Source organism: Sparus aurata, chromosome 21, assembly GCF_900880675.1.
Source record: "Sparus aurata chromosome 21, fSpaAur1.1, whole genome shotgun sequence".
Lineage (NCBI taxonomy): Eukaryota > Metazoa > Chordata > Actinopteri > Spariformes > Sparidae > Sparus > Sparus aurata.
Genome location: NC_044207.1, coordinates 26,277,409 through 26,418,594, shown reverse-complemented (window position 1 = coordinate 26,418,594; position 141,186 = coordinate 26,277,409). Strand labels below are relative to the sequence as shown.

Below are 141,186 nucleotides of genomic sequence, written 5' to 3'. Positions count from 1 at the left end.
TTTAAAGTCCTGTCGAGGCGGTTCACTGTCATCCGAGATTCTTTGTCTGGTTTGATGAGCCGTCACAAACAACTTCAAAATGAAAACAGCATTATTTCGTAGTCAATTTTCTTTTTTACCTTCGTAGAACATTGAGCCAGGGTGGAGATGCAGATGGAGTCCGTCCCTGACGCAGCTCTTTGAAGCCGTCCATTTGCATTCTATTAAAGCTCCCCAGGACCATGAGAGATGTCTGATTTCATTTTCATCGGTTTGTTTTTGTTTTTCTCGGCACTTAGGAAACAAAGGGACGGGTGGATGTTGACGTCGAGTGCGTCGGAGCGTCTCGCAGACAAAGTGATTTGGATCCTCACCCCAAACGTCTCCCTCCTCATTGATGCCATGCTTAAAAATAGCACCAGTGAAATAAGCAATGATCTTATCAGAAAAGTGTGGGGAAGAATATGGTAAATTCATGCATTTTGCACGGCACCTTTCCAGTCTTCTGATGGCCCAAAGCACTTTCACAACACTCACGTTCACCCGTTCACACACACACATTCGTACACGGATGGCGGAGGCCACCACGCAGGGGGCCGACCGCTCATCAGGAGCGATTTGGGGTTCGGTTTGTCGCTCGAGGATACTTCGACATGCTCTGCCTCCTGAGCTGCAGCTGCTACAGTCACAAGAAAGAACTCTTCAAAAAGGGATAAAACACATTTTTCGTATATCTTGTTATATCTCAAACATCCTCCACGTCCACACAGTTATCAGTGAAGCCTTGACTACATACAAGCGTTTAAAAGGAATGATAATCATTTTTGCAAACATCTCTTTCTCTTCCGCAATTACATCTGAATTCAAGCTTGTTTTGTCCTTGAGATGTTCTCAGGTAGCAGATTCTCAGAGTTTCTATACCTCTCTGTGCCGATCAGTCGGATCTATAATTTATTTCTGGCTCCCCCAGTGTGGGTAGTGTACCTTTGGTTTGGGTGAGCAGTAATCATTTGGAATTTAAAGTGTAAAGTTTTGTCAGTGTCTTGTCGCAGCTTGAACAAGCAGGATTGTTCGACGTAAATGAAACCTTTTCTGCAACACAGCGGCCGCCTGGATTTTGTCAATACAGAGGTCAGACCTGCATAATGTCTCTGAAACTCTGTAGACTTTTCAGAACATTCGGCCAAATCACAAAGTGCTCAATTCCTTTCCTTTTATTCAAATGTATTTCGTTTTTAAGAAATGCCAGCCGCCTCGCTTCAGTAAAGGTAATGTGGATTGTTTATGTGTTCCGCCGCTTTGGTCCTGATTCAAACATCCCAACAACTTTTGGATGTGTTGGCAAGAAAATGTGGTTCAGACGTTCGTGATCCCAAGAGGACGAAGCCCGCTAACATCTGTGATCACCAGACGTTTCCTCTCTTCAGCCATCAGGTTGACGCTGGTTTTGAACATCTTTTGGATGGATTATGAAATGTGGTCCACTGGTGATGCATGTTGCAATAAGCTGAGCGATGCCTTGATTTTTTACCTGCTAAAGTAATGACGTCCCCTCAGCCTCAGCTGCATCTGCGGGGGAAGTGATCGTTAGCAAATGTTGGCTTGCTAACACACCGAGCAAAGATGATGAACAACATTAGAGCTGCTGATCATGTCATTGTGAGCATGTTGGCACACTGATGTTAGCATGTAGCTCAAAGCTCTGCTGGCTACTCACTCGAATCAAAACAACACCAGAATCAGTTTTGAAAAGCCAAACAACACATGTATAATGAACATGTTAGTCTTGTATATGTCATGTTTTGAATAAGGAATATATTTATATATGAGTCTGGTGACCTTGTGAGTTTTCCTCGAGCCTCACAGCGAAGTTGACATTTGTTGTTTGGAGTAAAATATCAGCTATTGGAGGATTCGTGTGACATTTTGCACACAATCACATTTCCCTCGAGATGAACAGCAGTTAATATGCTGATTCAGTGACTTTTTATTGTCCGCTTTTCTACTCGCTACTACGCTATTGACTGTGTGTTTTTTACACATCCTGAGTTATGAATTAACTGTGACAGGACAGGATGCTTCCCTTTAGGCGAGTGTGAGACTGTGGCAATGTTTGGGTATACATGTCCAGGAGCCGTTTATCAGCTCTGTGGGTGCGGATTAAGGTGACATCAGTAGAGTTAAGTAACACATAGAAGATGAGTTATTTCATAGGGGGTGTGAGATAGACCAATCCTTCTTTCCTCCCATCTGATAGATGGACCCTCAATCCACCAAAGTGACCAAGAAGTAGGTAGGTGCGGGCAAATGGACTTTAAAAAGCCCCGCACAGGCAGAGAAAGTGGGATGGGTACTTGTAGATATCCTAAGATTGAAGGCTTGAGAGGATTTCTGATAGAGCAGTGTGGCCACACTGGTTCAGACGCAGGCTTGAGATGTGTTTCGATAAAGATTGCTCTATCATTCCACCCAGCTTTGCCTCCACAGAATTCTTTTATTAACAGACTACACACTGAGACCTTTGATGAGGACAGCCCAGAAACTACAACTGCTAAATAACGAATGTTAGCATGCTCACACGCTAAACCAAACCGTGACCACGGTGAACATTAAACCTGCCGAGCATCTGCATTTCAGTGGCGTCACGGTGAGCGTGTCCTCAGTGCAAGCGCCACAGAGCTGCAGATTCATCTCCTTTGCCTTTCAAATTTAATCCAAGAAATAAATTACCATAATCACGATCAATTATTTATTTATTTCTTATCAAGGACATGATGCCTTTGTACTCCCGTGTTAGCTCCGGCCCACCGTCTTCCATCTGCATTCCAGTGAAATTTCAACACATACAGAATGTATGTAAATGTGGGAGCGACCTCAGGTGAGTTCAATCTATGAGAGTGAGCGGATACAGCCTGTCCCAAAAATGATCCACATTCACCTTGACAGTGCCCTCAATCTTTGGCTGGTAAGGAACTGAACTAATAAAATATAGTACACTGCTCAGTTAACTACCAGACGAGATGGAGGGTTTAAGTTTTAAATCTAAGCAACATATACAATGAGACGATTAAACTGAAACTTGGTCTGGGGAAAATGTTTTTAAAGAATATAACATGGAGGGAGAGATGAGCATATTAATTTCACGCTGGGAATCAGCAGAGTTGGATTCATAGAAAAGTGTGATGAAGGTATAAAAGCAGTGTGCACACAATCCCAGGAGGAAGACAATAGAATAATGTAGAGGGAATTTGAATCAGAATATCTCTTGTGATACTTATGAATCAAAGACAACGACGGGGAAAAAACAAAACAGAAATGACTCAGAAAGGAAACGCAGTGACAGATATTCCGACTGAAGCCGAAACAAAGCAAAGAGAAAAACTATTTCCAAACTATACCAGGGTCTGCAGAGAGGCAGAGGAGGGAATAATACCGGATATATCAAAGCAAAATGGGAAAAAGGACAAGACACAGAAAGATCACAGGAAGATTGGCGGAGAGCGTGATGTGGGGAGCAAAAGTTCGGTTGGCAAAAAGAAAAAACAGCAGTGCTGGTCCAAAAATTCACATCATGGGGGGAAAATCATCAGCTCCAGGAGAGATTTAGATGATGTTAAAGTCCTGAATCTTGATTGATCCATAATATCACAACGAAAGTATACAGTGTGATTTTACAGAAATGTAATGTAATAAACTGTGGAAAAATGTTGAATATTTGACTTTATCAACACTGGAAACGTTTGCCAACTTTGCGGCTGTCAGTGCCACTGCTGTTGCATTTCTTTTGACCACACTTGAAAAAAGGCGCGTACCAAGAATAAATAATCCGCCGATAATTATATTTCAACAGGAATAATAACAGGCCTCTGCTGTGAAATTGTAATATGAACTCTGCTGGACGTATTCCCTCGTTGAGAGCTGGCTCTAAAGTAAAGTTTTTAATTGAAGTGAGGAGTCATTCAGCAACTTTTGCAGACTCTCGTCTAATTATAATATTTTTTTTTGGGAAGCGAGCCGGACACATGGCGTTACTGAAACAAACAAATCCCTTCTGGTGTCTCCAAAACTTCACCGGAGTTAACTTTGTAATTCTCTTCACTCGTCCAGTTTTGCGCTGAACTGTTACACAATGCAACTCAAAACTTTTCTTTAATACAGTTTTCAATATATACATTAAAAGTTAACAATAAAATACAGCAGTGAATATACATTTGTGTCTCTCACAGATCATATTTTGCAGTCGTACATCAGCAGTGTGCTCCCTCAGGCTCTGTGCAGCACAAAAACACAAAAACACAAAATGACATCTGTTTTGCTGACCTCCTCGCCGACCTCTATCTGAGTGAGTGTATTACAGGTCGGAAAAAAAACACCCTCTAATAACTCGCTGTTTGTGTGTTGGAGCGGCTGACAAACACACCACAACACCTCACTCGGTCCTCATCTCAGTCTCTGCAGTGCGAAACAGACGCTGGAAAGCAATCAAACCGCTCATTTGGATGCTGCGCTTGCAAGCAACCTGCGCTCATTTGCTACATCTTCCCTCCTGGGGGCCCCCGAGGAGATCAGTGATTGTCTCGGTGCCTCTCATCCTGTTTGTGGGAGAATGGTAAGTCTACCGTGGGGAGATCGGGGCCTGGGTCAGAGCTTCTTCATCAGGCTGCACAGGTCCTCGTATCCCGTGGAGACGGAGAACAGAGGACGAGGGGGGACGTCTTGCACTTCATCCAGCGAGAGCAGGGAGCGGGACGGCGCTGAGGGGGCAGAGACACGGTTCAGAGGTGTCGAAGTGTGTGTTTGTGTGTGAGGGAGGTGTGCGAGTGTGTCGACAAACCTTTGGTCTGGGCGTACTCCGCCTGGCTGAGCTGGCTGTAAGGTTCTGGCTGAAGATTTGAGGAAATGAGCAGAGAGAAGGAGAGGAGCAAAACCTGGACGGGGGAAAAAAAGAAACAGGCTGAGCACAGAAGACGGAGGACGAGAAGAAAAAGAATTAATGAGGCGTCGCCTACTTACAAGTGTGCACAAAAGACGAGCGCAGGCTCTATTCAAACCTTCAGACTCAATTCAAATATTAAAGCGGCACTATGTAGGTTTGGAGAACGAATTCAAGCTCAGACTAAAATATTTACTTTTTCCATAGCTGTGTGTGAGGATAGAAAGTTGATGAAAGGTCATGAGAATAAAGTCAGTTTGTCTTTTAAGTTTGTTCAAATCCGACGATGAAGATCTCAAAGCTTACGTGCTGCACCTTTACAGGTGAACACAGCAGTGGAGCAGAGGCAGGTGATTTTAATAATGCACCCAGGCGCTGACCTGCATCTATCATTTAGCCGTTTGCAGGTGATGCCGTCTGGGCAAATTCTCAGTGGTTTAAATTAATGTGTTGCCTCGTGTTTTCTCACCAGGATGCAGGTCCCTCTGTGCGCTGATCTGCCGGAGCTGTTGGGAAGCAGCGCCTGCAGCCGGCTCAGCTGCTCCAACAGAACGCTGCCATACAAACACAGAGAGGAGGATGAAAGAGACTGTCAAATTGAGGGCCACAGTTTCCTCAACAACATAGCCATCATTTTTTTTTTTGTTAGCGTCTGTAAAACAGCAAACAGAAGCGCTGGGGAAAGTGTGTGTGTGTGTGTGTGTGTGTGTGTACACAAAACCTTCTTCCCACATCAGTCACCACAACAGCGTGACTTGATGGCAAGTCGACGGATCAAAGACGGAGAACGCCGTGTGAAGTTTATAGATTGGATTGAATTCTTGTGATTTCGCTCCTCCGAGTCTCCTCCGTCCTGATTTTTATACAAGTAGAATTTTTCAGAACGAGGTCGTCGGCGGGATGGGCCCCCCCGGAGGACAAAATCAATGATCGCGATCAATGGAGCTCTCTCGAGATGCAATCCGACACACAACAAAGGCACAAAAAGAGAGAACGGGATGTGACTCGTACGAACAATTTAGCCGAACGTGAACAAGACCGAGAGCGAGATGAGATTGGCGGAGGTAAAAATGAGACATTAAAGATACACGAGGCGCCGCTTGAAAGGGGATTTTTGGTCGAGTTCCAGTGATTGAGATTTAATGCCCGCAAATTAGTCCAAAACAGGATTCATGAAGATTTCAAAGATTTGGATCAGGGGTGGTGAATGATACAACAGAAGTATCGATCGTCCCTGAAGCTAGGATCAACACTCAAAACAAGGCTTTGTTTGTACGGTGGTGCATGGGGCATTAATGAGAGCGAGCTTTTATTAATTCAGGTAGTTTGACTCTTGTTTCTCAGACTTTTCAAGGACCAAATTTGGGAGGAATCGATTGAGAAGTGTGTTTATTTTGCACTGTCGTTGAGTCGTTAGCATGTCCAGCTAACGACCTGCAGTACGTTAAATACATCGCGCTGGGGTTAAGCCTGGTTTGTGCTTCTGCATCGCGGCGACGGTGTAGCTACCTCGTCGACCCTACGCTGTCATTGAGCATTCGTAGTTCTGTGTCGAGGGAATGCGTTGTTCCGCCAAGTGGCTAGGGGGTGTGGCTGTGTCTTCGTTTGGTTTCAGGGGGTTCATATCGGATTCCTTGGTTTTCTTCCGGTCAGACAGTAAACAATGGCAACTGAGATGGAGCGGGTGTTTTTGGCGATGGAGCTCGTGGATATTGAACAACAAATGCGGTGGCGGTGTTGTTATACTGTTGACCGGAAAAGCAACTGCCGGAAATCACGTTCTGAGCGGACCAATCGCAGTCTCGATGCGTCGACGTGACGCGTAGTCAGGATTTTTTGGAGGCGCACGTCAGGCTACGGCGTAGGGTCTGCATAGGGGTCTGCGTCGACGACGTAGCTACGCTGTCGCCGCGACGCAGAAGCATAAATTAGGCTTTACATGTGAGAGTTCCTCGCTGTGGTGAAATATCAGTCTAATCTTACATTTTTCTTCTTCATACTTGAGGATGATCACATTTTATCTTTTTTTTTCCGAGAATCCTTTTAGAACATGTTAGCCGGAAACGTCAAGAAGTCAGCTGGAGTCGGCCTGCCAATCAAAACTTTGGATTAACGAATCTCACAGTTCTTCATTTCTGTTGCTCGGGGTGTCTCAGTCAGAACAATAACCAAAGGCAAAGTTTGACGATGTTATGAAGTAGAGTGTGATCACAGGAGTTATAAGCACAGTGATACAGAAGAGAGTAAACAACGGAGCGGCTCGCTGGTTTCCTTTCTCACTCTCTGACCAATCATCTGTTGTTTCCCCAGACATTACTGTAACTTTAACGCCGATGACGGGTGAAACGCCATTTATGTTTTGTCAAAGTTCAGATTTCTCTGGGTAAGAACATTGTTGGGATAATGTACATTAGGTATTGGCAAGGTCTGGCGAGAATGTATTGACCTTAACCTCCTGAGTTCTGTCATTTCTGTACAGAAATAGAACCTTTTATTGGCGGTTTATTGGACTTTATTACGACTCAGAACAATGATTCTCACCCTACATGAACGGGCGGACAAGTTATGAAAGTATTCTCAATAAAGAACACTCACAGCAAATATTAACTTTGTTTATTTTAGATGAGTGCTGCGTTGACTTATTTGGCATCTGTTTCTTTTAAAGGTGCAGTACGTAGTTTTGGAGAAGAGATTTTAATCGGAGGACAAAGATAGAGATTGTTTTGTTTTTTTTCACACACGGCTAAATAAACAAACTCTCTTTGTGTCCGTGACTGAGAATAAACTGAGTTACCAAACAGAAATTCATACTGTTTTACTTTGCTTATATGTGGCGGACCCTGCCACCTCTTTGGCTTCAGACAGTGTTCTTGGATCTTATTGTCCTCTGAGACCAGCTTGTTTATTCAGTTATTGAAAAGATAAATACTTCTGAGTTTGTATTATAACCTCATTATGTTTTAAATATTAAAGTTCTGGGTTAAAATTTTTCCTCCAAAACTATAAAATGCCCCTTTAATGTATGTTTCCTTTAATTTGTTGTTGCTCTTTGTTATATGGCTGTATTTTTATTATTCTTTTTTTTTCTTTTTTAATTATTGAACCTATGGAGTCTATGTGGGCGCACATGAAGCCATGATTTATTATTTGTATGTTTGTTTTCCTCACTGTGAACAGCCGTAGTTTCCCTGAGGAAGCAGCGTGTATAACTCAGATACGTATAAAGTAAAATGTCGGTCAAGCAGCATTCAGTATAATAAATAAATCGATCACTGATGGAAAATAATCTAAAGTTGCAGCACTTGTTGGCCTTTGCGAGGACTCACCTGTTGGTCTCCTCCAGCTGCTGGATCTTTCTCTGCAGCTCGAGGTTGTTGGTGTTACATGCAGACATCCTGCAGAGAGAGAAAGAGAGAGAGAGAGAGAGAGAGAGGAGCGGGGGGGGAAGATAAAATTAGGAAATAGAAAGGGTAACATATAAACGTATAACTGTGTGTTGTGATGCTGCATTGTCTCCCCTTTCGTTTCTGTCTTTGCCAATATCCGTCTGCTGGGTGTTATCTTGCACCCCATTCTGTCATCCAGCATCACCACCACCACCACCACCACCACCTCCCCTCTGCTGTCTCTCTCGTCTCTTTCAGTCCCTCTGAGTCATCCTCCATTATGGACCTCCGACCGTGTTGCCCCGCTACTGATAATGATTCCCCGTTGATACACTCACAGCTGACTTAATTACCAACAAATCGCTGACTCCGCTCTCTGTTAACAGTCTTGCCCCCATCACGAAGCTTATGCCGACCTCATGCTCGACTGAGTGCTGGTAGCACACTGTTTGATTTTTAAAGCTCCCATCCTATAATTAGGGGGTTTGGGGTGCATGCGTGCACAAAGGTTAGTTTGGAAGCACACAAATCAATTCTTTTGACAGAGAGTGAGACCAATGTTTAAAATATGTGTATTGATGGAAAACACTGTGGTTCTTGGTTTATAGATTACCACACGCCGGGCACAGCTGGTCCATCTTTGAACCCCAAACTTTCTACGCTCACTTCGGTCATGAATGAATGATGCAACGTTTTTAAAGACCTGAGGAACGAGGAGAGCCGTCGGAAGCTCGGAATCAAAAATCAAGCAAACCCTACAGATACTGCAGGAAATAGTTGATGAACAATAAAAGAGTGCTGTCGGGTGGAATGCTGCAATGCCGTTTTTTGGGGGGGTTTTTTTGAGGAGAATCAACCTAGCTTTACTCTGAATCGCTTGCGGAGGTGTGATGAGGCAGAACAGCCAACATGTCGGAGGCGGCCAGGATTAAACAACATTTTGTGACAAATGCTCTGCACAGCCTGGAGGGAGCAGCGAGGAGGAGGAGGACTAAACTGAGCTCCACTTTGGCCTCTCAATTATGAGATGCTGCATCTTCAACCTCCGCTTAACTCCCCCACCACTCCAGCTGCAACACAAAGCGGATAAGCTGCTCTTAAGTACCACCGGCTATACAGCATTTCTGTCCGACTGACCTCAAATCAGACAAAGAAGGCTGAGTTGTCTGGGCGCATTTTTCTGATTGTGCTGCAAACGTTCACATTGTGAGGCTCAATACACGGCGGTCCTCAGACACCAGTTTCCATCGATGATAGTTTAAATAAATATGACTGTGACTGAATCATCTGTTTGTATTTTGAAGGTCACGATTCTCAATGTGCTCTGTTTGTAATCTGGATTGTACATCTAAGAATTTCGCTAGAAAAGACAAAAAAAAGTAATGACATTCCCATCCGCATCGGCTGTTCTGTGCACTTAGTGCTAATTAGAAAGTGTTTTAGCTCAAAGCACCGCTGTGCCTAAATACGGGCACAGTGGGAGTCACAGATCAGATTGGTTATAAAAACTTATAAAAGCATGTGTGCATGTCAACAGGAAGCTCTGGGGCGGAAAAAACGAAGCCAACGCGGACGTGCCAAAGACCAGGGTGCCTCAAAAACATCCACTGTTGGCAAGCTCCAAAAATGAGTCAATCTCCAGAAGCCCCCATTTAAAAAAATGCCCATCTTTACCGCAGAAATAAACATGTTTACAGCCTGGTGCAGAAACGACTCACTCATTTAAATTCAATTAAGGACAAAAGTTAAGTCTCATTAGGGGCACGGATCTCCATCTCTTAGTTTGTGGTGTTGATGACTTTCGCATAACTTCTGATCCAAATATTGGACAAATGATAGAGCTTGCTGTGCAGTTAACTGGAGCAACAGACTGGATGGGAGGGACAGACGTCGGTGTTTTCAGATCAACAAGTGACCCTGTTAGCGATTACAGCAGACAGCCACGGACAGAGCTCAGAACATCAGGAGGAGTAAACACCGAGGAGTCGAGGAGAGCAAAGATTTTGTGTAAGGTTCGATTAAGCTCCATTAGCCAGGAGGTAGATCGGGGTCTTTACGGCTAGTAATACCCTATCCCCACATTTTTTGTGGTATTTTGCCATCGAATCCCCTCAGATATCAGTTAACTTTGCGTCGAGCTCTGTGAAGCCTCATTCTCTTGAAAAACTTTTTCTGCTCCTTCTTGGTTTGGCGAGCCGTGACAGCTCCCACAACTCGGCTCTTTGTCCTTTTTTTATTCCAAACGAAACACTTCTGTTGCTGCGAATTTCCTGTGAGCCCGAGAAGCTTCTCCCGCCCCAAAAAAGAAAAGAAACCTGATCAACACCAGATATCAGCAAGTGAAAAGGCTTTTTATCTCAACCATATGAAATCATAAAATGGATATTTACTTCTTGGGAACGTCCACAGTCCGTCCATGCAAACGGTTTATTAAAGTAAATTAAGTGTATGAGGAAACAATGAGGGCGTCAGAGCAAAACATATGGCTGCAGATAAAAGTTATTTCCAAGCCGAGGAGAGGACGTGGTGCTGAGCGAGGATGCTGAGCTCTTACCTTCCCTCCAGACTATCAACGTATTCCCTCCTCTTCTTCCGACTTTCCTGAGCCGAGTGCTTGTTGCGGATTTTCCGCCGGATCTTCTTCAAAACCCTCTCTTCAAGCTTGTCAGGGAGATGAAACACACGGGAGGAGAAAAGAAGGTGAAAAGAAGAGCGTAAGTGAGAAAGAAGAGAGTTGGACGGGGGGTTGGGGGGGGCACAACTGGGATATGTAGTTATGTGTGTGTGACAGAGAGAGTGTGTGAAGATACGTGAGCGTGTGTGTGTGTCTTCCTCGTGTACCTTGGAGAGGGGAAATTTACTGGGTAGGTTCACCCCTTCTTTAGCCAGAAGTTTCTTCTCGTCCTCATTAAGTACAAGCTCCTGCCGGGAGTGCTGGGGGCTCTGCCTCGCCTGTGAAGCAGATGGACAGATGGACAGAATATTCCAGTTAAAGCAGTTTACCCCAGAAAAGTCACTTGAGTGGGCCAGTTCATAAAATTCTGTTTGTTCGATCCGAAGGGGGCTCTGTTGCCCGAGGCAGGTTGCCTCAGAAGGTCTCTGGGTGAATTATACAGAGGAGCAGCAGAGCGTACCCTTAGATCATACTGTATTTATTCAGGACACTGAGGCCGACTCCTTTTCTATTTAATACCCTCTATTGGCTAGAAACGCTTTACAAAATTCTCCTCAGAAATACTCTCTTCTCCTTACTGTCTGTCCAAGGTTGTTTAGCAGCAGGTCCTTCACTGTGAGCGTCTGAGCAGAGGACAGAGGGGACGTCTGCTTCGTAGTGAGGTAGTAAGTGATGCCAAGCTGCTCTTGGAGATCAGCGGACTCCCAGCCTGCAGTGTGAGTCAGTAAAACAGCAGGCGATGATTCACAAAACTGCCTCCGAGCTCCGTTTAAGAAGAACACAACATGTAAAGGTTGCTGCCGAAATCTTATACAGAAAAACGATCTAATGTGTGTCTGACATTGTTTTGTTTTTTGGGATATTTACCTATTTAAAAACCTCCAAACGGCACCTTTAGATTGAATTGCAGTGACGTCACGCTAACAACAGCTAAAAGTCACTTCCAGGTAGACACCTGGCTGTTAACCTTTCTGACGAGTAGCACCTTTACCTGCTGAACACAAGATGTCTCCTCCCTCACTGTGAAGTCATTTCTCTGTGTTTGTGCTCTGAACACTTAAAGTTTCCACATCACACTTGTGTTTGCTGAATATTTGCACAGGATCGACTTCCAAACGTTTTGTTTGATGTCACAAATCATACTCCAGCCTCTTAAAATCAGATTTCAAAGAAAATGCATACTTGAGTTTTGTTATTTCCTGTTTCATTTTGAAGTTCCGCCCTCACGTGACACACTTTGCTTTTCATTTCCTGTCTTTGTGTGCTTTCCAGCCCTTCCTTCTGTGTTCAGCCCTGCTCACATGATTCCTGGTTTGTACTACGCGTTTGATCTGTGGCTTTTTGAGTTTTGTATTTCAGCTTTGGTTGTTAAAAGCTCGCATTTTTCTGTGTAATTGTCTGCCTGCGTCTTGCGTTTGGCTCCCATTCTGTGCATCCTGACACACTGAAGCTCAAACGCTCAACGGCAGGAACAAGAAGAGAGAGACAGTTTTGACTGGAGGTGGACTTCAAAGTGGACTTTTGTTACCGCTGCACCCTGCTGTTCTTTAGAAAACCCTACAAAATATAGGTCACACCTCTCTGTGTGTTAGGTGTCTGTCTTTCTGTTGCAGGTATGGTTTTCTCAGTCAATTTCAGTATTTTTAGCAGCGAGGGGGTCGACAATGCACGTGAAAAGGGACCCATTATTCAAAAAGCTTGCCCCCAAAAAGATCATTTCTTTGTGTGATGAACGGCCACTGCTCAAGCTTTTATCCCATAAATGCGCAGAAATTGGGAAATCCAATTATTTGCTTTTTGAGCGCCGCAATCAGCAGCTCTCATTATTCCGCCACAGAAAGTACAAATGGATCTCACACTGAGGTCTTCTGTCAATTTCCCGAGTTCACATCTAGTTTTCTCAAATTGTAATTTCCCCTTTTACTTCAAATCTGACCTTACCCAGATCTATGGAAACGTAAGGTTTCTTTTCATCCGGTGGAGGATGATTCTCCAGAGGCGGAGGCTGAGGGAAGGATTTTGTGTCAAAGGCTGGAAAAGCAGTGCAGGAGGCCGGGCGGTGCCTCTCTGTGGGGTCTGTCGGCGGGTCCTCGTTGATGCCGCTGTCGGTGGTGCATGGCGACCACAGGGGGGATGCCGCAGCCGAGGAGGAGGTGCTCCCACCCAGCAGGGCGTCCAGGAAGTCATCGGCGGTGCTTCCCTCAGGACTCAGGGTCTGTTGGGGAAGAGGGAACGTATACATCACCTCTTCATCCTAATCAGATAATCATATTCCAACACACGAGCGCGGACAGGAACCTTAACACAGAGCTCATTTGTCTCCGTCATGCAGGAGAGCACAGTGAAACTGTAAATGAGCACATGAGCTCCAAAGATTCAGCTCAGCAACTCTTGACCCTTGTTGAGAAAACAGGTCACACTCTGCAGACAGATTTATCATTTTCTTTTTTTTCAAATGAGATTCAGTGAATCTGCGGGTGAGATAATGTGACCACCTCAGTACTCACGTCATGAATCGTGATATTCCACGGCTGGCTGCTGTGAGAAAAGGGGGATTCGTCCGAGTTCCTGAGCAGGAGGTCGGTGAGGTCCATCCCTGCACGCACCTGGAATATAAAAACTGCTCTGAGCGATGGGTTTGAGAAGTGAAGGTGCTCCTCGGTTCCTCTGAATAATGTGACTCAAATCTTCAGTTTGAGTGTTGGAAACCCACTCAGTCCCACGACGACCTTCACAAAGACTCAAATCAACACACTTTAACCTTGTTTAACTCGATCTGAATCGCTCTCGCACTCGCAAATCAAAAAACGAACACAGCGCGTCCTACCCTGTCTGTCCTCAGTGACATAAATCCAACTTAAAAACAGCAGCTGATGAAATTGCAGTGAAACTATTCACCAGGACTGGGAGAAGAAAAAAACACACAAAGCCAGATCAATACGTTCCTCTCTTTGAGCTCTGCGAGGAGTGTCTCAGCCTGTTGCAGGGGACAAAGTTGAAATGCCATGTCAGAGTAAAGTATTCATGAACCCTGCTCATCACCGACCAATCAAGTGTTCAGCAGACAGATAACAGAGCCAATCAGCTCGAAAGGAGAAAGACTCACTGAGGGATAATTACTAGAAGTTGCTCACTGATAACCCGCGGTGACCTTTGATGTCATCCCGACATGTAAGGACTGGTTCCCTCAGTGGTTTCACATTCATGTTTTGTTGATTCTTTTCACGCTTTTAACTTCCATCTGTCACCGTCAGTCGAAAGCCCAAGTTTATTAGAACTGATTTTCCTCCTTCTTGTCAGTTCAGTTCTGCTGGAAATCAAGCCAAATGCACATATTTCAATATGTTGTGAATATCTGTCATACAAACGCACAAACGCCCGAATTCCTCTTTTACTGAACCAAGACGGGCTTGTATTCATTTTGTTTACGTAGTTTAAACATGACGTAAAGTAAATGAACTCATCTCATCTCAAATAAAACACACACATACACATTTATACAGGACATATATATTAAAAAGCTGAGAGAACATTGAAAAACATATATCTGGCCGAGGATAGCAGGTTAGCATGCTAACTTCAGTGAACATCTCGTCAACACAGCACAGACGTCCTTGACACAACATCCCTTTTATTCTGATGTACATTTTCGACCACAGAGTCCGCCATGTTTCTACAATACCTCATAACAAGCAGACGAAACACCGACTCTAGAAAGAGCATGATTAGGGAGAGGCGAGGGGTGTTCAGTTGGTCGCAGTCTGAAACCACACCGCTAGATTTTAACCATTAAAGTCTATTCACAGGTTTTGGGGAGTAAAAAAAAAAAAAGTTGGATAAAATCGTCTGTGTCCATGAAAATGTAAATTGACTGAAGTGTCACCTGAGTCGGCATCAGACGGAGCTCAGGAGCACAAATAAGTACGCTTGTACGAATCATGTTAGCATGCTGGTATTAGCATTCGGCTTAAAGAAACGCAGTGCAGCCTCACAGAACTTCTATCATGGCTGCAGCTATTTCTAGACTTATTAGTCACTGGTAAATTTTACGTCTCAGGCTACAGGGATGCTCTGACAGAAACAAATTTACTTTGTGGCTCATCCACTCAGATCCGCTAATGAGCTGTCGCAGGCAGACATGGCTTTGCTCTAAAGGGACACAAGGAACTTTCACACTTCTGACAAACTTTTACAACACTCGCTGAATCCAATCTTCATTTTTTTTTCTCAAAATTGGTCCAAGCGGACTTTGAAGTGAAAACTTTTCTTCAGGAGTTTTGTGTCTAACAATGGCGCTCTCGCTGCGGTGCAGTTTCCATCATTTACCAAAGCCGATCAATAACAAAACTTCTTTTGCTTACCTGTGGCTGAGCGACTTCGCCGAGGCCTCACACCGCTTGATATCTTTATTGCCGTTATTAGTAGCGTTGCTTTCGGTCTATTTCGAGGTGTACTTGCCATAAAGCGTAAGGATTATGTAATTTGTCCCACAGTTACACAAGAGGAACGTGCACACTTGCAGCGACATATCTAACCATTATCACAGCGGGGAAGAGATTCTTTCAGTGGCAGGGCTATTATACTTCAGCACAGAACAAGTAGAATCAACAGTCTGTCCTCAAGTTTTTCAAGAATAAATACCATCAACACACTCTTTTCATCACGGCCTCCACTTCAAGTGTTGTGAATTACGTATTACACCTCAGAGGAGAAAGACTCATGTGGATCCGGTCGCTCAAATAATTGAAAGCCATTTTCTTTTCTCTTCAGATGATTTTTTTTTTTTTTTTTTTTTCCGGAGGACATATTCGTCCTCGTCAGACGGTTCAAAGCCGGCAGAGATGTGATATATTTCTTTTGATTGTTTTTCTCTGTTGGCTTCTTTTCACTGGGACGTTGTTAACTTTACTAAACAGTTTTTAAAACAAAAGTCTCAAACTTGGCAGGGACACCATGAAAGAAAAGGAGACTCTCCAGACTCAAAGGCACCAGGTCAGAATCAGAGAGAGGGTTTTAATGATGCACAGATGAGACATTAGATCCTTTTTTTCTTTTTTTGTATCAGTCTCTTTTCTGATCTCGTGTTAGGTGCAGCACCTCATGTGAATCTCTGAAGCGCACTGTGGAGATGGACATCAATCTTTAAGCTTGTGAGCTTTTCAGAGTCTCGTTACGTGATAAAATATACAAGAATGTCTGATCCTCGTATATGAGGTTATAGTATGTCAGGGAAAGGTTCAAGGTTATTTCAATGAATTCTTGCGGCGCCTTGGTGAGTTTTGGTTTCACTGATTCATGAAGGACCCGGGCCTGATGGATTCATTTTTATTTCATGTAATCAAAATAATTCATACAGCGTGGCCCATTGTGTGAGCCCCATCTGATCAGTACCCTTCACTCTTTCAAGCTCTCGCCTCTTATGTATTCGTTGCATTAGAATAAGAATATCTGCGGCATGCCAAGTGTTATCAGCACTGTAATAAGCCTAATTGCGCTGCTATCTTTATAGTTGTTCTAGTTAGAGATTACAGAGTTTCAAAGTACACGCAGATATGATCAAATCAGGACATTTTATGCACATCTCTGGATACCAAGAAACGGCTGCAGCTCATAGATAATTGCTGTGTTATTGCACACTGGCGCTCAATATTATCATGTCCGCTTGGATGCATGTTACTGAAGGTCAAGAAGTTCTACGGCGTCTCATTTGTACGTTTAGGGTTAAGGGAGAGGATACGTCCGACGCCCCTGCAAGTGATTCACCAAGTAACTGAGACGTACCATGAAATCAAGCTGCTGAATTCTCCTTCACTGGCTTTATTAGACGTGCACATACGGCGTGAGTGCAACTCAAGTCCACTGAAAATGATCTCACAGTCCCATTTCCTTGACAAGGGGTCTGAAATTGAAAAGGCGCGTGTTGCAAATGCCAGGGTTGAGCTGTGAAAATAGAGCTGCTGGGCCAAGAAAGCTACTGAGGTGCACTCAGCTATACTTGTTTATCAGATCCATAGGCAGGAGAAGAGAAACAGAGAGCTTATAGATACGGCGTTATCATTGCACCACCCGTGACAAGCATGTTGGGTGGCTCTAATCTGCAGCTCAGTGATAACTGATGTGCACAACATGATTAATTGCCAGCAGCTGGTGGAAATCCCCAGTGTGTCACCGGTAAGAGAAATGAAAGCAACTCTGAGTGGAGAGAAGTTGTTTGCTCAGGTTTGGAGCGCTTCTTGAACGGTAATACCCTTAATTCAGCAAAATGAAACGAAGATTGAACACATGGCGACAAAATATGGCGGCAGCTGAGCACCTGTTTTGATTTTCTGTTTCTCTTGAACATAATAGACGTGAAATAATCATCTTCCCTGGAGTTTGTTCATCATGGTCAAGCCACCAGGAAAAAATGAATAATTTATAACTAATTTCCTGCCATTCTAAAATATTGAGATGAGCTTTTAACTAACTTTTCATTTTTTACATTAATGTCTAAAAGTGTATTTACTACCAACCATACTATAATCATAATCATATCAACACAAATCAATGCCCTCTTTGTTTGAACTGAATAGAAGTGACATATATTTGTAAGGCGCTGCAATAATAAGTGTCGTCAACATTATCAGATACGAACGTTACACAAAGCTAGCAAGTGGAAAATGCTCAAAATACGGCTGTTTTACAAGCTAACGCAGAGAATGTATGTTAGCTAGCTAACGTTCAGACCCGAATTTGGCCAAACAATGAGATAATAATCATTTATCAAATTATCACTTATCAGAAGTATCACTTATAAGAGGGGAAAGTAACTTTTTACAAGAACTTAAATCGCTACAAGTCATTTATATGGGTATTTGTACTTTTATGAGTATTTTTTCAAGTCTGTAATTTTACTCGTACTTAAGTGATGTATATTTGAATGTATGCTAGCTGGCTAACACACTGAATACATGCTAGCTAGCTAACGTTCAGACCCAAATTTAGCCAAACAATGAGATAATAATCATTTATAGAATTATCACTTTTCAGAAGTATCACTTAAAAGAGGGGGAAGTCATTTAATATAACTACTAAAATTACTGTAAGTCTTTTTTTCCTGTTATTTGCACTTTTAGGAGTGACTGCTGAGTAGTCATGTGCTGGGGGTCCCACTGCCATATGTTGTCTAATTAATGTATAATATTAGAATAAATATATATCATAATTGCCGTTGTTGTCCCTGATTGTTGTCCCTGACCTCACATCATTGATTTCTTGACTTCTGGACTTGTGAAGAATACAAAGATGCAACTGGGAATTCTTTCAGCCATTTAGGTTTTCGGTCAGCTCTCAGATTGTCTTAAAGAGCTCAGACTTTAATGACTTCATTACTCATTATAAGTTAAAATTCAGGACAGTCTCCTGCAGTGTTCTTCTCAGAGAATGTGTGCGAAATAAACCATCAGTGTTTCTTCTGTAACACAGCACTCAACATCTAAATCAAGCCCGATCGATGTCGTGCGGCCTCGTTTTACGTGAAGTTTTGATTTATTTTTAAAAGCCTTACTTAGTTTGTCTTCCGTTAAATTCAGAAGCCAGTTCAATGCACTTCTAAATCGTTTTGTGATGAATAAAAGCAACAGATTTCTCCTCTTTCGGTGTGTACAAAAGCTTTTTTTCGGAGCTCGACAGTCAACATCCTTTTCTTTAAGAAGACACCAGCTGCTCAAAAGACATAGGAAATGTCATGCCATAAAAGCAAGGGTCTATTTTTGACGTTAAATCATCTGTGCTCACTTGAGGAGACTTAAGTGACTGCAGACATCTGGAGAGAGACTTTATTTGCAGCGAGCACGACTGTTAAGAGACGTGACGCGGTGCACAGCTCTCACTGTCAGTTGAAATGACCGGGAAATTTATTAGTTTGCGTCTCTTATTAGAAATCTTTTATTATCTCGTCTCCCTTGTGTTCAAAAAGACCGTTGAGCCGAATAACCCTTCTTTTTTACAGCCATCTAAACTTTAATTCAGTTTGTGTGCTCTCACTGAGATTTGGAGACGAGAATAAGAGAAGACGGGGCCTCGCTCGGACAAGTCGTGCTTTTACAGGAGGTTGTAATAAGTCTGGTTACTCCTGGCTTAAAACAATAGAAATCCAAAAGCAGAAAATAAACATTCATTTCGTGTTTCGGGAGTTGACAGCTCATAAAAGAAAACTGTGTTAGTTAAAATCCATCAACATTTCCATGACGTACTCTTTTCTGAATGCCTCCCTCAGTCATAGGCTACCTGTGTTTTTTAAAAAGCACTCTCTTTCAGCTCTACAATAAACCATCATGTCAGGGAGATATCCGCTCTCGTGGGGGCCCATTATATGCCTATTATGTTACATCCATGTATTTTTTATTGCACGAGTGTGTTTCTCCTGTGAGCGTGTTGAATTGAGTCCACTGGGGTGACGGGAAATATCCCATTACCTTCAGTATAATCGAGTGTGTATTTTCATATATGCGTTCACAAGAAAACCACAGATCGACTCATCCTCAACACGTTCTCATTTCAGATTCTGTCAGCCGTCCGAGTTTGGTTTGTGGTTCTCTGCCCTCAGCTGGTGGAGAGCTGCAACGACATCCTAAAAAAAGATCAGCATCTGTTCTGTCCACCAACCAAGATCTCTTCATAAAACATGCAGCAGTAAAACACAGGGAAAAGTTGCAAATACAACCAGATATCATAAAAACTGTCTGCATTTCAACAGATTTCTCCTATCGAGGGATTTTACAGGAACAGTTTATTCTATTTGTGTGAAATTCATGGGTGTAGGTGAATATCTCCTCTCCCTCTGAGACACAACTCTTACTAGAGTTTGGTCCTTAAAGCCAATTCAAGTTAATATAATACAGTCAAAAATAAAATCTACACATTTCAAATGCAGGTTAATCATTCAGCTCAGACAAATTCAATTAAAATTCTATTTAAAGCCATTCAAATAAATCAAAACTCAAGTTTAGATTCAACCAAGGAAACATTTTCAAGTCAAGTTTCAGACGGAGGTTCAGCGGCTCTCTTCTGCCACCTCCTGCCAGACTCTTGCTCTTTCACCTGCTTTCACTCAGAGATGCTCCATCAGGCTCACCTGGTGCCTCAGGTGTTTGAGGTGGGGGATGCTTTCAAAGGCTCTGGCTCTGTACCAGAGGTCAGTCAGAGGCGCTCTATGAAAAGTCATCACTAAACAGGCAACATGCAGTTTAAAAAATAGTGTCAAATATATACATTTTACAGTGTTATTACGTTACATATACATATATGTGTGTGTGTGTGTGTGTGTGTGTGTGTGTGTGCTGTTACAATGTAAATGTAAAAGCACACATGGTCACTGTTACCCTCTTATTATCACTTTACACAACATCAAGTTTACTGTAACATTTCTGACTGCATGTTGAGGTCAAATTCAGAAATTTCAGTCAGAATCATCTGACTTGTTAAAACTAATGAAATTACATCTGAAATAGATTTTTTTGTCCAAAAATGACCTGACACATCTCTTACTAAATAATCATCGGCTGTCATTCAAATTATATTTTTGTTATGAATAGTAAATGATCATATGAAGGATTGGTGTGTATAAATCTGTCCGGTCCTGTTATAGTGACATGAGATGGAGCCAGGTTCCATGTTTAAGCCTCACACTACATTTCCACCAGACTTCATTCAATAATATGCTAATTTTAACTTGTCTTGCTGGTTGACAGCCCTGCACACCTGCTACAACACCACTGTTGATTCTTCATCAACTAATATAGACAGCTAGCCAAATCGGCACCATATCACAGTTAACATTTCTTCTAGAAAAAGTTATAATCTGAAAGCAGAATTTCCAACTCTGCCGCTCGCCCCGTGTATTACCGGGGGCACACCCACCTAAAACCGACTAGTTTTTGAATGTAGTTTGGTGCGGCCTTCTCACACAGGAAAATTATTCCAAATGCGTCACAAAAATGTAAATTATGAGCGCTTGTGTCACTGTTGGCCTCCATCAGCAAGAAGTTGATAAAACTATTTAAAAAACAACATTTTTATTGGCTTGTTCAACAGATTAGGGGCTTTTGGGAGAATAGCCAAGATTAAAATGACTAAAGAAAGCAGCTTTTGTTCACAGCAGTGAAACGTCAGCCCAGTATAATTAATTTAAACTGAATAAAATGCCAATATCAAGCATCACATGAGTGAATTAACTTGAACTTGGCTCTGTTTTTACCTCTCGGCCCGACTGCGCGCCGCTGATAAACACACTCCATGCGCAGTTACGCAGCGGGCTCACGTCCACGTCCCTGTCAGATGACACCGGGCTGTGGAGGAGCAGCGCCCCCTGCTGCTGCACCCTCCCTCCTGCACCACCACCACACGACGGCAGCAACAGCAGCAGCAGCAGCTCCTCCTGTCACCACCGGGACTGCCTGTCCTCAAAGGCAGAGTTTTGCAGCAATAAACCCCTCGCACGTTCAGACCAACGACCTGCCGGCAAGATGGTGAGTGTCAACTTTTCTCTCAGACGCAGAAATAAGTACGTTGTTTTCCTCTAGATGTAGCAGGTGAGGGACCCGCCAGCTCCCCAGCCTTGTGAAATAACCTTCATGTATAGAAAGCTCCGGGCTCTCTGTCAGGTGTGTGTGAGGTGGATGCACGAGCTCGGTGGTGTTAGATGACCGCATGAAGCGCGTGTGTGCGCTCGCGGAGGACATACGCAGCAGCCGGCTGGTGAAGCTGCAGGGCTGTGGCCTGGACTCTCCGCACGGCCCCGCGCTGCCTCCGCTGTGACGTTCATATTAAAGCCTTTAATATCGAGCTGCCTCTGTCGCATACTACGGCAGAAACACAGTGTCGTAAGGCACAGCTGAGGTCCCAACACAGACCCTGTGAACTCCAGACTGTAGATTTAGATCAGATTCTAATAGACTGCGTCATATGCATGGACGTGAGAGGTGATATAATGTGTTGTAGTGCCTTTAGCTGTGCGTCACCTGCGTGGAAAACTGCATTGCATTTTTATTTTTGGGGCTCATCATGGTGGATGGGGATTTATAACTGCTTATAATTCATCATTAGAGGCTCTGGTTGTCTCTTGACTTGCTAAATTTGCTATTTTTCTACTTGTTGAAAAGTAGAAATGAGTGACTTTAAGGTGTTATAAATTGTGTTAAATATTGTTAGATCCTTATTTATTACATGGTAGAAAAGTGGAATCATACTGCTGAGGCCCACATAGGCGCACAGTGGAAATGGCTACCACACTGGGCAAAAATCACCTAAAATGCCTTCATCACTTCTGTGATTGGGAGGATTTCCACTTGAAATGTTCCTTGAACTAAGTTAGATAATATTATAAGTTCAGGCTGAGTGCTTCCTGTTGGTCTAAATTAAGAATTTACTCATCAAATGTACTTTTCACCTTAAAATAAAAAAAAAAATGGAATTTAAGGTGTGAAATGAAGAGATTTTGTCCCCGGATGGTTCTGAAATGGCCCATTGAGCTGCCGCGTGAGTGGTGACTCAGTAAGTCCTGATCCTGTTTGCTTGTTTAGAAACCAGACGGTTAAGTCTTCACACTCCGTCCTCACAGTCAGCCTGATGGATTCAGTTTCCAGCATGTCTTTCTTTTTATAACTCCACTTGAAATGACATCTGGTAGTGGTCATAAATAAATAGATGCAGATGATGAATAAACTGAACCTGTGCTGGTTGTGAAAAAACTGGATGAGTGTAATATAATAACCCCCCCCCATCCAGGTGAACTTCACTGTGGATCAGATCCGGGCCATCATGGACAAGAAGTCCAACATCCGGAACATGTCCGTGATTGCCCACGTGGATCATGGGAAGTCCACGCTGACTGACTCGCTGGTGTCCAAAGCGGGGATCATTGCATCGTCCCGCGCCGGAGAGACCCGCTTCACAGACACGCGCAAAGACGAGCAGGAGCGCTGCATCACCATCAAATCCACGTATGTGGTGCGGGGAAGCGGGTTTAAACAAACCAACACACCAAAAGCTCATAAAAACTTGAGTATTTCTCTTTAAGAGTAAATATTCACAACTACATGAGCAACAAATATGAGTTCAGATACTTACTTAGCTATTATTTTGTATTATTTTAGAGTTTAATGATCAGCTTCAACAACATGAGTGTAGTTACACCAGATTGACTGACAACATAAGGAGAAATGTTTCTTAACCCTGACTGATTCACTGACATGACAGTGATATTTATTCTAATAAAGCCCAGCCAGTGTAAACAAGCTCTGACAAAACAGCACAAACAGAAATCTCACCGGGTTCAAGTTATTCCATTGCCAGATGATGAGAGTTTACACATTTAACGTGGAGATAAAGTTCTTATGTCAGTATGAATACGTGTCAGGGGAGAAGTTTACAGTTAATGAAGGCAATAAATAAATGTGTCTATTAGTATGGGGGGGTCTGTAGCAGGAATAGACTGATTATGAGCCCGGCTGGTTATCAGATCCAGTATTCAGCGTACAGAGGCCGCGTCCTCGCCTCAGCAGCCCGGGGTTTATATCCCACCTGTGGCCTCTCCCTGCATGTTATCCCCCCGTCGCTCCCTCTCATCCTGTTTCCTGCAACGTCGTCTGATTGGTTACACCTGTTGACACTGAATAATTGGAATCTGCAAAGTAACTAGTAACTAAAAATATTAAATAAATGTAGTGGAGTAAAAAAAATGCAATATTTGCGTCCAACTCTGACACCCAGATTTTCATTTTGACTGCAAATTAAGGCTCCACAATAAATCAAAATATAATCAGTCAATTACTGTATCAATCAATCAAGTACTGTATCAATCAATCAAGTACTGTAGCGCTGCGGAGACGACCTGACCTACAGATGTTGTTCTCCAGATGTTTGTTTGGTACAGAACCCCAACACACATCACATCAGCAAGATTTTTAATAGTTTTTATTTTTATATATTTTGTTTCGATTAAACTTGGGATAAAAAAAAAAAGATCATTCCCGCTAAATTATTTATTAAAATGTATTTAAATTCATTTCAATGTGCTTTTTTTCGAGCAGCCCTAATGCAAATGTAAACTCCAAATATCTGTTAAGGACTAATTATGAGTATTGACCCTAAAAAAGCAAATTGATTTGTCCGTAGTTTGTATCACAACATTATTATGGATAAGAAATACTAACATTTCTTTAACTGTCTCTGGTCTGACGGTATTATGTTTTTTTTTATTATTATTTTATTCCAAATATGCAAATAGAACACGGCTTCCTGATTGCGATTTAACAAATTATTTGCACAACATAATATAGAAATGAAGATTTTGAGGAAGCAAAATAATAATGAAGCACGGAAATGTTTGATGTTTGATCTATTACACAGCCATCACTTTCTAAAAGGCTGCTAGCTGATTCATAGCCGCAGTCTTTGCGTTGATTGCCGGTTGTAAATCGAATTATTCCTCTGATTTAATTAAAACATCCTCAACAACACATTTATAAAGGCCAGAAAGACGTAGCTGAAGCACTGCTTGTTCAGAAATCTACTCAGGATGGTTCTTAATTATTCCAGTTCTGGTAGACGCGACAGCACAAACATCGATTTCCATCATTATTTGTGTGCTGTACTCGTTCCAGTCGAGCACGTTTCCATCACCTGAACTTGGATGATCTCTGCGTGACTCAGCGCGTCTGCCCTATTTCTGGCTCAGTGGAATCCAGTGTTGTCAGTTCAGACATGTACTCAGCTCATTTAATTTAACTTCATCGATCCATTCTTTGCTTCACATGTATTTTTAACGATGAGGTGGTACCGGCAGGTGATCGTGTCTCCAGCCGTCTCATGTTTCCTGTCTGTCGCTCAGGGCCATCTCTCTGTACTACGAGCTGGAAGAGACTGACCTGGCGTTCATCAAGCAGTGTAAAGATGGAAGCGGCTTCCTCATCAACCTGATTGATTCCCCGGGTCACGTTGACTTCTCCTCTGAGGTCACCGCTGCCCTCAGGGTCACTGATGGAGCCCTGGTGGTGGTGGACTGTGTCTCAGGTAAGAACGTATCCCACACACACACACACATCACACACATCACGCATGTACGCCCGGGTTCACCTGGTTGTTTTCTCTGACAGGCGTGTGCGTGCAGACTGAGACCGTGCTGCGGCAGGCCATCGCTGAGCGCATCAAGCCGGTGCTGATGATGAACAAGATGGACCGCGCCCTACTAGAGCTTCAGCTGCGGACGGACGAGCTCTACGCGACTTTCCAACGCATCGTGGAGAACGTCAACGTCATCATCTCCACCTACGGAGAGGACGAAGGTGGACCCATGGGGAACATCATGGTGAGGCAGCGCTGTCCGTCCAGAGGAATCAAAGTGTTGCTCTTTTGCGTCTTTATTATCATCTGTCGTTGCTTTTAAAAGCATTGGCATGTACTTAGCGAGCACTTTTACCCTCGTCACCCAGTCTCTAGTCTCAAGGCCCTGCCACTCAGACACAAATCCATGCTAAACCAGGAGAGAGATGTTACTCTTCTCTTTATTGTCCTCAGATTGATCCTGTCATTGGCACAGTCGGGTTTGGCTCTGGCCTCCATGGCTGGGCTTTCACCTTGAAGCAGTTCGCTGAGATGTATGTGGCTAAATTCGCCAAAGCAGACTGTAAGATGGGACCGGCGGAGAGGTGTAAGAAAGTGGAGGACATGATGAAGAAACTGTGGGGTGACAGGTAAACACGACGGAAAAAATACAAAAGATTAACTTAACACAAGGCTAAAAAACAGCGTTTCTGCTACCTGGAACCAAAGTTGCCCTTTAAAAAAACATTTCTAGCACACACCAAGAAGTTTTCATGATTGTAACCAGTCATTTCAGTGCCGTGATGTTTTGCAATAATTTGTCTTGACACGCAGATATTTTGACCCAAAAGCCGGCAAGTTCAGTAAGACCGCCACCGGTCCCAACGGCGAGAAGCTTCCCCGCACCTTCTGCCAGCTCGTTCTGGACCCCATCTTCAAGGTGAATGGAAAAAAAAGGTGACATTAAGCCATCATTTGTGTGATACTTCCAGAGCTGGAGGTTGAGATCTTTTCCCTCTCTCACTATCCTTCAAGGTGTTTGACGCCATCATGAATTTCAAGAAGGACGAGACAGCCAAACTCATCGATAAGCTTGGCGTCAAACTGGACTCGGAGGACAAGGAGAAGGAGGGGAAGCCCCTGCTGAAGGCTGTGATGAGACGCTGGCTGCCTGCCGGAGAGGCTCTGCTCCAGATGATCACCATCCACCTGCCCTCCCCCGTCACTGCACAGAAATACCGCTGCGAGCTGCTTTACGAAGGGCCGGGAGACGACGAGGCCGCCATGGGTCAGTGGAACGCCTCCAATGCACGTCTCTGGAGAAGACACGGAGCATTTTGATGATGATGGAGCATAAAATAATTAGCTTTATTTGGGCTGTGCTAGATTCAGGCCTCACCGTCTCTGCTGTCTTCTCAGGTATTAAGAACTGCGACTCCAAGGCTCCTCTGATGATGTACATTTCCAAGATGGTCCCAACCAGCGACAAGGGGCGCTTCTACGCTTTTGGTCGCGTGTTCTCTGGCAGCGTGTCCACCGGACTGAAGGTTCGCATCATGGGGCCAAACTTCACCCCTGGCAAGAAGGAGGATCTCTACATCAAACCCATCCAGAGGTGGGAAAAACCACAATACATTAGAACAAAGAAATACGTTTTCTGAATTCAAGTTTTCTCTTCTTGCAGCTTTTTATAACCGCGTCCTTTTTCCTCTTCATGCAGGACCATTCTGATGATGGGCCGGTATGTGGAGCCTATTGATGATGTGCCATGTGGCAACATCGTGGGTCTGGTTGGTGTAGACCAGTTCCTGGTTAAGACAGGGACCATTACCACCTATGATCAGGTAGTGTCTTGCTCTTTTGTTGGAGTTCAGCTACTGATGTACTAATCAATGGATGATGTACAGGAGCCCCGAGAGGAAAGTGAAAAATGATAGATATATAGATTTTAAAGGACAATTTCAACCAAAACTGAAACTGTTTTGTGGAACACAACACTTCTTTTGACTTTACCATCAGCATGTGGGTGAGAGGATAATGGCTTAATTTCCATTTTTACTTATCCTTGAAAAGTTTTGTTTTTCTTCCTCCTTGAGCCCTTTTCTAAATTACAATTTTTAATCTGTGAAAATAGGTGAAACATATGACTAAATAAATACGGCAGGTGAATTTTTCCAATTAAATTTTTCTTTGCCAGAATGTAAAAGATTATCTTGGCAAAACCTTTTTTTTTTTTTTTTACTCAACTTAACACACACAGGGAAAAAGCAATTTAGATCACACAGAAAACTGAAATTGACTTTTTCCTTTCTTTCTAATTGGCCTCTCAGGGCTTCCATACTGATGAGTTACTTATACCAGTCCTACAACAGCACAAGTAGAACAAGTCTTTGAGCTGGGTGTCTCTGTCCGCAGGCCCACAACATGAGGGTGATGAAGTTCAGCGTGAGCCCCGTGGTCAGAGTTGCCGTGGAGGCCAAGAACCCCGCTGACCTGCCCAAGCTGGTGGAGGGACTGAAGCGCCTGGCCAAGTCGGACCCCATGGTGCAGTGCATCATCGAGGAGTCCGGGGAGCACATCATCGCTGGAGCGGGAGAGCTGCACCTCGAGATCTGCCTGAAGGACCTGGAGGAGGATCACGCCTGCATTCCACTGAAGGTGACGAGGCATCTGGACTTATTCACATGAGCCTTTTTTTTTTTCCTTTATTATATTTTATATTTTTTCATCCCTTTGCAGAAATCAGACCCAGTCGTGTCTTACAGAGAGACAGTGATGGAAGAATCAGACCAGATGTGTCTGTCCAAGTCCCCCAACAAGCACAATCGTCTCTTCATGAAGTCCCGCCCATTCCCCGACGGCCTGGCTGAAGACATCGAGAAAGGGGACGTCACATCTCGACAGGAGCTCAAGGCGCGTGCCCGTTACCTCGCCGAGAAGTATGAGTGGGAGGTGACAGAAGCCAGGAAGATCTGGTGCTTCGGCCCAGACGGAACCGGGGCCAACCTGCTGATAGACATGACAAAGGGGGTCCAGTACCTCAACGAGATCAAGGACAGCGTGGTGGCCGGTTTCCAGTGGGCGACTAAAGAGGTGAGCAGCAGCCAAAGTGGCTGAATCAGTAGATCTGTGTAATCATTGCTCAGATTTTTTTGACATGCAGTCTGTGTCTCGGTCCCGCAGGGCGCTCTGTGTGAGGAGAACATGCGCGCAATCCGCTTTGACATTCATGACGTGACACTGCACGCAGACGCCATCCACCGCGGCGGCGGACAGATTATTCCCACAGCTCGTAGGGTCCTGTACGCCTGCCAGCTCACTGCCCAGCCACGACTCATGGAGCCTGTATACCTGGTGGAGATCCAGGTGTGTGTGGAGGAAACACTGCAGTAGGATTCTACAAGTGTACCATTTGTTTTATTATCTCCGTGTCACTTGACTCATTGTCAGTGTTGCGCTTGTCAACTCTGTCTGTCTGCTGTTCCTTGTTTCCCGCGCAGTGTCCGGAGCAGGTGGTCGGTGGGATCTACGGTGTGTTGAACAGGAAGCGAGGTCACGTGTTTGAGGAGACCCATGTGGTGGGCACTCCCATGTTTGTAGTGAAAGCCTACCTCCCTGTCAACGAGTCCTTCGGTGGGTTTGTGTGATAAATATCATGAATCTTATACTTTGGCTTTTTGATTCAACCATATGATTGATTTTAGAGTAATTTGCTTGATTTGTTTATCTGGTTTTAGTTAGTAATTTAAGAGGAGCAATCATTCGGGAAGACTTGGATGAAGTTAACCAGAGATTATTTAAGATTCAAATGGATCTTTGATGTGTCCTAACATGAAGGTTCACGAATTTTAACATTGTGACACAAAAGAAACATGGTAGCTCCAAAGAAGACGGTTGTATTTGCGAACTAGAATGGCAGTAGAGCGCCTACCTTCACCAAGTCCCAACCTCTTATCTGCATCAAAGTGTACTCACTCATAGAGACTAGCCCCCTGAATGTGGCAGATTTCTTTCGTCGAGATCGTTACATTATTTTCCTGAGAAATCAACAAATATGTCCAATGTGAGAGTGAGAAAAAAAATCCTGGATCTGTTACTTTATTCGGAATCACACCGAGAAGTTGACAGGTTGCATTCTGGGCCGAGACCCCTCCCCCATCCAAGTTTCACAGGTGATCTGTTCTGTAGTTTTTTTGTTATCCTGCTGACGAAGCAACCAAACGACCAACATATGGACACAGGTGAAAACATAGAAAACACAGTTATAGATAACATTTTAACCATATCTCGGTCACTCTACTTGGACAGAAACATAAAGTTTTACCATAAAAAAACATTTATTTTGTCAGTTGTGGGGCTTTTTTGCTGTCAGCAACTCAATTTTCTGTCACCTCATGAATGCCCTGTAACTCCATTCTAATATAGATTACTGTTAGGATCAGGATCAGGATCACAGGGGGTTAGATGTTTATTTCCTTATTCTTTATTCCCTCCAGGCTTCACAGCTGACTTGCGTAGCAACACTGGAGGCCAGGCCTTTCCTCAGTGTGTGTTTGACCACTGGCAGATTCTCCAGGGAGACCCCACTGACCCCGCCAGCAGACCCTACCAGATTGTCGGGGATATCAGGAAACGCAAAGGTCTGAAAGAGGGCATCCCTGCCCTTGACAACTACTTGGACAAACTGTAAACACTGACCCCAGGATTATAAAATACCAAATCAATCTCTAAACCCTACCCCGTGGGCACTTTAAAAATCTTTGCACAGGCTTACAGACACATCGCACAATTTGTTTTGACCGGAGCAGAAACAAAGCTTAGGCTTCTGTTGTAGGCTAGTGGAGGCAACAATGCTTTTTTCATTTCACAGCTACAGTACACCAAGTGCCTAGGGCGAGGGTTTTGGGGAACAATTGGATCAAAGCAGTCGTATCTCTCGTTTCTTCTCTTCCTCCACATCATCCCCTCCCCCCTCCTTCTCATCTGCCAGGATGGGTCTGTACAGTGCACTGTGATACTGCTGCAATAATGCATATTGTAAATGGATCAAGGCCAGACAAAACAATTGAAACCACCAATAAAGTGTTACAGACATCAAAATCCCTGGATTGGAACTTTGTTCAGTGGATGAAATTAATAAAAATGTTCAACTCACGATGAAAATGTGACTGTTATTTACCCACTGGGCTGAAAGTTATTAAGTCCCTCTTTTAATTACTAATATTGAAATGTACTACAGAGAGTTTTTAACTGGTTATGAAACAGTCGACTTCAATTCTGGTTCCTGTACGAGACCCAGAAAAGCAAATGGGACCCATCAGGGAGAAGATCTACTGATGAGTCATTCTTAACGCCTGTCACAAGGTTTCAACTTTTGGAGGTTGGATAAGTCAAATTAAAACAATTTCGTATGAAGTGTTGTGGATGAATTGAGGAGTCTTGCAGCCGGGGGAAATAAGCTGCTCTGTAGTTTGGTGGCACGGTAAGGCAAGAGAATGTGGAAGTACCGGTCTTAGTTGTGTTGAGATCCTGCCAACAATTCTCATTCATCTGATCAACCCAGGTGAGGAAGGAGACTCAGGAGACGTGATGCCATATGGTTTAAGTACTTTATGGAGCTTGATCGAGGAGTACAGGCTCAACAATATATGTAGTTAGACGGTGTAATGTTTTGAAGGACACTTTGTGGTCTGTGATGAGAAACGAAGGATCATCACATCACTGAATCTTGTTTGGGAGCCAGACTTCTGTGCCGATTGTATTGAAATCAATTGGAGAAACACACTAAAACCCAACATGTCTAAGTCACATGACTTCTGATGTAAATAATAGAACATGCTTTAGAGAGAAGGTTGACCACCGATTGATAGTCTCAACAAACGGGCCAGGTCGAACTGATTTCCACTGATGTGACTGCAATGACACCAAGTGCTCTCTTCCAGTCTTGGAAAGGACAATCTGTCAATAAAAAGTCTTGTTAAGCATCTCTCTGAAGTCTTTTCTGTCATCTTCTGGAGTTACTTCTTCATCAGAAGCTACACAGCGTATACATGTTGGGTTTTTCTGTGTTACTACGTGCACTTTTCATTGACTTTAATAGAACCAGCACAAAAGTCTAGCCCCAAAGATTCCGCAACGTAAAGACACTCCCTTCATTTTTTAAGGTTCCTTGGTCTGTGTCTATTTAACCCTCACAAAGAATATCCACATCAGGCTATACCTGAACCCCACCTACATTATAACCCTCTATGGGGCACACTCAGTGGAAATATGCTTACCTAAGCCACATAGTAATGATGGAGGCATACGGAATTTGGTCTGTCCCGGAGCCAGTGCATTGTATAGTTAAAGCTAGTTGCTAGAAGAATAGGACTGTCTCTAGGAGCCTGCTAACCTCATCGCTGCCCCTACAACTGTTCCTCCTCCTCCTCCTCCTCCTCCTCCTCCTCACAGAGGCCTGTGATTCTGAGTGTCGCCGCAGTGTAACTCTACCTTCTATATGAATTTATGAGATGTAATATACGGAAATTCCTTTACAGTTCACTTTGTTCATCATTTTAGTTATAAATGTTGCACGGCCGGGTTGCTTCTTTCTCTTGCTTTTAAAGAATATGCACTTGCCAGTCAGATCAATATCCATTTTTTCCCTCTTAATTTTTCAGTAGATGATATCTCCAATTGCAGTGTGAATGCTAAGCAAAGCTAAGCTAAGCGGCTGTTGGGGTATACTTACCGTACAGACATAAGAGTGTGTCGACCCTCTCCAGAGCCAAGTGTCCCTCCTGAGGGGTGGATACTCTTCCAAATGAGCAAACAACCACAGTACATTTTCCTCACTCTTTAATCAATAGTTATTTCAAGTTACATATATAATGTTAATAAATGCCACTTTAATATACGGCCCTTTAAACGTCCGCACCAAGAGGGAAAGCTCTTCCGCCCATACTTTTTAAAACAAAGCTCAAAAGAATCATATCTGAAGAGTTAGTGTGCATTCATAGAACAACCAAATGAACATATGCAAGGCCGAGAAGTGCAAGGTTTCTTGGGTATAGGCAACTACCAAGCAAGGACACGAGAAATTGTAGATTGTACTGTATGTAGAAACCCGGAAAAATTGCTTACCATAACCATGTTGATAAGATTAATATGACGTTTGGTTCAAATTCGCCAAGAGTTCAGAAAAGCTGATGAGGTCTACGGGGAACTATGGAAGTTACAGCTGACGTGGGATTCAGTGAAATGCTGGTCTGTACTGAACGATGACGGGGAACTCGTCTTGGCAAATCTGATTAACTGTACATTCATACAGTTGTGACTCTCCTTGGCACTAATGCTGCGGAGAACAGGAAGGGGAATTGTACAGCTTAAGTAGAATTCAGTGTCAAGCCTTGTGCCGTCGATCCACAGCAGTGACATCGATACTGTGAATAATCTGAGAGGCTCCTCCCTCCCTCTCCTTCCCCTGTGGAGTCGGTTACAGTCATGTCTGATTCAGAGGCTGGCATCACTACAACACAAGGCGATTAAAGGAAGCCGCTGAAAAAGAGAGAGACAGCATCTCAAATGACAAGCTACGCCCCATGTAGTGACCTACATCACTTTTACGGCTATTTGACCACCCGGGTCAACGGTAGTGCACTATATGGAGATAACAGTATGATGTCTGAGAGATCAGTCCCCAGTGCGGCTGCTGAGGTGGGGCCCCGCGCTGGCGTCAATTTGTCACATTTGATGGTTGATCGTTGCTACGTTGTCGGAGGTGACTATGTGTAGAAGATGACCTCGGGAATCTGTCCGTCCTCTACTGAAGTGCCGTTGTTGTTGCCCGCCGCGTAGCAGAAGGTGAAACACGTCTTTGTGCCAGTGGATGATGACTCGTGTGTTACCTTTCGCATTCCTTTAGTACCATAATGAGAGTCTGGACCCTGAAAGACAAACGGAGAGGGTGAACACACTGCTGGAGCCAAAACTGCAGAGTGAGAGATTAGATACCAGTTTTATTCTTTGAGAGTTAATTGAATACATTTTTAATTATCTCAGGCTGTGTAAAACTGATCACCATTTCTCATTGTTCTATCACATCTTTAGATTTTCATACAGCTTTTTAAAAGTAAAACTCAAGCACTTCACATTTATATGAAGGGTCATCTTCTTTTTGTGGCTCCTCTCCCAAACCATTTCTCATCATTTTTTGTTAGACTTCCAGTTGTCATTTTGCCAGACATGTTATTTAAGCAACTCCAGTAGTTGATTAGCAGGTACAAAAGTTAGCTAACTATCTTCATGTCAGTCAATCTAGCCACGTTCTTGTTCTACTTCCCGTCTGGTGTGAGACGTAAGGAGACAAACAAACAGGATTGTTTCATTTTAAATATTAAACTAGAATTACCAGCTTGCATTGTTTACCTCTGCGTACCAGTCGAGTTTTTTGCAGAATATTATAACGTCACAGTGAGGTTGACCTTTTTGATTTAAAATGTTACATCTTCATCCTTTTATCCTATTACACATTTGTAAAAGATCTTCGATACAAAAAATGTTTTGTGAGGTCACAGTGACCATGACTTTTGACCACCACAATCTTAACAGTTTATTCTTGAGTCCAATTGGACATTTGTGTCAAATTTTAAGAAATTCCCTCACGGTGTTCAGATCAGAGCAACAGATATCGCGTTCACAAGAAGGTAACCTACAGATGGATGTATGGAAAACCCTAAAACATAACGCATTTGTCCACAGCTATCACTAGTGTGGAGGCATAAAAACCAGCATTTTTCAAGGATTATATTTGAATTCAGGTGTATTCCTAACATTGAAAACAGTTGAAATTTGGCGTTAATTAAACCTTCAAGATTTTGTACAATCCCTAAAATTAAATATACACAAGTTTTCTATGACTGAAATGCACACCCAAACAGTGTTGGGCTGCACGTGTATCTGGTATGATAACCAACAAATGACTGACCTTCAGTGTAGCGCAGGCAGTGTAGTTGACGTTGGGTAAGATCTCCACTGGTTCTTTGAACATGACTCTGAAGGTGTTGGCTGACCCATCACAGCTGAAGCCTGTATCATTCTGGCCCAGCACCGTGTTACTGTCTGTGTGAATGATCTGCGTCGAGAGAAAGAGAGCGAGAGAGAGAGCAGCCAAAATAGATTATACAACATGCCGACAACATATGATGGAACCAGACAGAATTTCTGAAGGGCTCGGGTCCACACCTGTATGTTAACTTGGTAGTCTGTGGGTCCGTGTATAGAACCATAGAGACCAAACCCAACCACGAATATCCTTCTGTTTACTGAGAACCTGAGAAAAAAAACACACAACGGGATTATGTCAGGAAATGACTGTGTGGAGACCTACGTACATTATGTGGCACCAGACCCAGAATTTCTCCCCTTTGGCTGTAGCTCTGCTCCCAACTCACCGTATACGGTCACTTGTCCCGCTGTAACCCCAGCGGCTCTCCACCTGTCCGAAGCGGGTGATGCTGCACTCCTTCCCGCGGAGACAGCAGCGAGGACGGTCAATGAAGTCTACACGAGGCTTTGGGTTTACTGTGAAGTGGAGGAAGAGACTCACCACCTCTCTGTCGGTCAGAATACTGGACTGGGCTGGACCTGAAGGGAAGATGACGAGACCAAGGGATAAAGATCATGGTCTTGAAGCGCAGGATGTGTGCGTGTGTGTGTGTTTCCTTACAGTAAAGCTACAGTGTAGGTTTGTCTGATTACCTGCAGCAAACTCCTCAATGGTCATGAGAGGGAAGCGGATGAGTGTGAGAGCTTTGCCCAGAACTTTGCGCTTGTTTTCTGGCGTGGGCTGCAGCTGCTGCCTGTGAGCCTCCGCCTCTGCCCAACGCACCGCAGCGCCAAACAAACGCACCTCCCTCACCCCGAGAGTATCCCTCTCCAACACTGCCACCAATGTGTCTGCAGGAAGCAGAGATGAGAAATCAATCAGTTTGGCTATTATTCATAAATAAATATACTAACGACAACAATCACAAGGCCACATTACCCAGATCTATGTCTGTGAAGCCTTCAGCGGCGAGAGCATCTCCAGTGTTCTTATCAATGTTTTCTAGACAGAGGCTAGCAAGCTGAGGCTCATCGAACAAACGTGCCTGAAACAAAGAACACACACATTAAGCAGCAATAAAGAAAATGACAATTCAAAATGAAGTGTATGATCCACGAGTAGGACTGGATCTCAAACCGGAAGGCCTGCATCAGGTGTCTGGTCTGACTTTACCTAATCTTTTATAAGAGAGCCTCTGATTTAAATCCTGCTTTTCTCAATTTTAAGATTGTATGTAGGCAAGTTGCTATACGGCTGCTTGTGATTAGACAACATGTAACATTTGAGAATTTGACCTTCTTTTGTTAGATTAAATAAAAAGAGTTTTGAGAAAAAAAAAAGTATGGCACTGAAACTCTGCCATCGTATAAAAATCAGCATTAAAAAAACAAATACCCAAAACAAACCCTACAGTTTCAGCTCTGTTACACATTATACTTCAGAAAAAATATCAGGCAGCAAAACTAAGTGTCAGAAGAAGCTGTACAGATGCATGTTTAGAACTAGAGGCAGTACAATCAGTCCTACACATGAAACCGCAGACAAGAACTGGTCAAAATTCATAGCTGGGAGGAAGCAGACCTGTGTGAGCAGCATGAAAGCGTTGTCTGCTCTCAGGTTCTTCTTGAGGAACTCCACACAGTGAGCCTCCAGGGCCGGCACTGCATACTTCTTAGCTGTGTATAGTGTGGTCATCACCGTCTCCGGCCCGATCTGGACCTCATCAGAGTACAGAAACCTGCAGGAAGACATTTACATTTTTATTTTTTATTTTTTGCACACAATTTAGAGGTGATGCAATGTGATGTAATGTGATGTGGCGTTGTTTCAGCTTGTTTTATTCGCACATTCTTGCTATTTGTCAAAGCTGGTATGTTCTTGTGAAGTAAAATACACGCCCACAGGACATGCAAATCAGTTTAAATGGCAGACTCCCTCTCTCCTCGTCACACACACACACACACACAGCTTACTTCAGCAGGGCCAGAAAAGCAGCTGGTTCCACATCAGGAAGCTCGATTTCCGTTGAGGTCGTCGCCATCCCTCCGTTGAACATGGCATCAAACACTGCGCTCCCAACCGCCAGAACAAACCTGTCAACGGTTAACAGAGGTGACGTCTTTTCGCTTTGCGGATTCAGAGTTAGCTAGCTAATGTTCTGAAAGCCCCTAAACTTACCTGTGCGCAGGTATCCTCTGAACTCCCATTCCTTTGCCCACTAAAAAATGAACGTCACTGAGCACTTCATTGTTGAAGAGGAAAGCAAACCTCTCCTTCACGGTGCTCTTCGTCGCCTGCCAGTTGTACACTGGCTCTCGGTACACCAGCACGGACGCAGCCGCCGGAGTGGCGGTTGGTGCGTTCGACTGGGACGCGTTTGACGCTGCGGTGGTTGCCATGTTGGACGCCGGGGTGGACATGGCTCCCGCTGCCGCAGCACCTGCCGCAGCGGACTGCTGCAGGGAGTTCTGCGCAGTCGGCTGGGCTCCGGTCGAAACACCGTTGCTGTCTCCGCCGCCAGGCCCCAGCTGCGGGTTGGGACGCCTCGCAGCTCCCTGTGCTCCGCCGCCCGCACCGACCGCTCCGCCGTTGGACGCTGGCATGGAGAAAACGCTGTTACTGGGCTGGCTGTTTCCCAAAGGACCCGGGCCGGAGAAATTAAGGCAAGGAGGCCTGCCGCTGTTGTCTCCAGCAGCCATCTTGAACCTAGTGTAGGCGTAAACAACGCACTTCATCGCATTGTGGATTTCTTGTAGTCTCACGGTCGTAGCGGCTCTTTGCTGCCCCCTGGCGGCTGTTTTGGGTACTACACAACATTCTCCATCTGAAAAAGAGGGACATTTTCCTCTCAAACTAGTATTTAATCAATAACAAGCAGGCTGCCAGGCGTCTGTGCATGAGTGATTATTAATGAAATTCCAACTTTTTATGGTAAAAGCTCATCATTTGCTTTGGTTGTCTCTGTTTTAAAGATTGTCCATGGAGGTTGGTTTAACAAACAAAATGAAAATCACAGAATATTAATTCATAAAATTCCCACATGTTCATTCATAACATGTGCCCTAAATTCCAACCGACATTAGCCACAACAGGTCTGGTCACATTTGCTGGAAACTTCTGACCCAACGTGCCACAAATGATTATCCAGCACGGTCATCATTATTACTGTCTGTAAATTATTTCTAATTAAAATACATTTGTCTTGCTGTTACTAAAATAAAATAGGATCTGATGAGGAAGACAAGTCTAAGCTCACCAAGACTAACCAAAATTAGTTTGATATATTTTAGTTTTTCAATTGATTGTTTCATTCTGTAAAATATTTGAATTGTTATTATTTATTTAATTGTGCGGCTCCTCTAGACTTTCCAAATTTTATTGGACTAATTGGCTCAAATTATGATCGTGACATGAGTCATTTCACGTCATATTGGCGTGGCGCATTTGTGACGTGAAACGTGATGTCAGTGAAGTAGGCTATATGAAAACGTTTCAGATGAAAATCACAGACGGGTGTCCTTTCCTGCGGGAAGTGGGAATGTTTCGGTGGAAAAGGAGCAGAATTCTTACAGACCTGGGATTTGTATTTACAACAGTGGTGTTGCACTCAGAATCAGTGGGGGGGTCCCAGATTGCACCAAACGCCAATTTCTACATAATGTTGCTTTAACAATCAACTTCATTGTCCAGAATGTAACCAGTGCACTGAAACAGGCAACTTCACTTTGAATTGCATAATTATAAATAACCCCGCATTACTTTCTGTGTCATGATCGCTTTCTTTATAAAAAGAGGTTTCATATTTGGTGCATGACGGACAAAATAAAAGTCAAAGCTGAGATCTTTTATCCTTTCAAACATCATGATGCAAACACATGATATCATATCATAGGAGTGCTCTGTAGGTTTTAGATGTGGTGGAACAGGCAAATAAGAAAATAAAGAGATTTTAAATGTTGTTTACAGAGCAGGGTGTATAACACCAGGTGCATGATTAGATAGAAATAGAAAGAAACTAATGTCTTGATAATAATGAATGAATCATAACAGGGCAGTGTCCCCCCCTCTCTCCCCCTCTTTCCCCCCTCTCTGCCTGCTACTCATCAACCGTGACGTCAGGGCGGCGCGGTGTGGCGCGGGGGAACTGTCCTCGCGCGGAGGGTGCTACTGCTGCTGAAACAAGATGGCTGTGCGCGCAGGAGGAGCAGCGGCGGCGGAGAGCTGAGCAGCAATGCAGAGGAGGAAGAAGAGGGGGGCGAGGAATCCACTCCTGTGTGTGTCTTGTCCTGACAGAAGAGCAACAGCCCCGCAGAGAGACAGACGACGCGCTTCTGAGAGGATGCTGCCTTGTTTCCGGTACCATTTAGGCTAACGGTTCGGCGGTTAGAGTGCTGTTTCTTTTCTTTTTTTCTTTTTTTGTAACCAAGAGACAAACGGACCGACCAAACAAATCACGGAGCACTCAGTAGAGGACAGCCGGGGACGCTCACGCCGCTATCAGAGATGTCCCTGCTATGTGTGGGAGGTAAGAGAGGACATTAAAGGGGGCATTTAAACCCCTCTGTGGTTGATGTTAATGAAGTGTCACTTGCTCGTGTTGAACTGCACCAGTTGTGTGACAGAGCCTGCGGGCTATCAGCTCCGTGGAAAAGTGTGTGTAGCCCGGGCAGAGCCGGCGGACGGTTTGTGCTGATCAGTCATTAAATCACACGGCAGCTCTACACACGGCGGGGGGGATGCCGCTGTGTGTAGATACTTTTTGTGGATGTATGACATGTCTGTTTAATTTACTGTTCGACCTCACATCTGCGTGAATGAGTTCCCTGACAGCTAAGAGGGGGGGAAATGAGAGAGAGAGAGAGAGAGAGAGAAACAGCATTGTTGTCGTGACTGTTAACATCCATGGGCTGATTGAGTTCTCTATAAATGTCTACATGGAGGAGGAGGAGAGCCACGGATTCCTCCCCTGGCGAGCACTGGTGCGGTTTCTCTCCCTCTGTGTGTAAGTGTGTGTGTGTGTGTGTGTGTGTCATCCACTCTGTTCATTCATGCGTGGGCAGTCAGAGGAGGACGAGGAAAAGCCCCTGCCTGCCGCTGCCGCCTGCCGCACCGCTCTGCCGCACCGCTCCGCCGCCTCCGCGCTGCCGCTCTGCTGTAGTCGTGAGGGAATACTCGCAGTCGAGAGGTGCTCGTCACTCCTCAAACGTTTTCCCTGAAGCGATGCGTCACCTCCTCCTACCAGATTTCCTGAAAGCACCTGATGCTGCTGACACTGTTTGCCTCTCAGGGCGATGAATAAGCATCTGCTGCGATTGCTCATGAAGTTACACCGCTTCCAGCTTCGCATCCAGGACGCAGTATATCTATAATGATAATAATCGGAGAGGGAAACAGCCCGAGCTAAGATAGAGAGGACCCCTTGTAGTCTTGCGTTGGACAGATGGGGGTTGAATCAGCATAATTGCATAAGCAGCTTCCTCAGAAATGTGATTGTGTTGTGTTAACTAAAACTGGAAGAAACATTGATGACAGTTACCAAGATTTTACTGGGGAGTTTGTCCTCACATGACCTGATTTAAAGCAGAGGAGGATCTAAAAAGTATGCTTATAATCTCACTACCGAAGCTGTCTTTCAGGAATCTGACTGGAGCTGCTGCTAATGATGAGTGTAACTTGTACATTTTTATCTCCATTAATTCATCAGTTGTTGGCCTGTAAGATGTCAAAAAATGATGTAGTAAAAATATCGCAGTTAGGGCTGCACAGTGTCGTGTCAGCATGGACATCACAATGTCAGCATGTGCGGTAGTCTCGTCGCAGAATTTGCAATGTCAACTTGGCTTTTGTGGTCCTCAGTTTTACATTACATAACTTTGGTCGTTTGATGCTTGTATGCACAGCCAACCATATTTATTCTTGATCAATTTAACAACAAAAGCAGGGCTGACACTGATTGTTTGATGAAAATTCACTCACTACAAAATCCCCCCAATCATCCTTGAATGATAAATCTCAAAAGTTATGTGAAGGAAATTCCTGCATTTTTTTCATATCGCAGAAAATGTAGGCTATATATTGCATTATTAGTTCTTTTTTAATATCATGCATCCCTACCTGGTTGATTAGTTGATCAAAACGAAACTGATTGGCAACTACTTTGATGATTGATTTGTTTCATGTTATTCGATAACGAGGATCTTCTGCTCTAGTGTCTGATAATAAATTGAATATCTTTAGGTTTTGGACTGTCGATTGGACAACACATTTGAAGATTCAACCTTGTGTTAGGATAAAGTGATGGTCGTTTTTTTAATCATTTCCTTGACAAGCAGCTCATAGAGAAAACAATTGTCACATCATTCAGTAATCATAATCATAAGTTGCAGCCCTCACAATGAATCAGATGAACCACAGAATATTTGTCATCTTTGCTTTTTTATAAGCTATAGATGGTTGTTTGTCGCAGATGGAATAATGGCAACTTCAGGAAAAAAACGGAAGTACCAGGGGTTTCAAAGTCACCTTTTATACGTCAAGCCCATTATGGATGCCAGCCCACCTCGTCCTGTCCCACCAGGTCCACCCACTGACGGTCCTGCACTGAGTCAGACCCCGGTGTCATTAAGACCCCGAGTGTTACTCATTCATAAACACTGGCTGCGGCTGTCAGTGGCGTAGACTACGAGACTTGGCAGAGGGCCCTCTTTCTGTTCCTGTTACATCATTCATGCTTACCTGACTGGAGCTATTTCTGGCCTCGACAGCACTTCAAGCCTCTTGAATAGGCAGCATTTCTTTGGAGCATCTGCCTACAAAGCAGAATTCAGACACGGATACAGATTAACTCTGAAAAACTTGGCTTCTTTCTCCTGCAGATATTTCACATATACTTTCAAGTCCAGTTTTCTCCCCGCTGATTTGGACACTAAAATCTGAGAGTGTAATGTCTCTGTCAGCAGTTGGGAGGAATCCTGCAGATCTGCATGTACTTATAAATGATCCTGCAGAAAAAGGCACTGCTGTCCATCTGAATCATGTCAGCCATCGTTTTGTCACTGGATGGCTGAACTCAGCTCACCCGCTCCCTATTTTACATTCCCTGACAGTTCAAGTTGAAGGGTTTGCTTGATTCCCTGTCGACTCTCTGTTTTCTTGGCAATCGGCTTAGCTCCCATAACTCAGAGTCTGCTGTGTCAGAGGTACTTCCTGAATGAAGTATCTGCTCAAAAAAAGGGGCTTGCGCAAAATTAACTGTTGGGCCACACAGATTATGCAGTGCATCCTCCGATTAAAGAATAAAAAAACCCAAGCACCATTTGATTTGTTATCTCCTTTAAGTCGTTTAATCAGATGGTGATAGATAGTTATGTCTTTGACCTCGTTTTCTCGATCTAGGCTACTCACCCATAACCTACATTTCAGCCACTTGATTTAATGTTATAGCCCCCCTCCACAGGCTTATTGTTTATGAGTTATAGGTACTTACATGTACAGTATCTGTATGTGTACGTTTGCATGTTTGTGTCGGGGCTCGTCCCGTCTGATACATGCAGTTGTGACAAAATACTGTTTGTGGGGCTTGTGGACATTTCTCATCATAAGTCACCCTGTCAGAGAGATTTATGACTGTGTGCTATTATTAAGCTTCAGCTTTCCACTGTCGAAAATCCAATTCCTTTTTTATTGATCCTCCTCATGAACTGATATATTTCCAGGGCGGTTTTAGTGTTGGCACTAAAACACAGCAAGAGGTAGGCTCTGATGGGGTCCACCTAAACAATGTAAAGGACTGTTGAGGACATTGTTTGTTTTGTTGTTGTTGTTGTTGCCTTCTCTGCATTGAAGTGTTTCATTTTCATTTATCATTTACAGAAAACTTGACTGGAATTTTTACCTTAAGATGCAAACTCACAGATATACACATGTTATTACACATGTTATATGACTTTTGCAACAGGGTGAGATTTCAAAGTACAGGACCATCTTAGAAATTATCATCGTTTCATGGTATCATAGTATATGGTATTACCAAATTACTAGAATGATTAAAGGAGAAGTTCACCCAAATATGAAAATGCGGTTATCATTTACTGACCCTGATGCCGATGAGAAGTTGGGTGAAATTCCGTATACCGCATAACATATCTGGATCTTAAAGAAATGTCAGTTTTCTATCGATCAACTAATTTGAAAATGAACTAAGTGTTGCAGCTCTGGTATGTTGCAGTTGACAATAGGTTTACTGAGGTATGAATGGAGGCAGAGATGAATATTTATTTTCATTGCTGCAGGTGTATGTGAGTGAGTCACTGCAGTTGAGTGAGAGTGTTTGCTGATGTAACAGCATGGCACTTAAGCTGCAGATTTAGCTCGAGTGTGTGTGTGTGTGTCTGTGTGTGTTTTGCATTAAAGAAATATGAAGTAAAAGCAATGAGAAATGGAAGCAAAAAAAGTGCTTTGCCGACTCAGGGCAATTTCCCATCAACTTTTCATTTTGGGGTGGTTACCGTGGCAACCGGTTCTGGTGTGGATGGTGATATTTCAGGTTAAGCCATGAATTGTCGTTTCACGTCGCGTTTCTCCAGCGGGCGATAAAGGTGCAGGTATCGGCTATGTAGCGCGTTGAGCTTGCGTTTGCATTTTATTAATATAAACCTGAGTGTATAGTGATGTGTGCTCACCTGCAGAGTGGTGTGTGTGGGGAGCTTCTGATGCATGTGTGTGTAGGTAGAGAGCAGCATTAAATATGTATGTGTGAGTTACGTCAAAGCTGGTGAAAAGGTACTGCAGAGAGAGAGCTGAAGCTTTAACTGTGCGCTGAAAAAGATAGAGTTGGGAACTTTCCCTTTGAATGGTTGTACAGTAAAGACCTTCCTGGAGTTAACAGACACAATCAGGCTACTGCATGTAGATGTGTTTAATCTCAAAATTCAGAAAAATAAAATGAATTCCCATAGGGCTACAACTAACCATTATGTTCTTCTGTGAATAATCTGTTGATATTTTCACTAGGGATGCACTATATATATATTGGACTATGGCCCAGTGTTGGGGCATTTATATTATGGGTTATTTATCGGTACTGCTGGATTTTTGGTGATAAATTGAGCTGATAATGATACAGTGGGTGGCTGTTTACACCTTCAAATTTGGTTTGTGATACAAGAAGAAGAAGAAGAAGAAGAAGAAGAAGAAGAAGAAGAAGAAGAAGAAGCTGGGTATAGCCACTGTAGAATAGAGAGCCACACATGTCGAATCTAATCTTATAACAGCTATGAAGCTAAGTCATATTCCTACTCTAAGGTTTGCATTAATCATGAGTGATGAACTTCTTCACAAAAAAATGTGAAATCATCGGTCATCTCAACGGTATCGAGCATGACAAGAAAAATGTTGTCATACATCCCTCATTTTCATGATTAATGAATAAATCATGAAGGTATAAAAAGTTAAAACAACTAACTCCTCAGATTTAAGAAGCTAGAGCCAGAAAATGTTTGACTGTTTTAATTCGATATGCTGAAAGTGATTAATTGTTTATTGAGTGATACAGGATTTTCTGGAACAGAATACACACATTAACACAATTTTTTGTCAATGATCCTTCAAATGTGAGATGAGTATGTAATGGAGGCAGTTTAACAATAAACTTTATCATAAGTGCACTGAAACTTCTATATTATGGTTCTGCTAAAAATATCCACACAAATGTTTTGATGTTGGACCTGATCAGGTGGGCGCTGACAAAACAATTGGCAATTAATTTTCTTCTGATTGACTAAATCAATTCATCGACCAATCGTTCCAGATCTAGTTTTATACTTACACCTAAATAGAAAATATATATATATATGCTTTGGCCATCTGTTTAACCTTCGCTATGTGGTTCTTCTTTTACTGTACTTTCTGTCTCTGAATCCCACGCTGATGAAGCGCAGCGGGAAAGCAGCCCATGTTTTTCGAGGGCTGTTTTTTGCCACCACACTCAGCGCCAACATGTCTGGACCTTATGGCAAAAACGGCTGAGCACTGTCCAAATCTGCATAGTTGCATTTTCAGTTTCAGTATATGCTCTGCCAGGTAGAGACGATGGGAAAATAAGTCTCAAATGTATCAGAATTCTTGGCCTACAAAGTTTTTTTAAAGTAATTTCCACAAATTAATATCCTGTGTGTTTTATCTAAATTCACAGACTGCATTTTAATTGATCACCAGCATCCTTTTTTTTTGCCTGTTCACTGTGTAAATGCCAGAAATGAGGATGCAGGAGTATTCAGAAGTGAAAACAGATGGCGTTCCTGTGTGTGACTTTGTCCCTCTCTGTGTTTCCACAGTGAAGAAAGCCAAGCTGGATGGACCCCAAGGTAAGACCTGGCATCCTGGAAATAGAAAGATCACACAGTAGGGAGAGGCTCGCTGTTATGTGACATAGATGTCGAAGCAGAGTGTGGGCGGATTACATGCCGCAGCCATGGATGGAAAGAATATGACATCTTTATCTTAATCATGTTCTCATGCTGAGGTGTTTCATCTCTTTCCTCATCTCTCTCTCCTCGACAGAGAAGTTCAACACTTATGTGACGTTGAAGGTACAAAATGTGAAGAGCACAACCATTGCTGTCAGGGGCAACCTGCCCAGCTGGGAGCAAGACTTCATGTTGTGAGTCCTTCATCATCTTCAGACTAAACTCTCCTCTCTTCTCCTTCTGTACCTCTCTCGCTGTCTCCTCTGCTTTCATCCTCTTCATCTACTCTCCACTTCAGCTGCTTGAGTGCTTTTTTTTTTTTTCATCGCTCGTTCTATCAACCCCTTTTTTCACTCCTCCATCCCAAGTGCCCTTTATCCCTGTATTGTTTCGCATAGCTCTTCCTCTACGCATCCGCACATCCGCCTCCAACAACTTCCATCCTCTTTTTCATCTGCTCTCCCTCGACGCCTCTGCCCCCTCTCATCCTCCTTCTCAACCTTGGCTCCCTCCCAGCCCCTCTCTCCTCTCCTCTGTCACTTCCTCTCAACGCAGCTCCTTGATCTTCATCTACTCAGCCCCTCCTCCTCCTCCGCCTCCTCTACTTTACTTTCCCCCACATATTCACCCTCCACCTCCTATCTCTGCTCTGTAGGCATCATTAGCAACATTTCCCACTCAATTAGGTTGTTTGAGCTCGTGCTTCAGTAAATATTGGCACTAAAACATTATACAACACAGAGTATTCGACTTGCAGGGAGATCCGGTGTGGCAGCATATGGGCGATGAATGGCGAGAGTCATTTAGCATGTGGGATGCAGCAGGCCGGGCTGAGTGCGGAGTCCTGATGCTCGGAGGCGTTGAGCATTGTGCCGGGGTTGCATCAGTGAAGCAGAGTTATGTAATGTTTGGGCTGCAGAGAGAGCCTCATCACCCCCTCCTTCAAACCACCGTTAAACGACCGTGCCCCCTCAGTCACAGCCATGAATCAAACAGGCACGTTTCTTAAAAGGAGTCACCACTGAGACGGGAAATCCAGTCCCCCCTATTTCTTAATTAAAGTTCCCACTTTCTCCCTCCAGGCATGCGATACAATCACCTCCTCCACTGCCTTCATCATCTCCTCCCTCCCCTTATTCATCCATCCATCCCTTGCTCTCTCTCTTTCTCTTTTTTTTTTCTTCCTGTCCTGCTTGCTGCTGTCTTGTAAATGTTTTATGCTAGATCCTCACAGGCTTTCTCCCACAGAGACGTGTCTTATATTTGTCACGGTGAAGCCCACAAGTAATTACGGTGCAACCTATGTGTGTTTGAGTCTTTAAACAGTGCCGGAAGAAGCACTCAGACCATTAACTTAATACATTGAACTCCTACCTAAAGGAACAGTTGGCCCAAAATTAAGAATTCCGTCATTATCTAGTCACCTTCACGCTGATGGAAGTTGGGTGAAGTTTTGTCTCCAACAATTTCTTTCTGGAGTGCCACAGAAAAACGACGCTGCAGCAGTTTTCTCGATTACAACAACAACAACAACTAAAGTAGTAAATCAGTTTGGGATCTCAGGGCTTCTGGTAATGCTGTATTTTGAAACAAGTCCCAATCCACTTCAGCTGTTAAGAAAGAAATGTTTTGTAGACTCTAAAACTTCACCTGACTTTCCAGTCCATGACTTTATGCGACTGGTTCCCACTTAAATAGATCATCAGGTGAGGGCTGTTGAATCACAGTTACTTCATATGTGTGTATTAAGTTAAATGGATGGATTTTAGCTATATGAAAGTTTTTGCTTTCAAAGATTTTTTTCAAAGAGTTAATACATTGGTCTGAAATAAAGTTTCATGTAACTGAAATCCAACGTACTTTTGTATATCCGTCCATTCATGCATGAAATAAATGTGAATTAACACTCCTTCCCTGATTATCTGTTAAGTGTAAATCAATCACATAAAGTCATTGTAATTTCATTATTCGTTAAATGACAGGAATTCATTAAACATCTGGCAACAATTCATACATTAAATCATCTTTCGTTTGGTTAAACTTATTACTTAAGTAAATGATTTGTTGCCTTATTATTAAGGTAGAGAAATAAGAAGTACTAGAAGTGTAAAGTAGCGAGTGAATTCAAACAGTAAAGGAAAATATGAGTATGTTAGTGAATTTATTAGTTACTTTGCACAACTGTGTTTAAATGCATTTCATTAATAAGTTATTTCCTCCTGATTTTGAACCTCCCTGTCTTTGTTTCTCTTTCCATCCAGCGAGATTAACCGGCTGGACCTGGGTCTGACAGTAGAGGTGTGGAACAAAGGGTTAATCTGGGACACAATGGTGGGCACTGTGTGGATTCCCCTCCGTAGCATCCGACAGTCAAATGAGGTTTGCCACCAACCGCCGCCACCACCACTTGAGAAATACTGTTGAACACTCTGTGCACAGCTATACTTAAGGGACTCGCTCACTCAGGGTTTGACTTGTTTTCGTACAGCGTGTTGTTTGTGTGTCAGCTGCTGAATGTCTTTGTGTATGCAGGAGGGTCCAGGGGAGTGGCTCACACTGGACTCTCAGGTCATCATGACAGATAACGAGATCTGCGGCACCAAAGATCCCACTCTCCACCTGGTGCTGCTCGACACTCGCTTCGAACTGCCTCTCGGTGAGAAATCAATGACCATGACGTCAAAATAAGAAACTGTCAATGGGTGAGAGGAGATGAGAAAATGAAACTATTGGAAATTAGCGATGCTTGAGGGAAAGAGGAGATGACTTATATAAATGACATCTGTGTCACAGGGAACAGTGACATATGAAGACCAATAATCCCTCTGACTAATTGATTAACCTGACCTATTTTTCCTGATATGTGTTCAAGGCTGCCCGTACATTTATGTGTCAGGGAGAGTGTTTGTGTCCTTTCCATCTCAGTGATCAAGCTTCCTCTTAACATTGATTAGGTGTCATTTTCATACTGTTTCTCCTCCCTCCAGTCAATACTGTACACCTGACTCCTTAGTTTGTGGACATGACCTATTTATAGGGATTTGGCTGTAGGGCTCTAAGTGAAAAGGCCAATGTTCAATGTCACTGTGCCCTGCAGTTCTACACATGAAGCTCAAACAATCACATCTGGGTCAAATAATGTTTGCAACTGGGTTATTTCAGCTTACATTGTGGTCTCACAAAAAGTTTTGTGAATAACTGTTTCAACAGTCTATGAAACTGGACCTCCATTGGGGTTGTTTTTGTCACCTGATTTTGTCTGGCTTGTTGTTTTCAGATATCCCTGAGGATGAGGCACGGTACTGGGCCAAAAAACTGGAGCAGCTCAACGCCATGAGGGACCAAGATGTAAGCTGTCACCCCGTTTGATTTAATAGCCCTGCTAGGGATGCACCGATTGGGAAAGTCTGTGCAGATACAGATGTTAAAAATAACAATTTGGCTAAAAGCAGATGCTGATGTTTTATTGAATTGTTAATGTTAATGTTAATTAAATTAACGATTATTTTTATTGTAACTATTTTACATAACTGTTTTTGCCAAAAAAAAAGTTGTCTTTTGTCTTTTTAACCTGGTATACCATTACCTAATAAATTCAATTAATTAAGTATATTCAGTTCTTACAAAGCCTTATAAACCGATAGCATGGATGTCATGAGCCAGTAGCTCATGACTGTGCCACTGCAAAATCGATGCAACACAGCAGATTAACATCGGCCACTGCTATCAGTGATTGTCATCTCATTCCTCAATAGGCCAGCAGCCGTCAGCAAGGTGAATATTGGCCGATATCAATGTTCAGCCAATAAATCGTCGCATCCCTTACCGCAGCATATCCGCACTTGATTAATTGTAGGAATAACTATGTTGCACATAATTCATAAATCCAGCATGCACTTTCTGGAAAAAAAAAATTCCCCTGTGTCTGACTCCAGTATTCCTACCAGGAGGAGCAGGAGCGCCCTCTCCGTGTGCCAGGGACACAGTGCTGTAAGTGACCAATCACTGTTTGTACAAACCAGTCATTTGTTTGTGTTTAACAAGAGAATAATGTGCTTAGCTGTTTGGATGTAATTAGATTGCTTTAGCTCAGTGTGTGCATTATGTGTGTAACCACACATGGGTTGGTGTGTGTTAGAGGGGAAAAGGGCCTGGATCGCTGCACTGTAAAGGATCGATAGTGGCGTCAGATGTCTGGAGGCGAGCTTCTCCAGGATGCTGCTGTGCTTCAGCTATTGGCCCAGTCTGGTGATTCTGCTGAGGCAGCTGCCTGCTGCAGGTGGAAAGACTTGGAGGCTCAGCACTCCCTCTGCTCTCTCTTTCCATTCAGCAGCTCCGTCTGGAAACTTTGAAGTGTTAATGCTGTGAAATCATATTTATGTTTAGACAGCAATGTAATTCATAATCAATACTGATACCCTCCTGTTTGTATTACAGGTAACTGGAGTCTATGGGGAGACCAACAAAGTAAGTATACATACTGTACATACAGTGCAGTCTACAAGTATCTTGAGAGTCTCAAATTGTTTTATTGTTTTGCTTCTGGTTCTGCACTTTATCACATTTGAACAGAAACAGTAAGGTAGAGGGTAAAATTCCAATTTTCAGGTTACATTTGAGGGTGTTTGCATACATAGTGACAGTGTAGGACTTGTATATAGGCAGCTGAATGTACATGAAATGAGCCACGAGTCTCACTGTTCACCTTCAAACACCCTTAAAGCTGAATGTCAGGAATTTAATGTATATATATATATATATATATATATATATATATATATATATATATAGAGAGAGAGAGAGAGAGAGAGAGAGAGAGAGAGAGAGAGAGAGAGAGAGAGAGAGAGAGAGAGAGAGAGAGAGAGAGAGAGAGAGAGAGAGATATAATTATTATTTTTTACGTGTAGTCTCATTTGTTCACTTCCTTCCTCTCTGACTCACTTCCAGTAGTTATAGCGCCAAGCAACCAAATGAAAACCATCATTACTTTGAGTAATAATACAGATTTTTCTGGATTTGAACATTGTTGGGAACTTTTAGGATAATTTTGGTACACAACTCAACAATATGTATAATAAAGTTATAATATGTTTATAGCCATTTTAATGCACAAATGTTACATATTATCTATTTAAAGAGCAAGTTCATCCAAATGACCAAATAATAAAAACCAAAACAATTATTTTACCTTTCACCTTATGTGGGATATAGTCATGCAGATTGTAGCTCTCCAGTCGAAAGAAGTTAGCATGCACTGATGATCTATGACATGTTTTGTTTCTGTAGCAGGTCATAGACCAACTTAGGAGTTAAAGAGAAATTAAACAAACAGAAGACAAAAATGCATTACCTTGCTTAGCAAATAGTACCTTAGCTTAAAACGTTACTTTGTATGCACGGAAAAGGTAACCAAATACACACACTCAAAAATCTTAGACATAAGTAAATACAATTAACACACCTTATTGCCACTCTAAACTGAAGCTAAACTAGTGTTATCTTACTCTCATTGTTTAGCTTTTATCACTGTTTCGTGTTACCTTTCTGCACTGTTCACTCCATTTTATTGCCCATTTTTGATGGTTTCATGCATACAGAGTCCTTTCAAAATAAACTTCCGTTTTTACAGGACACAGCAAAATAAGAACAAAATACAAAGGCAAACTCATGCATTAGTGTCCTTTACACAGATAGTTTTGGTTGCATTTGCCAAGGTTTAGCCCTCTATGTCATATTTGCCACCGACCACCTAACAATGAAGTTAAATTAAATCTCATTTGTCGTGCTCACAGCATAAAAAAAAAAATTACATTTAAAAAAATTAAATGGCAACATCTCTCTCCAGAAAACAGTGTACTTGTTACTCGAGATAATGAACAAACCTCATTGACAACAGCTTAATTTGTTGCAGTAATTTGGGTGAACAGACCCTTAAACATCAATCATGGTCATGGTTAAATCCAATACGCTGCAGTACAGAGCCTCAATAATGAAAAACACGTCCCTGTGCAATTACTAATGGACTGGACTGTCAATAATACACATGGATATTTATATATACAGTACGTACTGTATAGATATATGCAAAGAAAACAAAAAACAAAACAATCTCTCTTTTATGTCTATTGCTTTCTTTCTTGTTGTGATTGGCAGATGGTCTTATATGAGCGTCTGTCAGACCCGCTGCAGCAATTTATCTCATCTCTCCTCACTCAGAGCAAAAAGGAAAGAGCAGGGGGGTAATGATAGATGACGAGCTGATGAAGTGAGCGAGAGAAAGAGAGAGAGGAAGGGAGACACGTGAGGACACGGTTGAAGTGAGAAACAAAGTTCGATTCCTTTAATTAGTGTTTACATGCCCAGACAGATGAAGATGGTGGTGTAAGTGGCGCAGCGGGCGCCTACGTCAGAGCGCGATAGTGATGAATGATTAATAGATGTCGGTTTCCCTTTTGACTGATTCAGCACCGTTAAAGTCTCTCATCACTTCCCTGCAGGATGTTAATCTATGATCTATGGACACCACAGAAAAATAAAGCGTCTCTTTAACGAGCACGAATGAATTTATGTTCGGTTATGATGACGGGGAGGAGAAGGAGGCCGCTGATGTTCATCATGTGCTTCATGTATGGATGAACTCTGAATGACCCGGGTCTGAGTCTGATAGTGGTTCGATAGTGGATGGTTGTCATCTCCTCTATATTATCTTTAATTAACATAGCGCTAAAAGATCGGTTTAGTGCTGATTAGAGCCCCTTATCTCTGAGCCACATGGCAAATTATAGATTTGGATCATCACATTCAACTTTCATGTTATTTTTGCTTTCTCTTGCTTTATTTTATAAAAACCAAGAACTTCCCTTGTGTTACTGTTCTCAATCAGGACACCATCAAAAGGACAAATTAATTATTTTTTTCTTTCCATGTGCAGATGAAGACCAAGACAGCGCTGTGGACGACAGGGACAGCGACTATCGCAGTGAAACCAGTAATAGCATCCCCCCTCCCTACTACAGCACGTCCCAGCCAAACGCCTCTGTCCACCAGTATCCCATCAGCCACCAGCACCGCAGCTCCAGAAGCTTATCTTACCCACGCTCTGGCAACAGCCAGGACCTCGACTACAACCATCAGAGGACTGTCAGGTGTGTGCCTGCACCAGTGTATTTAGAAATTAATGATTGGTGTCATTATTGATTCATTTTTTGTTGCCCTCAGAGTTTTCCGTGCAAAAGGTGATTTAAAATCACTTTTGTATCTTATCAACAGTCCAACTGTCAGTCAGTTCATGATGATTTATCACAGAATAACACAGCAAATTCTCACATTTGAGCTGAAAGCAATGAATGTTTGGCATCTTTGCTGAACAAAACATATAAAAGAAGAAATAACAAAACCTTCCTTTTACAAATGAAAACTTTAATTCATTAGCAATTAAATTCACTACAGCTAAATTTAAAACAATCAGAGGTTTTGCCACTTATACTTACCGTCTAATGATAATGTTAGCTAACTTTTAGCATTCAGCAGTTTGCCATTATTCCTACCTGTGAACACAAAGAATCATATTAAGGTTAATGATTAATGAACCAATTGTTGGAGCAAATGTAACATGATTTTTTTAGGAGTTAAGGATATTTAGATTTTTGGTAGACTTCGTGTATTCTTCAGAGTGTGACCTCGAGACGATGAAACCAGAAGTTAACCTTTTTGAGGGGTGTAGGACTCTTTATGTGCCACAGTAGAAAAAACACAGGTGTTATTCATGATATTAACAATGGCCTGAACGATGAGGTGTCTCAGTAAGCCATGACAGAGTGACAGTGAGCCAGCCTACACAATGCCAAGACCCTGAAACTGAAGCAGCTAAATGGAATCCAGCCATCATTACTTTCATTAGTCACAAGTGAAAAAGGCCCTTTTTCTGTTTGAATATAGTCAATGAAGTCCTGTTTGTCTTTCGGGTTCGTTTACAATGCTGCTTAATTTCTCTGTTTTTATTGACATATTTCTCACTGACTGGGAATGGAACCATGCATCTCTTACGTCTTGCTTTATGAATTATTCAACTGGCAATCTAATGGTCAATGCTGCACATAAGATTAGCTGCTGGTGTGAGTGTATTGGACAGGGCAACCTCTCTTCACCCCCGCCCAGTCTTCATCATCTCCTCCTTCTCGGCTCTCTACACTCCCTCCCTCCCTGCGCTCCACCACTCCCTTCCTGTCTTCACTATCTCCCTCGCTCCCTCATTCATCCTGCTTCCCTCTCTGTGCCTCTATTTTGGTTTTAATAGGCCCATTCATCACAGAGTATAAATACTTTTTCCCTGTTTGTTGCATTTCTGAATGCTTGTTCTTTTCCCTTTGTCAGCTTTCTGGAGGCCTCTCACCTTTCTGTTCTGCTCTATTTCTTGCTGCTTGTCTGGTACTCTTGTATTTCATCGATTAGCCATCAGCATTATTCCTGGCCACCCTGAGACATGTAGAAAAGGTTTTTAAGTAGGGCTGCCTGAAAGAGTCCAAAGCGTACAGGCCATTAAATGCTCTAATATGATGCTATGTAAGCATTTTTGTGATTATGCTTCATAAAGGGAAGGTGAACCATTCATTATACACATGTACACGTATACATGCAATGATAACCAGAGTGTCTCTATGTTCACAAAAAAATGTATCCTTGCTAAATACTTTAACAATCAATCTCTCCTGGGATACTGTGGTCTTGTAACTTAACTCTGTTTCTATTTTCACTTTGCTCCTCCTCCGTCCAGTCCCTCGGGGAGCTACGCCTCCTCCGCAGAGTTGAGTCGGTGCAGCAGTCAGCTGAGCGAGGAGGACTATGGCGGCGAGTATGGAGAGAGGGACCCTTATGACGAAAATGACTCCTACCACTCCTGCCACTCCTCGGTCAGCTACAGCAAAGGCTCTCCAGACTGGGACCCCGATGAGACCCAGGGGGCATACAGCGATGAGGGCGGCTACAGCAAAGATGGAGGGGAGGAGGCAGCTCTGTATGAGGAGGATGATGGAGGACTGTATGAGGGAGAAGAGGAAGGCCTCTACGAGGATGAAGAGATGATATATGATGATGAGGATTTGTATAATTTGGATGGGACCCTCAGTGAGGACATGGAGCCTCCATTCACGCCCACCCCAACATCAACAGCCCCCGCAGGTTTAGATGTTCCCAGCTCCAGACCTCCTCTAGAGAAACAGCCCTCTTTACACCAACAGCAGCCTCCTACTCAACCCCCTAACCAAACATCAAACCAGTCTCATCCTCCTGGGACGGCTCCATCAGCACAACCACCCCCTGGTCAACCAACAGCCCAACCACCTAAACAAGCCCAGCCCCAAACACAGCCCCAGCCCCAGGCAGCCCCGTCTGCCACGTCCTTCTTCTCTATGGCCAAACCTCTAACAGCTGCAGTCACAGGTTTGGCCTCTACTTTCCTGTCTTCTGTTCCCACCGCACAGCCTGCCCAGTCTCACCCTCCAGCCTCAGCCATATCTCAACAGCAGCAGTCTGCTGCAGCCAACACTATGCCTCCGTCCCACCCAGCCACCATGGCTAACGCAGCCTCCCAGCCACCATCCACTGCCATGGGCCCTACCTCCCAACAGACCCCGTCCTCTGGGCAGCCTCAATCCCATCTCAACGGCCCTGCCACTGAGAAGTCAGCAGCCCCTGAGGACCAGGCTCTCCAGCTGGAGGAAGAGCCATGGCTAGAAGAGGAAACGATGATGGAGAAGGAGGCCAGGACGCCCCCGGCTCAGCCAGAGGAGGAGCTCCCAATGGAGGAGACAGAAGAGCATTTCGAAGAGAGCAGGCCGCCAACACCAGAAGAGGAAATGGAGATGCTGCCTGAGAGGTAGGAGTGAAATGGAGTCAGATCGATGAACTTAGAATAGATTGGAAGTGTTTGAACAACAATCCTAGAAGTGTATCAGCTGAAGAATGAAAAACTGTTGTCTGCTGTTTTAGTCCTCCAGTCATAGAGGAGCCAAAAGAGCCAGTGGATCCAGCAGTCAGAGCCAAAGAGAACTGGCTAAGGCTCTACAATAAAGTCTTAGAACAGCTGCGGGAGGTAAGATCACAAGTTCATCCTGAACCTGGTTTTAAATTCCAGTCCAGTCCTCCACTACAGTCCAGTTGAAGTCCCAGAGCTGGAGGCCTGATTCAACTCCACCCTGTAATCTAAAAGATATACCAGAGTTCAAGAGACTCTAAAAGTGTCTACCAGGTCTTTGAAATATGTATGTCCATTGCATTATTTATGCGCAAAGACAGGGTACATGCAGCAAGTCCTTGAGTTCTATTTTAATGGTGCTTTTTGCAGACTTAATGCGTTTCATATTCTATGATTGCTTCGTTTTGGTTTGCTGAAAGTAAAAAATACTGATGGCTCCACAGACAGCACGTTTAATTTGAGTTTGGGTGCAGCACCACACTACTCCTTGAAAAAACTGCTTGATTTGATTATACACATTAAGTTTTGCTTGATCCAGTTTTCACTTGCATATTTTACTCACATGTTATGTTGCTGTTCATTACGTTTGAATTCAGTTGTGCAGAGAATTAATCACTTGCTTTGATGTTTATGTTGATGTATGTCGCGTTGCGTTTTTTTGGTACATTTGGCTTCCTTTCGTCTGTCTTTTTTTTTTGTTTGTTTGTGCCGACCCACTTTGTTTTCTTTCCAGTTTCATGTCATTGCCATAGTGACACTCGCATGCACTTTGCTCGGCCATCATTGGAGCATGCTGACAGGTAGGTACAACCTGATTGGTAGTTTGAGAGATAAAAGGAAATGCGTGATGTCTTGAGGCACCTTCACTCCACTCATTCATCGTCACAGCAATCTGAACTTTTTTGTTGTAAGAGCCGTCTGATTATAAGCGTCAGATTCTCCAAAAACATATTTGATTTAATAATGTAAGCAAGGTGTTTTAGCAGATTATTATTATTATTTTTTTACCAATTTATGTTTTCTATATTGAGTGAATAATAGATAACCTTTCCTGAATAAGTGGTTATTATACTTGTCTATGGATCAGACATCTTGGCAGATTTCTTAAGCTTTATTTCCCAGTTGTACAAATTGTGTAAGCCCTTGGAAGATTTTTGATAAGGCATTTCTGGCCCAAGCACCAATGCAATAACACAAACATGGAATGGGATTTAAGTTGTGAGGAGCCCAATAAAGCACTTTCATGGTCAGATAATTAAAGTGCAGCGTTCCTGCAGTATATGAATGCTAGAAAGGGCTACAGGGATAAACTCCAGTTTGTTTCCTCTTCTGACATTCCTTCTTTGTCTCTCTCAGGCCCGAGGAGAAACCTCCAGCTCGCTGTGGTTCGGTAAAGGAGGGTGAGTGTCTGTTATGTGCTGTCCCTTACATGTACCACATTATATATCACACCGTGTATTAGTCGAGCTAATGCAATAACTCCAGAATTTAAACTCAATTTAAATTATCCTCAGATGACCGTGGAAACCTGCCACCGCCGCCTTAGATTGAAAATGCCCTTCTTTAGTCCGGGAATCCTCCGTTCTTTTTCATTCTGATCCACGGGCTTATTCAGCTCATGGCATTTGGCCAGCGAGTATTGAACAGCGGTGGGCTGCCCTGACTTAGCTGGCAGGTCATTTGTAGATGAGGCAAACCTCAGAGTGGAACTGAGGCTGCATACTGAACAAGTGCTATGTTAGCCAAATGAAACCCAGCAATTATAGCCAGGTGTGTGGAGCGTGATTGCCGCTGTTTGAGACGAGGCAGCCTGCGTAATTATGTTCTCTAGAAAAAGTCCTTGACTGGGGAAGCATTAGAAACGATGACAAAAGGAATTATATCTGACCCGAGTAATAACTAGTAAGAAATTTAGTTGCACTTGATGGTAAGAGTTAATGAATTATGGGTGCATTAGAAAGCAGGAATTCATTCTTGTCTTCTTCAGGATGGATACCCAAACCAGCCAGTTGAACTGAACCCTGACACCATTTTTAAATTTGTGTCCAAATCTGGTCACGTCACTGCTTTTAAGTTCTTTTACTGATGATAAAGTGTACAAATGAATTGAAAATAGTGTAAAAAAAAGAATAAAAAAAGGAAAAAAAGAAATAAGTGATCAAAGTGGCCCTTTAAATATATCTGTATATTTCGGCATCATCATTTCGACTCCGTTTCACAATATTTTATCATGAAAAAAAACATTTATTAATAATGCATGAGAAACAAATGGTTGACACATGATTTCACTATTATGCCACTAGTAATCATATGTTATACATCAGCGTTAAAGAAGATGAAGTCACAAGTTAATATGAAGAGCATGATAAAGAAGTAGTGCTCAACACTTAGAATTCAACAGAACACATGTATACTGCTGTGACTGATCATGAACATCATAAATCACTGAGTGATATACCTTAGTGTTTACATTCATTAACATATTCATACGTTGAGTCATGCAGGAGATCCTGTGAAATCTTGTTAAGTAAAAGAGAATGAATTCATGCTTTTTCATACATGCATTGTGTGATAATTAATGTGCCCTTATATGCTCGATAATTAATCAAAATATGATCGAAATCGTAATATGGCCAAGTGCATAATATAAATTGCCGAAGTAATTTTCTGATATAGTGAAAATGTGTTGCGACATACTGGCCTGCAAATCATATTCTGTAGATGCTTGATTGGTACGGACTCCAACACATGCCTGTCAGTGAAAACAAAAAAATGCTAAAATTACCATTCTCACTAAAATTATGCCTCATATCACAATATCTTTCAAAATAATCACAATAGAATCATTTTTCTGCAAAGCGTTCAGTGTCATACTCACCATGAAGTACACTCACAAATGTATATGAGAGAATCATTTTAGCTATTGTAAATATTGATGAAAATGTTAATATGAATGTCTGTACTTTCCTTGTTCAGAATGGGAGGTGCACTCTACAGTATTGACAGCATGCCTGACCTTCGCAAGAGGAAAGCCATTCCTCTTGTCAGAGATCTGGTGAGGAACAAACACGGACACACGTGCAATCATGATATACAACAATTTTGTGATGTGCTCTTGAACCATTTTGGTTTATAGTTAGTGTTTCTTACTCTGAAAGTCTAAATATCATTGCATTATTATTTAATTATTGATTATTTATTTTAACCAAAAAGTACAATACCCATTATGGTAACTATTGCTGATTTCTGAATGTTGCCCCTTCCATATTTGTATCACATTGTTGATTTGCTGATTAATCAAATGCTTGCAAATCTGTGGTGTTAATCTAACTACAGTCATTAATCAATACAGTACATTGTTCCCTAATAGAGGTTAGGGCGTAGCTGTCATTGTAGCTCACATACTCACACTCAGTGATTTTTAAACACAGCTTGTTGTTTGAAATTCCTAAAATAACCTCCCATTTTTGTCTCTCTCCTGTCCTGTTTAATCTCTGCCTGGTCTCATCAGGCAATGGTGAGTACTATTTTAGCCCTTAAAGAAACATAAATATGAAGTCCATTGTTTAGTTCACATTCAAACACAAACACTTTTCATTCGCCCTCTTGTTCTCAGTCTCTAGTTCAGAACTCCCGTAAGGCTGGAATCACCTCCGCCATGGCGTCCACCACCCTCGGCAATGAAGAGCTGGTGGGTTTCCTCACCTCTGTTCAGTATCTTCTGACCTGTAATCACTGCTGGTGTCACACTAACACGTCTCATCTCATTTTTGTTTTGTTTTCCAGAAAAGTCACGTTTATAAAAAGACCCTGCAGGCTCTGATCTACCCCATCTCTTCCACCACGCCACACAACTTTGAGGTGTGGACAGCCACCACCCCCACCTACTGCTATGAATGCGAGGGGCTGCTTTGGGGTATCGCCCGGCAAGGCATGCGCTGCTCCGAGTGTGGTGTCAAATGCCACGACAAGTGTCAGGATCTGCTCAATGCTGACTGTCTGCAGAGTAAGGATCGCTGCGTCATCACATGCACAAAAAAAACACTTTTAAACCTGTGCATCTATTTTTATTTTAGTACCAAGGAGTCCACACAAACTCCAAACCTATTTTAGCTCCTCCTCTGTATCCTTCTGACCGATTGACATCCCATTATTCTTGTCCTCTATCCACTCTCACATTCTCCTCCCTCTTCCTTTCCAATTTATCTCCTGAGTAATGTGCTGTCATACCCCTGCCTCTCTTCTCTCTCTCTTTCTTCCTCTCGTAGCCTTTGCATCCACACTGCTTTGTCTAATTCTGTTCCACAAGGGAAGACTTATCCCATTCCCATCCTGATTTTGGAGTCAATCTACACAATGCATAATTCATCGCTCTGCTTTCTCCAAAGAGTCTTATAAGATCTTGATGCCAAAGACATCTGTTGGACTTTTACTCTTGTACTGTTTCATTTTTCCTGACCACAGCTGGGGCACGTGGATCCAGTTTCCACTATAATACTGGGAGGTTTGGGTTTTGATCCCTGGCCAGTAAATTACTTTAAAAATTGATCCAATGCTATCTCAACTCGGCCCTTAGCTTTAAAGACACGTATTGGAGAGAAACGCAAAAGCTGCTAGACCTTAGCATAAACACATATTTTATTTAAGGGTTGGTGTTTGTCTTGAATATAGTTAAAACTAAAAACTGTTCCTCCTACGTCCCTCTCTTCATTCATCCGTCTCATCAGGAGCTGCAGAGAAAAGCTCCAAGCACGGGGCGGAGGACCGAACCCAGAACATCATCATGGTCCTGAAGGACCGCATGAAGATCAGAGAGAGGAACAAACCAGAAATCTTTGAGCAAATCCAGGAAGTGTTCGGCCTCGACAAAACAGCCCACGGAACGCAGATGAAACAAATCAAGCAGAGCGTGTTGGATGGGACTTCCAAATGGTCGGCAAAGATCAGCATCACAGGTGAGTAAAATGTTTTTTCTTTTTTACTTATTGGAGGTGTCATATGTTGAACAGATCATACAGCACACTGAAGTAAATTTGTGATTTTGGTTTATATGAATAATAAAGACATGCTGTTGATAATATACCCTATGTTTGTGAAATACATGTAATGGTTCTTAGCAAAAATGCAGCTATTTTCTTTTACTGCTATTGATTAAGAATATTAAATAACTAAAAACTACATTAGTAATAAATATGATATTTGTCAGACAGTTGTGTAGGTCTTTGTTGAAATGTCTTTATGTCTTTTCCTCAGTGGTGTGTGCTCAGGGCCTGCAGGCTAAGGACAAAACGGGCTCCAGTGATCCTTACGTAACTGTTCAAGTTGGGAAGACTAAGAAGAGAACGAAGACCATCTATGGCAACCTTAACCCTGTCTGGGAAGAAAACTTCCACTTGTAAGTACATTGGACCTCGTCTATAACAATTAAAACTGCTAATATAATGCCTATCTTACCATAATATGTCGGAAGATTAACTTGAGAACCCTATTTTTATGTTTTTGGATCACCAATACTCACAATACTTCACAATTCTGCCTCATCCAGTGAATGCCACAACTCATCAGACCGCATCAAGGTGCGCGTGTGGGACGAGGATGACGACATCAAGTCACGCGTGAAACAGAGGTTTAAACGTGAGAGTGACGACTTCCTGGGTCAAACCATCATCGAAGTCCGGACTCTGAGCGGCGAGATGGACGTTTGGTACAACCTGGGTGAGTTTTCAAGATAAGGGAAAAGAAGATGGTGAATTAGAGACGGATGAGAGGAGCGGCAAGTCGCGCAGAGATAACAGAACAAGAAACAGATAATTGAAGTGCTTGTCTCCCGTAGATGGAACAGATTTCAGCCGAATAAGGAGGCATGTATTTCTTTCATTCGACAGACAAGAGAACCGATAAGTCTGCTGTGTCAGGAGCCATCCGGATGCACATAAGTGTGGAGATAAAAGGAGAGGAGACAGTCGCTCCTTACCACGTCCAGTACACCTGTCTACATGAGGTCAGTCCTCCAACTGTTGTTATGATTACTTGCACTTGAAATGTAACATTAAATATGCAAGAGCGACCTGCTATTCTGAGTTTATTAGTTCCAGTCAATTTAATTCTGGGGTTCACATTAACACAATCAATCACCTTGTAAATTCTTTGTTTCTGCCTTTCTACCGCAGGAAATGTTCTGCCTTTATATAAAAAAAACAGTTGCGAACATTGGGATTTTCGTAACGATTTAACAGTTGAAACCATTAGTAATTGTCTGGAATTATTGAGCCATTTTCACCAAGATAGAGGGGAATGGACTTTCTGCATATAGGACACTGACACAATGACATATAGGAGACTTTCATGAAGTCCAATAGACAACTTCACAGTTTTATATAAAATGTGATACACTGCAGGATTGTAACAACTAAGACTGGTTTTCATTAAGGACACCTAAACTGACACCAATTAGACTACAGAACCCTGTTTTATAATAATTTTGCTTTTAAGTGTTCTATTACAGAAAGTATATGAAACCCATCAAAAATAGTAACGCATTCCATTACAGTGTCACTAATGGATGGAGTTCTTGTAATGGGCCTCCTGAAAGTACTCTTTTGAAAGCCACTGATCTGAGGCACTCAGCTGTGTTCAGATGATTAACTTCAAAGTCAAAATCAAGCTGGATCTACACACATGCAATTACGCTGTTTGGGTCTCGGCCAATTTCAACCCGACTGAATTTGTCTTAGCGAATAACAAGATCCTTAAGTTGGACATGCAATTTAAATCGTAATTAGCTTTCTTAGTTTGCACAATGATTGTGAACATTTTCAGCACTATCTGCCTTTGAGAAGAAAACAGATCATTTTAAAGTCAACGTATCATAAATATTTGCGCAATCAAACACATGAGCATGTTGCTTTGTGCCTCCTATACGACGTAATCAAAGGCTTGTGTCTGTTTAAGCTTCAGTACTTAAGTGCTACATGTATTTGATATGTTTTCATGTTTTAAAGATTTACAAATTATAATTTTTTGCCTGAAGTCCTTCCAACTGCTTCAAGCTAATATTGATAATGGTAATAATAGTCTAAGGCAAAAAAAAACATCTGTACCTGTCCTTTGTCTTTGTCCAGCATCTGTTCCAGTACACAACTGAGGAGCAGAACGGCGGCGTCGTAAAGATCCCTGATGCCAAAGGGGATGATGCCTGGAAGGTGTACTTTGAAGAGACGGCTCAGGAGATAGTGGACGAGTTTGCCATGAGATACGGAGTCGAGTCCATCTACCAGGCCATGACGTCAGTCCCACATCCATTACTCTGATTGTTTGACTTTAATTAGGAAAGATCAAATTTGACTTTACTTACCAACACACTTAAGTGTAGTTTATGATTTGTTTCAATACATGAGTGTCTGGAGCAAGTAAATCCAATAAATGTCTTCTTTTTGCCACTTCCAACCAACAGCCACTTTGCCTGCCTGTCATCTAAGTACATGTGCCCCGGAGTGCCAGCTGTGATGAGCACCCTGCTCGCCAACATCAACGCTTACTACGCCCACACCACCGAGTCCTCCAACAATGTTTCTGCCTCAGACAGATTTGCTGCATCAAACTTTGGCGTGAGTCCCTGATGAATATTTCTCCCTTCATCATATGTGTGACTCAACTAGAGGGCGTCTCATATTATAACTGAAGAATGCTTTTAAAGACTTGCTGTTGTAGATGACACTGTGGTTCTGCCTACTTCTCCAAACATCCAATCAGCTGAGCCTTATCAGATCTGACCTCGGGTTTGTTTACTTAAAAGTTAACCGGTTATCTCTCCGCTGTGGTGAGTTTCTGAGTGGTTTGTTCTGTTTTTCTGTCTTTTCCTGTGCAGAAGGAGAGGTTTGTCAAACTGCTGGATCAGCTGCACAACTCCCTGAGGATCGACCTGTCCATGTACCGGGTACTGACAGCTTCTCTCTATCATAACGAATACAAAACAATCTGTGTGTACATGTATTGGAATGCCTCCTCTCTGTTCTGAGCCTGAGATGAAAAGGATTTCACCTTGACATGTTCACAGCTGATATTTCCTTTATCTCACTACCTGATGAAAGAGAAACAATTTAAACATAAGTGAACATTTTGTGCTGCTTGTGATCTTTGCTTGTGAATGTACTTTCAGAATAACTTCCCAGCCAGCAGCCCTGAAAGACTACAAGACCTCAAATCCACAGTTGATCTCTTGACGAGCATCACATTCTTCAGGATGAAGGTACGCTTTCTTTTTAGTTTTTTAAAGTTTTTCTTCACTCTTTTTAGCAGATTTGGCAGCCATTTTAACCCGAGCTTTGCCCCACAAGTGCTCTACAAACATCACATAAAATTCTAACCATGTTTTGAGCCACTTTGGGCTGAACCAAATGTGAAAGATGGGTATATTTTTTACTCGGTCTGCATCACCAGGAGTCCCCTCCGACCATGCTGTGGTTAGCTTTCGATTAGTTTGAAGTAAACTGCTGATGTACGTCTTTCATTATTTCAGACGGAATTTTCCTCCTCTCTTTCCTCTCTTCTGTTATTTATGTGTTTGCGATTTCAAAATCCTCAGCCTTACAGGAAACAACCACTGAGCTAGCAATCTACACGCTGCAGTCTACAAGTTACTCTAACCTGGTCGTCTCACCATGAACACAACAAGCTCTATAGTTTAATTAACTTTAGGGGGAGATCATGGTTTGACCATGACTGCTTCATTATCATGGTAATAACAATACCCTAAAAACCATGTGGTTAATAGGTCCTGGAAGCGTTGACAGTGAAACAAGTTTCACAACTTGTCTTCACTGCAGCACTCTAAAATAAACATGGCACAAATTTCCAGTACTTTCTGTTAAGTAGCCTACGGCATAAACTTAACATTAACCTATTCAAACTGAAGCTATTAGCATGAAACTGTGTGTGTGTGTGTGTGTGTCAGGGTGTTAATGTATTTTGATACAATTTGTGCCGCTCAGTGAGTTTATGGTTAAATTCCCACTGAGATAACCACCTGCTGAGACTGCGCTTGTGTGTGTGTGTATATTTGAGGTGAATTGGATTCAAACATATGTTTTTTGTCACATTTGTGTTCAGGTCCAGGAGCTGCAGAGTCCCCCCAGGGCGAGCCAGGTGGTGAAGGACTGCGTGAAAGCCTGTCTGAACTCCACCTATGAATACATTTTCAACAACTGCCATGACCTCTACAACAGGGAATATCAGACAGACCCTGTAAGTCTGTGTGTGTGTTTGCAGATGATGCAGTCAAGAGTTTTATTGCTCTCACTACAAAGAGATCCTCCATGAACACAGCTGCTGAGAAGTGAGCTCATTATCTCCTTGTGTCTTCAGTCAAAGGCAGTCCCTCCGGATGAGCAGGGTCCCAGCATCAAGAACCTCGACTTCTGGTCCAAACTCATCACCCTCATCGTCTCCATCATAGAGGAGGACAAGAACTCCTACACTCCTTGCCTTAATCAGTGAGTCTCTGGTCATACATACATGCACACACTGATTTTCGTGGAAGTCTCCCTGTTTTTAACTCCTTCTCTCGCTGTGCTCCCGATTGGTAATTTCCCAATTTAATAGTTATACCAATCAGATAGGAATTTCTCAGTCTCCTGTGGAATGTGTGTCATGATATCTGGCAACTGAGTGTCAATCCTTGCTCAAGCCCTCCACTCTGTTGCCCCTGAATTTGGACAAAACAAGTCCTAAGAGGAAGAAATACATTTCCAAATTTGACTCACTTGGTGAGAGACTTTTCCCTTCAATGAACTTGAATCTGAATCTTGCAGCCATTCTGCAGACTATAGTCCTGCATCATTTTTTTTAAAAAAAAAGTATTTTTTGGGCCTTTTATGGCTTTATTGATAGTACAGCTGAAGAGGGTGACAGGAAACAGGGAGAGAGAGCGGGATTGACACGCAGCAAAGGGACCCAGGCCGGGAGTCGAACCCGGTCCGCTGCAGAGCCTCAGCACATGGGATGTCCGCTTTACCAACTCAGCTAAACAGCGCCCCCTGCATCATTTTTTTGAAGGGTCTCACACACTTTTCCCACAGTGTTGCCATTTTTTGTGACATAAATTGTAGATGTTGACTGTTGATTACATTTTTTGGTACGATGATTCCAGCTGTATGGGATTTGTTTAAAGGTAAAACAAATACCTAAAGCGATAGAATATTAGGATGGAGGTGTCAGAGAGAAACAGAAGCAGACCAACAAGCCAAACAAACAGCCTTTGTTTGTTTTGAAGCAACAGGATGTATCCTGTCAGTTCTGAACTGGAAAATAACACACGTGTTTACAATATCTAAAAACATCAAACTGTAAAATATACAAAAGCATCCAACATTATCAACTGTATATTACCAACAACAATATCTTTCTGTATTATAATTCTGTTACAGTAAACAGCCTGCATGTATATAGACAGACATACTTATGATATATGAATATATAAACTTAAAGTGTTTACTCCTTCTCTGGTATATTTTTCTTTCTGTGCTACCTAAAAATATACAGAGGATGGAGTTACATAAAAATGAGGCTGGGTTATCTCGTTAAATAATAGAGTACCATTACTGGAGCTGGATTTAACGCAGCGCTCTGCCTTTTACAGGTTTCCCCAGGAACTGAACGTGGGCAAGATCAGCGCCGAGGTCATGTGGAATATGTTTGCACAAGATATGAAATACGCCATGGAGGGTAGGTGTTTCTATGTGTCGTTGGGATGGGGCTTGTCATGTGTTGAAGTGCGACTTTCCTCATTTTTTTCTTTTCTCTTTGATATTCAGAGCATGAGAAGAACCGCCTGTGTAAGAGCGCAGATTATATGAACTTGCACTTCAAGGTCAAGTGGCTCTACAACGAGTACTGCAAGGAGCTCACCACTTTCCAGAAGCACGTTCCTGAATATCCAGCGTAAGTATCGTATAAACAGCATCCAGGCCTTCCTTCCAGTACATTTACCACTGTGGTTCAAAGACTCATGTTCTCTCTCCTCTGTCCTTGTTCTGCAGCTGGTTTGAACCATTTGTCATCATGTGGCTAGACGAGAATGAAGAAGTGTCCCGAGATTTTCTACATGGAGCTCTGGAGAGGGACAAAAAAGACGGGGTAACTGCTTTCATCTGTATTCATCACATATGAAATGACATGACTAATTTGATATTTTCCTAATACATTTATTTACTTTCTGTCCAAGAGTTAGTTGAGAAGACTGACGCTACACTCACACAAAGCTGCCACTAGAGGCTGCTTAATTAGCTTAGCATAAAGACTGGACACAGGGGGAAACAGCTAGCGTTGGTCCATCCAGAGTTACCAAAATTCAACTACCAGCAGCGAGGGATGGGACAATATAAGATTTAATCACACATCTTCACATGAGTAACTTAAGCAGGCTGTCTGCCTCATTAAATGTACAGTCCTGTGATTGAAAATGGAAATATGAAAGATATTTGTTTCTTTAAAAAATGCTAGATGAAGTGATTCCAGTATGTTTAAGTACCATTTTAAGAGTTTTAAGCATATTTTGATTATTGTGATAGTATGTGAATTGCAGTTATTTTGGCCAAAGATTATGCAGCGTGACACGAGAAGTGAACAAAAAACTCGGCTCAATAGTGCAGCGTGTAAATAGACGAGGAAGACGACACGTGAGCAAACAGAAGTCATTAAAAAAATGTTTGTGGTGCTTTAATACTTCCCAAGCCTTTTACAAACACTGTAGTCTACAAATACACCGACACACAAGCTTCATATTTACCACACAGACATGGAAATTGGCTTCAGTCTTCTCATCTAACTCTCAGACAGATTTCCCAAATCGTCAAGCTAGTCCTTTTATCAAAGGATGTCGGCTTTTTAACCAAGTGTGCAGAAGAAGAAACGGGCGGTCATGTGACACTAAAGTTTCACTTCAGTTCAGCGATTCAATTTCTGCTGAGGCTGTAATAAAACACAGTGCGAAAGTTTAAATCCGACCTCCTACCTGCAGCATCTCCAAATCCAAGAAAATTATTCAGGCATTTCTCATGCAAATTCAAGCAATTCACATCATCTCTCCTGACTCAGCACATTCCTGGCTGAGAAGAACAAGTTGAAGGCCTCAAGGCAATCAATAATGACTCAATACCAAAGGCAGAAAAGTACCTACACGCACACACATCCCACACGGTGTCTCATACGCTCACTCACACCTAAACGTCCACGCAGCGGGAGGGTCGATACAAAGCAGCTGAAGATTCTCCCGGCTCATATGTCAGGAATCCTTTGGGTCCAATTACTGTCGCCAGAGGCAGCGTCTGCTTCCCTGTGTCAGCGAAACAGTGGTCCCCACTCCCAGTCACAAACCATCACAGTGTTCGCTAATGGCCGGGCTGTTAATGAGTGCCCTGCTCCCCATCATAACCATGTGATCGCTTCCATGGCTCTCATCCAAACCACTCTGAATCACTCTGCAAATAATTGCAGTCACGTGCAACTGAAGCGGGGTCAGTTTCATTGTCTGTGATACTTGGTGGCGCTGTGCCCATGGGGGGAATGGAACCCCTCACTTCTCAGTGGTAGTCAGATCACTGCGCTGTAGCATCAGCACTGCCGCAGAACAGCTTCTCATACTTTTCCCCCCTCTGGTTGTTTCTCTCTTCAGTTCCAGGTCACATCAGAGCACGCTTTGTTCTCCTGCTCCGTGGTGGACGTGTTCTCTCAGCTCAATCAGAGCTTTGAAATCATCCGCAAACTGGAGTGTCCCGACCCTCAGATCGTGGGCAACTACATGAAGAGATTCGCCAAGGTGACTTTCACCTGCCAACGCTCTCTTAACCTGAGTGTAATCAAGTTCTCGCTGTAACTGTGCACTTTCTCCTTCATTTTGTTTCCCCTCTCAGACAATCGGCAACGTCCTGCTATCTTACGCTGACATCATCGCAAAGGACTTTCCAAATCACGTCAAGAAGGAGAAAGTGGTAGGTGTTTGTTCTAAGATGGAAATTTCTAATGGTGGAACAAACAGCAGCCACTGATTTAATGGTTTAATTTGAGCACCAACGAGACTTGGTTTTAAGATGTACGCAGTTTGGTGTATGTGGTCAGGTTGATTATTTCCAGCATAATAAACCGCTTTTCATTGTAATAGCCGTGCCCAGGTTGGAGTGTTTCAAAGTGAATTAGGGCTGTGTAATTAGCTGAATGTGGTGGGCTGAGCTCCCACAGAGACCTGGAGCCCCCAGAGGAGCAGTAATTACTGAAAACTCCTGCTTCTCCTGCCTCACATCACCAAGAGTGTTTTCGCCAAAGAAGCAATAAAAAAAGTTAGAAGGACTAACCTTGATTGATTACAATAAAACGCTGGGAGCAGACAGAGGAAGGGGAGTGAGAAGTGTGTGTGTAATGATTTTTCTCTGTCTCCCCTCAGCCATGTATCATCATCAATAACATCCAGCAGCTCAGAGTTCAGCTGGAGAAGATGTTTGAGGCCATGGGAGGAAAAGACGTGAGTGTCCATTCATGCACTTATTGTTGTGATTGCTCAAACACGACATGGCTCCTGTATTCATCCCGTTTTGTCTTCTTCCAGCTCAACGTGGAGGCCAGCGACTTCCTCAAGGAGCTGCAGAACAAACTCAACAGCGTCATGGACGACCTCAGCCGCATTTTCGCTGTCAGGTGGGCGTGTGTTTGATACCTGTGTGGAAGTAAGAAGTGCTGCGACCGTCTCTGCAGCTGAGTTCAGGACCTATTTTTATGTTGTTCTTTTTGTGTGGTGATGTAGTTTCCAGCCCCAGATCGAGGACAACGTGAGGCAGATGGGGGACATCCTGGCCCAGGTCAAAGGGCAGACTGTGCCGGCCAATGGCAGCGTGGTCCAGGAAGCCGACAACGTCCTGCAGCCCATCATGGACTTCCTGGACAGCAAGTAAGTGCAGCTGGGTGTCAAACATTAGTGCTGTTTAGGATTAGAAATGTGTCTAAAGAAAGAACAAAATATATATATTTTCCTCAAACTAAGCAGCTGAAGATGATTTTGTTTTGATATAAACTCAGGTATTGCTAGGACACTTGTAATAAAACACTATTATATACAAGATTGTTTGCTCAACACGTCTCTACTTTAGTGCATTAGATAAATAGAGGCTGCAGCTCTGCAGTGTGCTCGACATTTTTTTGTTTCCTTTTTGTGCTCACTTTGAACTCAGCACCTGCTCTTTTTGTGGTTTGGCTGTGCGTGCATACTCCTATTTTTATCATTTCGTACACTGAAGTTACCACGGCCCCAACAGACACACACACGTACACACACACACACACACACAGACCCTATAAATAAATGAAAATGTGTGTTTTGCCTCCATGTTGAGGGATTGTGTGTTTTTGTTTCAGCCTGTCGCTGTTTGCTAAGATCTGTGAGAAGACCGTCCTGAAGAGAGTGCTGAAGGAGCTGTGGAAACTAGTGATGAACACAATGGAAAAAACAATTGTGCTTCCAACACTCACTGACCAGACGGTATGTGATTGGACAACAACACTTTTCCTCTTTTCCTCACCCTTTTTCTTCTTCTCTGCTTCTGAATTTCATTGCTTTGCATTGCTGGGTTCCACTGCGACTGAACATTAACCCATCTGTCCTGCCGTTACTCCATTCTCTCTCCCTTCCTTTCCTTTTAGGTTATTGTAAGTATGTGTGTGTTGTGTGTGTGTGTGTGTTTGCGTGAGCGTGTAGCCTTTTGTTAGCATGAAGAAACACTCTATTTTTAACAGGAGCCTCAACCCCACCATCGGTAGCCTTTGTCATTCTTTTTTTAAACAATTCGTCCTTCTTTCTCTGTGGATGTCAGTGCATCAAAACATGATTGAAACGGCAGCACGGCGCACCAGAGGCAACATTACCTGCCCATGAGTCCCTGTAGTACTGACTGTCTGTACACCAAAGCACCTGAACCTTCTCTGTCTACCAAGACGACACTTGTTAATTGTGAATGTTTAATTGAAACATATATAAATGAGGACAGAACTCTCCCCCCCCCTCACTCTGCAAACAACTTCTTGTATCTGCAGCTGTCTGTCTCACTGAACTCACCCTTCACTCTGCAGACACTTCTCAAACACCACTCTGTTCTCCCCTCCATATCGTTCTCACTCGTCTGTCCGTCTCTCCACAACAGGGCACACAGATGATCTTCAACGCTGCTAAGGAGCTGGGCCAGCTGTCCAAACTCAAGGTGATGAAAAAGGCAATAAAAAGACAGAAAGAGTTAATGTTTTTTTCAGATAACAGCAACATTTGACTAACTGTAACTGTGGTGTGGTGTCCTTTGTTTGATCCGTCCTGCAGGAGCACATGGGAAGAGAGGAGGCCAAAGCTCTGACTCCTAAACAGTGTGCAGTCATAGAGCTGGCACTGGACACTATTAAGGTATTGTATGATGTGTTACACAAGCAGGACAGCTGACAGGGAAATAGGTGTTCTAGATTCTTACTTTTGTGAAAATGTAGAGTACTCTGTCATGTTTTTTGTAGGATAATGTATAAATCCAATTTTCAGCAAACACAAGGCACATTTACACTTTGAGCAATGAAAGTGAAAACAGCCCTCTAGTGTCAAATTCAGCACAGACGCCTTTCTACACAGTGAGGCTCAAACATTCAACTGTACGAACAGGATGACAAACTGGAGGGGGGCTTTAATTTTGTTCTGTGTTTGCTCAGCACGAAGAAATATTCAAAGAAGTTGCACCTTGTCCTGCAAAACAGCACTGACAGACACATCAGACTTTTCTTTAAAGACACAAAGGTGACAAGAAAGTCAAACCATAAAAACAGACAATTAAGAAAAGTTCAGATTAACTTTGAGCAGGTGAAGAAGAGTCTGACACTGGAATCTCATTTGGGTCATCTGGGTTTTACAAAACCTTTCCAGCTTTAACTGTAGTGATTTAGTTTGTTGAGACTTTCAGACCAAAGGGACAAAACTTGAACGTTTGGTACATGTGAGATTTCAGGTATCAGGCAGGAAGAAAACTATTTTTGAGATAACGTCACTAAAGATATGTTTGTTTTTTTATTTCATACATTTTTAAACAGAGGAGGCAACAGATGAATAAGATATAATATAGATCTTGAACAGAACACCCTAAATATGTATTTTGGACTTTTCCTTTCCACTAGTCTCACAGAAGTTCTGGAAGCAAAAGAGCTCCAAATCTAAAACTTAACCACTGAATATAAAAATGATGTTATCACCTGATATGTCTGCCCTTAAATATTGTTCTGAATTCGTGTCGATCAAAATATTTCAATGTGGATATCATAAACATCAATATAATCTAAATGTTATAGTTTTAATACTTCAGCATTCACTGAACATCAGTGCAGGTTTAGAGCTTCAAACCCGTCTCACCGCTGTTCTGTAGCTCCACAGCTGACGAGCTCGTTCCACTCTACTAAACAGTTTTGTTACAAATCGACCACTCTGTGTACCTCCGTCTGTCTGTCCCTCTGCCTGCCTGCTCGCCCTCTTCCTTCTACTATAAGCACATGTCATGTCTCATCTGTTCACGCAGCAATACTTCCATGCCGGTGGTGTGGGCCTGAAGAAAACCTTCTTGGAAAAGAGTCCAGACCTGCAGTCTCTGCGCTACGCCCTGTCTCTGTACACGCAGGCCACAGACAAGCTCATCAGGAAGTTTGTCCTCTCACAGAGCGCTCAGGGTACGACTTCAGATGGCAAACACACACACGCACACACACACACACACACACACATAGTCGCACAGCGGGTTCAATCAATTTCACACAAAAATGCTTTCAGTTACTCTCAAAGAGCTCCACTGCTTTTTCTTACTGTAACGACGGCTTATGGAATTAAATGGGATTATGAGATTAAACAGAATAACTCGCTTACAGTGTTGGAAGAAAATGTTTAATTCATTCCTTCAGTGAAGTACAGTCGCAGTACTTCAACTACAATTTGCATTTACCGGTTTTATTTACATACAATATAATGCTAAAAACCCACAGATGGATTTAAGATGAGCAGAAAAGGGGAATTACAAAAACTTTTTTGTCAAGGACATCATTTTTACCAACGTCTTTAAACCATCATCACAACTCTTTAGTCTTTGGCAGTATTTAAAGAGTTGTATGGATGTTTTGTTTGCCATCTTCTGACGCTGACTCTCTTCTGTCTCCTCTCAGTCCACGGAGGAAAAGGCATCAGGTGCACGGCCAACGAAGACACACCACCGGAGAAACGTACGTGTCAGCGGTGTTATGTAAAACCTGCATGTCCCCCCGAGCAGCCCGCAGCAGCTCAGACATCTGTGTGATCAAACTGTCATCAACCACAGAAAACCAGAGACAGCGAGCAGTGTTAGCCCTCGGCACAGCCCCAACTCTCTCTCTCTCTCTCTCCTTCAACTTGTTTTTCCTCCTTTTGGCTTCCTGTTTGAACTCTTTTTCTATCAGCCGATTGAGAAAAGGCACGACTCTTGCACAGACCGCTTGCGGTCGATGAAGCCTGTTACATAGAGTGCATGCAGAAAGTCAAACAGCTGACCAGGTGAAAACAGCAGCGACTTGAGATCAGGGAGAGCGCAGGACGTGCAAGACACGATCAAAAAGGGAGAAAGAGGAGAGAGGAAGGAAGGAAACTTGTGTTGCAGTTTGGATTTTTTTCAGTATGTCTCCTTTTTTTTCTTTTTCCATTCAGCGTCAAGAGAGTGTTAAGAACGAATTACCAGCCATTGCTGCATTACAGTTTGCCGTTTGCTCAGCATTAGAGCTGGCACAAAATCTGCTCTACCCAGCCAAGCTCTGCTCGTCTGATTATCACAGAGAACCTGTGCGTGTGTGTGTGTGTGTGTGTGTGTGTTTGTGTCGTTTGTGCATGTTTAAATTTAGTTCACAATCTGCTGATGCATCCCGTTTTCTTCACGTCATATATCTCAGCTGTGCTACATTATGTCCGTCCAGAGACAAATGGGCAAACAAACACAATGGACCACTTACTGTTTGTGTCTTCACAGCATCCGGAGTGGACTCGGTCGGCGAGGTGGTCATGTGCGTCGACATTCTGCCCCAGCCTAACGGAGAACACAAGATCAATGTGAAAGGTGAGAAAGCAGAACAGGCTGTCCCATTTTTTTCTGATATCGCTCAGTTATTACTCCGTACTTCTTGTCTCTTCCTGCTTTAACTCAACCTACTTTGATTCTCCAGTGGTGGCTGCCAATGACCTGAAATGGAAGGCGCAGGGCTTCAGGCCTTTCGTCGAAGTCTACATCATCGGTCCTCACCTCAGTGACAAGAAGAGGAAATTCGCCACCAAGTCCAAGAACAACGCCTGGTCGCCCAAGTTCGCCGAAAGCGTCCAGTAGTGAGTGTTCACCATTTCTGCTGCGGATTGATTCCTCTTTGTTTCAGATTCTTGTTCAGTTAAATTTAGGTTATTGCTTTGGTAACCAGCTGGACGGGACAACACGCGACAGACAAAATACCTTACCGTTATATTTAGTCAGGTTCAGACGTCCTTCCTCACTCTCTGATGAATCATCTGGCATTTACTCTGAAGTTATAGCAAACAAATCACACGTTACGTTGGATAAAACTGTTTGAAGCATTTGAGAGGATGAGAGGACACAACTCAACAAATGTCCAGCTGTTTTTAGACATTCAACGATTTAAACCTTAAATATTATATCTTTAAAATGCTACAGGAAGATTCTTGAACACGTGAGCTAAATCACGGATGCGGTTCTGTCTTGTTTCAGCTCCTTGGGCACTGAGGTCGGTCCAGAGAGCTACGAGCTGCAGGTGTGTGTGAAGGACTACTGCTTCGCCAGAGAGGACCGCACCGTGGGCATGGGCGTGCTGCAGGTGAAGGACATAGCCAGCAAGGGCAGCGTCACCTGCTGGATGCCGCTGGGCAGACGCATCCACATGGACGAGACGGGCCTGACGGTGCTGCGCATCCTCTCCCAGCGCAACAACGACGACGTGGCGAAAGAGTTCGTCAAGCTCAAGTCGGACCAGCGCTCGGCCGAGGAGGGCCGCAGCTGAGGGGGGACACAGTGCGTGACAGACATAGTATTATGCACACATATAGTACTCACACCTACATAGATAGACCACCATGTGCAATACACAAGCACACTCATGAAAACGCTCTATTGTACATATATCTGCATACATTATGCAACATTTCCATTGCAATGTTATCAATGCAAACATTAAGGAATACGTTTATAAAGGTCATGTTTAATTTTGAGACATTTCCACAGCGCTCTCCTCTCAGTTTTAGGGTTAGCCTCACGTTAGCAGCACTTGTCAGTCGTTCACTCAGTCTTTCCTAAAAAAAAAACACACATCACACCTTTTATACACTGTCCACGTGATAGGAAACAGCGCCGAACAACGAAACCATGTGAATAGATCGAGAACGACCACTTTGCACTTTTGCTTCTCTGTGTCTTCGGGAGAGCAGTCCTCGCCTCGCTATGCTCTGTCCCTCCCTACGTCCCTCCGTCCGTCCTCTTCGTCTGTCCGCTTGCCTGCCTGACTGTGTGTCGTTCTTCCAGTCCGTCATAACTCTCCAGTTGTTTGCTCTGCGTAGTCCCCCCCCCTATCTCCCTCCCCCACACGGTGTGATGTGTTGTGTTCAGATGGAGTTCAGGCACAGATCTAAGACCAGCTTCCAATTTGCCCCTAAAATCCCAAATAAAGAAGAAAAAAACACACAACAAACTGACCTTAGATCAGTCTCCAGGGGCGACATCACTGCTAGTCTGTCCTGTAAATGTACGAACGTCCTGCATGTTGACCCCAGGAACACTGTGATTCACTCCCCCTCCCACATTAAAAGATGGGTGCCTCCAGTATTTTACCTGTGTGAGCATGGTGCATATATAACCCTCAGTACAATACGGTTTTTATAATCATGACCTGACTAACACTCATTATCGTGGAGAAGAAACACACCGACGGTGGAGAAACACTGAGTGTGACGTGTTGATAGAAGCGAAAGTCGTGGCTTTTTTTTTGTTAGTTTCTGTTTTTATTTTTCATTTTCTGCTTCACGTCACAACAAACCGGAGCAATACCCCAGCGTCGAACACACCCACACCCCTAGAGTGCACATTAACTCCTTTAAAAAAAGAAGAAAAAAAAGGGCTACGGGATCAGTGGACCGGGATGTCAGTTTACGCACTAATACATGCCGTCCACGCTTCTGTTGGCAAAGCGACCCGCAAGGTTTCCCCCGCCGTCGTCCACCTGCTCGGCCACACACACACTCAGAGAGTCTGGAGGAGCCACACGAAGCCTGAAGGACTCATCCTCCCTCCTGCACACGTTATCCAGACCCACCTCTTTAAGGCAATAGTGGTTTTGTTTGTGTGGTTTTTATGAAGCAGAGCCCTCTGTGAACACTGCTGTGTCTTTTTTTTTGTTATTGTGTGCGTGCATGCGTGTGTGTGAAGGTTGTGAGCGTGTGCAAAAAATACAAAATAAAAAATGGGCTCTGAGATTGTGAGCAATATACTGTACCCTACATACCCCGAAATGTACTGCGCTGTCAATATAACCACAGCAAAACTGCAATATCCAGATCCGAGGAATGGGAAACTTATGATTCTTCTTGTGTTTGTATGTAAATCACTGAGATATTTTTTATTTACGGAGTCATAAAATCCCCCATTCCTCTTGGAAAGCTTTTTTTTTTTTTCTCCTCACACATTTTGAATAAGAGAGAAGGAAAAAGTGTTCTGCCTTTAGCAGCACCGAATTTGCACGAAGCGGATCTCAAAGTTTGTTTTGTTCTGTTTTATATTTTTGTTTTTAAACAAAGAAAGAAGCCATCAGAGTCACCGCCAAGCGTTTATGTTAGTTTCAGTCTCGTCATGTGCGTAAAATGAACCTGTTAACACTCGCGGTCCTCGCTCGTCTTGTGGTGTCTCTGTGAAATGATGTCGGTGGCAGTGAGTGAACCGTGTGGAGCTGCACCAGATGTCACTGCTGGCCTGTCACATGTTGTCTTTACTGAAACATTTCTACCAAAAAAAAAAAAAACACACACACACAACGCTTCTGAATGTTATTCAGCCTCAGCAGAGCCTTCTTCCTGCGGTCAAAGGGACAGCTTGCCTTTTGTAAAAAAAAAAAAAAAATCTGGGCGTCCAAATTCCCCTGAAATAAAACAGATCATGGGTTCAATCATGCTTGATTTGCGGGTGAATTAGCCTTTTAAAAAAGAAACAAAAAAGGAGCTTTTCCGCCACATTGACCGCTCAGTGCAGTTACATTGTGTTGTCGAAAGTGATCCCAGGACTCGAGACAAAAGCAACAACAACAGAAACTAACCAGTTCGGGCTCGTTGGTTGCCTGCTTCATGTATGTTCGCACACAGACACACACACACTTCCACACCGACCTCTGCTCAAGCACAAAAGGGCACATGTAAGATGACACACATGCATGCATGCACGCCGACACAACTCTGTGGAGACCAATGACGCCCACCCTGTGAATAAAATCAACGTACAATTGCATGATGGGAAACTTTATCGTGCCAGCACGTGTCTCTTTGATGTTCCTTTTTTTCTGTTTTCACTGTTTGTCTGTTTGTTTTTTTTACTTTTGATTTGATTTAAGCTCTGTAATGATAAGTCATCAATGTTTTTTGTTTTATAAAAGGCTTGTGAATACGTCATCTGTAACCAATATGAATGTAGTGTGAACACAGAACTCGCATGAGAGAATTATTTTCTACTGAGGATGTTTCTAATTTGTTTCTTATCATTATTGATCGTTCTTTAATGAGGAGGAAGTGGAAACTGGAATGCAGCCTGATTGTGATCTGCTTCCTATTAAAAGGACATTTGTGTCACAATCTAAACGGCTGTTTTTATTATTCCTCCTGTCACACGACTGCACTGTGGTTCATTCAGTTATTACGTCTTAAAATGTGTCTGCGTGGGACGTTTCTAACAGGCAGGGCTGGAGAAAGTACTCAAAAGATGAGGAAAATCACAGATTTCTTGTTAAAACATGTAAAAGTGAAAGTCTTAAAGTGTCTCCTATGAAATGTACTTAATTTAAAAAAGTATTTTTCTGTAAATAAATCTTCTTAAAGAGTAACTCCACCAATTCTACACAAGTGTGTTTTCAGGTCTTAAGTAGTGAGACTGCATGTGAAATAAGTAGTTTAAAGCCTTTTGTGGTGTCAGAGGAAGCTGCATGTAATCTGATAGAATGCATCAAGTGATGCCACTCAATTGCATTGTGGGTAATGTAGGCTGCGTGGAATGAAACAGATGATATCTCTGGTTCTGCTGTATCGATATTTATCACTTGTTTTTAATCTGTCCATGATGAGTCCATAAGTGTTATTATCAGTGTGATGTCAGACTGCTTTTCAAAACATGGTGCCTACATTACCCACAATGCAATTTACTGGAGGCAATTCCCATTAGTATTACTCCCCAAGACTTGTAACACACTTTTTGTTGGTGGAGTGACCCTTTAAGTAATAAAAGCACAACTAAAAGTAAATTATACATATATTTAAGTGTGTGTGCAGAATTATGGATCGACTTATTTGATACTCAGCATTATTTAAAGAACATTTAAGATAAAAGATATAAAATAATTGTGTTTAAAAAGTGGCCTACCTTTGCTTTGGTAAGTAACAAGTAACTGTAATAATAAACTAAATGTAGTGGAGTAAATGTACTGTAAAGTATTTTAAAGTCTGAGGTAATCTATTACATTGACGCTTATAGTGCATGACTCTTCAACAAGTTCTGGAGAAGTTGTTCATTTGAATTGATTTGCTCCTGAGCAGCGTCGGACCAGATGCTGCTTCTTGTCTCGCGGTGACAGCCGGGTGATGCATTGACTCAAAACCTTCAGTTGGAACAATCAGCCTCCACTTCAGTGAGCCCAGTCTGCTCTCAGCGACCTCTGACCTCTCTGAGGAGGAGGGGGAGGGGGGTGTCACCCACCACCACTTTGCACAAGTTGAACCAGATGTTTTTGTTCCTGCTCAACAGAACTACACACTGTGACTACACATTGCTCTTTAGATTATAATCATCAGCTCCTTTCTTTCCAATTGTTTATCTTTTTTCTATTCCAGCTGAAATTAACAGTCTGTAATAGTTCTTAAATCAGCTGATTATTTTCTCTATCAAACATTTGCACTTTAAAATGCCAGAACTTTATCATGACGAAGACAAAGAGACAAAGAGAAGCAGCAGATTCTCACACTTGAAGAGCTTTTGCTTCATAAATAATCACCGTTGCCAATTTATTTGTAGTCCATTGAGGCATCATTTAATTTTAGCACTATTTCAGTTAATAAAAACACCAAAAAACTAAAAGTACAATGAATAACTTCCACTGGAATTTCCCAAAAATCCAAACTGACGTCCTCAATTTACTCATTTAGTCGGACCAGCACATTATAACCATCAGGTAAGTTCAATCATAAGGACATAAAAACAGGGAAAAGCAGCTGATCCTCCAATTTTAGAAGCTTGATTAGGGTTGAAGAATTGAAATGTTTTTTCATAATCGTTTCATCTCTTCCTCTGACAACACAACGCATGTCGTCTCAAACCAAAATCAATCTAAATGTGAGATGCAGGAACATCCAAGCAGCGTGAACTGTCTCAGATTCTCAAACAAACATGTCTGATCTGCAGGTTTCACGCCCTGCTGCAGGTGTGTGTGTGTGTGTGTGTGTGTTTGCTGCCACCATGTGGTGATGAAGCGAGCTGCTCTTTGTCTGCAGCACTTTTTTTTTTCCTCCTCTGCATGGAAAATAAAGACACAAACACACGAGTTCTTATTTTACAGTAAAAAAATGAAACCAAAAACAAGACTTTATTAAAGAAGCATAAAAAATAAAACTCTTGATACATTTCTCATAACCGTCAAGTCAGCTCAAATCATATGATTATACAATTCTCCCGGCTCACGGTTAAAAGGTCCATAAACTTTCAAATAAAATATATTTCAATTTTAAAATTTCTTCAATAATTTTCTCATTTTGTTATAAATTGCCTATATGTAGTACACAGGAAATAAGGAAAATAATAATAAAAAAAAAAAAAAAAATGGAAAATAAAAATAAATTTGAAGTAATAAAAAGGGTCACATTATTGTCTGGGATATTTAGGTAAGCAAATAAATTGTAAAAAATAAAATGTGTAAAAAGTTTTTTTTTTATCTTAAAAATTATTAGCTAATGCCAGGTGGCTTGAAGACATGCAGATGGTTAACTTACAAATAATGATACATGTTCTTTAGAAACTACACTTATCTTCAATTAAGTCATTTTGCTTTTGAAAACAAGATCCCAATGATTGTATTCAGGGTATATACACACACACAGGTCAGGCCCGAAGCCTCGTTTGCTGACGTTTTACATTTTGGTTCTGCATACAAAGAGAATTAAAGCAAAAAATAGGAGAGCGGAGGCTTGAGGGGTGTCTGTCACCCCTTACTGGCGTGGCTCTCTTCGCACCCACCCCCCCCTCTAATCACAAAAAAGGTCAGAGGTCACTGGCTAGCATGCCTCAGGAAACCCTGTTTTCAAACCTTAAGGAAGGAAATGGGGGAGGGGGACACGTTCGGCTAAAAAAAATAAAAATCAGCAGTCGATCTGAAAAAATTTGTACCTTTTTTTTTTTTCTTTTAAACAATTAAACTACTGTACATTAGACCCTAACATTCTCTCATTGGCCAGAAACATCCCGGTGCAACATCCCGAGGATTTACATCAGACTCATCCGGCGAACAACAACACATTTTAATTCCTCGAACACGTCGACTCGGACAGTTTAAAGAAGGGCTTTAAAGATTGGCCTCAACAGGCTCGCACAACAGTCACGGCTGATCTGTCCGTTCAGACACACACGCAGCCCGGCGTCTGCTCGGAGTGTTGCACGAGACGGAAAAAAGAAATGCGTCGACGTTTTGACAACATCGTGGGCCCGACCAGGAGGAGGACGGGCCGCCCGTTTCAACCACGATGAGAACAGGGTGGTCGGGTCTACAGCGCTCTGGAGGACTAAACGAGGCCTCCCCACTGCCGACTGTTCATCACCGTGTTTCAGTAGGGAGATGCACCAAAGCACCATGGGATAGTCCTCGCACGGACTACCTCTTTTGCTCCTGGACAGGTTCTTCCTACACGTGTGGACACATGAATTAGTGCACTGCTGCGCTCAACCAGGACAGCAACTTATTGGATTCCTCTGTGGAGCTACTGCCCTCGTCACCTCAGTAACAAACCAACAGTCAGACAGCAAATAACATGAAACTGGCTGGAGCACCAAAGCACAGCAGCAACTGCCCGTTGACTCAAGTAGAGTTACCCTTTTTTAACCCCTCGATATTAAAACCGCACGATCCGCGACTACCTGGGGAGGACACACTGCGGCTGCAACGCCCCAACGAACAGGATCCACATGTGATGACTGTGTAGGGACAATTAGAAAAGAATCGTTAACAAACACAAGCAAAACATTCTGCAGCTGCTGGGATTTGAACACAACGAGTGTCTGGAAGCCCTGGATGACCTAGCTACTAGCTGCCATAAAAGGATAAGTTGACTTCTACCTACTTTTGTGAGCCTGAAAAATGTGATCGTGTGTCTGTGCAGTCAAGAGGAAGCCCTTTGAGAATTAGCTGTGTCGTTTAAACTCCTGTCGTCATGGCTTGTCTCATTCTATGAGCTGATTCCATGTATGTTCGAAAGGGGCCGCTAATCGCGCAGACAACGCCCAAAAAAAATCATACGAACAGTATTAACACTATTGGAGGCAGTTACTGCAAACTCACACTGAATTCTTAAAAACACAAACACAAAACAGGATGCAACCGCCTCATCGGGAGTCACTCAGTAATGCTAGGAAACATAGGACAAATCTCAAAACGACTAACCACTTAGTGCACTACATTTAGCCAGCGGTGTATGGGTGTGACGGTGCGTCATCAGAGTGCCATACAGCTTTGCTGCGAGAGTGGGGTGGAAGACCGAAACTACCAAAACAAAAAACAGTACGAGGTGTTTCATTCTTTTTTTTTTTTCTTCCTTTTTAGAGGGGCCGCGAGTCGTGCCCCTTGTTATTGTTTCTTGTGGGAGGAGCGGACGTCTCTCCTGAACCTATTATTGGACAAAAAACATTCACGTGTGGCGTCAGAAAAGCCCCATCTCCTCCTAGAGTTTGACAGTCGAGAGTCAAGAAAACTAGTAAGAAAAACGCTCAGTGAGCCGATCTAAGTGTAACAGACGAGAGGGTGTGAGGGGGGAAAACGACCCGGTGTGGTTGGATCAGAGTATCGCCTTCCCCGCGAGTCTGTGAGTGAAGTGGAGGGGAGGGGAGGGGAGGCAGGACAGGAAACCTTCTCATGATCATGCTGATGTAACAAACAGCATGAGTGGGCATTGATCTCACACACACACACGCTCGCACACACTCACACACAAGAAAGAGAGATGTAAAGGGATTGTCAGGCTGCCCAAACGTACAGAAACTGACCTCAGACACATTCCTTAATACTGGATAATTCATGTGAATCGATGCAGACGCCACATTTGAAATGCGGGGCAGACTCATCAGAATTCATCCGACACGTTATTGAATTTGATCGAGAATTAAGAGACGTCTATTAATAGCGTTCATTTGGCATCGCGGATGGCTAAATTTTTGTGTGGCAACAAGAATCAGGAATTCATCCTTCAGAGGTCCCTCGGGTGTGTTGTTTCCGCTTGGTGCCTGACTACATGCCGACCTTTAAAAAAGTTCCACGCTTACAGAAAAATAGCAACCCCGCCCCGTCGTGTCACAAACAACAGCATGAGTGAGAGCAGAGGAGAGAGAGAGCGAGGGGGGGGTTTGTTGGAACAGTTCTGTCAAGAACATTAAAATAAGGAGTAGAAAAGTGCAGGCCTCATTGACAGCTTCATCGAAAAATATCTGTTAAGTACAAAAGTGTCAAAAGGAAAGGCTGTGAGAGAGAAAGCAGGCAGAGATCTGAAGAAGCCAGAATGAAGACATGTCGAGACAGACCGGCAGGCCAGCAGTGCAGCCTGCTCCGGCTCAAAATGAAGGCCTGAAGAGAGATAAGACACTAGTTTCCTTCCATAAGTTCACCACCGAGAGACTGTCTGAGCCCAAAGGTCTGCAGACCAGTTTCAATTAACTTCACTCTGAAAATAAGTCATTATTATTATTATTGTTATTATTCATCTTGACAGTTATCAGCAATAAATCAACATCCGTATAGTATCATCATCTCTATTAATGCATTTATTATGGTCCATCATGTGTGTGTGAAGGTTATTAGTGTGTATCCTTCCATCATCTCCGCCACAGCTGGTGCCCCACTCAGTCCTCTTCCTGCCCCCCTCATATTTACCCCACCCCCGCGCCCAAACCCCGGCCAGAGCATTAGGAGAAGATGCGGATGCACTGTGTGGTGGGGGTGTGGCAGACGGGGCACTCTGGCTCGGCTGACTGGCAGATTTGCCCGGCGCACTCCATGCAGAACAGGTTGTGGCCACAAGGCACCAGGGCTGCTGTCACCTCGCTCTCGTAACACACAAAGCAGTCCCTGTTGATCCCGGGGCCGACGCCGACCAGACCAGCGACCCCGGGGCCGGTGCTGCCTTTCAGTCGGCTCAGCATCCCGGAGCTGAGGCCCACGCCGCTGCCGCCACCTTCGGAGTCAGTGGGTGAACCGCCGGGCAGGGAGGAGGCCGAGCAGGAGGAGTAGCCGGTAGACGAGCCGCCCGAGCTGGAGCTGGACGCTCCGGAGAAGGAGCCCCCTCCTGCGCTGCCGGACTGCAGCCAGGAGAGCGTGCTCAGAGGGTCGCTCTGGGCACGACGGGCTAAAGGATGATCCATGGGGCCCACGCCCGTGTCCTGAGGCAGAGTTGGAGACAATCTTGGAGTGATGGCACCGCCGCTGAGGCCGCTGCTGTTGCGACGTAGAGGCTGCTGCTGGGAGGAGCCAGCCGTCTTATTGCCTGCACCGCCGTTAACGAAAGGTGCCCAGATGTTGGAGGCGCTGAACTCAAAACCCAGTTCCTCTGAAGAGGGCAGCCCTGGGGTGGAGTCGCCCCCAAAAGAGAATCCTCCTCCAGCACTGCTGGAGCTTGTGCTAAAAGGGCTAGTGGGGCTGCCTCCATCGTTGGCCTTGCGGGTGGCGTTGAAGGTTTCTGAGCTCATGCCGCCATTGTGCGTGTGATAGGCGACTGAGGAGGACATCTTCCGGCCGGAGGAGTGGTGCATGGACATGGGAATAGCAGGCGGTGGGGAGGCTGGAGGTGGAGGAGGGGGTGCAGAGTGGTGGCCGGTAGCCCTGGACCACAGAGACGCCCCCAGCCCCCCACTCAGGGCACCCAGACCTTCTAGACTGACATCAGTGCCGTTGGAGTGGAAGTCATTGTCTCCCTGGAGGTCTACAAAGGTTCCAGTCCGCAGGGTGATGTGGGTCTCGATCTCCTCTCTCGCCCGGTCAACGTTCTCCGGCATGCCAGTCACCTCGAACACCGGGTCTTTCTCTCGACTGGGTGTCACGATGTAGGTGTGAGTCTGCTGCTGGATGCGCTTGATAGTTGCTCCCTTTGGTCCAACAACTAAACCGACTACTCTGTAGGGCACCCTGACCTGGATCAGAGATGAGAGAAATGTTTCAATGTTTATCACAAAACACAAAGTTACATTTAAACCCAACATCCATTTATTTCTTTGTGACCAGGCAGAGCGAACAAAAACAGCAGGACTGAGTGGTGTCTGTACCTGTATGGTGGTCTGTCCAGGTAGGTGTGGGGGTCCGGGCAGAGAGCCACCGCTGCTGCCACCTCCTCCTCCACCTCCTCCTCCTCCAGGAGCTCCAGCTTTGCAGCGGGAGGCCCTGATCATGGAGAAATGCTCCGCAGCGGAGACTATCTCACGTTTGGCCATCTCCACATCCTCCCTGCGTCCCGTCACGATGAACACTGGCTCCTCGCCTCTGACCGGAGTCTTTATGTAGGTATTAGTTTTGGCACGCAAGGCCTTGATCTTACAACCTGGGAGGGACACAAACACATAAACATGAGATTAGGCTTTTATAAACCTTTATAACAGTCATACAGAGAAGTTTGGTTACGTTATGACCTACTGGTTCCAAAATACACTTAGAAGTTTATAAAGTACACCTTGTTTAAACTAATGCAGCCTGATAAAGACGCCCGACAACACATCAGGCCTTTGTGGAAGTTATATTGTTGAAATTATGTTGTTCATTTGACTCTGTGGGTGGTTCGCGTGCTGCAGTTTGTGGTGCTGTTATTTCTTGTACGGTGCTGCTCTAATTCGTGGGGGTGACCAGACTTTTCCTCTAGAAGGCCCAAGACTAAAACTTAACGGTGGACAAGGGGCCATAAGAAAACAATTAGTAATAAGGGATCTTAGAGGTTATTTACCTCCTTCCTATGTGAGAGGGCCAAGGAGAGCCCCTCCTTACTGATATGAATATATTAGAAACACCTCTCAGTGTAATAAAGAGCAACAGCACCACAAACCACAAAACTGGTCGTACAGTTGGATTAAACGTTTAAACAATGACTGCAGCAACTGTTGAAGGTATGAAAGTTTCTGATCATCATCCCGCGTATATTTTGCAGCTGTGACATTGAATTATTATAATTAAAAATGAATAATATCTCTGTCAAGATTATAATAAAGTGTCATTCTTTTAAAGGGACACTACATAAACACATTTGAGGCTCCATGAAGGCTGGATTAATTGTGGAATAGTAGAATTAATTAAAACTACAGCAGATGTGTTTTAGCTATTGTATAATCAACTGAAATACTGAATTTACATCCTTAAAAAAAAAAAAAAAAGGCAGAATCTCAGTTCTAGTGGCCAAATCACGCATCGTGGTTGTCTGAACGCGCGCGGAAGACGCGGCAGGTGTGCGGGAGGAGCACGAGGAGGCCGTCTGTTGGCATCTGCTGCACCGCTTGTGTCAACTCATGCTCCTCCAGCAGCATCCAGCCGCGCGCGCCGCTGCTGTTTCTTTAAATATGGACGCTCGCTCCTCGGCGACCAATAGGGCGCGCGGAGTGTGATGTCATCCTGGGAAGCAGAAAGCATGGCTTTTTCAAACAAAGGGAACAATGCCGTAACGCTGCCGCGGCGGCGGCGACGGGCAGAGCGAACCCACAACACCCCTGTATTTTAAAGTCGAAGACGTACGTCGACGGAGACAAAGAGGGGACATTTAAAAAAACGTATGGATTAGACGCGAGGGAGGGAGAGAGCGGGGGAGAGAGCGAGGCAGACAGCGCTGGGTGCAGGGCGTAACACCGCCCAGTCCCGTGTTTTGTGCGCCTGCTGCCCCTTTTTCTGCCTTAAAATCTGCCCCGGAAAGCGACTAATAATCTACAATAAAACCCCTCCGTGACTCGGGGGTGTGAGCTCGGGGTTCAGCGGTGCCGCTTCGAGATCCGCAGCGCAGAAAAGCAGCGTGTTTGGGTCCATTTCCTTTGTTTGGTGCAGGCTGCTAGACATGTCCAGACTCCCGACAATCTGCCGCTTTGTCTGACCCTCTCCCACCCCTCCCCCTCCATCCCTCCCTCCTGCTCATCAACCACACTCACTCTGTCAAGGCATTGTCTAAATACTCATACTATTAATACATAATAAAAAAATATAATGTAAATAAAGGATGTATGGCTTTTTTTTTTTTTAACCCGCATTATGTTAGTCATTAAAAGCAGAGGAGAGGAGCAGCAGGCTGTAAAAGTTCAGAGACCCTCCTCTCTCCTTCTCCTCTCAGGCAGCCACCCAAACAAAGAGCCAGCAGGCTGCATGCTGCCTGAACATCACGTCCACAAACACATACAAAAAACACTCAATTATTCCCCCAATAAACAAGCAACTCTTTACCTTGTCTCCCCACGATCTCGGCCACATGTTCGGAGCTGGGCACCGGCACACATTCAGTCATGTTGACACTTCTCTTCCTGTTGCAGAGGACGGAGCTTTGTTCCCCGTGGAGCATGGGGTGCGAGCCGGCCATGTGGTACCCGCCCGAGCCGTAGTACTCCGGGGATGGAGAGCAGGACGTGGGCGAGTCCCGGGACCCGTTGGGGTGCTCCAGCATCTGTAGATCCACGTAGCCACCTCCGCCGACACCGTTGCAGCCTTCGGAGCCGGGACCCTGGTTCCCATCCAGGCTGTCGACCAGCCCGCCGCCTCCGCCGCCCCCACAGTCCACCTTCTCCAGGGCCATGAGTGACAGCTGGTCCAGGGCGAAGCGGAGCGCCTCTTGGTGGTCCTCTTCCCGCGACTCCTGATCTGTCTCCCGGGGCAGACCGACCCCGTTGTGCTGGCTGCTGATCACCACGTCGTGGTCCATAATCTCGGGGTGGAATAAAGGGCTCGGCATAGTCTCTCCGTGGATCTCACATCAGATCACGGATGCCTTGTTGTGTTGTTGGGAGTGAGCTTCACCCTCTCCTGGGGAAAAAAAAAAAAATCACAAAAAGGGGGAAATAAAAAATAAATACAGCGTTTGTTTAGGATTAAAACACACAGAGAAGGTGTGGAGCTGTGCACCGAGGGGCAGCGGGTCGCGAACAGAGAGCAGCACACATGAGGAGTGTTGATTTGGGCGCCTTGCTTTGTCTGTTGTTGCTCCTTGTCTGACAACTGGAGACGTCCAGGAGGCTGCTGCCGGAGTCAGGAGACAGCGTGCCCGCCTCGGCACCGCCGGACAAACTGTCCCCCGGCACATACGTGGGAAACCATAGCGACACTTACACCAGGCACACTTAAAAAACACACCGGTATGTTTCTAAAAATGTATATAAAAGGCAGCTAAATGAGCTGTTGTTAGCTCCAACCCGCCGAGCTAACAGGCTAAGTCCCACACAGTCGGCACTCAGTCACGTTGTCGACCCCTTTGTTTGGGAGCAGCGCAGCTAGCTCGGCTAGCCGCGTCTCTGACAGTCGGGAACTTGTGCTCATTCACAAAGGCAGCCGCGTTGTTGTTGTTGTTGCTTTATGACAATTAAACAAGCGCGAAAACCGCGAGAACTTACTTTATCTTGCCTCTGTCGACGGTGTCCTCTCCTTCGCTTGTCGCCCAGTTCTTCAGAGGGGGAGAAAGATGAGAAGCAAAGCCAGGAGGAGGAGGAGGAGGAGGAGACCTGTGCTGTGCTGTGCTGTGCAACGCTAGGAGCTAGCGGGGCTAGCTAGCTAGCACGCTAAATGGGGGGGCGTAGGAGGAAAAAAAACGTCTAAAAACGAAAAGAGGGCACTGTTGTTGTTTTTTCTCTTCTTTCTGCTGTGTGGAGAGTCAAAGCATAATCCCCGGGAGTGTCACTGGGTCTTCATGCTGCGTTTCGCCCGGGAGACCGTGGCTGAAATCCAAGGTTAGCAGTTACCTTTTTAGTTTAAAAAAAAACAGTGGTTCTCTCTCGGCTCTCTGCTTGCTGCCTGACCCCGGTCGGTTCGCCGCCTTTGTCTCGCCAGGCGCACGCCGCTCCGTCTCCCGCACACGGCACTGACGTCACCCGCGACACAACAATGGGTTCAAAGGCCACATGCAGCAAGAGGAGAGCATCAACGCAGAGACACCGACACCGACACTGCTGCTGCTGCTGTCACTGCCATTGTGTCTGTCAGTCTGCAGGGCTGGTTTTATCTCCCCCCTCTCTCTGCCTTTAATGCATGTTGTTGCATCCTGACTGCATTGGTACATGTTTGTGTGTGTGTGTGGTTATGGTTGGGTGTGTTCATCATGGCTACCAATGAGGTGTTTTGGGGTGGTCCAACAACAGCATCTGAAGGATGCTCATGCAAGTGTGTGTTGTGCTTTCTAGGTAATAAAAAGAACAACACAAATGCTCACAATGAATAGATTAATGGAGGATACGTAGCTTCATGTAAACATGTTTTTAAGAGACTTAAAGCATCATTTTGTTTTATTTTTTGCACTAGAAATAAAAGGATATGTTCAATTTCATCTTCAAACAATGAGCCCATATGGACACTGAAGGATTTAATGACTGCCATCCCCTCTATGGGCGTCCTTGCTGATCTGGGGTGAAAGGATATTGATGCAAAGAGAGAATTGACCCTTATTAAATTTTCTACAATCACAAATTACATCGCCTCAGTGGGCTTTACAGCCTGTAGTGTGATACACTCCGTCCTCACACAGGGAGGCTGCTTATTGGCTTCGGTTCAACAGGGACAGTAGAATTTTGGAAAAGAGAAATCAATACAATAAACATACGGGCGTGAGAGTATCGTTTTATTAAGATGTGAAAATCTTTTAAAGAACAAAGGGCCTGAACCTTGGCTGAATTTCATGGCCTAAAAAACACATTTTATGTTAATTACTTAACACATTATGTAAATGAATGTCGACAGGAAGGTGGAAAAACAGGTTTCTCTTAATTTAAATCACATGCAACACGAAAATTGTAATAATCTCAGATGTTAAAAAAAAATACACCTTTAAATCTCAGGCACACTAGTTTGACCAATTAAAACCAAAATATTCAAAAATATTGCCTTTTTCCTTTTTAGAAGATCTAAATCCATGTCCACCTTCAACAACCTCCTACATTTACACGTGATAATAACAAAATAAACGACAAAACAATGAAGAACACCGATCATAAAAGAGTTGCATTTATTTGACAGTGACACAGTGGTACGGAGACAAATAATGAGACTTGTAATGAGGTACAGTACATCTTGTTCTGAGGTACATCAGTGTTGTTATTGTTTTTTCTGGAGGGTATGCACTTTTTCTGTGACTGTCTGAACTCAAATGAAGTTGGCCAAAAAAAAAAAAAAATACTAATAATTTTGTCAATACGAACACCAGGACTTGAACTTTTTAATCCAGGTAAACTGAGGTTATTATGAGAAACAGCACTATGTTGAAATGTAAAAACCTTTTAATCAAAACAAGCTAAATCTGAATATTCACAGCCACAGGAGCAGCCGTGTTCATGTAAACATACTGCAAACTTCCTATGCTTCCAAACATAAACACACTACCTACAGTGCCAGAGTAAAATATAAAAGAGCAACAATGTTCTTGTAGAATAGTTAAAAAGAAATACACTTAAAGAGGTTCTCAACATCACACACACGCACCTATCAGTCACAGACATTAAATTTGTGTTTTTAACTTTGAGCTTGAACAGCTGTTAACTAAATGTAACACTGTATTGTATAGAGCACCATCCGTAACTGCCATACATTAGTAGAGGTAAACATGAACTGAAACTCAAAGCACCGTTGCAGGAATAAACTGTCACATATAAAAATAAAAGAAAAAAACAGTCTTTGTTTAGGTTAATGAAATCTGCAGAATGTCTGCAGTTATGATCTATTTCAGTTAAAACTGTGTAAAAAATAATCACGGTGCCAGTCATGTGAAAAATCCCAAAAAAAAAAGAGTTTACCAGCAAACTTCATGTCAAACGAGCCTGTGGGAGAGACGAGAGAGAGGGACGTGTTACAGGTGAAGTGGAGGACAATCAAAGAGCAGCAAGGAAATAACCAACGGGAAGAAATTCAACATCACTGGGAAAGTGTTTTACCTTGGCTATAATTCCTCCTTCTCCACCTGCTCAACCTTCTCTGTTTTGCTGACTTCGTCTTCTCCTCCTTCTTCTTCTTCCTCTTCTTCCTCAGTGGCGTCCTCTATATGAGCCAACATGTCGGCCGTAAGGGCTTCCTCCAGACGCCTCCTCACATTCTGCACAAGGTCCTCTTGCTTCCTGATGGACACATAAGGAGAAAGTAAAAGGTTAAATAATAGCAAAGACTTGATCACGACGGAGAGAATTTAGTTTCATCGTCCCCACAATTGGTTACAGCCCCGGCTGCTGGTTGAGAGTCTGCTGTGTGGGTTTGATATTTACACCCTCTATCTGTCTTTGAGGCTGCCAGAGGAACCGGTTGAGGGAGCTGATTGCAGCAACAGCCCGATATGGAGCACCTGGGCCTCTGGGGTATAAAAGCCCGATCCTCCCTGCCAGCTTCAGGTTTGTTTAACTATTGTTGGCTACACCTACACCACAGCATCTACATATCTTATCTTGCAGTTTATTGTTTAGTTTTCTATGCTTATTATAATAAAAAATGTATGAACATCTGCGCTCCACATCCTTTCCTGTTTTTGTTGTGGCACATGGGCCGGGTTATGACATTTGTCTGTTCTGGGCTACTGTAGAAACACGACTGTCCATATAAAAAGGCTCAATCCAAATCAAATATATCCCCCTGAATCCTACATACTGGACCCTACAGTCTACATGTTGAAGTGTCCTTGGGTGAGATACTGAGGGGCCATCGACATGGAAATGCTTTTTTGTGTGAACACACATGTTTTGCATCTTTTTGGCCGATCGTCCAAATGGATCCTGTAAATGCAGTGCCAGTCTCAGGGTGGAAAAATTCGAAAACGCCGCCCTTGCGGTCTCGTGTGGACGGCGAATCCACATACTTTGCGTATCGATGATGCCATCGCCCCACCCCTCGACCTCAAGCCTTTGACATCTTTAACCCGCGTTGTCTCATAACAACAATAACGACGGCGGACTACATGCTTGTTAGGGCTGCCTGATGAATCGAATTATCATCGTCATAGTGATATGAACATACGCAATAAACACATCGCAAAAGACTGCCTCATGCGTCAGATGCAGCCCTGCATACAAGGGCCAATCAGATGAAGCCCCAGCTAGCCGTTAGCTGCCCTGACAAGATTAATCGGCATCAGTTTGGTGGTGATTGTCAGGTTATGATGGCCGAGGGAGGAGAGAAAAGCCATGAAAATGTAGTCGAAGAAGACCTTGTGGTGAAAAGAAACAGCACTTTTGCTATATAGACTTATTTTGGATTCAGGAGAGACGACGTGTTACAAACACAGGTACTGTGTAAAACATGCCAAGCAGGAAACACAACCAACCTCCATCACCACCTGCAATACAACCATAAAGACCTACACGAACAACTCAAAACAAACGTTTGCCATCATTAACTGTAAAGCTAATAATATGCAAACTTCAATATTTGTTTATTTATCGCAAGTTATTAAATATTGAACAGTGTTATCGCACATGGCAGATTTCCCTCATATCGTGCAGGCCTAATGCTTGTGTTCGTGCTGCAGAAGATATTGAGGCTGTTAAGGTTACTAGAGCGAAACATTATGCTCCTCCGCCACGACGCTGAGCGAAAAAGCCATTGCACCAGCCATTTACGTCTTCTTCTTCCTCTTTGTTTGGTTTCTCCTTCTAGTGTCTGTTTGTATACAGCGCGAAAGCTTTTTGCGCATGCGCCGTCTTTTGTTCTCCGTTTTTGGTGAATTTCATGCGCCACCTATAGGCTGGAATATGAACTACAGCGTGTTGAGTCGTTAACAATGGATCCGTTTGGACGCAAATATTCTTGAACAATGCCGAGGAAGATGGGGGAAAAGATCGTTTTGGTATGTGTGGACATGGCCTGAACCCCAAATCGCTTGTGGTGGTTCTTCCATTGGTGTTTGAGTGAGTGTGAACGGTTATCTCTCCTGATGAGCGGAAGGCGCTTTGCATGGTAGCCTAAATGTGTGTGAATGGCTGATACCGACTAGTGTTGTAAAGCACCTTGAGCGCTCAGTGAGACCAGAAAAGGCACTTTATATATGCAGTCCATTTTCCAATTACCATAGAATATGTGTTTAAGTAGAATTATTTGTTTCAGAATATTCATATTTACAACATTTAATGAGGTAATAAAACAAACTCATAAATATTAATGTTTTCCATCGCTGAATTAACAAGCTGCTCTCAGAGAAATGTAAGGTCCCCAGAACACTGCTTGAAGCTAGAAAGGTGGCAGGGTCCGCCACATATTAACAAAGTAAAACAGTATGAAATTGTGTTGTTCTTCAAGGTCAGTTTATTTACTCAGTCATTTAAATTAAGAGGTTTGTTTTTTTAGGTTTGTTTAGGTGTTTAAAGAAATCGGTCAATGAAGATCGTTCTCTTCTGTTTAAGATTTCTTCCCCCAAAACTACACAATGCCCCTTTAACTCTACAGTCCATGTAAAAGTAATAATGTTTTTACTTGAACATGTTACACCACCTTTTCTCTGGGTGTATTTGTCACAATAAACTGCACCTGTACAGTTTATTTGATTCACATTTGACACATTGAAATGAGTTCTGTATCTGACAAAACATCTGCTCAAAAGAACTGACGATAATGACGAACCCGACAGTCAGGAAGCTACAGCCGTGTGAACAGTTTACCTGATGTCTTCATCGGTCACTACGAAGGCTTTGCACAGAGGTTGTGTTGTGTTGAGCCAGACTCCGGGATTTTTCTCCACCGCAGCTGTGAGCTGTCCGGTGACAGGAGCGGGGCTGGTGTGCAGGGCGCTGGCGATGGCAGAAAGCAGCGTTTTATCTGAACTCGCAGGGCCGACACCTACGCAGAGGACAACAAGGGGGCAAAAGTCAAGCTTCTGAAAAAAAACTACACCTTTGAATCATATAAAGTTGTGATATCTTTTGGTAAGCCTCACCCTGTAAGCCTTTAGGCAGATCCATAGTTTTCACCAGCTCCTCCGCGATATCAAAGGCATTTAACCCGCTCAACTTCCTCTCCCAGAACAGCTGCAGGTCGAAGCAAACCAAAACCAGAATTACCACCTTGTTTGCCGTACGCCTCAGCCAACCAGCAGGGTTGAACAGTCAACACCCATGTCAATCGATCAGTCTTTATTTGATTGGCGCCAATTCACGACAGAAGTCATCTCATGACACTTTCCAAATTGAGCAGGTCTCAACCACACTGCTTGATTCATTTATGTACAGAGACAACATTTGGACAGCACTTGGTGAAAGCAAAACCTGCCTTGTCCCTCCAGACTAACATATAAAGTGAAGACTTTGATGAGATTTAATTTAAAATTGTTTTTATTTGTTCCCAGTGAGTAATTTGCGGTAAAATATGCTGTCTTAAAGGGATATTCCGGTGTAAGTTTAATCCATGGTCTAACACACCGTGAAACTGTGTTAGACTCCCTCTCGAGAGACATAGTTTGCAGACCGCTAGCTAACGGAGTTTTATCAACCTCAGAAACGACCGCACAACAACAATACATTGCAGTAAATGGGTCCAAATATAAAACCGCCATCAAAAAGCCACAAATAACGCTCAGAACAGCACCAAACTTCAGCAATAGTTTGGTGCTGATGGCGGTTTTATATTTGGACCCATTTACTGTAGTGTATTGTTGTTGTGCAGTCGTTTCTGAGGATGTTAAAACTACGTTAGCTAGCGGTCTGCAAACTTTATCTCTCGAGAGGGAGTCTAACACAGTGTGTGTTGGACCATGGATTAATCTTACACCGGAATATCCCTTTAACTTAAAGCATTTTGTCACAGAGGGATACAGACGACTGACAGGGAGCTGCGACGACGATCACCTGAAGCTCAATATCATCCAAGTCGATGAGCTTGCGTTTGACTGCTGCTTCAGTTTATCAAGAGAAACAGAAACAGTCAAATTCCTCGTGTGTGTTCACATGTGTGGACAATAAACTACTTGCAGGAACAGAAACTTCATTTCACTCACTGGCCGTTCTTTAGTGTCAGTGAAGCGGTGATATTATCGTTCCCTGAGAAAATGTGAAGAGCTGAAATGTGTTCTTCCTCTGACTTACTTGTTTGGGTTGGTCCACAGCCTTCTGCGGGTCCGTCTTCACCTTGTTGTTGGGATGATTTGTTACCTTGGTCACTGGTTGTTTGAAGATGGACGCCGTCTGTCGAACTGGTAGTGTCGTGTTTAAATCAGGCTTCGCCTTCAAGAGAGACAACAGCGAGAATTAACGGGGAGATATTCTGACCTCCGGTTTGGATCAAACCTTTAAGATTATGACTTGTGAGAAGTCACTGTACACGTCTAAAGAGCAGTATGACGGCTTTACTGTTACTATTGTCAGTGCCGAACAGTCGCCCTCATGTAATTCTATGGAGTGTGAAAAGACGATGCGAACATTACAACAAACTGGATTATTATCATGATTCAAGAATAGTTTGAAGGAGGAAATCTCTCCCTGAGATGAACAGCAGAGATAAAAGACTGTAATGATGTCAGTTTTATAAGGCACTAAATATCCCTTCACAGCACTGTCATCAGTCAATCATAAAACAGCGTCTGTGGGAGAGGTTTACCAACAGAGAACAAAGCCGCCTCTGGCAACTCTTCAGTAGCTTCAGGGTTGAAGGTGTGACTAAAAGGCCTTTGACAGTAACAATGTTGACGTATTGTACATTATGTTCGTGAGTTATCATATAATATACATGAGCTCCATTATGTCTGTTGTGTTAATATTAGTTGTCATAATGATGTCAGAATATACAGCAAGTTATTTTCATAAAGGTGCAGTCACATTCTGGGAACATTTTGGGTTCAAGCCATCTGAGAGGAGAACTGACTGACCTGAACGAGCCGGTATGTCAACTTTGTTTAAAACGGTGGCAACCAAAAGTGGCAAAAACCAAACTGCCCTCTTATAAAATGAATGTTTGTCTAAACCCCTGTGCCAAATTCATCTAAGTTCAATTTTGGCTAACAAACCCAGAGAGTCCATTTTATTAATTGTTTTGTTAATGTGGTTTTGTTTTATTTATGTTTAATTTTTCCAAGATATTTCAATATATTTTTCACATTCCAATTCAAGTGTCAGAATATTAAGAGGAACATGTCACTGCTCTTTCAAAAAGGGTGTACTTGTATCATTACGCTATTATATTACCATTACATCACTGGAGGTCTCAAAATGACAATAATATCATTCACCACAATTATTTCGGGACTGTTATATCATCCAACAAAAGCAGTCACTGCCACAGGCCTCCACTAAAGACAACTATTAAAAGTTTAGCATGAATCATAGTAATTCATGACGGGCTGATTACAGACACATCTACTGTTGCCCGGGCATCTATCAGCTGCAGCTTTATGGCAGCGTGGCAAAGAAAGCCTCTGTCAAAAAAAAAAGTCTTGTGACACATCAAAGAGTGTTAGCCAAAGGCACGTGGGAGACTCTGAAACAAAGAGGAAGACCTTTGTACGCTCTGATGAGAACATAACTGAGCTTTTAGGTCGTAGTTATTATGCTAAAGGTTATGTGCATGTGTCCTGAAGTCTATAAATCAGTCCAGAACTTGATAAATCCTGATTTTGTGGCAGGATGTCATGAAAACTGACATGTAAGAATGAGGAAAAACTGCAGTATCAAGATGTAGATACTGTAGCTGACACATAATTATCAAATGTCCCTCCACATATCACCTTAAAATATCTGCTTTGTTGGTCAGAAACTTGAACAAAAAACCCCCAATTACATGAAAATGTCCAAGCAAAGGTGAATATGTTCAAGGGGGATTGTTCTACTAACTTCATAGCGTCTAGAGATCACTGAAAGGACATAATGAACACTTTTGTTGGGGTTTTCCCTTCAGGTAGCCCTGCAGAGTCACAAATGCCTCATAAATACCAAAGCGACTCACCCTGATTTGATGGTTGATGTCATAATGATGCTTGTGCCTGCTGCGCTGCACTTTGGTCATGAGCGAGTGTCCTGCTATGGCCTGGCTGGGATTCACATTTGTGTGAAGACTGCTGCCCAGACTGCGGACTATCTGGGGCTTGTTGAAGATACGCTTTACAGGTAATGTAACACTGGAAGGAAAAAGACAGAAAACACATCATTATCACACGATAGACCGCTTTAATATTCAAGAAATTATGGCTTTGGACATCTTTACATGGCTTCTTTGAATGAAATGGACCTCTTCACAGGCAGTGGAGGATTTCAGAGGCCACCTGATGGATCCAAGTTCACCTACTATAAATCGACTTTGCGCTTGTGTTTCTGTCAAGTCGCTTACAAACATTTGTACAATTCTCCTTTCTCTCCTGTTAATAGAGCGTAAAGGCCCAGTTTGTCCTGTTCTCGATCAGCATTCAACCCTGTTGCGTCCACCGGTTCCCGTCCCCCACACACAAAACCAACAAGGGTGAAAATACAAATCTGAAAAGCGCAATTATTTAAGCTACCTTGCTCACAACAACAGGGACACAGTGGGCAAAAACTAGGAGAAATTACAACAAAGAGAGAGAGAAATGGACAGTATTTGATTTCGAGAGTGGGAGGCATCAAAAGCACTCTGCAGATATTGTAAGTTAAATGTGACATACATGCAGTTATAATACTCTACTTGATAAAGTAAGTGCAGTGTTATCATTGAAATCCCTGAGAATAGATTATATAACTTTATATACAAGTACATTCACTCCAGTACATCACTTTACTTGAGTATGTCCACTCTCTGCTACTGGATGCGTCATCTCATCTACATGTCAGAGGCAAATATTGTACTTTTTACTCCATCTCACTTATTTGATAACTTCAGTTACTTTGCAGATTGCACCATCAGAGCCAAAGCACTGCTTATAAAGGTGCACTTTGTACTTTGGAGGAAGACGAGACAAATCCTCATTGACTGACACACAATTTTATACGGTTTTAACTTTGTTGATATGTGGCGGACCCTGCCAGCTTTCTGGCTCCAAACAATGTCTCGGGGACCGTATTTTCCCCTAAGAGCAGCTTTCCTCTTCAGTTATAGCACAAAATTATGTTTCTGAGTTTGTATTATTGCCTTATTGATACTGAAACTATCAAAATTCTGAGTTTGGATTTTATCTCCAAAACTACATAGTGCCCCTTTAAAGTGCATATAACATTAGATATCTGAAGACTTTACTCAAAGAATGTATTTAAGTACTAGTCAAGTATGATTTTTGGGAACAACACTGTTCACTGAGATATTTGACAATGTCTTCATGGTCATTCATTCATTCATTCATTCATTCATTCATTCATTTACTCCTTGTTGGCCGGTTTGTTTTGTTCAAGATCCTTAGATTTAAAAAGAAAAACATAGAATTAAAAGGTCTGGTAATTTTAAATAGCTCTCTTGAAATGCAAATACATTCATAAATATAATGTACATAGAATATAAATTATTATGTTTCCAAGTTTGTATTATTGCCTCATTGATACTGAAAATATCAAAATTCTGAGTTTGGATTTCATCTCCAAAACTACATAGTGCCCCTTTAAAGTGCATATAACATTAGATATCTGAAAACTTTACTTAAAGAATGTACTCAAGTACTAGTCAAGTATGATTTTTGGGAACAAAACTGTTCACTGAAATACTTGGCAATGTCTTCATGGTCATTCATTCATTCATTCATTTATTTATTTACTCCTTGTTGGCCGGTTTGTTTTGTTCAAGATCCTTAGATTTAAAAAGAAAAACATAGAATTAAAAGGTCTGGTATTTTTAAATGAATCTCTTGAAATGCAAATACACTCATAAATATAATGTACATAGAGTATAAATTATTATGTTTCCAAGTTTGTATTATTGCCTTATTGATACTGAAAATATCAAAATTCTGAGTTTGGATTTCATCTCCAAAACTACATAGTGCCCCTTTAAAGTGCATATAACATTAGATATCTGAAGACTTTACTTGAAGAATGTACTCAAGTACTAGTCAAGTATGATTTTTGGGAACAAAACTGTTCACTGAAATACTTGACAATGTCTTCATGGTCATTCATTCATTTATTCACTCCTTGTTGGCCGGTTTGTTTTGTTCAAGATCCTTAGATTTAAATAGAAAAACATAGAATTAAAAGGTCTGGTATTTTTAAATGGCTCTCTTGAAATGCAAATACATTCATAAATAGAATGTACATAGAGTATAAATTAAACAAGTGGTCTCTCTCCTTCTGTGAAGTTGCCCAAAAGATGCACTGTCGCTTCTTTTGGGCTCGTTTCCACAGACCCGTCTTGCTCGTTTCTCTCACAAGACCTGGCAACAATGCTCAAAAAGGTGCCCTAACAGGACAGGTGTGATGACAGGGAGTCAGGAGATGTCGATACTGCCCATTCTCACACGCCCACATCACCGTTCCAAGGAGGTGTCGTCAGCTAAAGTGAGTGAAAGTAGGAATGGTTGTTGTTGAGGTTTGTAGGAGGAGCAGCAGCTTCGTGACACAAACGACTCGCTGTCTTTACACGCGTACCAACGTGCGGAGAGTAATTAAGCAAGCACTAATTTTGAGGGTCCTGCGAGCGGATAAATGAGTGTTAAGCGACAGCATCTTGTTCATGTTGGGGTTTTAAACAACACTGCTGCGCTCCAGTTGAGATTTTACACCGTGTTTCAGTGCTGCTGTAACTGTAAACCTCGGCCCGACGCACCGCAAGTCAAGCGTGTGTAAACAATGAAACTTAGCTAGCTAATCAAGCTAGCAGCGCTGTTCACGTCAATGTAACGGCAGCCGGCGTCTCTATCGCTGTTGTTTAAAGCTGCACGTTTCCTCACGCAATGTACTTAAAACTATCCGAAGTCTACGTGGAGCTAACGTAACGAAAAGTTGGGACATCCACGAGCTGTTCATTAGCTAAGTGCTGCTCTCAAATGCAAAACAGTCGCATGCATGCGTGCATTTCCTGCAAAGAAACTTTCATTTTTCAACTCCTTCGCCTCACGAAACGTTTAAAAGTCCCACCTTTTTCTCTCCATGGTCCCGGTCGGTTTGATTTGCTTGCTCTTGATGGTGGCTCACAGGGGATAAGAAGCCAGCTAGCTGCCTGTTAATGCTGTCATAATAATTCTCCGAGTCTGGTTTGTTATCGATCCCCGCTGTCTGTCGGCTGTCTCCCGTCAGGACCTCCGCCGCTGCAGACCACTCCGCCGGCCTCACCACGATATCATGAGGGGAACACATCCGCCACACTCGCGTTAACTAGTCCGAAACCTAATGACGTGGTCTGCGGTTCAACTCACGCTGTCACCGCTGGAAAATAACTGAGCTCGTGTAATAATAAGCGGTTCGAGTAGATAAAGTGAGTGAAAGTAAAGATAGCATGTGAAAATAATAAATATTAGAATATCATGGAAGTCTATTCTGCCAGTTTAAAACATACAAACAAACAATAATATGAAAACTGGCTGGATGAAAAAAATATTCGGTAAATTATAATTGAGACAAAATTATCTAATTTATATATGTAATTTATTTACAATTCTCAATTTTTATCTCATAATTATCACTCTGTATATTGTAATTTCAAATCTTTATCTGATAATTATGACTTTTATCTCATATTTTAGACTTTTTATCTCTTAACTATGACTTTCTATACTATAATTTAGATTTATACCCCAATATTGATTGTTTTTATCACAGAATTTCAGCTTTATATTTCATTACTTAGACATTATTTTCTTGAATATGACTTTTTATGTCGTAATTATGACTTTTTTTCACATAGTTTCTCATGTCTTAACATGGGATTTGTCTTTTTTTATATCATGCCTACATTTTCACATACTTTTGGGCTTTAAATGATGTAAATGGGCTTCCCATATGAAAAGTAGTTGGGTCTTAAAGTCTAAAAGTACGTGATAGTATAATTAAATCATAGCCTACATATATTTACATGTACGTATATACACTGTACACTGTGGATCGAGCGATCGTTGGATGTGATATTCAGCATTTTACTGATTATTCTAATCTGTTTTATTTATTGCACATAAAATAAATGGAAATTGCAATTATTTGGCTGTGATGCAGCGTACAATCTGCACAGTAACTAGTGACTAAGGTTAACAAATAAATGTATTGGAATAAAAAGTACAATATTTGATTCAAATGTGGTGGAGTGGAAGTATAAAGTAGCAGAAAACAGAAATACTCCAGTAGAGTCAAAGCACCTCAAAATTGTACTTCAGTAAGTTCTCTTACATTCCTTCACTGCACTTTAGACAAACATTGGTGCGTTCTTAACCAAATAAATAAATAAATCAAAATGAGTACAAAATGAGTACTTTTACTTTTTATACATGGTACATGTTACTGATTGTATCTCTGCGCTTTTTATAATTGTATTCCTGGACTTTATCTGTTTTAACGTGTCCCTTTTACCTTATTGCACTCAACTATTACTTCTACAGCAGCACAATCACAAGTGTGTGATTTATATTAAATGTGTAACTGCACAGCAACGTTTACCAAGTCCTGAGGAAGTACAAGACTCCTTGACACAGAAATATCTTAAAAACAGATATATAATCATAGGAAAGCAGCCTCACTATGTAAAATTAAAGCCCCAAACAGAAACAAGGATCTCGGTCTCACAATGTTTGGCTGCTCATTTAAAATGCGTGTCTGAAGCCTTTAAGGGTTTGTTTATATCACTGATGTTGGTTAACTCAAATATAAAGCAGCCTTTAACAGCAGGGCAGGATTTAAATCATTGCGAGTTAAATAACTGCACACAAACACAACATGGGACAAATCTCACATACTTTACTTGTTCCCCAAACAACATAACACAACAGATTTATCCATTTGTGATTCAGGTTTGATCCACAGTACATACAAGACTATCGATTCAAATAAATATCTGACCCCAAACTGTTAAGGAAAAGAAAACAAAAGTCTGTTTATCATCTGTTTTCCATTCACTTATTTCAGAGGTTGAGGATCGTTAAAATGCCATCTCCAGTTTGGATTTGAGAGGATGGTGGTGGTGAACAGTTCAGTGTTGACTTGAGCTGCAGGATGAAGATGACACCTTACAGTGACCCGGCATGGAACTGGGCTGGAGTACACGGTACCAGCGGCAGCGGTTCTTGTTCAGTGTTGAAGTCTTGGTGTTAATAAACAGCAGCGACCTGATGGGGAAAATAAAGCCATTAGGTTGTAGAGTACAAACAGTTCTGTTGTGACAGTTCTGTTGTCAGTCGAAAAATGTTAGAGTGGTTTGAGAATGAGTCTTTCACGTCAAAAATTTTTGTTCATGAGTGACTGTTTTCATTTTCACTTATATCCTGATCCAACACTGTTCGCAAACACCATCACTCTTAAGTTTTCGTGCCAGATAACTACGCTGCAGAGCAGTCGAAGGTTTTTGAGGCGTCCCAGCCTCATTAGAAGCTGCAACATACGGTCTTAAAATAGGCCACTGTCCTGGATTCAGGTCTCCTGACACCTGAACTACCTGGCACACTGTGTCTGAACCACTTATTCCTTCATCAGTACCGGCTATGTGCCATCACCACCGCCATGTTTCATCCATGAAAGAGTTTTAGCCAGGTGATGAAATGTACCTTTTTTTTTTAGCAGAGGAATCACTTTTTTTTGAACAATTCTTGTGTCAGACAGGAGTTATCATATAGTTTAATATGCGTCTCCCAGACCAGGATGTCTCATGTGTGGAGATGAAGGGTATCACACGAATTAGAACATTTGTGGTTATCTTCTGCACAAACAAGTCAATCCCAGTGCCTGTAGTGATGTCCACTGTCTCAGTTATTTCAGAATCAAAACACACATGTTAAATGAAATAAACTAATATGGCTATGATGTGGGTTTAATAGTTTTTGTACAACAATGCAGTTGCAGATGGAGGCAAAAGCTGATCTGAAGCTGTGGCCACACACACACACATACACACTGTACTTGATAACGGTATTAATTTCTGAAACAAGGTCAAACCTCCACCCAGTACTGCCTCTGGTCTCTGGATGTCCTCGATTCCAATATTAAGACAGCCTGTATGTGAACGCTGCTCTCTGATTTTATTTTACAACGGTTCTCTGACAGTGAGGCCACCACATTAAGTAAGAAAAAACAAACAATCGTATTGAATGTGAAAACACTCAATGCGAGTGAATGGTAAAAATGATCACCTCATCACAATCACATAGTAACCTTTACTGCTGCAGGTAGTAAAAGTCATATTCCAACTAAATTTGCCACAGTTGGGAAATAAAAGCATAATCTATGTTTCATTGGAGTATTAGAGCAAGCAACATTTTGATTTGTTATCATCTATTTTTTCTGTCTTGATTATTAGAAACAAATTGCTCAAGCGCACCACGAATAAAGACAATATTACAACATATAAAAAATATGTGTAGACGGATATAGAAGCCGGTCTACAACCATTTGTAAATGAACTGGCCTATTCTACATATGTGCAACAGCCAGCAGCAGCCTCTGGTTCTGGTACACAGTGTGTGCAGGAAAAATGATGTGATTACTGCTTCAGCTGTCTTCATTCTTCAAGTACTCACTTCTACTCGTCCTTCTTGAATTTGCCGTTTACGTAGGGCACATAATCCAAAAACAATCGCCAGTCTGTGAAGTGGACCAGGGCTACACCTCCCACTGAGCCCCACACTGCCAAAGTTGGGACCCTGTGGAGCAAAGAGCATTGTCAAGATTTGTTCTTCAATTTATTAAAGTGTGTACACCAATAATAACAACAACAATCAGACATCATTTCCAAATCAGAATTGTAATTCTCATTTTAAGACCTGAATGTTAGTGGATTGAAACACAAACACTGATTCTATCAGAGGTTAAGTTGTTATTGTTGCGAGTATTCTGTTGTTTTGTAGCTGGAAAAAGACAAGTTAGCTCATCAGACGGCGTATGTCTAGTACAAGTACATTCATTTTGACGTTATCCCCGAGTCTTAAAGACAGAACGATTAATGGAATAATTATCTTTCTGCCTAATCATAACGAAAACGACAGCTGTAGTCCTTCAAGATACATCAGTCGATTAGCTAGCTAGCAGCTAGCTGATCAAATTTAACGTATTCACACTGGGAAATAAATGTATGAAATAAGCATTTTACTACGTAATCAGGGCGAAATACAACAGTCATTGAGGAAAATGCGACACTTTCTTCAAAACTGCCATTTTAAGTAACTTCAGCCTAGGTTTAGCTGCCAGGTAGCTAAAGTCTGCATGTTCCCACAGCAATGACCTCGGCTAGGCTAACAGCTAGTGATAGCTAAGGACACACCGAGATTCTGTTAGCCAAAGTTTGATTTTCCTTCTGCCTCCTCACGACTTGTACGAAATAAAAAAAACATCTTACCATGATTTGACAATGGCTATATACTTCTGACCGATTATTTTGCTGAGCATTGTTGCTGTATTAAGTCCTCCAAACAGAGGACGCGCCGCTTTAAAGGCTGAGTAGGACTTCCGCTTTTGGTTTTCTAACTATGCGTAGGGCGTCAGGGTACTTCCGGTTATTATAAAAAATAAAAGTCCGACCTCTTCTTCTTCGAAAGACAATCCGGTAGGCTGTGCACAGGTGTAATACTGCCCTCTACCGTCATCACAGCGTGACAACAACGTTATCCCCCTGCCTCTGGTCAGCAATGATTTCTGCCTTCAAGAAGCAAATGATGATGATGTTGACGATGATTTTAAAAATAAAAGCTCCCAAGAATTAAGCAAATATAGAACTTAATAGCAATTCAGTGTCATTACCTTATGAGACGACTCAGTCTAACAAAGATGTCATAGTTTATTATACCTTTGTTATAATTCAGTGTATATTACATTGTTCTAACTCAAACTAATTCACACACAGCATTAGTGAAACCGTTATTGTACCTTGTAAGCTGGTAACCTCAATTTCACAATAAAATATCGAGATCAACCTCATTGCAGAAAGATAATCATTTGTGGGTTTCAATAAAGACACTGGACCAACGTGGGTGTTTGTTATTAAAAATGGCACATTTATTGCTACATTACTGTTATATACACAACAGTTCTCGATATCTACTTTATATATAAAAAATAGGAAACAGGAGGCACTTTGAGGACATAGCCTACATAGATGCTGTCCCCAAACATGATTGAAGACAGAGAGATCTGTAGCAGGTCATCTGTTGTGGAGGACAGAAAGGGTCTGTTAACAAAGAATATCAGGTGCATCTTTTGATACTTTTCATGTGAAGAAAAAAAGTCTTCAGTAGCGACCTTTTATGTCACAACAACACCAGGTTCTTCTGCAGAGAGGCGAGAGTAGCTGACAAAGAAAATGTTCAGGGCTAGTCCATAGGGCAAAATCTGTGACCAAATGACAGGTAAACCAAATACTGTCACATATCAGAATCAGCTTACAGTGATCAAGCTGATGAGGACATATCGTACAGCTGTACATACATATCAATGCACATGCCAGTCAAGGACAAAATTATATTTAACATAATCAGTTCAGAGAAGATGAGAAATTTTAAGTACAATTTTCTGAGTCAGAGCTGTAGACCAGGATATTAGTCATCTTACACTTAATGACAGGCAGACACTGAAGCGCTCAGCGTCGCTGAGTGTAACTCTTCATTTAGATGCTGTCAGATGTTACTGAAGTATATATGTTTTGATATATCTGTATTATAAAAAGGTAAAACCTAAAAATCCACCATGTAGCAGAGAAGTATTCAGGCACTGGTGAGTTACCATTATCAAAACTCCCAAAGTCAGGAAAATGACTCAGGCCAGCCTTTTTGATTCATTTTATGCTTCACATCAGAATGAAAGAGTGAATTATGTTGCAGATTTCGCAGACCGCCCCTGCTGCCACTTCCAAACTAATCAACAAGCTCATAAGAGAGCTGGATGTCAGGGAGAGGAGACGGGGGGTGTGCCAAAGAAAAATATTGAATTCATTTTAAGAGAAACTGTCGCAAATACCAGAAAAATCCAATTACAACTGGCCTGACAGATTTGTTTTGAAATGGGCATTCAAAAGCAACAAAAGAGCAATATCACAACATGTGATGATGTTACAGCCAGATAATCTTGTCTTCTCTAACATTTCTAAGCACCTGGCACAAAAAAAAAACACCTCACTTTGTTCCTGGAATCTAAACTGACAGTCGTCTTACATTTAAACAATGTAAATAAACAAAACAAAGAAAGAAAGAAAAAAGCATTCCAAATGATAAAAACAAAACTCATACGACTATCTTACAAAGTATAAAATAAAATAAAAAAAATGATAAATCAATTCTACAAAAGGAAGATCCTTACAACAGGCTTTGCAAATTGTTCAAAAGGGGGGAAAAAAACACCAAAAATGCTCAACACAGAGCAACAACCACAACAAGTCAGTCAATGGCGATTGAGTAAATTCTCCACAAGATAGCAGTAACACTCATGATCCCTTTCAATACTCAGTTTTTCAAAATGTCTTTTACCACAATACAAATTGCTCTGAGACTTGTGTTAAGTGAGTTCACCGTGCTGGAACAGTGTCTTAAGGTATGATTCGACTGTCAGGCCGATGTGACGCTGGCTGTATTCGAGTGGCAGAGACTGAAAGATGCGAGCAGTGTCCGCCGGCAGCCTCACCGAGGGAAGGTTGGGATTTCAACATCGCTGTGGATCCTGGATTCAGATTGAGTCTTTGCTCGTGTTTGTGTGTCTGGCTGGGTCTCTCTCCGGCAGTCTTTTTACTCCGCTTGAGTGGCCGCGACAATAACACATGTAGAGGAGAAAAGACTCTGGGATCCACAGTCAAAAATAAACAAAAAACAACCCACTGCGCATGTGAGTCGGCGACTGTGGCACCATTACAGCCAAAGCAAGACATTTTTAAAATACAACCAGAGTTACCAGCATATCGAAAAGAGAAGTAGGCTCTTCGATTGACCAGTCAGAGGGCGGATGTCTCCAAACCTACATCTGTAATTCAGTCATCACATGAGGACTCAGATGGCTGTTTTTTTATCTGAATGAAACACTTTGCATTCGGCCTCTTGCAGGCTTAAACAGGTTTGTTCAATCATAAGATATAAACCCGGCCGTCCCTCTTTGCTTGTGAAGAATGTAAGACCTCCTTTTCAGATGGGAATGCCAATAATTATCCAACAATACAAATCCTAACTCTGCTCACGTGAGCAAAATTGATCCAAAAAGGTTTTTTTTTTTGATCCAAAAAGTTTTTGCTCCCAACGTGTAAAGCAACTTTTCAAAATGTCTTACAAAAACACACGAGGACGTCCTCATGTCCAATTTCCACTGTCTCCAAAACAGCGTCCTCGGTTCTAAGTATTGTCACGTAAAGATTAATAAATGTTTCCTCTTTCTGTGAGAGTGTGCTTGTTACTTTTGTATTCATCGTCAGGAATGTGGCCACCTGCCTTGTCAGTAATGAGGTGTGTGTGCGTGTGTGCTTTCCCAAAGTTGATTAACACACACTGAGATGCATGACAATGATAGATTAAGGCCACGTGTTCTATGGGCTGTACAGGAACTGCAACAGAAAGGAGAAGAATGAATTATTATCTTTCCACAAATGCGTAAAATGTCTGTTTGATTGTTGATTAGACAGGGACAGTACACAGTGTCTTAGCTGTACCAGTAAAGCCAAGTTACATCTGTAGTCCATGGCAAGAGACAGATAACTATTCACAGCAACACAACATTATTCAACAGATTTCATCAGATTACATTCTTTATGTTTTGTTCCAGGCATCACAAACTCCACTGTACAGACTCTGTAGACTGACCTGAGAATTACATATGTCCATCTCCTCCCAGACCGGGGTGACCCCCACCGAGCTGCATCTGAGGGTCAACACCTGAAACTTTTTCCTCCTCTCTCCTCTTGAGGCAGGCAGCCTTTGGATTCAAATTACGCTCTTTGGGGGGAAAAAAAGGACAAATCCACGGATTAAAAAGAATCAGGAAGGAAGTGTGTAATAATGCTTTGCCCTCAGAAAAGACATTAGAGAGTTTTGAACATACAAAAGGTCAAAAATAGACAAGGGGAAAGCAAGGAAAGCAGGAAAATGAAAGGTAGGATGAGCATTTGGCAGAAAAGCAGGGACATACTTCCTCTTAAAACTCCCTCTCTTCTCCTTTTTCCTCATCTCTCAATGTGTTATCAGCAAATAGCAAACAGAAAGCCAAGGTGGATGCGTCACAGCAGGCGAGAACAAAAAAATTAAAGAAGAGACTTTCCTGGTGACGTCTATCCAGCTATGATAAGAGGCGGTTGGTTGTCTACATGGATCAGACCTTCCTGTATTGGCTGACCTACCTCGCACCTGCTTCTCCAGGCCCAGTATGACCTGGACAGCCTGCTGCAGGATGATAAGCTTGGTCTGGGCCTTGTCGCTCTGCAGGTGGACCTGACACATCCTGCCCAGCTCTCTGAAGGCTTCGTTAATGTCACGCACGCGTACCCTCTCCCTAGCGTTGTTAGCCAGTCGGCGCTCACGCTCCCTCTGCTCCTTCTCCTCGGTGGTCAGGTTCTCGTCAGTCACCGAGACAACGCTGCAGCCAGGAGGAGAAGTGTGGGGGGGTTGGAGGGGCTGGTTAGCAAACCCAAATCACAACCCTCACTGAACCTAGGCTAGATGTTTTCACTAATACTCCAGTTGGAGTCTAACTTCCTTGTACTGTTATTGGATATATTTGATCTTTTATGTTTGTCTATGTCTCATGGTAACTTCAAGTTCTATGCCCAAGAAGATCCCAGTGGAGTGGGGCTGTGTTGCAGGAGAGTGAGCGGAAGGGTTTTTTTTCGTTAAACTGAATGGATATTTAGTCAATCAGTCACAACTGTGTTGTGGGTTGAGGAAGCGCGGCACTAAATGGTTTCAAGCCAATAACATATATTGGAGATCAAGATACAACCAATCTAATAAATCTGTCTGAAGTCCGACCGCCCAACATTTTTTTATGGTCATTGGGGTCCAGGATGGAAGTCGTTGGGGATATGGTGACTGTCCAGCAGAATGAGAGAAGTAATGAGGAGGAAGAGAGAGAAAGGGAGAGAGAAGAAGCAACACCCTCTGCCGACATAGAAAGAGCCACAGAGATAGAAAAAAAAAAAAAGCCAAGAGGAGAGACTGAGGGCATCGTGTTAAATACATCAGAAGGAGATGTATTTATCTGAATGTGAGGAAGAAGAGGCCACTGTTATCTGTAAAAAGAAAATGAACAAGGATGGGGAGTAAATGGAGAGATGGAGAGGGTTGTTTCGGGTACAGGGTGGTTAAATAAGAAGGTTAGAGGCTGGGGCATGCAGCAAAGAGACATTGCAGACAGGTTAATAAAAATGATGGCAGACAGACCCTTTTTCATGCTGGGGTGCCAGTGAGCAGACATCACAATGCTGAAATATCTTATTTGAAATTACAATGACTTCATAGTTCAATAAAAGCACAATGAGGCAACAGTGGAAAAAGTAAGTGAGACGACACAAAAAGATGTGTTAGTCGAGTCAAAGAGTGAGGTGGAGAGACACGTAAGCATTTTCACAGACAGCCGACTGTAAGACAGTGCAACACATACTGCATCAGAACAAACACCGGTCCTGTATGTGTTACCAGAAAACCTCAGAGGATGAACTGGAGAATGGTCTTGAAAACAGTCACACAGCTTCACTTCCTTATCCAGTGTCATCACTTTGTTGTTCATTTTTACTGATGGACTGCATCAAGGGTAATACTAAACAGGGATCATTTCTTCACCACCATAAGTGGAATAAATTGCCACAAGTGATTTTGAAAAGGCTAGCAGGACATGCCAGGAGCCGGGAGGTGAAGCTGCGTGGGAGTTTTATTTTGTAAAAGAGGCCCTTCCCCTCCTCTTCCTTCCTCCCTGGACACCCACTGACCTCGAACTTGCTGCTCCAGGTTGAGTATAACGTTAACGGCCTGTTGCAGTATGATCAATTTGGTCTGCTGTTTCTCATTGCTCAGATGGAGCTGAACCATGCGGCCCAGCTCCTTAAAAGCCTCGTTGATGTCCCGCACACGTAGCCGCTCGCGGGTGTTGTTTGCCAACCTCCGCACTTTCTCCCGCTGAACCTTAATCTCCACTGGCAGATCTTCATCGTCTTCCCCATCATCCAGACTAGTGAAGAGCCAATTGCAAATAAGGAGGGAAGGAAACAACAGTATGGGTATAGTTCACTGAAAATTATTGTGTGAAATAAATTTTCCTAACAATGTTAACATCACATGGAAAGGAGTTACTCAATGACAATGACAAACACTGCTACAAAAGGTGGGTCACAAAAGTGTTTGGTCTAAATAGTTTCTTGGATTATTTAACCCGAAGGAGCTTAAATGAGGAACTAAAGGTCACTCCCGTTTCCACCAACATCATTGGTTCCATGAAAAGTTTTTATGGTGGGAAAGATTACATTTAGGGTGACATAAGACTTTTCAGGGAAGCTCCACAAATCTTATCATTAGAGGAGCGTCCTAATAAAAGCTTTCAGAGTAAAACCTGCTCCAACCTCAATCATTTTCTAATCCAGTAAAAGCGGATTTAAGAATTTGATTAAAAGTTAATGCATTCTCACTCAACTTCACATGGTTATAGGGTGGAAGATGCTAGGTAAGGATATAACTATAATTGGCATAAATTCATTTAATACCTGTTCATTACTATTGTTGAGTAAAATTTAAGAAAAGACTAAGAACCATATCTAGAAAGTTTGAGAGACTTTTCCTGACACATATTATACTTAAACCACTGCAGCATTATATGCCATGTAATTTCATGCAATGATCGGTAAGTATAAATGCTATGTGGAAAAAACAATCAAAGGATTTAGACACCTTGTTCCGAGACGGGGCTTCACGTCTTTTTTCTCATCCTCTGACCTGTCAGTGATGGAGCAGTTCTCGTCATCCTCCTTGTCTTCTCGTTTGATATCAGCACTGTTGGAACGACTCAGGCTACCAGACAGGCCTGCTAAAAGAGTTCCGAAAGATACTAAGTAAGACACAAACAAGAGTCAGAAAACAGTCCAGTGGCGACAAAGAATCAGTACCCTTGTGACATGAAAAATTAACAGATTACAAAGAACCGGGAAGTCTCACCTGCAGGCTGAGAGCCTGGCTGGGCAGGCGCAGAGCCATTGTGACCATGCAAATGTCCTCCACTAGAGGGCAGACCGGAGTCCTCATGGTGGCCGGACATCTTCAGAACAATTTAAACATGATCAGTGTTTCGGTTATCTTGTAATGCAGAAACAGATGTACTGCTCTCACTGTTTATTTCAGTTTAAAATATAAAACTTTATTCATTCAGTCATTTGTGGATAGATTTTCTGTGCTGATATTCATTAATCTCACCAGTCCTGGCAGGCGACTGGCCAGTCCAAGTGCTGCGCTGGTGAAGGCTGGAGGTAAACCTAAGCCAGACGAGAGCAGATTGTGCATTTCAGCCAGGCCTGGTACTCCTTGTCCGCTGGCATGACGCTGAAGAACATTGATGGCTTCGTCCAGATGGTCCTCCATTTTACTCGCCTACAGAGAATGAAGAACAGCGGATGATGATACTGCAGAAATATGCATGTAAGCTGCCTGTTTTTAGCTCTGTGCTCTACTTCAACAATCTTGGGTTGCATCCCTCACATTGAAGAGAATAAAATAGACATGTTGACTCACCATGGACTGAATTCCACCATCATAGTTGGGTGAAGGTGTAGCCTGGCCAGAGGACCGAGTCCACTGGGAAGCAGAGCCTAGGGAAAAGAAGATCACAGGGAACATTTGCCCATGTTCACTATATCATCCGGATGTATGTTCTAAACTGATATGAACATTTTAACACACACACGGAATGCTCAACACTCAGCAGGGGATGTTTGTTGATACTCTCCATAACATTTTCTGGCTTCCCACCACCCACACTCCAGAAATGTGAGGGCTGGGATGTTCAATGAGAAACACTCCTGGAAATGAGCTCTTCATGTCTTACTCTTGAACACTACAGGGTCGATGATTGATGCAACCGGTGCTTGAGCTTGTGCCTACTTTCCTGATGTATTTTTGGAGCAAATGTTGGTTAGATGCTGAATGTGATGCACACTCATTTAAAGACAGTAAAGTTTACGCAAACATTTTTGCTGTTTTAAGCCAACCACATGCAGGAAAAATGATGTCTTTTAACATCCTGAAAGCTTCTTTTGTTTATATAAATGATGCTCATGTGAGAAACTGTGGGTAAAAACATGCTTTTTGATACAATTTTAAAGATGTGAAACTGATGTGAAGGGGATATGAAACCAATGTAAATACAGTAGAAATGTGATGTACATTTTTCAGCACTGCTTAGTATGAATCAATTCCACAATTTCAAAGTGAGGTAGTTCCTCATTTCATTTTTCTTTGGGATCAGGATTATCCCCTCCATTTCCTCTCGTCTCACCTCGTGCCAGCAGCAGTATTCGATGGATGAAGTTTGTGAGCTCATGTGTGAACTCAGCAGAGACAAATGGGGAAGTGGCCCCACCCTCTTTTTATTTTTACTGTGTTTTCCCTTCCTCTCTCATGAGTTATATTTGGATAGTGTGTGCACGTACGTATGAGTGTGTGTGTGTGTGCGTGCTTGAGAGTTTGTGCATGAGTGTGCCTGAAAGATCAAGTAAAGGTTAAGCTGTGATCAGTGTACCATGAGTTAAATGGAAGACATTTTAATAACAAATATAGATATAACACCAACAGAAACACCCTTTCAATTTTAGATAGATTGCAGTTAATAGGTGAGATGTTTCTTACAACTTCCTTGCTGCTAAATTAGATGGCCTACATGTCAAGATAGTATTGCCAAACTTATCTTCGTTCTATGTTTGTTCAGTGCCAACACAAGGTCTGGGTGAACCCAATGAAACAGGTGAGGGAGAGAAAACAATCTGGGTCATTTAAATTTTGCAAATGAATCAAATTCAGCCTGTAGACATTTTGTATGCAGCTAAAATCTGCCCTTGAATACACAATTTTGATATTATGTAAAGGTTTTCAGATTGGGAGCTAAGATGATCACTAGTAACTTTCTAACTTAGATTGGTACTTGAGAGTATTAGTGTCCAGCAGATGGCAAGACAAATACAAATCTGTATCCATCAGTCATCCATCTGATGTATTTAAAGTTATATATATCACAACAGCATTGATTCATATCATGATGGAATATCTGCACATGAGGAAGTGAAGATCCCTCAATACAGAACAATTCTAACATAATGTTTTACTTCCACTTTTGACCCAATAGATGGAGCTACACTGTCACCAAGAACCATTCATGCTTATTCTGAAAATGTATCACCCCCTTACACAACAGGAAAGAACCTGTGTTGAACAAACAAGAAGCACAAAACAGTCATTTGACCTTGAAGCCTCCGGGGGAAAAATAGAAAAATAAAAAGACTTGAGCTACTCCCTCACCTGATACAGCCTGTGGGGAGCCAGAGGGAGTAGACGGAGACGGAGGGAAGGTATTACTGTTTGGATCCGAAGGATAGATCTGGACAAAAAAAATATTTTTTTTAAATCACAACTTAATCGTTTATAGATCTTTTAGTATGTTCTAGAAAGATGATTATATATGACATTTTAAGTATTGTACTACTACTTACAGATGCCAGGGCTTTTCCAATCTCATCACCTGAACTTCCAGGTACTGCTCCACGATTGGCTTTTGGGGAAGAAAAAAAAAGCATTTTAATGAGATTCTATGTGCAACAATACATTTTCCAGATGTTACAATGTTTACTGAAAAAATAAAGAGCGAACACAAAAAAAAGGACTCCATATAGGGTTACCCATAACGGTGTCGGTGCCAGCGATAGGGGGTGTGTGGCTGGGGACTCCAAAGCTGCTGGAGCCAGAGTGGAGGCCAGCGGGATGAGCCCCGCTCACTTCACTGCCATGCAGGGGGTAGTTTTGAGGAGAGAGGGGCAGGGGCTGTCGTTTCTTGGAAGCAAAGACACCACATGATTTAAATGCACAGCCAGGAAAAAAAGCCCTCAATGATGCATTAGTCAAAAAGTGTCAAAGACCTCATTATGCCTTCATAGAAAAACAAGTCCAAAGTGTGAAGGCACAGCTCACCAGTCTGTCTTGAGGGTTGATGGCAGTGAAGGGAGCATGCTGGCTCAGATGGGGGGAGTTGCCCAGCATGGCAGAATAACCGGGCTGAACCATCGACCTAGCAGAGCCCCATGGATCGGAGGGCGGGTGGAGGCCTTCTGTCAGGGGGCATCCAGCAGAGGGGGTTAGGTGGGGGCGAGGGGTAACCAGCCACAGGAGATGACGAAGAGACAATGAATGCCACATATGAGACATGTCACATTACTGTGATGACTTCATTCAACTGTGATGCACTATTCAGCACCCATGCTCCACAGGGTGTTCACTAACATACAGCTACAGCACCTAGCTTCGTATGGACTTCCATGAGAACAATATGGGGAACTAACTTCACAACGATAATGGCTATAAAAGAATATTCCTGTCAATTTTTAACAATGTTGCTGTGTGACACATTTAGCCGTATTTCTCAGTCAGGCTGAACTTTTCAGTCCAACAGAATGAATGAGGAGGCTCTCAAGGCAAACTCACTGACCTTGCATGTAGAATGGGTAGACGTTTCCTGCCTTTGAGGCCGGGTAGCCGGCATTGTCCCTGTTAAAGTCCTCTCCCGAGGCTGGTGCATAAACCTACAGAGGGAAAAAGGAGTGAAACTGCTGAGTTATTGATTGTAAACATACCACATGGTATATATAATTTGTGCCATAAATTATACACATTACATTGTACGCCCCCCTTTACGTGACAACAGTTATACAAAAAACGGAAAGGTTTTTCCCTTAATTTTCTTATAGAAAGATTCTGCTTTCATACAGCAAAATTGTAATAAATGATCCTTGTGCACACAGATCTGCAAAAAACAATTTAAAACGCTGCAGTATGTAGGCCAGGCCAGTAGTTGGCAGTACAACTTTGCAATAAAACACCACAGAGTAACACCATGCGCCTGCTAAAAAACGTTTTCTTCTGCAGAATGGTGAGCCATCACATCACAGTTAAGGTGCAGCAAAATGTACACTTTGCTGAAGGACGGTAATAAAGTCAGGAGAGTTAGCAGCACAAACAAAGCTCGTTAGTCTGCCATTGTTCTTGTTGTCCCATTTGGCATGGCTATCAGGCTGAAAACATTATTGACACGCATGAAGCGAGGCCCTGTCGTCGGTTTCACAAGAATTGCATATTGCCAGTGCGCACTACGAAGGTAAACGTGACGTTTTTAAAAGATTACATGCTGGAACCAGGTTTCAAAAGCGCGCGTTTTAAAGCCACCAAAACGCTGTTGTCATGTAAACGAACAGACTAAACGCAACAAAAGCCTAGTGTTTTATCTAAAAACCATTGTCGTGTTTACAGAACTTGAACGTGGAACGTAGAACATGGAACATGTTTCTTTTGAGATACTCGTACGAAAATGTAGGACAAGGGACAATAGTACTAGGACCTCAGTAACATTAAAAAAAGATGTGTTTATTAAATACCTGAATAAACACAGCTCTTAACAGTATGTGCTTTGTCTGGGCCACAATCACCTTTTAGTATCTGGTTTTATTACTTAATTCAATAAACAGGCTGTTGCAACATTTCTGAAGACTGAAGCACTGAGCATCATGTACTGAATGTGCAATGTCAGTGTTTTTATTGGGCTCAGTCTCCCTTTTCTGTATTGCTTTTATATAGTACCCTGTTAAACACAAACCGCCTGAAAATGCTTTACAGATACATAATTCACACTCTTTACCACAGTGAGACGTGGCCACACAACGGGAGATGCAGTTGGATTTGGTGCATGGTATAATGGATATAAAGGAAGCAGTGTTCTGAACCACCGTATCATTCTCAATCAAGACTATTCTAGACGCAAAGCAAGTATCAAACTGTGTCTGCAAAACTCAAATCCAAATGGACTGAAGTTTTCTTCTGTAATTTGATTAAACAGAGAGAAAAAGGAGAGGAAAAAGAAGGGAGAGGAGAAGAGGGAACGGAGAGATGCACTCCTAATTACTGAACCATCTGCCGAATCCTGGATGGCAGCCAACTCCACTGGCAGCTGGGATAGAGGGATGGGGGAGGGAGAGAGAGAGAAAGGGGAGGGAGGCGGCGGGAAGGAGAGGGAGGAGGCGTGTGGGTGTGGGGTAGAAAGGAGGAGGGGGAAGGAAGAAACAGAGAAGAGGAGGAAATAGGGTGCCCAGAGAGCGAGAATGGGAGGGAAAAAAACGAGGTGGAGTAAGAACCATCAAACCCCAGTATGAATTCCCTTCAGTGATCTAACGAGTATACTTGGCAGAGGGGAAGAAATGTGGCCGTAAAGTAAAGGGCCCACAAATACAACACACTATAAATATATGCTGCAAATGAGCGACTGGGTGAATGAGTGGCTTCCCCCCCCCTTCTTTCTTTTTTTTTTTTCTAAGTTCGGTGGTGCAGATACACAGCTGTAAGAGCTGGAAGTCCTGTATTGCAGCTATTCTGCTGCTTTGCGAGCCAAGGAGAGGCTTAAGATGCCAAATGGAATGTGAAAACGGGTCGTAAAACACAAAAACATGGGCTCCCATCGACTGACTGTGAGGGCTGAGATACAGTTCAAGGCAGCAACGTTTCTGGATGCTAACACTCACCGAGGAGGGCAGGCCAGGGGGCACCTTCCTGATCTTTTTTGGCTGCGATTCTGAGAGAAGGAAGACAGAGTGAAATCGAATTAGCATGCTAACACACACAAAATGTAAACTTATTGTGGCATACAAGCACCAATGAAGGGATTCATTTATGCAGCCCCCTTCCTTCTGAAGACCTGCTGAACCAATCTATCCATCTGTCTTGTGACTACTCATTAATGCCTAATCAAAAGGTATTTTAGTCTGATGTTATTCAGTGACTTTCCTTGTTGAGATCTCACAGCGGTTTCAGTCTCAAACTAAGCAGAAGTGAGATTTTTCAAACACTTGTAAAAAAAACTCAGCAGGAGAAGTGATGATATACGCAGACCTAAATATAAACCAGAACAAAGGAATATTTTTCTGAAATAAAATCTGTGACAAATGTGTTCAACGCTACGCTTGAAATGATCCTTTAAAATCTTACCAATGGGGTCCTGTGCAGGTCTCCTGCGAGGGTTGTTTCCCTCATAAGAGGAGTAAAACTGGGAGTTGGACTTCAGGCCAGATGGGGAGATGGCATTGGGACTGGGCATGGGTATCTCGCTGGGCATAAAGCCCTGCTAAAAACAATATAAAAGAAAACAATAATTATGGAAATCAAATCAGAAAGATGCAGGAAAAGAGAACTGACTGAGGGACAGGATTTCTCCAGAAGAGCCTAACTGCCTTTCTGACTGATTTACCTGTGCGGCAAATGACGAGTATGGCCCTCGCTCAGCCTTCCCTGGTAGGAGAAAGAAATATAAAAATCAGGTCATGATTGTGAAAATTGGGCGTTTATGTCAATATTAAATCACAATCTGGCCATTCCCCTTTCTCCATTTGGGTGCCTCCCATCTGTTGTTTGAGTGTATATGATGATGTGTGGTATTTATGGCTCTGGACAGCAAAACAACAACAAATTGGCCCATTATAAATGGTTCAGGGGCAATTGTGCCCAACCTCTGTCCCCTCCCCTGACAGTTAAACAGAGGAGAGCTATAGGCTACCGTGGTCCCGAGGGAGAGCCTTGTTTGTGCATGGGTGCCCTTTACATCCCCCCAACCCCCTCCTGCCCTGAACACACAAACTGCAACACACGGACAGACCCCTCCTCCACATCCTCCCAGATCACTCGCTCCCTTTACCCACTGCTACCTAAGCATAAATATGTTTTACCCTAAAGTGAAACATTAGTGTTCAAACCTGTGAGCAGTGGCTCTCTAATAACGGAGACAACAAACAACTCATTGTTTTGGTTGAGTCACAGAGCCCATTAATATAAACTTGCGTTATTTTAATCAGTCCTTTTATTAGACACACAGGCCAGAGCTCCCTTGATTCTCTTTGGTCTGTAACAAAAAGAAATTCAGTTTACACATTCTTACCAACAAGCCCTGGTCCAAATATGGGGCCAGAGGCAATGCCTTGCTCTTGCTCACCGTAAAGGCCTTCTTCTCCATAACCCTGAGGGAAAGACAGAAGAGGCATTAGGGATATAAAAATACAAAATAAAGAAATTCCAGTACTAACCACCATTTTCACACCAAATCAATTGAAAGGAAACCCTGGTGTGTTCATGTGAATTGGTCAATGAGGATTATTCAACTCAGACACCCTCTGGCAGGCTTGGGTTTTAGACAGATCAGAGACTGCTCTGTTTTGGGATGCAAGGCTGGAAATGAGATTCCTCAGCAGATACAGTATCACTGGAAATACAAAAACCACTTAAACCAATATTTCTCATTTTGGTCTCATGACGGACAGTTTTTGAGTGTATACGCAAATGATGTGCGAGTGTGGACGGATTGATATGTATGTCAGAAAGGTCTGGTCATTGACAGCTTTACAGACTGAAAAAATAAGTGTGCCAAAGAGCTGTAAAATTAATTAATTAGTTGGCAACTTCTAGAAAGATTTTAAAATCAATGAATGATTTCATAATGATCTGATTATTTACTGGCTTCTTTACATTGAGAAGGTCATCCTGGGTTTTGGTCAATACTGAGATCTTTTCACAATTTTTCGACATCTTATAGGCCAAAACATTAATCAAGAAATTAATGGATACATTAACCTGAGTGGAAATGCTGTTATTCACGGAAGACAAAACAAAAAGCAGTTTTTTACTCCACACCTGAGATTTAGCATCACCAAAAAACAGTAGTGGATAGAAACCCACATTCATTGTCATTTTCTTTTTCCCAGTGTCAGAGGATTTGTTCTAAATTTGTTCAACATTTGGAGAGGAATTCGGCTAATGATTTCCCTCTTCCCAAAGTTAGCTTATGGGCATGATGTAGTTTTGCAGCTGACTCTCAGATGTCGTTGCTGTTGTTTGAAGATCATGTGTGAAATATCTCTTTGTGTGTGTAATCCGTCCTGATTTCCTGACAACTCCAAAAATCTGCAGCTGATATTAGCAGTCAAGGGTGTTAAACTAAGGGTCTGGAAGCAGGTAACAAAGAGCAGTTTATTAAAGCTCAATAGCATGATGTCTACATGGTCAGATTCAGTGTAGTAAGTGAGGATAAGACTTACCCTTCCCTGGTTGAAAGATGGACTGTTCTGTTGTCCTGGCCCCCATGGACTGGACCCACTCCTCTCATCTATACCTGGAAGATAAAGAACTGGATTAGGCCTATCAACCACTATAAGGCAGTCATATTCTTCACAGGGACTTACGCTTAGGCTTTGCAAAACTAAGTCTAACTTCAGAGAATGATGATGTTGACCTGCTTTGGTACAGGTTTTTCAAGCTGCTCGAAGTAACCTCCATTGAAGAGCTTCACTTCACAGCTCACACAGAGACAGCATAGTGACAGCGCTGTCACATAGCGTGGATATGAGCTGTAGGAAGTTTGAATAATTAACACCCAGTATGAGTCTCCTAGAATCATCCTCGACATTCTTCATTCTCCCACTCCACTCCTTTACATTTTCCATGGCAACAGTCATTCATCCCCCATTCATTCTCTCACATTTGGCCTACACCTTCACCTTAACACAGACACAAGGTCTCAATCTTACATAGTTGACACACTTTATCCAAGGCCTGAGCACACCAGCTTTCAGAGAGGTGAATGTGTTCGAAAGGAGCGATTTTAAAGATTGGTGAAGCAGAAATTCCTGTCCGTCCCCTTTCTCTCAATCTCCTCTCGTACTGCAACACAGCATCTCTGGGGGAAAGCTGAAGCTTAATTGTGTGCTGATTTGCATAATTGTGCATATTAATGAAGCTCAGCTCTATGAATATTCATATTTTTGTTTTGTTGTCTAATTAAAAAGCGGAGAGGGGAGAGGGGAGGGGGGTAGAGGCGGTCTAGAATCATGACAGGATCAGCAGTAGAACAGAATGATGGGTCCACAGCGCTGAGAGCTGCTAGATTGCCGTGACAACTGTGATCTATACGCACGACACCAGCAGAATAAGAGATGAAGGAGACAATGTCTTGTCCCCTCTCTATGGCTGACTGTCACTCTGCACGTCAATCAAAGACGATAAAGAAAATGCATGAACCATTTGTTTCTGCTATAAGTCGTCAGCACCCAAGCTACAGCTAAGAAAAGCGCCCATCAAGATGTATTGTTTGTGACTGGGTTACACTGTTGTTGAGATGTGGATTACGAGTAGGATTTCAAGGGTGAAGCTGTTCATAAGCAGCATATGCAAGGAGCCTAATTTACTAACTCTGCTATTCATAGTTAATTAAAAAAAGAGCCAGTTTCCGTGTCAAACAATACTGCTGTGTACATTTATGTTTTTTACGTAAGTGAAACAGGCTTTAATTTGGGTGAATACAGTATCAAAGCGCAAAGCCATGTGGCATATCAGAACACTTAAAAATAAAAAAATCATTCAAAGCTAAATAGCAAGACACAAACATGTGGTTTTCCTCATATTTTGCAGGACTGTGCTAGAAGGCACTAGAAAAAGAAATGGCGCCAATTATTCCACAAATAGCAGGATATAAAAAGGACATTGCACAAAACTAACTCCATAACTCCTCTCGTTTGAGAATCAAAGGCTGTATAAGAAAATGACAGTAACCTATTGGAAGTCTGAGCCATTTCTGTATTGGGGTGACTCCACAGGATGAAAAAAAGAAGTCTGATTCTTTGGAATCAGATGACAAGATGACCCTAACTTCAACTTGATTCACTATGTCAGTCAGCAGTTTCCTATTGAGATTATGGTCTCAATAGCTTCTGTAATACAGTATGATGTTTGTTTTTGAAGTCTGGTTTCATTAAGGAAAAACAGATAAAGCAGGGTGTGCTTTAGGCCGTGACCACCTTGTATTTGACAAGTCACTACCACAGTGACCAGTAATGTCTTGTTTCAGTTGTGCTAAAAGACAGTCCGAGAAATTGGCTGTTTCCAGAGCAAGCTAAAATTAGCATATCATTTAATACATCAGTTAACATGAGCTAGATACATCTAGCTGATCAAGTTAGCTAGCTAGTGCTAGCGTTAGCAGATAACTTAGCATTTGCTAAGTGTCCTTGGGTTCTCCCTCAGATCCACCCTTCGCACAACACAATCACCTTTTGCTAAGAAGAAGAGAAGATGGCGATTGCTAAGGCCAAATTTGAGGCTTCAAAACGATCCATCTCTATTATAAGAGGGCCTCTTTCCAGGGACAAGAGTAGGATAAACAGGCGTTATGAATTTAGAAACAGATTTAATGGAATCAGTGAATCGTGTGGAGGGACTAATGGAAGGATGAATGTTAATATTTACACCTGAAGGAATAGCATTATGGGATTAATGTTTTTGACATGGTAGGCCGAGCCTAGGATGAACTAGGTGTGTTTTAGAGTAATTTAAATCAATATAAATTAACCCTATTATTCTTTTCTAGTTAAAGCATCCTATGATAAGCAGATTTACAAAACTGAACAGGTTTTCTGAATTGTTTTGTTTAACAGCTTTATTTAATAACGATGAAAACTAAAAACCAAAAGTGAGATTACACTGGGTTTCTATCATTCTGGTCAGTGTATAACATTACACTGTGTAGGTAACATACAAACAGAGTGATGTTACCTGGCGTCGCCAACTTAACAACTGTTTTGTACTTTTAAGACTCCTTTTATTTCTTTATTTCATTGATTGGTAGAGAGGAAGCCCTTTCAGTTGACTTGATTGAAACAAACAGTTCACTTGTTCTGCTCACTGCAGTCTATCTTATCAATGTGGTCCAGGAAAACACTGCATCTTGTTTTCTCTTTTGAATTCCAAGCTGTGTCCAAGTTGTTTTCTTGGGCCTTGCTTGTGTGATCCTTGTTGTGGTGAGATAAAGGTCTTCTTAATGTGCTTGAATTGTAAATAATTTAAACAGTCATCATTATCTTTTAACATAAAACAGACCACAAAATGTGACCCTTTGAGCAAAATGTTGTGGTTTATTAATTTAATTGTCCAATTTAACAAAAAAGAATGTGCTCATATGAGGGCTCAATAGCTAAATAACTGCTTTCGATATGTTTAACAAAGGCAGATGTTGTAACATTTATGTCTGTACTGAAAAACTGAACTGAAAACAGGCCTGTACCCAACTACCCATTTGCCCTACTACCCCTACCTATAATAAAAGCATTATAAAATCATTATCATGTGTTTTGAACATGAAACACAAAGAACACAATGATTTTTCTCAAACCTGGGGTTGAACGAGTTTGTTTCCTCTTCTTCACTATATCAACAGGGTTTCCTTGATTCAGACTTATTCTGGTCTAGTTACTGTTTGAATCTGCAGCCTTTTCAGTTTGTTATATGCTGCTTTTTCTTCCACTACATAACACTTTCCTCTTATTCACACACACATTAAAGTTTTTGACTCTGCCCTCTTATATTTCTGATTCCAAACTTTGCATAACCTCATTGACTCGTGGATCCACACAACACAACCTTACATAATTATAATTAAAAACCACCCCTATTATTGCATCTACATTAGATTTTTTACAGAGATATGAGCTTTGATTTAAGCTCATTTTGACTGATAAATAAATTACACAGATTCTTGTGTCATTAACAGAATGATTTCCATTAGTGCCAAACATGGAGGAAACCATGAGTAGTACACCACTCAGACAAACTTACAGGACTGGAGAGGGAAAAAAATGAAAGAAAAGGGTGAGTAACATCAGACAAATTCTCTGGTGAACCCCAATGCACTTCTCCTCCCAGCATGCAACGCCCCTTTAAGCATGGCTAGTCTATAATTACACAGGAAAAGATACTGGGAACAGACAGCAAGCCTGAGTCATAGGCTTCATGAGCAAAACTCCGGCACATACATTGACCAAACTTGCAGACACGTCTTGGTTTTTACAGGCACACTGCCCCAGGCACCTATAACTGAGTGTGCCTTTTTGTCTACACACACCTTCTTCCTTCCCTTGGCAAAGTGAGTCACACAGACACAAAGCATGATGTCAGATCAAATCTCAAGAGAGTGAACACTGTTAATGAAATACTGAACAATGTACAATAACACACGGCTGGCTGTTTTAACCTGTGAGTCACCGGAGACTTCTTAAAACACAAGTGTGCTCTCACACACTAACAAATACAGCTTTAAATGCCCCGGTTCTGTCACAGTGTAAACTTACATACATTTCACCAGCAATAAGTGCCAAAAATTCCACTTTTAGACAGAAAATCTTGTCAGTTTATTTTTTGTAATTCACTCAAACATCTGTTTGAAAATGAAACATTTCATGCAAATTTGAACTCCTCCTCTTCTGCATTTCAGACCATACCAAACTTCAAAAATACATTTTAGGATTCTCGGTTTCCAAAGACCAAAAAATGAAAGTGCACTGAAAATTACTTTAACTGACAAGCGAAAGGCACATGCTGTAACACCAAAGCAGAGATATTATCATCACTGAAGGCTCTAAGAGGGAGGTTCCCCATAGTCACACATGTTAAACCTCCACATATCCCAAACCTAAACCATACTGAGGAAAAAAGTATTTAACTGAGTCTATAAGGAAAACATGTGGCAGCTGCTCCACAAAAAGCAGGGCTACAGTTTGACCAAGTCAGGGTCTCTGAAACTACTCATACTCAGCAGTAGGTAACCCCATTTACAGAGTATCATTTGCAACTTTAGTACATATAGACAGACATGAATCATTGTGGAGTGAGCCATTTTCTCTGAAAATAATCTTTTACCCACATAAGCCACTTTATTTCTCTGATCTAACCCAGGTCACTGTCAAAGAATCTAAAGCAAAAGGTTTTGTTGTATGCTAGTTGGAATAGTTTAAGATTTAACATTTTGGGAAATAGGCTTTCTTTCTGAGAGTGAGAAGATTTGTAGACACACAGAAATGAACAACAGAGTAAGAATATTGCGTGCTTTTTCTTGTTGAACCATAGTTTATCCATCTTTCCACAAACTGATGCTATTTTCTGAAGCAGCAGCAGTGGCAATCGCTAAAAAATTGTCACAATATCGAGATATATAGCCAAAATGAATGTGATATTTAATTTTGTTGTCCAGTCATAGCATTTATGAAATATATTTGAGGAGATTCTTTCAAAATATCAAGATACATGCATGTTGCAATAAAGCCTTTAAAAACATGTAAATTATCATTGGCCAGATATCCTGGTGCTATACCCATTTCCATGGATCACTATGGAAATCCACAGTTAATAACATGAACGTGAATAACATAATATTCATGAGGAAGGAAGCAACATTTTTACTGCCGGCAAGGGTGAGTGTTTGATACTCAAAGGAAAACATTTTTTATTTTTTTTTTGGGGGGGGGGGGGGGGGGGGTATTTCAAGGGTGAGGGACAATACCATGAGCAGCAGTTGGATTGATAACATCAATGTTTCTCTATTGTAAGCACACACCTTGCTGTGACAAAGGAACATGTAAGTGGCCCTCAAGTGAATAGAAGAAATAGAGCCCCTTATACCCCACCCTGTCACTGCTTGCCTTGTCTTTCATCTTAGCTTCAATATCCTGTTTCATTTTCATTGCCAGCAGATAGAACTACTGCACTTCTAGAGACACGAGGGTGAGAGAGAAAGGTGCTTGTAGGGCAAGACAATATACTATCGCAGGAATAGAGATGGACATGGTGACATTTTTACTAGCTTACCACTGTCTGTGTGTGACAGCAATACAAAAGAGACTAGAAACACCAAAAAAATTCAGCAAACAGTCCACTGTAGAGGATCTGATGATGTTGACGGGGTAGATGGATAATATCTCCAGGTGAAATTGAATTATGTGAAGACAAAAAGTAGGGTGCAAGATTGCAAGACAAGGGAATACACTTTGTCAAAAGGTAAGCAGAGCACAGAGACTAATTAGGCTGTTACCATAAACCCCCACCCTCTGCCTTTGTACTTAAGTGATTGAATAGCAACAGCTGAGAAGGTGAGGGAAGGGACACCTGCAGGGCGAGGGTGAGGAAATGTAGAGGAGATGACGCCTGATCTACATAGCATAAAATAACCTGGCAATCTTTTCTTAGGTTCCTTACAATAATCTGTGATCGTAGCCATAGCTTTAGGTGAGAGGAAGGATGGGAGAGTGAAATTTTCTTTTCTCTCTCATTTTCAACTTTTCTTTTTAAATTAAAAGAATCAAATCCAGTATTTATGTTAAGAGGTAAAGGAACAGAAAAATCTGTAAATTCTGATTCTGAATAGACAGCCAGATACACAATGTAAGTCAGAGAGAAAATAGAGGTGAAAGTAAATCACAAGACAGGAAAGAAATTAAAGAAGTTGGTAATAATTTGTTTTTGTCTTACCAGATCCTCCAAACTGACTGCTGCCGAGTGTGGTCGGCCGATTTTTGCCATTTGTAACTGGAGGCTCAAACATCTGAAATGAGAGAAATGATACTGTAAACACACCAGTGCAAGTCCGCCTAACACCAAGCTAGATGCTCTTCTCTTGTGCAAACTTGATTAGGTTGTCATTTTAACTATCCTATCTAGCCTACAGCTACAATGGGCAAGAAACAATCTGATCACTTCACATTTCAACATATATAACAACTGTTCAGGAATAATTAAGAAAGTTAAAATAATTTGTCATTCTGGGAGCACAAAACGAACTGTGCAGGATGCATTCTTGACAAATTTAAGCAATCTTCAGAGAGATCTTACCGCGCTAAAATCCAGCAAGTCGTTGAGCTCCTTGTCTGTTTCCACTGCAGCCATTCTCTGCTGCCGTTCACTTGGCCCTTTCAGTGTCAGCAAGCGACTACAAGTAAAGGTAAGGAGAACATGAGTATACAATATTTTGCCCATTTCTAAGATGGTTGACTATTCTGAGCAGCAAAGGTACACAGAAGCTCTCTACAAAATGTAATCAAAACAAGAGGGAAGATGAGTTGAGTTTGGAGAGAAATGGTGATATATAAACCAAACAGTTTAATGCATTAACTGTGTATTTCACTCAGCGGTAATAGCTCACCTAAAACGGAGTAAATTGAATGACCTAACTGCAGCCCTTAAAAGTGCCATTTTCCTATTAATTTCACAAATAAGATCTTATTTTGATTGTTTTGTTTATCATTATTATCAGTTGTGAAACATGTTATTCACCGGCTGCTGTGATATGACGATATTACACAATAAGCACACAAAGGGAAAACACACACTCAAAAAGATTTGAAACAGGCTTGAAACAAGTCCAATTAAACATAATCTAAAACACTGAAACTGTTACTCAAACTGTGCACTAGAAACACCCAGCGGACGTAGCAGAACTAATTCAGGTATAAACCTTGACCTATTGTGCTCATGGTAGATGTCCACATGAGCATGTACATAATGAAGCAAACAACCAAGTGTCATCCTTTTTGCTGTAAGTGGTTCAAATAAACTAGAGACTTGTTTTTAACTGGTCAGAGTGCCTGTGTTGTTACCTCTTCCACTGTTGAGTTGTGTCCCCACATCTCAACAATAAAGCTGGTAGATAAGATGTTGTCACAACCACTAGCACAAGTTATCAGAGTAAGAATGTAAAAATCATGTTTTATAAAACAGGAAATATCACCATAAACACAACTCCAGACAATGTCTAGACTTGCATCACAATGTCAATCCAATATCAACTTCTCCCAACTTTAGACGGTTAAATGACTCATGATGTTTAATGACATTTAATGGTAGATTACTCAAAAGCATTCACTTCAGTTGTGAGAGAAAGAACAACCAATTAAACAACATAATGGGTAACCTGACAACTAGGACACAGGTAAACTTTTCTACCAATGAGGTAACCACTCTAGAAGCACATTCTTTCCAGACCATCAGAGTATTACCAAAGTAATGAAAAATCCAGACAGTTCTAAGAATTTCCCTGGTAGCCCACATCTGACATAGGTTGCCACGGTTCAGCCACAGGCCACACTGCACTTGTTGTGAGCCAGGCCTTGGACTCCGGCAGCTTCTTCTACCTCAAAAACCAACGAGCTCTAACAGCTCTTTGAAAAGTTCAAGAGAAATAACACAGCATGCAGGACGCTCAGATAGGCGAGGTATTGTATGCGAGCCTAAAGCAAAGTAAATGCAGGCCTTGCATTTGCACGACATCTAAACAACTGTATTTCTTACATGTGTTGGAGAAACCAGCATGGATACTTGGATATTTCAATGCTATGATTTTGTTTGTAGTCAGAGATGTTGATTAAATTTAGAGTTTGTGATGCCATTGAGACATACAATTATGCACTTTCATTTAGTGATATTGATGGTTTACGTGAATGCAGTTTGTCTGAGTTTGGAATACGTTGTCATTATCTTTGAAACTATGCTACATTAAATACATTTGCATTGTTCCCAAACAGTGGACCCTGTGTACCGCTGTAGATTGCCATGAAAACTAGCTTAAAAGTGTTTTAGAATGTCTTACAAAACACAAACAAGATCTGTTACCATCGCTTACATAGAGCCACTTTAAAGCAACACAATGTAACTAAAAATAAAAGCTTCAATATCATTTTAATGGTATGCTGACTTGTGATAGAGAGAATGGCAGCTCTGTCATTGCAACGCCTGTTCTTGCACTACGCAGCTTGGGTTGAGTGGATACGACCAACTGCAAGAAGTGTTTAAGATGCTATAAGATGTGCTAAGTTGAAGATAGCTCAGTATTCTCACTACGGAAATCATGACAGAGGTGAAAAGAGAAGATGATGTTAAGAGGGAGGCTAAGGAAAAAAAAGAGAGAAAGTGACCGGGCAAAAGGCCAGACCGGAGTAAATCTCTGACTGGTTTTTATTCGATGGCGAGAGCTTTGCGGAAAAAAAGATGTAAAAATCCAAACCTGCTAAATACGGTTAGCAATTCATGAATTATTCTTTCAGACTAAGCAAACTAATGCAAGGTTGCAAACCTTGTTTATATATTATATTGTGTTGACATTAGCTGTAGTGATCTGTCTCATGGCTTATAGAAAAACAACTGTTATTTATGAAAGACTGCGATGTTGACTTCAACTTTATCAGTGTCATCTATGCCTCATGAAGTTTTGTGGTTTTCCCACATGCTAAAAAGACATCTAGCCTCAGGTCTGCCTCGGGCTGGCAGGCAGATAAATAAACTCATCTAACACTGAAAAATGTAGTTCTAATCATTCTCAAGCCAAGTAAACCTCGACAGTTTTTCAGCCATGCAATCTCAGCTAGCTTGAAACAAATACTGTCCACCGTATATCATGTAGACTATATCATGTTGCCACCAACAATTATTTCAATTACACACATACTCCACATCCAAACACTTACCAAACAATGTACATGGGCTGAATATAAGCAGCTAGTAGTATTTGAGTCAATCTGTACTTTGTCTTTTCTTCCTTTTCTGTAATGTTAATGGTGATCTCCAAAGGTACAACATATAAAACCACATGGTTCTTTGAACTGGCAAAGCTGATGTCAGAAGCCAAATACTTAATATGCACCTGCAGAGCTGCCCATGAAGTGGTGTGTCAAGGTCGGATTTATATTTACAACAGTGTTGTACAAGTGAATTGCACCCCAAAACTGTTGGGGTGCTTAAAAAATACCAATTATTGCATAATAGTGCTTTCAACACTACAAGCTAAAAATGTATGTAAAACTCTGGCTTCTATGCATTACCCCACATTTATATAATCAATTGAGTTGGGGTCATCTTAATTGATTAGTTTGTCAATCGTTATGTTGAGTATTGTAATCATTGAAACAATGAGGGGGGGGTGGGTCAAGGTTTTTCATGACCTCAAGTACATCAGTAAAATGCTACTGAAATGATTCCACGTTTACAACTTGAATAACTCCCTTTCAGGACGTGACTGAAGATTCGCTTTCAGTCTTAAATAATATACAAGAAACAGAAAAAGGCTGATTGGTTTCACTTATTTGGGCTATGTGACTGCAAAGACCTCACCTATTGCATCCAAATGCATCTATTTATGTGTATTGTTTTATACCATTTCCAGTGATAGTCCTTGATCAGTTGTAAGTACTGTCACTGCTTTTTGTGTACAACTCATATAATGTCAAAGGCAACACCAGAAATCAAAAGGACAGCTGTATCTGACTCTGGAGGAATTAAATAATTCAGCCATTACATTGAGTCTAACGGGGAAAAAGCAATGTAAATAGTGGTACATTGTGTAAAAAATAACACCATAAAAGAATAACGAGTACTGAGATATGTGTTATAACATTAGAACAAGCCAAATCTTCTGAAACTACCTAATCTAATAACTTCAGCCTCTCATGGCCTGAGGTCAAAATGGGGGATAAGTGCTTTAGCCCCTCCTAATAAATGGAAGTTGTGTCTTGAGCACCCCCACCTTCAGGCCTGACCATTTGGCGAAAAGTTTTATGGCAGAAATAGCCACACAACATCACATACCTTTCTTTAAAAAAAAGGGGGTACGAGACAATCTGGTATCAATAAATGGAGTCTTCCGGGCTCATCTGTAGATTAAAACCCTGCGGGGTGTTTAAAAGGACTTACAAACCTGTTGCCTGCCCTCACGTCGAGCAGGAGAATGGGACACCGATGAAAACAAAGACTCGGGCCACCAAAGTTTCAGTTTAGTCGACAAAACGCACAAAATGGGAATAAAAATCACATTTTTCAAATAGCAATCGTTCAAAAACGTGTTTTATATCAGACAGGATTGGCGTGAATAAGGCTTAAACGTATTCTTGTTGCATGTTACAGTGGTGGTGTGCTGTTGGTAACGTTAGCTAGGTCGAAAAGTGGACGGGGGTGGAGAAAAAAGAAATACCGTAGAGACTTCTATATAAAAAAAAAAAAGTTAACATTGCATTATTTTGTGGTTTATACGTACGAGTACGGTGCCAGGCTGCATTAGGGGGGACTCTAACGTCTTGATAACATTTGGAGATAATCGCAATTTTAGCCACAAGTAGGAATGTTGTAGTTAGCTTAAACAAACCGACAACGGCTGTCCGTGTTAACGGCTCGCGGCTAACGTTCGTGGAGAAAAACCTACATACTAGTACAACAGATAGCTAAACCCCGGGGGGAAGCTAACTCGTCTGGTAATATGCTAATGCACTGTAACGTTATAGCCCCTTCAAGTGAACAAAGGAGTCATTTCCACCACACATAAGCTAGTAATACCGAGTAGTAACACAACGAAGCCTGGTCAAGCCGAAAGAACGATAAACCCGAGACCCCGCTTTTCCCGGCTGTGGCACTCGGTACAACTTGAAAACGATGCGCTTTAAACTTGATCATTACTCCGCTTAACAACGTGGCAGACAACTTCTGCGCGACATGAAAATGCTCGACGTGAATGTGCGTGTGTCCACATATTTACCTGGGTTCAATTATGTGGCATCCAACAGGGAGAAATCAACGGCTGGAGTAGAGAGAAAAAACAAAGTTGGGGATAGGATCCTTCCCCCCGTGGTCCGGACTGTGGGCTTGATGAAAATGAGGAAAGACAATATGAAGCACTCCTCCCGACGCCTCGTCTCGTTCTCGTCCTCGTCACGAAAGTAAATTAAAAAGGGAAAAAAACACGTCTCTAACGCACAACCATAACTCTTGTCTCGGCCCGTTTCCTTATTGTTAGAGAAATTGTACCCATTTCATTTTCCAAGTAGACATTTTAACAGCCTCCACATTGTCGGTTCACTCCGAAGTATCCCTCCGCGGCACAGCCTACGGGAGGACATGGACGCTGAAAACATCAACGGCGTCTCAGTCCGAACTGAAACGAAATCGCCAAACGAAGCAGGGTTTTACGTGCCTCGTACTTACGCGATGAATATCTAAATTAGCGCAAATGTGGTACAAAATGTGATACAAAATAAGCAAGAGTTAGTGCCGATTCGCAAAAGAAAGGAGGGGGGGGGGGACCTATGTCGGCTGGCGGATGAGGACAGCGGAAAGCCCAGCGGATTACACCAGCAGAGGATGGAATGATAATATCAGAGGGAGGACCAATTGGATACAACGAACACTTGATTGGCAAGCGGGGCGCCCAAATATGTTTCATCATCGACCTTTAGGGCAGTCTCACCGTGCCTACGGCTCGACTGCACTCCAGTTTAGCTCTGGAACAGTGCCGTGCTCCGAAAAATGTTAGTGTGTGTGAGAGAGAAAGAGAGAAAACGAGATGGGAGTTCAGCTCAGTGATGCCAAACACGGTTGATTATTGTAACAAAGCTTTCTCTCTCGAGGTCGAACGTTTTTGACCACGTCTGTCAAATTCATGGCAAAAAAACAATAATAATTAAAAAAAAACAGCAGATTGTAGGGTGACCTTGTTGTGAATAACTCCCTGAAAAAAAACCACACTCATCACAATAGTGTGATAATACGAACTATTTTGCGATATTAAAGGGGCACTATCTAATTCCTGAGAAGGGACTCGAACTCAGTAATATTTATTTCTTCCTTATCCTCTCAGAGGGGAGAAAAAAAGGTCCCCTGAATACTGTTTGAAGCTACAAAGGTGGCAGGGTCCGCCACATATTAACAAAGTTAAAGCAAAGAAGTTGTGTTAAGGTCAGTTTGTTTATTCATTTTTAGTCAGTGATGAAAACAAATAGATTATGTAGTTTGGTTAGGCATGAAAAAAAAAATCAGTCAGTAAACACATTCACAATGTCAGTTTTGTTGTTTGTTTTTTTTTAGTTAAGCCTCAATCTACTGTGAAAATATTGTCATCCCTAACTGACCCTTTATGTATAATCGTATGTGCAGTCTTGCAGTATCGACTATCATCATGTTTTTGTGTCCATTGTTTAGGGATCTCCTTGCATTTACTCGTCATCTCATCCTCTCCCATGGTGGCCCTCTCTAGAACCTGTGTTTGGTTTGTCTTTTCTAGGCCTCTGTAGAAACATGGCAGACTCTGTGGAAGAGGACCACAGTGTTGCAGATAGAAAAAGGCTAAGGCTAAGGTAACAAAAGCACAACCATTTTTAGTTAGAAAATGTGACTATAAACACTAGCTTTCACCTTTTAAAGGAATAGATCCCCTAAACATGTGTATATCTATCACAGCAGCCTATATGTATGATGGGCCGATTTGAAATGTTGCCATATGTGATTACGTATTCACAATTTGTCCAATACTTTTGGCCTAGTTTTAGTTTAAAGGTACAGTGTGAAAGACCACCTCAAATTGACACTCAAAACAAATCGGTATTAACCTCTCACCGAAGTAACCGCTAACTGCTGCTTAGTGTAGCTGCTCTTAGGTAGTGAGCTCAGTTACACGAGCAGCTAGCGGTTCCAAAGTTGAGTGTTAGCAGAGGGGCTTGGGACTTTGATGGGCCAGGGCTAGCCGGTTAGCATGCTAACTTCAGTAGATATCTCTGTAACACAATACATGTACATCATGATGTCATGTGTATTCACATTCTGTTGACAATTTTGCACATTTTAGAATGTTTCAACAAAAAAATCCAACATATAGCCTCTTTAATGTTGAGCAAGAGGAAAATAAACCCAAAGCAGTAGCACGCTGAGTTCAAACTATGTGAATGCACGAGTGAGTTTTTATCTGTGTGGTGCAGAGAGAAAGAAAGTGGTCGAAAACAAGCAATGGAACGGCTACTTCCTTTTGTCAAACCAGAAAGTAAAGACCTGAGTTCACAGCATGACCCAGTATCTAACTCATGAGAAAGGCCTGGCTGCTGTTTTTCATGAGCTCTACCTTGGTGGTTGTGTAAACAAGGCTCCAGTTAATGTGAGTTTGTTTTTGAGACTTTCTAAAGAAAACCTCAACTGGTTTGAGGGGGGAAAAACCTAAATACCATCTGTGCTGGCCTTTACGAGAAAACTCCGCTATCCACTTTTGTGGTTTGCAAACACACACACGCGCGCGCGCTTAGCATACGTTGCACACATGCAACTCCATCACAAACCTGTGTGCCTTTATTAACAACAGGACTAAAGTGTGGTTGTCATGTCTTCTGAGAACTTAATAAAAATCTACGGGCACAGGGAGTGTGTGCTGTGCATTGTTGGAGGCAGTTTCAGTTTAATACGGCTCAGATCTACATTTGTGTTACAAGGAGCATCCAGTCAGTTTGAGCAGATCAACCCCATTATGACAAAACTGGTCTCATGTCACAGATTCACTGGCGGCGCTCCTGCAGTACACCTGGGTAAAGAAGGCGCATGTATTTGCCTTGGAAGTGATCGTATCAAGGCTCCACACAAAACATCAAACAATGTTTGGTTTGTTGCCTTTTAAAAAGTAGGACGAAAGGCATGGAGGCAACACAACAAAACACACAAGCTTGTACGATAAGGCACACACACGCACAAAAAAAAAATCTATATTTAGAGTGGAACTCTATTTTCCTAACCCCCAAAGTGTGTACCCTCCTCTCCACCCACTCTTTCCTGGGCTCTCTTCTTCTTCTTCTTCTTCTTCTTCGAGACGAGAACTATATGTATAGCTTTGTAAATGGGTTACCCCCATGCAGCCACCCACGCATCAGGTACAGTATGAAAACCTGGGGCATCCTGTTATGACTTCTGGTTTCCTGTTTCCTGTGAAAAATACAGCCCCCCTCTCTCAGACACAAACACACTCATGAACTCCACCGCTCATCTCACACGGAACACAGCAGGCCTGGGATCAGCCGCTGTAACGCCACATTCTACATCTATTAGTCTGAGTGTTTGTGCATACAATCCTGGCTTAACCTTCCTGCTGCTACTGATACGGCGGCGTGCCGTCTCTTTTTGACATCATTCCTAATATTCCTCTTTTTGCCATCGCTGTGGTCAGTGTTCAGCCCTGCGACACACACTGCATCACTGCGAGAAAGCCATTACGCTATAAGGTGACAAGAGCAGATGTTGTCCCCCCATTCTTGCCAACGTTTAATTTGTTTTTATTCCTTGTGTACATATCCTCATTTCACATGCCAAGGAGGAAGATGTACAAGTGTCGAGGGACTACTGAAACAGCAATAACAGCAGTGTGTGCTCACGTGTGAACTTGTAGGCCCCCCCTCCGTTTGACACCAAAAAAAAAAAAATGAAAATAACACAGTTTGTGACGCGCAGCATGCCGCCACCGCACACACGCGAGAAACCTGCCAGTATACCTGAGCATCTCTCTCAACAGGGGTCAGCCACATCACTCTTAATGAGCAGAAATCTCTCTTCCTTCCTGCGGTGGCTCTCGCCCGCCATGCTGAATGCTCAGTGACGGTGTGCACGGTTAATTGTCTTGGCACAAACTCATAGCCCTGCTTTCTCCTCTTTTATGCTGCGCTCAAACAGAATTTTATCACGCTCGCTTTCGTGCCTTTTTCGTGCGATTGTTTTTTTTCTTTTCTTTTTTTGATCAGCCGTGGATGGGCGTTGCCATCTAATGCCTGTCTAAAAAGCAGCATCGTTCAGTGATGTCTTCTGTTCAATACCTCCTTTACATTCTACCGACCACTCACTCACTTTTTCATGTTTTTTTTGCAGGAAAAAGCACAATGCCACCCTGTTCTTCTTCCTAATTTTTAGCTCATCATCCCCTCCTCCTTTCTTGCAGATTTGAATTCATTAGCAATCAAAGAGCCACTGACAAACGCCCAATCTTAATTACCCTCTCATTTGCATATTTGCATATTAATGACTGCAGACTTTGCTGTTTCTCTGCTGCAGCAGTCCCCCTCCCATCAACACTGCTCAGACTTTGCCTCCCCACATGCTGCAACACTACGTCTTTCACCGAGCTCAAGGCCTCACACTTTTCAGCCTGAAGTTGACAGACATTCAAGGGAGGACATTTCATTATCACTCCACACATGAGCCAAACAGATGAATCATTGTGCTTGTAATCTACAGGGAGGGCGCGAGTGTTTCAGCAGCAATTTAACGCTCTGCTCTTGCTTTTAGTCAATATACGCATGAGTTCAGTTGTTCGCAGCAGTGTGTACACAATACACCCACAGCACAAAGTACATTTTGATATTTCTGCTTGGTAGCATTCTTTGGTTTGTATTTCTACCATAAGTCCATAATTGCATTGCAGGTGTTATACTCCCCCCTTCTGGTGAAATAAGACAGTAAAGTGATATTTTGTCAAATGGAGACATCATGTTCCAGTGTTACAATACATAAACTGTCAATCATGACTTTATGAAGACAAACCTCTTCATGATTTTATCATAAAAAATAACTATTCCTTGAGACAGTTACTGAAAGGACGATTTACAGCGGTGTAACCAAACATGAAGGAGTGAAATGCCCTGATCCTGCCTCAGCACAGGATGCACTCCAATGGGAAAACCCTGTATCGTTCACATAACAGCGAATACAAAGAAATAACAGTACTCAGTGAGTCGCAATGAAGCTTTCCCAAGACACAAAGCAGTCTTGCTCCAGCAGGTACCGTCCAGGGATTTCCGCTGTAGCTAATCCGAGGCTGATGGTACCCGAACAAGCCGCTTTAAATTAATATCATACAGAGGGAGCATTGAGTGCATTTAAGGTTGCAACTTTTTTATTATTTTTTGGCTTTGACATGAGGGTCATGCTAAAATGTTTGAAACATTGTGCTTCACCTCAAGACATCTCAAAATTTGTAGAAATCAGTCAACAAAATGCATCCCCTCCCGAAACAACAACTTTCCACAACTCAATCATCTCTTGCTAACAGACGGACATAACACAACCGATTTACTAAAATAAACTTATTCTAACAATTCTCAATGTGCTTGCATAACACATATAAAAAAGAAATTATGCATGTATCTGCCTGTACACATGTACAGTTGCTTAACCGTGATTGTAATAACTGCGATTGACACTCCTGCTGCAAGCCTCAGAACACCTCTGACAAATTCCGACAAGAAAACTGAAAGGCAGAATCAAAACACGTGTAATCAAATTCCACAGCTATTGTATATTTTCATTTTCTGTTTAAGGGATTTCTCTCCATGCTTAATACAGTAATGTGTAGTCTGTATGACAGCAGGATGGTAGGTCAAGCTGAACAAAAGCCTAATGGCTTTTAAAATACACATTTATAATCGGATCCCAATTTACCGTCTATCTTGAATTGAACTTAAAGGGGCACAATGGAGTTTTGGAGAAGAAATTCAGACTCAGAATGTTAATATTTACAATATTACTCAGGTAATAAATCAAACTCAGAAATATAAATCTTTTTTCCATAACTGAATAAACAAGCTGTTCTCAGAGGAAAGTAAGGTCCCAGAACACTGAAGCTAGAAAGGTGGCAGGGTCCGCCAAATATAAACAAAGTAAAACAGTGTGAAATTGTGTTGTCCTTTAAGGTCAGTTTGTTTACCAAGATTATTCAGTTATGAAAACGAAGAGCTTATTAGTTTGTTTTGGCATAAAGAAAATTAGTTAGTGCGGATCTGTCTGTGATTAAATGTCTGCCCCAAAACTGCAACATGCACCTTTAACACAAATTAGGAGATGAACAAAGTTCAGAAATTGTGTTGTAATTGATTCAATAGGTAAAATGTACAGGTAACAGAAACCCTGTGTACTGACTTAACACAAAAGGTGGAAACTGAAGATAGAGTATCTTTCCTAGTATGTGATCATCTGTTTTACACGTCAGTAGAGTTTCCTTTGTTAGATGGAGACTTCAGAGGTTCACCTGAGGGTGGATGTGGCAAACAAGGTGTGTATGTTTAGGCAGCAGCTTCTCCATGTTTTTACATGTACATACTGGTGTGTGTGTGTGTGTGTGTGTGTGTGTGTGTGTAAAGAGCGTGTGTTCAGTCTGCAGCACGTGTGGGAGTTCTAGGTTGGTTCAGCCCCATGGTTTTACAAAGCCAGCCGGCGAAGTCCACCTCCTCCACCTCAGACCGTTTGATATACGTGTGGCTCTGCAAACAAAACATTAAAAACTAAATCATTTAAATGAATAGACTTTTCTGCTTCACTCTAACTTCATAACTCAATGTGACTGAAGTGACAGCATATTTTGGTTTAGCTGAAGATTTTCTACAAAAAACTATTTTTGTGGTTTCGACTTCAATCTGTCAAATATTTAATGGGTTTCTAGTGCAAATAGGCCCAAGGAGACTCGTGTCATCTGAACTTAAGCTATAGTCTAAGTGCAGGCACTCACCATTAACATTTTCAAGTCAGCTCTGTCTGCTGGATTCTTGATGAGACTGGATAAAAAAGAAACAAGGAGAAGTCACAAAACATAGGACTAGTGTTTACGATAACTTCTGAGAGTTAAGTACACGCACAACAAAGATTATCTGTGTGTGAAAAGGATAACTGAGTTATGTTTTCAGGCTAAAGTGTCGTCTCACCACTTCGTTACAAAGTCCTGAAAATCAGAGGTGAAGATGCCATGGGGTAGTTTGGGAGGGGGCTAAAAAAGAGAGCAAAGTTTCATGAGCATCTGATCATAGTAGGGAAGGTTCAGCTTCCTGATTTTACAAGGATAACACTAAATACTGTATGTTGTTGTTCTTTGGACAACGTCTTAAGATTCCTACCTCGTTTACTATGTAGTCAAGCAGTTCAAAGATGGCCATTGCGGGTCCATGACCTGGAAAAGGAGCTGAGATTAATATGACTTATATTAAATATTTAACGCAAGACTGTTAAATAGGCCATAATTCTATCATCTTAAACTGAGGAGCTGCAACAGAATCCTGCACATGGAAGATTGTTTCCCATTTTGCCATAAATTAGATTACAATGGCAGACGTATACATTTGCACATACAATGTATAATACCAAGCATTTGTATTATTGTGAATTGATAATGTATATTTGCATGCTGTATATTGCATATCTACATCTGGATATCTCATTATCTCAGTATTCTTACTGTGTCTGTGTGATCTTATATTTTAAACTTTAATCTTCATGTTGTCCTGTTGTAAAAAACGGCATTTAGAGGGAAGAATTTCCATGTGCAGGCAATTTTTTTGAACTGTGCCTGTGACAATTAATGCTTTAACTGTTGAAACTGTTCAACCAACAGGAACGGATAAATCAAAACATAAATATTAAATGAAATCTGTCTCAGAGGAAACTCAAAACACAACCACTACTTACATTAGACTGCATTATAACTAATGCTGCAACCAAGAGTGACTTGAATACAAAAGTTGCGGATCACAAAGTGTTAAACTGTGCGTGTTGCTCACCGCTAACAGGTCTACCTGTTGGTCTGGGTCTGGGTGAAGTGCTGTGTGTCTCTCTCTCACTACCATCCAAGATGGGACGTCCAAATATGGCCTCCAGTTCTTTGGCGTCTGGGGGAGGGATGGGGAAGCGTCCGATTGACAGCTCTACCAGGGACAAGCCCATACTCCACACATCTGACTGCACAGAATAGTGGGTCCCCTGCAGTCTCTCAGGCTACACAGCAAACATAAACAACAACCAGCTATTAACATCATATCAACAAACGCAAAGATGCTGTTCTGAGGTTTCTTTTTCGCGCTGCCCGTGAATTAGGCCGTCCATGAAAGTTTAAATTCGAAAATTGTTTGTCGAAGTGTCCTTGAGCAAGATACTGAACCCCAAATTCCTTCTGATGAGCAGCTGGCGCTTTGCATGGCCATCAGTGTATGAATGTGTGTGTGAATGGTTGAATGTGGCAAATGTTGTAAAGCGCTTTGAGTGGTCAGTAGACTGGAAAGCGCTGTAGAAATGTAAGACCATTTACCATTTTACATCAAGGCACTGGTAGAAGTTAGGTTGGATAATAATCTAATGGACATTTGAGGTCTATACAATACAATTAAGAATGGGAGGACCAACTTACTGACATGTAGGACCTTGTACCAACAAAGGAATTGGCCATAGAGTCTATGAGCTGCCCGCTCACACCGAAGTCACACAACTTGATCTCCCCACGTGAGTTCACCAGTATGTTTGAAGGCTTCACATCTGGGGGTCAAAAGGATATCCTGAAAACTTAACCAGACTGGACATCTCTAACAACATGCTGTCAAAATGGGCTATCTTTACTCAACTGTTGTACTTACTACAGCCCTTAGATTATCTTAAAGGGGTAACATGTGTATGAAAATGTGAATACCCATGTTTTTTGATTTGCTGTGGTGCTTTAGATGAAACTCTACTTATGAAATACAAGAATCAGGATTGAACAAGTACCTCTATGCATGATTTGGTGCTTTTCTCTTAGATAGGCAAGGCCTCTCAAAACCTGTTTCAAAAAGAGGAAGTTACGCAAGTCAATAACTGTATCTAGCCCTAATGTGGAAACAACAATCAGAGACAAGCATGAAATACATCCAGGCACACACTATCCACTGTTCATTTTGAGCTCATGACAGGCAAGAACTGGATGAAACTGTTTCATCTTAACAGAACAACTTAAACTGTTGTATCATTATGCCAATAATAACAACATAACATCACGTACAATATATGAGAGAAATATACACTTACAGCAATGCTGACTTTGCCCAGGATGTCTTCTGGGATCCTCTTGGCTTCTTTTAAAACCTGATCCAAAGATCCACCATCCTGCATAACAAAATGACACCACAAAGAACACAACATGTCATAATATAGATTGCTAAAAGCACATCCCGTCAAAACTGAATTTTAACAAGATCACTTGTTTCTCCCTTGATTGCACTGTGCACTGGGTTCATTTACTGAAGGAGTGCAGTGGTTCATTACTGGTGAAACATATCTAGCTTATTCCTCAGCCCCCATGATACTGTGCGTGAATAATGAGACACTAATCCTCCTTCTTAGAGTAATTTGTGTGGCGTTATCATTCGTTCCTAAAGATCTATGTTAGCGACTTTATCAGGTGAGTACTTCTAACACTTAATTATTGCTAAGCCCACCCAGCTAATGCTTTATTATAAGCATTGTGGCGCTGGTGCATCAGTTATTCTGATACTTCGTTACCAGACGTATCAACCATCATCATTTCCTCAGTAGCCTCTCGAGTGAGGTCCCCGGGAAACTTGTGGATACATTTTTTTTTCTGTCTAGGGCAGCACTGTGTAGCTTCATGTCATTATTTACCAATGTGAATTTGCTTTACGTTTTATACCATGAAATCACAAACAAGGCAATTTAAATCTACACGAAATCCATTGGTAGATGCTTTTGTCCAGAATGATGTACAAATGGTGCTGCTCAATGTTCTTAAATTTGAAAAACAAAACTAAAACTAAAATTATGCTGCTGACACATGTGCACATACAAAGGCCAAAGAAGATAATTTCCCTAATGTAGTTAATACCTTCCCTGGTCACCCGCACACATAGTCTGCCTTTTCTCACCATGTTTTCCATACAGATGCTGATCTCTCCGTCGCTGTAAAATGCTCCATAGAAGCCCACAATGTAGGGAGAGTTACACTCGTGCAGCACCTGAAGCTCCCGGATTATCTGGTTTCTGATAGCAGGTTTAATTTCAAGGTGAATGAGCTGAAGAGAAAAGAAAATGGTTATATGAAAAGTGTTTTGTGATGATACCACCAGTAGGCAGAAGATCAACATGTCGACATCCCAGTTGGAACACATTAATTGAACAGTGCATCTGTAGCTGACCTTTCTGGCCATGATAGTTCCTGAAGGTTTGTGGCATTCCTTATTGACAACTCCTCCGTTGCCTGCACCCAGCTCACAGATACGCTGAAAGTCATCATCTCTCATCTCGCCAACTTTGGCCTTCTGGGTCAGGAAAGCTTCTAACCTCTTCTTCTGTTGTTCATCCAGGTCCAACTCCTCCAATATTCTCTTAAGTGCTTCTAAATTGGCCCTGTGAATATGGATACAGAACAGGAATCAAACATCTACCAGATGTCACACATGACTACTGTTTAAACGGCATATGAGGATATTGATGTGGTTCATGGTGGATGAACTTACTCAGATGCAACATCAGAGTTGGTGGAGGTGGATAACCCATCGCCAGAAGGAGCAATATTTAAGGGCATGGGTCTCTTTTTAGGAGCCATGCTAACTTGTGAGTCAACTATGAGCTTGGGAAAAATAATGCTGTGTGTGATCAGCACAGCAAGTAAATTTTGTTTCCTTAGCTAATATTCTGAGGTTCAAATGCACACTACCTTGTAGATGCTATCTGGACTCACGTTAAAGATCGATTAACCCGAGTTAATTGTTAGCGGTCTTTTATAAGGTGCAGTCAGCACACTTTAATACGACTCAACTTTGGGTATCAGGGATCAAACTCTGCTTCACAACTCAATGAGCAAATCGGCAAATTAGCAAAAAAACAAACAAAACAACAACAGTGGGGTAGTGTAACGCTACCGTTAGCTAAACGGCTAATGTAAAGTTCACGTTAGCCAACTAGACTAGGTTGTTTAAACAGCTGAGACCGTGTATGAGCGGGTTAGCGTGATAACTGGCATTACTGTCACTGCACTTACGTGAAATAAGTGACTTGTAAATTCACACTCGCTGAACTAACTAACTACAACGTAACGGCCAACAGAATGTTGTCAAAAGCAGAGCCATCACTAGCAACACTTCACGTTAGCTAGCTTGCTAACTTCAACTGCCTACTGATGCCTAATGGCAGCGTTACGACATATAACGCGAGCTGACTTTACAAACACTTCCAGTGCTGTAACCCTCCCAGTTGTTCAAGCTACGAGCACCAGCCGAGTGAGGCTGAAGTGTCTGTTAGTTTATCCTTGCCACGTCTTTCCGATGGCACTTGCAGGTGTGTGGTTGCAGCAGAACGGACACCGGGTCCCAGAACTAAAATCAGCGGCAGAGGTGGGGCAGCACTGGGGCCCAGCAACACTCGAACACTCGCGATATTTCCAGTGTTGACAGTCAGCTGTGAACGGGATTATGTAATGACCCTTGTTAGAGCCATTCTACTTTATTCTGATTAATTCTATTATGCTTGTATGATATTGTTGTTTGATTAATTACCTTGACAGCAGTAAGAGTATTTACTTGATTATTTTGATATTATTTATGGATATATATGGTTGAATTTCTCCCTGCTGTCCTTATGTATTGCATCCATGGTAGCCAGAGGGGAGTGACCTAGTCCTTTAAATGTCCGCGTAATTGCAGACACAGGTGAAAATGAAGGTGAGAAGGGGAGAGCGGTATTGTTTTTTGACCGCACACACCCAGGCAAACTGTTATATGTATAAAGAGAAAGTTTATGTTAAGACTGAACGCGTGCATTACAAAATTTAATAGAAAATAAATCACATGTTTTATATTTTCCACATTTATGTTACAAACCGTTATTAACTTCATTTGGTCATGTTTGCTTTTAGGGCCCTGACACCCCACTGTCATGACATGCCCATGTACAGACACCCATTGATCAGCCAGTGTTGGTATGCTATGATAATCATAATAATAATAACATATGTATCAATTACTTTTATCTTAATTCACCAATATATTCGTATGAATATGTGCCGAGAGAGTACAATTACACAACATTATATTGCAGCATGCAGCAACTTCCTTAACACATGTGGAATTAATCAGATGAACAAAATCAGTTTACACAGTGTGATCCTGGATGTTTTAGGGTGCGGAGTCCTGGCAAGGTTTTCCTGTCCTTGGTTATCTGGTAATCCAACTGTGGACGCTAGTTGTCATCAGTGGAGGTAACAAGAGG

General features: G+C 42.4%; 9 protein-coding genes across 26 annotated transcripts; 2 read left to right on the top strand and 7 right to left on the bottom strand.

Annotated features, from left to right (window-relative positions):
* Positions 1–4,109: 4,109 nt before the first annotated feature.
* Positions 4,110–14,095, bottom strand: LOC115572103 (cyclic AMP-responsive element-binding protein 3-like protein 3-A). Of its 2 annotated transcripts, none has more exons than XM_030401919.1 (10): positions 14,079–14,095; positions 13,480–13,578; positions 12,914–13,187; positions 11,551–11,681; positions 11,140–11,250; positions 10,853–10,959; positions 8,239–8,307; positions 5,382–5,466; positions 4,814–4,907; positions 4,110–4,733 (listed from the first exon to the last, which is right to left on the bottom strand). In XM_030401919.1, exons 2-10 carry the CDS (start codon positions 13,564–13,566, stop codon positions 4,621–4,623), a joined length of 1,071 nt encoding a protein of 356 aa, XP_030257779.1. In that variant the 5' UTR covers positions 13,567–13,578; positions 14,079–14,095; the 3' UTR covers positions 4,110–4,620. The 2 variants fall into 2 exon arrangements, with proteins under 2 accessions (XP_030257779.1, XP_030257778.1); XM_030401918.1 differs by lacking the exon at positions 14,079–14,095 and adding an exon at positions 13,800–13,956.
* A 7,121-nt stretch (positions 14,096–21,216) lies between these two features.
* Positions 21,217–30,217, top strand: eef2b (eukaryotic translation elongation factor 2b). Its single transcript, XM_030403763.1, has 14 exons — positions 21,217–21,480; positions 22,739–22,953; positions 24,843–25,024; positions 25,108–25,319; positions 25,529–25,704; positions 25,889–25,994; positions 26,090–26,342; positions 26,474–26,669; positions 26,775–26,898; positions 27,470–27,712; positions 27,794–28,147; positions 28,238–28,420; positions 28,555–28,687; positions 29,551–30,217. The coding sequence occupies exons 1-14, from the start codon at positions 21,478–21,480 to the stop codon at positions 29,742–29,744; spliced, it is 2,574 nt and encodes an 857-aa protein (XP_030259623.1). The 5' UTR covers positions 21,217–21,477; the 3' UTR covers positions 29,745–30,217.
* A 1,660-nt stretch (positions 30,218–31,877) lies between these two features.
* btbd2b (BTB (POZ) domain containing 2b) lies at positions 31,878–36,892 on the bottom strand. Its single transcript, XM_030401898.1, has 9 exons — positions 36,321–36,892; positions 36,116–36,235; positions 35,724–35,880; positions 35,082–35,187; positions 34,796–34,993; positions 34,489–34,681; positions 34,280–34,367; positions 34,023–34,169; positions 31,878–32,982 (listed from the first exon to the last, which is right to left on the bottom strand). The coding sequence occupies exons 1-9, from the start codon at positions 36,875–36,877 to the stop codon at positions 32,821–32,823; spliced, it is 1,728 nt and encodes a 575-aa protein (XP_030257758.1). The 5' UTR covers positions 36,878–36,892; the 3' UTR covers positions 31,878–32,820.
* Positions 36,893–38,273: 1,381 nt separating this feature from the next.
* On the top strand, positions 38,274–76,491 carry LOC115572084 (protein unc-13 homolog A). 4 transcript variants are annotated; one of them, XM_030401897.1, is made up of 42 exons: positions 38,275–38,667; positions 44,477–44,506; positions 44,703–44,802; positions 46,870–46,987; positions 47,141–47,264; positions 47,886–47,956; positions 48,556–48,598; positions 49,046–49,075; positions 51,540–51,753; positions 53,382–54,482; positions 54,596–54,698; positions 55,938–55,981; positions 57,558–57,636; positions 58,093–58,098; positions 58,198–58,272; positions 58,368–58,587; positions 59,309–59,536; positions 59,835–59,976; positions 60,127–60,296; positions 60,467–60,582; positions 61,703–61,866; positions 62,035–62,188; positions 62,449–62,517; positions 62,740–62,829; positions 63,690–63,824; positions 63,945–64,072; positions 65,218–65,303; positions 65,393–65,519; positions 65,618–65,714; positions 67,252–67,395; positions 67,490–67,567; positions 68,017–68,094; positions 68,179–68,267; positions 68,374–68,517; positions 68,982–69,105; positions 69,764–69,820; positions 69,934–70,014; positions 71,162–71,309; positions 71,796–71,852; positions 72,626–72,712; positions 72,819–72,975; positions 73,370–76,491. In XM_030401897.1, exons 1-42 carry the CDS (start codon positions 38,646–38,648, stop codon positions 73,656–73,658), a joined length of 5,619 nt encoding a protein of 1,872 aa, XP_030257757.1. In that variant the 5' UTR covers positions 38,275–38,645; the 3' UTR covers positions 73,659–76,491. The 4 variants fall into 4 exon arrangements, with proteins under 4 accessions (XP_030257755.1, XP_030257757.1, XP_030257756.1 ...); XM_030401896.1 differs by having other exon boundaries at positions 38,646–38,667; positions 48,544–48,598; positions 73,370–73,658; XM_030401895.1 differs by having other exon boundaries at positions 38,274–38,667; positions 68,017–68,267.
* A 1,953-nt stretch (positions 76,492–78,444) lies between these two features.
* LOC115572082 (RNA-binding protein MEX3B) lies at positions 78,445–87,363 on the bottom strand. The gene is made up of 4 exons (XM_030401891.1): positions 86,708–87,363; positions 85,551–86,123; positions 83,411–83,682; positions 78,445–83,278 (listed from the first exon to the last, which is right to left on the bottom strand). The coding sequence occupies exons 2-4, from the start codon at positions 86,050–86,052 to the stop codon at positions 82,058–82,060; spliced, it is 1,995 nt and encodes a 664-aa protein (XP_030257751.1). The 5' UTR covers positions 86,053–86,123; positions 86,708–87,363; the 3' UTR covers positions 78,445–82,057.
* A 548-nt stretch (positions 87,364–87,911) lies between these two features.
* LOC115572083 (methyl-CpG-binding domain protein 3-like) lies at positions 87,912–98,517 on the bottom strand. The gene is made up of 7 exons (XM_030401892.1): positions 98,291–98,517; positions 95,205–95,376; positions 93,353–93,490; positions 92,209–92,299; positions 91,934–92,111; positions 89,231–89,410; positions 87,912–89,116 (listed from the first exon to the last, which is right to left on the bottom strand). The coding sequence occupies exons 1-6, from the start codon at positions 98,302–98,304 to the stop codon at positions 89,236–89,238; spliced, it is 768 nt and encodes a 255-aa protein (XP_030257752.1). The 5' UTR covers positions 98,305–98,517; the 3' UTR covers positions 87,912–89,116; positions 89,231–89,235.
* Positions 98,518–100,076: 1,559 nt separating this feature from the next.
* uqcr11 (ubiquinol-cytochrome c reductase, complex III subunit XI) lies at positions 100,077–102,839 on the bottom strand. Its single transcript, XM_030401890.1, has 3 exons — positions 102,684–102,839; positions 101,869–101,991; positions 100,077–100,464 (listed from the first exon to the last, which is right to left on the bottom strand). The coding sequence occupies exons 1-2, from the start codon at positions 102,731–102,733 to the stop codon at positions 101,871–101,873; spliced, it is 171 nt and encodes a 56-aa protein (XP_030257750.1). The 5' UTR covers positions 102,734–102,839; the 3' UTR covers positions 100,077–100,464; positions 101,869–101,870.
* Positions 102,840–103,314: 475 nt separating this feature from the next.
* Positions 103,315–129,462, bottom strand: LOC115572079 (transcription factor E2-alpha-like). Of its 13 annotated transcripts, none has more exons than XM_030401877.1 (20): positions 128,915–129,462; positions 124,231–124,327; positions 123,871–123,943; positions 117,618–117,691; positions 116,465–116,543; positions 115,781–115,821; positions 115,522–115,657; positions 115,059–115,108; positions 112,979–113,072; positions 112,465–112,601; positions 112,176–112,326; positions 111,990–112,048; positions 111,799–111,877; positions 110,020–110,096; positions 109,705–109,878; positions 109,450–109,549; positions 109,186–109,342; positions 106,650–106,885; positions 106,117–106,248; positions 103,315–105,860 (listed from the first exon to the last, which is right to left on the bottom strand). In XM_030401877.1, exons 2-19 carry the CDS (start codon positions 124,282–124,284, stop codon positions 106,124–106,126), a joined length of 1,896 nt encoding a protein of 631 aa, XP_030257737.1. In that variant the 5' UTR covers positions 124,285–124,327; positions 128,915–129,462; the 3' UTR covers positions 103,315–105,860; positions 106,117–106,123. The 13 variants fall into 13 exon arrangements, with proteins under 13 accessions (XP_030257737.1, XP_030257743.1, XP_030257749.1 ...); XM_030401883.1 differs by having other exon boundaries at positions 109,231–109,342; XM_030401889.1 differs by having other exon boundaries at positions 109,231–109,318.
* Positions 129,463–134,050: 4,588 nt separating this feature from the next.
* On the bottom strand, positions 134,051–140,352 carry map2k2b (mitogen-activated protein kinase kinase 2b). Of its 2 annotated transcripts, none has more exons than XM_030403672.1 (11): positions 139,437–140,352; positions 139,116–139,326; positions 138,846–138,992; positions 137,992–138,069; positions 137,695–137,746; positions 137,342–137,466; positions 136,734–136,932; positions 136,059–136,111; positions 135,870–135,931; positions 135,677–135,722; positions 134,051–135,431 (listed from the first exon to the last, which is right to left on the bottom strand). In XM_030403672.1, exons 1-11 carry the CDS (start codon positions 139,523–139,525, stop codon positions 135,321–135,323), a joined length of 1,173 nt encoding a protein of 390 aa, XP_030259532.1. In that variant the 5' UTR covers positions 139,526–140,352; the 3' UTR covers positions 134,051–135,320. The 2 variants fall into 2 exon arrangements, with proteins under 2 accessions (XP_030259532.1, XP_030259531.1); XM_030403671.1 differs by having other exon boundaries at positions 136,719–136,932; positions 139,437–140,351.
* Between the last annotated feature and the right edge of the window lie 834 nt (positions 140,353–141,186).

Coding starts and splice junctions, on each gene's coding strand:
- btbd2b (XM_030401898.1), bottom strand. CDS start 36,877: ATGAAGTGCGTTGTTTACGCCTACACTAGGTTCAAGATGGCTGCTGGA. Junction 35,881..36,115: donor GCTTTTCTGGCCCTGCTGAA/GTAAGCTGTGTG, acceptor GTCTTCCTGCAG/GTTTCTGTACTCTGATGAGG. Junction 34,170..34,279: donor ACTACCAAGTTAACATACAG/GTGTGGACCCGA, acceptor CTCTCGACGCAG/ATCATTCACACAGACAGTAA.
- LOC115572084 (XM_030401894.1), top strand. CDS start 38,646: ATGTCCCTGCTATGTGTGGGAG. Junction 48,599..49,045: donor TGTGCCAGGGACACAGTGCT/GTAAGTGACCAA, acceptor TTTGTATTACAG/GTAACTGGAGTCTATGGGGA. Junction 68,518..68,981: donor ATGGACTTCCTGGACAGCAA/GTAAGTGCAGCT, acceptor TTTTTGTTTCAG/CCTGTCGCTGTTTGCTAAGA.
- uqcr11 (XM_030401890.1), bottom strand. CDS start 102,733: ATGCTCAGCAAAATAATCGGTCAGAAGTATATAGCCATTGTCAAATCA. Junction 101,992..102,683: donor ATAGCCATTGTCAAATCATG/GTAAGATGTTTT, acceptor TTTGCTCCACAG/GGTCCCAACTTTGGCAGTGT.
- map2k2b (XM_030403671.1), bottom strand. CDS start 139,525: ATGGCTCCTAAAAAGAGACCCATGCCCTTAAATATTGCTCCTTCTGGC. Junction 139,327..139,436: donor AACTCTGATGTTGCATCTGA/GTAAGTTCATCC, acceptor CCATATTCACAG/GGCCAATTTAGAAGCACTTA. Junction 136,112..136,718: donor AACAGGTAGACCTGTTAGCG/GTGAGCAACACG, acceptor CTCCTTTTCCAG/GTCATGGACCCGCAATGGCC.
- LOC115572079 (XM_030401876.1), bottom strand. CDS start 124,284: ATGGCTGCAGTGGAAACAGACAAGGAGCTCAACGACTTGCTGGATTTT. Junction 123,944..124,230: donor ACTTGCTGGATTTTAGCGCG/GTAAGATCTCTC, acceptor CTCTCATTTCAG/ATGTTTGAGCCTCCAGTTAC. Junction 106,249..108,233: donor CCTGGAGCAGCAAGTTCGAG/GTCAGTGGGTGT, acceptor TTCCCCCCAAAG/AGCGTAATTTGAATCCAAAG.
- LOC115572082 (XM_030401891.1), bottom strand. CDS start 86,052: ATGCCGAGCCCTTTATTCCACCCCGAGATTATGGACCACGACGTGGTG. Junction 83,683..85,550: donor CGAGATCGTGGGGAGACAAG/GTAAAGAGTTGC, acceptor TGTCCCTCCCAG/GTTGTAAGATCAAGGCCTTG. Junction 83,279..83,410: donor CTGGACAGACCACCATACAG/GTACAGACACCA, acceptor TCTCTGATCCAG/GTCAGGGTGCCCTACAGAGT.
- LOC115572083 (XM_030401892.1), bottom strand. Junction 92,300..93,352: donor CTGTGGACCAACCCAAACAA/GTAAGTCAGAGG, acceptor TTCGACCTGCAG/CTGTTCTGGGAGAGGAAGTT. Junction 89,411..91,933: donor GTGACCGATGAAGACATCAG/GTAAACTGTTCA, acceptor TGTGTCCATCAG/GAAGCAAGAGGACCTTGTGC.
- LOC115572103 (XM_030401918.1), bottom strand. CDS start 13,820: ATGTCACTGAGGACAGACAGG. Junction 10,960..11,139: donor GTAAATTTCCCCTCTCCAAG/GTACACGAGGAA, acceptor CTCCCTGACAAG/CTTGAAGAGAGGGTTTTGAA. Junction 4,734..4,813: donor GGAGTACGCCCAGACCAAAG/GTTTGTCGACAC, acceptor CTGCCCCCTCAG/CGCCGTCCCGCTCCCTGCTC.
- eef2b (XM_030403763.1), top strand. Junction 26,343..26,473: donor AGACGACGAGGCCGCCATGG/GTCAGTGGAACG, acceptor CTGTCTTCTCAG/GTATTAAGAACTGCGACTCC. Junction 28,421..28,554: donor TATACCTGGTGGAGATCCAG/GTGTGTGTGGAG, acceptor TTTCCCGCGCAG/TGTCCGGAGCAGGTGGTCGG.